The 121,896-nt window shown below is 41.9% G+C and overlaps 2 protein-coding genes across 6 annotated transcripts; both read right to left on the minus strand.

The window, feature by feature from the left end:
* Positions 1–5,625: 5,625 nt before the first annotated feature.
* On the minus strand, positions 5,626–9,937 carry tppp3 (tubulin polymerization-promoting protein family member 3). The gene is made up of 3 exons (XM_078544161.1): positions 9,591–9,937; positions 7,941–8,094; positions 5,626–6,054 (listed from the first exon to the last, which is right to left on the minus strand). The coding sequence occupies exons 1-3, from the start codon at positions 9,782–9,784 to the stop codon at positions 5,863–5,865; spliced, it is 540 nt and encodes a 179-aa protein (XP_078400287.1). The 5' UTR covers positions 9,785–9,937; the 3' UTR covers positions 5,626–5,862.
* A 34,794-nt stretch (positions 9,938–44,731) lies between these two features.
* Positions 44,732–120,954, minus strand: zdhhc1 (zDHHC palmitoyltransferase 1). Of its 5 annotated transcripts, none has more exons than XM_078544170.1 (12): positions 120,837–120,944; positions 113,067–113,311; positions 108,044–108,262; positions 98,869–99,044; positions 96,033–96,134; positions 92,716–92,840; positions 84,978–85,133; positions 82,867–82,979; positions 79,176–79,261; positions 57,771–57,888; positions 55,602–55,701; positions 44,732–46,079 (listed from the first exon to the last, which is right to left on the minus strand). In XM_078544170.1, exons 3-12 carry the CDS (start codon positions 108,260–108,262, stop codon positions 45,505–45,507), a joined length of 1,770 nt encoding a protein of 589 aa, XP_078400296.1. In that variant the 5' UTR covers positions 113,067–113,311; positions 120,837–120,944; the 3' UTR covers positions 44,732–45,504. The 5 variants fall into 5 exon arrangements, with proteins under 5 accessions (XP_078400296.1, XP_078400298.1, XP_078400300.1 ...); XM_078544172.1 differs by lacking the exon at positions 120,837–120,944 and adding an exon at positions 120,480–120,605; XM_078544174.1 differs by lacking the exon at positions 113,067–113,311 and having other exon boundaries at positions 57,789–57,888; positions 120,837–120,954.
* Between the last annotated feature and the right edge of the window lie 942 nt (positions 120,955–121,896).

The raw sequence follows: 121,896 nt of genomic DNA on the forward strand, positions 1-121,896 counted from the left end.
TTCCAGCCAGTAGGCGTCATAACGAGGTGCAAATATATGCTAATGATGTTCACGACATTCAACGGTGCCAACGCACCCACCATTGACGGGAGGAAGTGTACAATCACTTCCTGCTTTTACGTCGTCAGAAATTGCTCCTCAGGCCTTCTCGCAAGATTTTGCAATCACGCCCGCCATAACGCTCCCGATCAGGAGCGCAAAATCCCGGCCAATGCGTTTATTTAGGAGGGTGTTTTCTGCCCAAGCTTTTCTCCAGGTTTCATTAGTGTTATGGAGCTGGAAATGTTCGATTTGTGTCTGGGGGGGGTTTCGTTGAGCCATGTGGTGAGCTTGAAGGTCACTGCGGATGGGGAGGTCCAGGTTGCAGTTATTTCCCTGTTTGTTGCTGCATCCTGTCAAATGGAGGGAGGGGCAATATTCAAGGGGACTGATAAGCACTGAACCGGAGTTAATCTCAGAGTTCCAAAAATTATCCTCATTACTAGGTGAAGTTTTATGTCAATATGTTTGGTGTGACAAAAGTCCTAATTAAGACTTGTGGGTGATGGGAGAGGTAATAGGTGAAGAATGGTAGGTCAGGGGTCTGCTCATCTTGGAAGGAAGCGGTGGGGGTAGGGGTGGGAGTGTCCAATCGTGGTGGGTAAAGGCTAACATTAGCATTAGCGGAGCTCTAAGTCACCCTAAGTCACAGAAGTTGCGTTCCCAGTTGCAGCCAAGACCAAGCTTGAAATTCTTCAAGTATTTTAATTTGGAGGTAGCTAAGTACATACCATTGAATGTGGTGGGATTATGAATCTGAAAGATGTTATAGACAGAGAAATATCACCTATGGGGCAGTCAAGCAGAACAAATATAAATATGGTGTACCAGCTCATCAATCAACACAAATCCTGGCCCAACAACTCTATGATATGGACAGGAGCCCAGCAGATTTTCTCTGGGAAAGTGAAGAACTGAAAATACAGTTAGGATGCCTACAATCAAGAAGGACTTGGCATTCCGAAACCTGTGCTATTACTAGGCAACCCATCTCAGGGATATTAAAGATTATCAACCAGAACCATTAGTTTTGTTTGCTCTGTTCACAGATGCTGCCTGACCTGCTGAGTGCTTCCGGCACTGTTTCTTATTTCAGGGATATTATGACTTGAAATACAGCCACATTGCAGAACCTATGATGGGGTACAGAGGCTGCAACCTTCCACCTTATCCATTCTAATCTGTTTTTTGACCATCGCGGGAGGAGGCTGAATGGGATAAACAAGCAGCTATAGTTATTACAAAATTATCGATCTAGCAGGTAGCAGGTATGTCCTGTGGCGCAGTAGGAGACAGAAGCTCTGGGTTTGAATCCCACCCCAGGGATTGAAGGCCAAGGAAGTTGTGTGCGTAATGCAGCCAAACAGGTTGAGTATCAACCTGCAAACCCTTCCAATGGCAGTCAGTAAGAGCGGGAGAAATTCCTGATAAGAAAGTTGGAGCTTCTACCATCACTATCCATAGCTGTAGACTGTAACATCACAGCAACTGGTCTCACTGAGTGGATGGTAACACACCACCATGTGCACACCTGAATGAACTGCTGGGTCTGTCAACCTGCCTCCTAGCCTGGTGCAAGAAAAAAACTCAAGACGTTAACCACAAATTGTCAAAGCCCTGGCAAGAAAATGGCCACCATCAGGCTCGGCCAGCTCCTTTGTTTGGTCAAACATCACTGAACAAGCTTGAAGGCAACAAACTCTCTGTCCTAAAATCAAAACTAACTGTGTAAATAGAGAATATAATGTTGAGCAGTGTCTGAAGTGAATACACTCATGTATCGATCATAGTTACCTCATGAATTTTGCACCTTTCACTTAGCTATTTAGATGAAATATTGTGCAATCCACAGCTAAGTTAACAAACTTAATGACTTACAGATCAGTCAAGCAGCTTATCAGATGTTTGAAAACTGTTATAAGTTGCATAATAGCTGGTTGTGTTTTCATGTTCCCAACAAAATTGCTTGTTGAAAAATAGTACATTTTTGTGGTTTCATTAGCCATTGCAAATTTTGAATGAAAATAGGCATTGCTCCACATATTTTTTGAAAAATTGCATCCTTAAATCAGATAGCAAGTAAAAACATTCAGTTGTCAAACTTGATTGTATAGTCGTGAACTCTAAGTCAATTAAGTGAATTCTGACCTTTACTATTGTCTATGAAGGCACAGCAACATTCTGTCTACAAACAACCATTACCTTGAAGCCATGGATGTAGGCTAGGTTTTAATTATATGCAGCTGTTTGATTGTTTGTACGGGTCTGTGGTTCCCATAGAGACACACACACACACACACACACACACAGACTGCCTTGCCAGAGTCATGACCTGGTTGTAGCTAAACTTCCATTTCATTTGAGTTCTTTTGGGTGAAGCTCCCAATGAATGCTATTCAGTTGAAGCCAGAAAACTTTATGAAGCCAGAAAACATAATACTTTGTCATTGATCAGTAATATTTTAAGATTATTTAAGGTTATTTTAACTTTGAAGAACACCCCAAGGCTGAAAGTTAGTACTGAGACTAAAAGCAGTTAGGTTCACTCTTTCCAGACTAAGGGCTGTGGTTACTGCCTTTTATCAGAATTCAGATGCGTTGCCAGGATCTCCCATAAAGTGCCTGCTCTGGGTAAAGTGCTGGCAGTGATGTTTGTGGTGGAAATTTTCACCATCGTGCAAATGCACCCGAATAGCAAACCTGCGTTAGTCACTTTTCTCTAATTGGAAAATAAAGGAGGGCAAATGTCACAAATCATTTAGTACAAAATAATTTATTGATGGCAACAGTTATTAATGGAAAGTTAAAAACATAATATATAGATACAAACTTGAATCATTGTAAATAGCACTGTGGTACTTTTGCACCATATTAATATTTGGTTACATTAATATCTTTACTTTTATCCAAAACATTATGGTTGAAGATTATGTTCAATAAACTGCCTGCCATTTTAGCCCATTTCTGTTCATGTTGGATGATGGATTTAGTGATTTAATTTGTAGTGTACACAGAGTTTTGGGAAGTCAAACAAAGTTGTATACTTCCTTAGCCAAATGATTTCCTTAAGGTGGGAAGAGTTTGTACAATCTATTAATTGAAAGAGTTTGGTCTTATTGTACTCTCACATCATAAGCTGGAAAAATTTTAATTGCTATGATAATTTTCAAAATAGCTACAATCAGCATATCTCCTTAATCTAAAAGTCACATTACGAGATGGGCGATGTGACGTTATGGTGGGCTCATGGATTCTATATATTAAGGCACATTTGTGAAGTTCCACTCTTGGTATTTTATTGTCATTCTTGGTGTTTATGCACCACACTAGGGTTGGAGCCTGAAAAGACAGTCACCGACATACGACCCGGGGGCCACAATCCAGCCTGCCATGCCTCTCTATCCAGCCCGGGGAACCAGTATTCAAAGTACAGGTAAGTGCAAGTTAAAGATTCAGTGAGGAGCTCCAGTGAGCCTCTCAGCAACAAATGCGGGAGAGAGACAATCTGTGATTGGAGGAGCGGCAAACAGTATAATTCATTCAGCTTGAGGCCTGGACACCAGCGGCTGTGAGTCTGCTGGGGAGGAAGAGAGGCTTTCAGGGAGTGGGGAGGAGGGGTGGGGAAGAGAGACACTGCTGCTGGGGTTGGGAGAGAGAGAGACAAGGCCCCCTACACGAGTCAAGATTGCGGAGATGACGGTTGCAGCAACAGTGGACCTGGTTGGGGAGAAAGAGACTTGGTATTTCAGCCATCCTCAACCACTCCTCAGCGTTTTAATCCCCAAATCATCTGGGCCCAGCACGTGTAAGTGAGTGAGAGGGGGAGAGTGAGCGTGAGTGAGAGGGAGAGAGAGTGGTGTGTGCACATGTGTGAGAGTGTGAATGAGTATGTGAGTATGAATGAGTGTGAGAGAGAGACTGAGTGAGTGTGTGCAAGAGAGAGTGTGTGTATGTGAGAGGGAGTGAGTGTGTGTGATAGAGTGCACGTGTGAATGTGAGCAAGAGTGTGTGTGTTTGTGAGAGAGAGGGCATGTGTGTGTGAGAGAGAGAGGGCGTGTGTGTGTATGTTTGTGTGTGTCTGTGAGTGAGTGTGTGTATGTGTACGAGTGAGAGCGAACGAGCGTGTGTGTATGTGAGTGTGAGAAAGTGTGTGTCTGTGTGAGGGTGAGTGAGTGAAGAGTGTGTATGTGTGTGAGAGAGTGTATGTATGAGAGAGAGAGTGTGAGAGAGAGTGAATGTGTGTGTGAGAGAGAAAGTGCGAGAGAATGTGAGAGACAGAGAGTGTGTGTGAGAGGGAGTGCGTGTGTGTGTGAGAGCGCACATGTGTGTGCATGCACGCTTGTGTGTATTTGTGTGGCTTATTCCCAGTCTCAGGATTCTCACTCACCCTCACATCCCCACAAACCAACACACACTCACACCCACTCAAGCAGTCAGTGAGTGAACTAGCCACATACACCTTCTCACAGTATAATGGTCATCTTTATTAGTGACTCATTAAAAAAAAAATAATCAATTTATTGCTTTGACTTTTTTTTCTCAGCAAGTTGTTTACTTTCTTCATACCTCAACATAAAAAAAAAATCAGGTTTATTGTTGATCCAAACCTTATCTTTCCGAAATTTGCTCATTTGCCCCTTGAGTGTGAAAAAAATTGAAATGTGGCCCTTCCCCCCAAGCGAAAAGATTGGACAAGCCCAATAAACATTATTTTGTCTGTTTTGGCACCCAATGATGTCTCATTATTTGTTTTTAACCTGAAGGAAAAGGATTGGAGGTATATAGGCATAAGGTGAGTGAATGGCACTATTTGTTCCTGTGGAGGGTAAACACCAACATGTACGGAATTAGCCGAATGTTGTGTTTCGATGTTTTTCCATGGGACTTTTGTATTGAGGAATTTTTTAAAGTACAGAGAAGAATCATTTCCTGGAACAACCTGCGCCAAAACTGACCTCAACATTGTTGTACTGGAGGGAAAGATTGAAATGCAATACACAACAGCTGCTTCAGCATGAACTCTGCAAATTGATCTTCAAACGTTAAAACTACTTTTTGTTCATAAACAATAAAAATTAATTACAGCAAAAAATAGCTAAGATTCTGATTACATCATTACTAAATTTTGCAACGTACCAAAAGCTCTAGTAATAATTATCTTTAACAAATGCCTCCGATGTGCACAGGGAATACACACAATGCAAAACTGCTCATTAAAGCTAACGCTTGCAATGTCACAGGCCGTGAATGAAGTTTTATGTGATAATGAGTTCCTGCCATATCAAGAGACTGCATCAGAAATTTTATCCTGTGATCTTATTCTTCTCATTCTATTCTTCTGGGCTAATTAAGACCTGTGTCATCTGAGGATGATGTTAAGGCAGCTGTTTTGTAAGGATTATGTTTAAAATTAGAAATATTATGTTCATACAATGTAAATAGTATGGAATGCTGCTTCCAATATCATAAGGTGCTTTGTTACTGACTTATATACAGTGTAATGAATGCTTTTATGGCTTATTTACTTCAGTGCTATACTTCTGCTTGTATTAAACCCATCTGTGTGTCTATTTTAAAACAAAGGTGTTAACCTATTTATTTTAAATTTAATAGCATCTACAGAAAAAATATGGTGATAGCATCTACACAAATATTTAGCATGATATGGTAGGAAAATATGTAATTTTATGTTAAAGTAATTATTCTGAAATTAAAATTTTAGGTTGTTAAGATGGATGACTTAATTCATATTTATATGCCTTCAGTAGAATAGCCAAAAAGTTATCCTTTGCTTACAACCAACCAAAGAAGCACTTTTTGACATTATTTCTCTTTTGCTTTCTCACTATAACGCCCAGCACCTTTGTAAGCTCCCACATAGCCTGTATTTTCTGTTGTATCTTCTCGACCAACCTTCCCTTTGCCTTTGCCACCTCGATCAAAGCGTTCTTTATGGGATCCTGTATATTTAGATGTGTCCGTTAGTCTGTCAACAGCACCAGCCTTTGTTACTTTCTAGGAAGGAAATATTATTTCATTATAAGACAGAAAGGTGCAGTTGATCCATGTGGCTATTTCTGACTGCAAGTCAGGCTCCAGACATGCACTCTTGCCACTGAGTTAAGTGATACATACAGACAACCCATTCACCTGCCAAATACAATATATATTTATATTGTTGGAGAAAAGTTAAAGAATAAGATGTGCAACCCTGCAGAAACTGCTATGAAAAGATGTAATAAACCTGTTTCATCGAATCAGATGATTCATGTGGACAAAAGAGATAAGCAATGATTGCCATGGCTTCAATGCTTTCATTTATTCATTCGTGGGATCTGGACATAGCAGAGGTGGTCAGTATTTCTTGCCTGTCCTGATCACCCTTGAGAAGGTGGCAGTGAGCAGCCTTCTTAAAATTGCTGCAGTCACACAGTGCTAATGATTTGTTGGGGAGGGAGTTCCAGCATTTTGACCAGGCAGCATTGAAGAAACAGCATTGTATTTCCAAGTCAGGGTATTGAGAAACTTGGAGGGGAACTTGGAGATGAGATGTTCCCATGCACCTATTACCCTTGTGCTTCTAGCTGGTAGAGGTTGCAGGTTTGGGAGGTACTGTTGAAGAAGCTTTGGTGAGTTGCTGCAGTGCATCTTGTCAATGTAACACGCCGCATTGTGCCTGTGGTGGAGTGAGTGAAGATTTAAGGTGGTGGGGTGCCACTTAAGCATGCTGCTTTGTTCTAGATTAGTGCTGAGCTTATTGAGTGATGTGGGTGCAATATAATAGGAGTTCCTAAGCACCATCTGGAAAGTATGTCAATTTTACTAAAGGTTGATGTCCTCTGCTGTGTAGCAATCATTGTTCTTTGTGAATAGGTGATACCTCATTAGTACAGAAATCAGTACCCTGTAAGGTTTAATCTTTCCATTCATTTCAGCATCAAAATTATTTATAATCGAGTGTCTCTCATTCTGAGTTATGTATTTAATATGAGGAACACTAACTAAAAAAAAACACAAAAGAACACCACAGATAACTTTCTAAAAATGAACCTGGGCTTTGTATTAAATCATATTGAAGTGAGTAATTATCTTGAAAAGGGAAGCTTTTTCCTGCACCTTTCAGTTTAAAACATTTTTGTCCTAAGTCGCTGGGAGTGTGAACTGATAACAGAGTGGCAAGGACAGTGGGATACCTGAGACCTTTGTGAATGATGAGACAAGCAGTGTATCTCCTATCAATGAGACTTAGAGATTGAGAAAGAAACAAGGGAACACTGGAGGAGGTGAATTAGAATGGGTGAATTCAATGTCAACCATTGTTACTTCAGTTATACTCGAGCAAAAATTACCTCCAGATATGGCAAAACAAAATATAACTCTCCTTTAGAGATATACTAACAACAAAAGGGTGAAGGGATTTGTGATTTTCTGTGGCATGCTCTACCCAGCGCAGTGCCGCTAACGGTGATTTTGATGGGTATTAACATCTGTGGTTGTTTTATTTAATAGTCTGTATATGATGTAGCAAATGCAAGCCTTCCAGTTATTTAATGAGTGACAGGGCAGTGTACTCTAGAGAAATGCAGACTCTAGTGAGATTTGATTGAGGTGTTTAAGATAATGAAGGGATCAAGACTATGTTTGTATAGATAAATTATTTCAAGCAGCTAGATTGTAAACATCAAGGATCATGCCTATAAATTACTCAAGGATAGAACAAGGTTGTATACTGGTAGAGTCTTTTCCAGTGGACCTTTTCCTGTCCTATCATTTTTGCATGTTGGTACACTCCCAACCCTCACCAACAATGCCCTGTGCCTGATAACCATGTGGTGTATGAAAACTGTCCAAGTATGTCCAAGCTCTTATCCTTGCCAGTGAATCTATGCTGATTCACTCACCGTTACGCCAACATTTGCCGGATCTTTTCCTGCAATCAGCTTGTAGGCTGCCTCAATCGCTTCCTCCTTACTTCTGCCTTTGAATCTTTTCGGAGCAAGCTCTGCCAAAGCATTCTTAAACTCTTCAAATGTGATTGCTCGAGCTGTCTTGGCTCTGTGCACAAATGTAATTAGAATGCTTCGTTTCTGATGAAACAATAGTTACAGTGAATTCTAAAGCTATCCAACATTTACAAAGTTGAATTACAAGCAGAAGAATTTCATGTTTAAATGCTGAATTACACCAGGAATAAAACGTTATGGAATGTGGCTGTGTTTAGCTTTCTGATCTATAATTTCCTATATTTGCAAGAAACTTCACTAATAAAGAAATTATTAACATTTTTACACATAATGTTCTTCACTTAAGACACTTATGGTATGCCATCGTAGAACTAATTATTACTGAAAATCATATCCATAAAGTCTAAAGGATTTTAATTTAATTTTTACATGAACAAATTTCTGAATTTGGTTGGGAAAAGACCAATGTCTTTGAACTGTGTTGTCTCTCTAGATCCATTTATTTGGCTTGTGTGTTCAGCCATTGTTACTTCAGTAATACTCGAGCAAAGTGAGATGACAGTGATAATTGCTGCTTTCTAATCGCCTAAGGGCCCATTTCCATGTGGCATTCTTCCTGCCTGGCAGGAAGTTCACCTGATTTGAACGCATGATGCGTTTAAGATAGAGGCTGTTTCAAAATTACAGCAATGTCCTTAATGAACCACTATACGAATGGGTTATTGTAGCACTCTGTAAAAGAAAATTGGATTTACTTATATATTAACCTGAGACTACAGATTAAATAAGGATAATGCATTGCAGCCATAGTGCACCGTGGGGTGGGGAACTGTGTGGAACCCCTCGGGCTGTGTACTTGATATTTACAATATGCATTCCGTGACGAGTATTGCAATTATATTGAGGCACCTCAGATTGGAACACACTGCATGGAGAAAAGTTGAATGTTATTGCATTATAATGTTCAATTTGAAATGTTTTGGAATGTACTTTGGTTTTTAAAACTTGCACATTCAAAGAATCTGAACAAAAAATAGAAAGTGCTGAAATGCATAGATCAGTCATTGCCTCAAAGAGGAAGACAGATTAATAGTCAGATTGTTCATCAGATAGCGATCTGGGAAGCTATATTTCACCTGAATGTATTAACTAATAGCATTTAGTGCCCAATCTGCATTTAGCCAAAAGGCAAAGATGCCATTTAAATTTGTTACTAAGTCTGCATAGCATTCATGATGTGACAAAGAAAGAAAAGTAGTTGTTGAACAGTGGGCAGTTCTTTGGGGCTGAGCTCACTGAATGTTGGATTGAAATAACTCACAGCATTTACTTAGACTCTTATAAGCTGAAAAGAGATGTGACAGAGTGCCCAATGGACCTTTTGTCCATCTCTTTGAACTAAATAGAAGTAGAGGTTTCAAAATTGAAAGGAAAGTGTTTTGTCCCATTCATACTCCACCACAATTTTAGCTATATCAACCATGAAGTTTACTTATATTTTCTGGACCTTGAATAATGACTTGGTGCCAAATTATTCAATACAAGATGCGCAATGTTTTTATGTTAAAATAAGTATCTTGTACCTACTTCACTTTTGAAAAGACAATGTCCACATCAGTTGAGGTGACTGCTTTGCCATCAATGATTTTACAGTCTTTGCATAGCTTGGCCCAGTTTTTCCCCGTCATTTCATTACCAGTCGCTTTGGTGTCTCCATAGGCTGCAAACTTTTTAAATGACTCCTGTAGAGTTTCCATGTTAACTGAGCCTCCTTCTGCCATCTTCCAGATTATAGCTGAATAATTGAAACGTAAACAAAAAGGGTAACCTACTGGCAAGTAGGTTTTGGGGTCAGTACCCACTAAGATTTAAAAACATGAATTGCCCGCTTTTCAACTACAAATCTAGGCCGGGTTTTTCCGACCCAGCTGTGGCGGGACCCGCTGCAGGGGTCGTGGCGGGACAACCAAAAGTCCACGGACTCTCGGTGGGACAGGACGATCCCGGCAAAATCCCGCCGCAGTCTGAATTTTAATTAAGTTCCTGCCAGAATGTCAAAAACTTATAAGTTTGCTCTGCTGTTCAATTAGTTGCATAATCAGCCCTGAGCTGCCCGTAGTAGGGAAATGAAGATGAACATTTTTAACCATCAAAGTGATATGGAAGGGATCCCGGTTAAAGGTGTGGGAGAAGATTTCCTCCATGCACTGTATCAGTGAATTGCTGATTTTATTCAACGTAAAATGCAAAGGAAATCTCCCTCCAATAGAGTTATATTTGTTTCATTTCTTTTTATGAACAAATACAAACAAAATACTTGCTTTTCATGACCACCGGACATCTCGCAGTGCTTTACAGCCAATGGAGTGCTTCATGAAGTGTAGTTACTGTTCTAACGTAGGAAGCGTAGCTGCCAATATGTGCACAACAAACTCCACTATAATAGCAATGTGAAAATGACCTGTTAATCTATTTTTGTGATGTTGATCAAAAGATAACTATTGGCCAGGATTATAGGGATAACTCCCCTACTCTTCTTTGGAAATAGTGCCATAGATCCACACAAGCAGGCATATAGGACCTTAGATTCACGCTTATTGAAAGACAGCACCTACGACTTTGCAGCACTCCCTCACTGTCTTTGTTTTTTTTGTACTAAAGCCCTGAAGTTGGACTTGAACCTGAACCTTGTGACTCAGAGGGCAAGAGTGCTACCAACTGAGCCATAGTGAACAGAATAAGCGATTGTCACTCCTAATGAACAATACTCAATGGGTCTAATGGTGCCACTAAACTGGAAATTTCCAACTGTATCAGTTCAATTAATTCTGTCATTCCAATGAGCTTAGATAGTACAACAGTGTTCAAGACAGCCATTTACAAAATTAAGTGGTCTATAAAGTAACTGCTACTTTAACTACAGTCCTTTAAGATCTTGGCTAGAGGAAATGTTATAAGAACAGACCTCTCCCTTTTAAAAACTAAAACAGCAGCAAACAGTTTGTGCTCTCTGCCAGTTGATTTGCTGAGTAAACACTGTGTCACTTTTCAAAGCGTTAACGGAAATTAAACAAGTAAAAACCAACTAGAATGGTTTTGCATATCTGTCCAGCCATTAAGACCCACTGGTGGGAGAATTTATAAAATGGTATGCACCCATATTAGGTTCAAAGTTGGACATGCCAAAATTATTGCAAAATCTCAACAACATGAGATTATATGACGTTTTAACATAGAATTCATCCTAAAGCACTGGTGTGGGCTGGGGTTACATTACGCATTTAAATAAGTGAAACAGATGAAACAAATAAAGGAGTGGGTAAAAGCAAAAAACTGCGGATGCTGGAAATTCAAAACAAAAACAAAAATACCAGGAAAAACTCAGCAGGTCTGGCAGAACATGCGGAGAGGAGCACAGTTAACGTTTCGAGTTCGAATGACCCTTCAACAGAACTAAGTAAAAATAGAAGAGAGGTGAAATATATCCTGCTTTAAGGGGGGGGGTGGGACAAGTAGAGCTGGATAGAGGGCCAGTGATAGGTAGAGATAACCAAAAGATGTCACAGACAAAAGGACAAAGAGGTGTTGAAGGTGGTGATATTATCTAAGGAATGTGCTAATTAAAAGTAGAAAACAGGACAAGCAAGGTACAGATAGCCCTAGTGGGGGTGGGTTGGGGTGAAGGAATCGAAAAAGGCTAAAAGGTAGAGATAAAACAATGGATGAAAATACATTTAAAAATAATGGAAATAGGTGGGAAAAGAAAAATCTATATAAATTATTGGGAAAAGAGGGGGGTGGGGTCGGAAAGGGGGTGGGGATGGAGGAGAGAGTTCATGATTTAAAATTGTTGAACTCAATATTCAGTCCGGAAGGCTGTAAAGTGCCTAGTCGGAAGATGAGGTGCTGTTCCTCCAGTTTGCGTTGAGCTTCACTGGAACAATGCAGCAGGCCAAGGATGGACTTGTGGGCATGAGAGCAGGGTGGAGTGTTGAAATGGCAAGCGACAGGGAGGTCTGGGTAATGCTTGCGGACAGACCGAAGGTGTTCTGCAAAGCGGTCACCCAGTCTGCGTTTGGTCTCTCCAATGTAGAGGAAACCGCATTGGGAGCAACGAATGCAATAGACTAAATTGAGGGAAGTGCAAGTGAAATGCTGCTTCTCATGAAAGGAGTGTTTGGGCCCTTGGACGGTGAGGAGAGGGGAAGTAAAGGGGCAGGTATTGCACCTTCTGCGGTTGTATGGGAAGGTGCCAAGGGAGGGGGTTGAGATGTAGGGGGTGATGGAGGAGTGGACTAGGGTGTCCCAGAGGGAACGATCCCTGCGGAATGCCACCAGGGGGGGTGAAGGGAAGATGTGTTTGGTGGCATCATGCTGGAGTTGGTGGAAATGGCATAGGATGATGCTTTGAATGCGGAGGCTGGTGGGGTGATAAGTCAAGACAAGGGGGACCTATCATGTTTCTGGGAGGGAGAGGAAGGTGCAAGGTCGGATGCAGGGGAGATGGGCTGGACATGGTTGAGGGCCCTGTCAACCACTGTGGGTGGAAAACCTCGGTTAAGGAAGAAGGAAGACATGTCAGAGGAGCTGTTTTTGAAAGTGGCATCATCAGAACAGATGCGATGGAGGTGAAGGAACTGAGAGAATGGGATGGAGTCCTTACAGGAAGTGGGGTTTGAGGAGCTGTAGTTGAGGTAGCTGTGGGAGTCGGTAGGCATGTAATGGATATTGGTGGACAGTCTATCACCAGAAATTGAGACAGAAAGGTCAAGGAAGGGAAGGGAAGTGTCAGAGATGGACCATGTGAAAATGATGGAGGGGTGGAAATTGGAAGCAAAATTAATAAATTTTTCCAGGTCCAGATGAGAGCATGAAGCAGCACCGAAGTAATTATCGATGTACCGGAGAAAGAGTTGTGGGAGGGGATGTTTTGTCATAGTGAAGAACACCCAGGGGCAATGACTCATTCTAGAGGAACTTAAACTTTTGAAAAGAATAGGAAACAAGGTAGGTTGAGGGGGGATGTGGAGCGTGGGTACGGTACCAGAGTTGGGGAAAGGTGAAAGGGAGCATGGCTAGAGGAGATGAAGATGAAAAGAAAGTGAAACAGAGCTTAGAAATGGCCAAAAGTGGGATTAGGAACTATCTGGCAGAGAGCTAGGGTTGAGCTAAAGAAATCAAATTTCCATCCAACCCTTGCCCACATATGGTCTATTTCTGACTCTTTCCTTCCCTCCCTTGACTTTTTCATCTCCATTTCTAGCAGTAGCTGTCAACCAATGTCTACTATAAATCCAATGACTCCCACACCAGTTCCTGTAAGGATCTGAACTGCATTCTCCTTGTTTCTCAATCCTCGTCACATCTGTTCCAATGATGCATTCTTCTAAACCACTCCTTCTGACATATCTTCCTTTTTCCTAAACCGAGGATTCTCCTCCACCGTGGTTGACAAGGTCTTCCATTGTATTCATTCTATTTACTGCACTTCCACTCTCACCCTGTTCCCTTCCTCCTAGAACCACAATAGGGTCACTTTGTGCTCATCTTCCACCCCACCAGTCTCCACATTCATTAGATCATCCTCGGATTTCTGCTACCTCCAGCACAATGCCACCACTGAACACATTTTTCATTCCCATCCTCCTTCTGTATTCCGAAGGGACCCTTCCCTTCCTGATACCATGGTCCATTCTTCCATCAACCCCGACATATGCTTCCCTTCCCATGCAAGCGCAGGAGATACAACACCTGTCCTCCTCACCACCCAAGTCCCCAAACACTCCATCCAGATAAAACAGTGACTTATTTGTACTTTTTCAATTTAGTACACTGCATTCATTGCTTACAATGCAGTCTCTACACTGGGAAGCCCTAACATGGAATAGGTGATTGCTTTGCTAACCACTTCCATTCAGTCCCCAAGCATAACCCTGAGCTCTGGTCCTTGTAATTATCCCTCCATGTGCCACTCTGACCTCTGCCCCCTAAACTGGTCCAACGAAGTTCAAGAGAAGCTCGAGGAACAGCATCTGATTAGGCATCTTACAACCTTTTGGACTCAACATCAAATGCAGCAATTTCAGGTCATAACACTACTTTCATTTTTTGGGACAGCAGGTTCTGATAATGTTTTATTAAAGTTAGAGCTCCTCTAGATGCATCTTTTGTTTCTTTACTTGTCCCATTACCCCTTTTGCCTCATACTGTAATCCCTTTCCTCATGTAATCTCTCCTACATTCCATCCAACCTTCTCTTTTGTTCTTTCCTCCACTCCCCCTTTCCCTGTCCCGGCAATTGCTTAAAACCAGTTACATCTATAACCTTTTCCAGTGCTGATGAGAGGACATCAATCTGAAAATCCGCTCTCTTCTTTTGACAGATGTTGCCTGAACTGTGAGCCTTTCCAGCAATTTCTGTTTTTTCTATTCTTTCATGGGATGTGGGCATCGCTGGTAAGGCCAGCATTTGTTGCTCATCCCTAATTGCCCTTGAGAAGCTGGTGGTGAGCTGCTGCAGTCCATGTGGTATAGATACACCCACAGTGCTGTTAGGGAGGGAATTCCAGGATTTTGACCCAGTGACATTGAAGGAACGGCAATATATTTCCAAGTCAGGACTGTGTGTGTGTGTGTGGGGGGCTTGGAGGGAAACTTGCAGGTGGTGGCGTTCCTAAGCATCTGCTGTCCTTGTCTTTCCAGGTGGTAGAGGCTGTGGGTTTGGAAGGTGCTGTCGAAGGAGGCTTGGCGAATTGCTGCAGCGCATCTTGTATATGGTGCACACTGCTGCCACAGTGCACCAGTGGTGGAGAGTGTGAATGCTTAAGGTGGTGGATGGGGTGCCTATCAACTGAGCTGCTTTATCTTGGATGGTGTCAAGTTTGAGTGTCGATGAACCACACTGATCCAGGCAAGTGGGGAGTATTTCATCACACTCCTGATTTGTGCCTTGTAGATGGTGGACAGGTTTTGGGAGTCAGGAGGTGAGTTATTCACCACAGAATTCCCAACCTCTGACCTGCTCTTGTAGCCACAGTATTTATATGACTGAGATAAAAGCAAAAAACTGCGGATGCTGGAAATCCAAAGCAAAAATAAAAATACCTGGAAAAACTCAGCAGGTCTGGCAGCATCTAAGTTTTTTCCTTAGTTCTGTTGAAGAGTCATACAGACTCGAAACGTTAACTGTGTTCCTCTCCGCAGATGCTGCCAGACCTGCTGAGTTTTTCCAGGTATTTTTATTTTTGTTTTGTATTTATATGACTGGTCCAGTTCAGTTTCTAGTCAATGATAACCCCCAGGGTGTTGATTGTGGGGAATTCAGTGATGGTAATGCCATTGAATGTCAAGGGGCGATGGTTGGATTCTCCCTTGTTGGGGATGGTCATTGCCTGTGACTTGTGTGGCATGAATGTTACTTGTCACTTGTCAGCCGAAGCCTGGATACTGTTCAGGTCTTGCTGCATTTGGACATGGACTGCTTCAGTATCTGAGGAGTTGGGAATATTGCTGAACATTGTGCAATCATCAACGAACATCCCCACTTCTGACCTGATGATGGAGGGAAGGTCATTGACGATACAGCTGAAAATGGTTGGGCCAAGGACATTGCATGAATTCCTCATGTAGCTCTGCCCTGGGACTGAGGTGTTTGACCTCCAACAACCACAACCATCTTCCTTTGTGCTCGGTGTGACTCCAACCAGTGGAGAGTTTCCCCCCCTGATCCCTATCGACTCCAGTTTTGCTAGGGCTCCTTGATGCCACACTCGGTCAAATGCTACCTTGATGTCAAGGGCAGTCACTCTCACCTCACCCCGGGAGTTTGGCTCTTCTGTTCATATTTGGACGGAGGCTATAATGAAGTTAGGAGCAGAGTGGCCATGGCTAAACCCAAGTTGAGCATCAGTGAACAGGTTATTGCTGTGTAAGTACCACTGTTGACGACACCTTCCATCACTTTGTTGGCTGTTAATATTAGACTGATGGGGCGGTAATTGGCCGGATTGGATTTTTCCTGCTTTTTGTGGACAGGACATACCTGGACAATTTTCCACATTGTCAGGTAGATGCCAATATTATGTAGCTGTAGTGAAACAGCTTGGCTAGGGGCATGCCTAGTTCTGGAGCACAAATCTTCAGTACTACTGCCGGAGATTGTCAGGGCCCATAGTCTTTGCAGTGTCCAGTGCCATCAGCCATTTCTTGATATCACATGGAGTGAATTAAATTGGCTGAAAATTGGCATTTGTGATGCTGGGAGCCTCAGGACGAAGCCAGGATGGATCATCCACTCAGCACTTCTGGCTGAAGTTGGTTGCAAATGCTTCACACTTGTCTTTTGCACTGATGTGCTGGGCTATCCCATCATTGAGGATGGGGGTATTTGTTGAGACTCCTCCTCATGTTAGTTGTTTAATTGTCCAACGCCATTCACAACAGGATGTGGCAGAACTGATCCGGTGTTTGTTGGATCGCTTAGTTCTGTCTATAACTTGCTGCTTATGTTGTTTAGCATGCAAGTAGTCCTGTGTTGCAGCTTCACCAGGTTGAATCTCATTTTTTGGTGTTCCTGGTGCTATTCCTGACAGGTCCTCCTTCACTCTTCATTGAACCAGGCTTAATCCCTTTGCTTGATTGTCATAGTGATTGGGGGATGTGCCAAGCCACGAGGTTTCTGATTGTGTTTGTATACAATTCTGCTGCTGCTGTTGGTCCACATCACCTCATAGATGCCCAGTCTTGAGTTCTAGATCTTTTCTCAATCGCTCCCATTTAGCTCGGTGGTGGTGCCACAAAACATGATGGAGGGTATCCTCAGTGTGAAATGGAACTTCACCTTCACAAGGACTGTGCAGTGTTCACTCCCACCAATACTCTCATTGACAGATGCATCTGCAACTGGTAGATTGGTGAGGACAAAGTCTAGTAGATTTTTCCCTCTTGTTAGTTCCCTCAGCACCTGTGGCAGACCCAGTCTAGCAGCTGTGTCATTCAGGACTCAGCCAGCTTGATCAGTAGTGGTACTACTGAATCACTTCAGTGGACATTGAAGTCCCCCACTTAGAGTACATTCTGTGCCCTTGCCACCCTCAGTGCTTCCTCCAAGTGGTGTTCAACATGGAGGATCACTGATTCATCAGCTGAGGGAGGGCGGTACATGATAATCAGCAGGAGGATTCCTTGCCCATGTTTGACTTGATGCCATGAGACTTCATGGGGTCCAGAGGCAATGTTGAGGACTCCCAGGGCAACTCCCTCCCGACTGTATATCACTGTACCACCACTTCTGCTGGGTCTGTCCTGCCAGTGGGACAGGACATACCCAGGGATGGTAATGATGGTGTCTGGGACATTATCTGTAAGGTATGATTCTGTGAGGATGGCTGTCAGGCTGTTGCTTAACTAGTCTGTGAGACAGCTCTCCCAATTTGGACACAAGCCCCTAGATGTTAGTAAGGAGGACTTTTCAGGGTCGACAGGGCTGGTGTTCTGTTCTCATTTGCTGTGCCTAGGTCTAGGCCGGCTGGTCTGTCCGGTTTTATTCCTATAGGCCAGACCAGGTAAGGATGGATTTTTTTCCCCAAAGGACATTAGTGAAGGACAATCAATGATAGTTTCATGGTTACCATTACTGAGAGTAGCTTTCAATTCTGGACTTCTGAATTGAAGCAAGTAACATTTGCGCCACACAAGTGCCAGGCAGTGACCATCTCCAATAAGAGAGAATCAAACCATTGCCCTTTGACATTCAGTGGCATTACCATTGTTGAATCCCCCACTATCAACATCCTGGGGGTTACCATTGACCAGAAACTGAACTGGACCAGCTATATAAATACTGTGGCTACAAGAACAGGCCAGAGGCTAGGAATCCTGTGGCGAGTAACTCACCTCCTGACTCCCCAAAGCCTGTCCACCATCTACAAGGCACAAGCCAGGAGTGTGATGGAATACTTTCCACTTGCCTGGATGAGTGCAGCTCCAACAACCCTCAAGAAGCTTGACACCATCCAAGAAAAAGCAGCCTGCTTGATTGGCACCATATCCACTAACATTCACTCCACCACTGACAAATATTGGCAGCAGCATGTACCATCTACGAGACGCACTGCAGAAACTCACCAAGGCTCCTTAGACAGCACCTTCCAAACCCACGATCCCTACCATCTAGAAGGACAAGGGCAGCAGATACATGGGAACACCACCACCTGCAAGTTCCCCTCCAAGCCACATACCATCCTGGCTTTGAAATATATCGCCGTACCTTCACTGTTGCTGGGTCAAAATCCTGGAACTCCCTTCCTAGCAGCACTGTGGGTGTACCTACACCACATGGACTGCAGCGGTTCAAGGAGGCAGCTCATCACCACCTTCTCAAGGGCAACTAGGGATGGGCATTGAATGCTGGCCTAGCCAACAATGTCCACATCCCATAAATACATTTTTAAAAATTAATTTATTAAATTTAAATTCCATCAGCTACTGTGGTGGGATTTGAAGCATTGACCTCCGCTCCTGGATTGCTAGTTCAGTGACATTACCACTATGGCATCTCCCCGTATAAGGACTTGTACTGAGGCAGATGTCTGCAGGCATGAGGCCACTTTGGACCTGTTTGGTTCAGAATAATTAAAGACTGGATTATGTGTCGGCAGAGGTAAGTTCAGGAGACAGAAAAGGAGCCAGAGAAATTGTTTAAGGAGCAAGGAAATTGATGTCAGGAACCAATGAAGGGGCTAAGATTGGTCCAGAGAAAATGAAGCGGAGTCTGATATAGAGATCAACAAAGTAACCAAGAAACCAGAAGCAGAGTTCAACCTAGGTCCTCATGGAAGAGTGAAGCTCAGCCTAGGAGATCAGCAGGGCAGAGATCACCGGCAATGAAGTTCAACTGTATTTTGATCAGTTTTAACATTCTTTCCTCTACTTCCCTGGTGAAAAATATTTGGAATAATCTGTTAAACAGGATGGTAGAAGCAGAACACTGTGGCTGTTCAAGATATAATCGGATTCCATAATGAGAGAAGTTAATGGAGTGGAGGGAGAAGCTTTGATGGACTGAATAACTTTTTCCTATTCCTCATTTTTCTGCTGTTTTTAAAATATTTTTAGTACCCCTCTGCACATTATGCATTCTACAACCTTGAAGCGCTCTCTCAACCCCAGTCAATTTTCTGAGCTTTGTCAATTTTTTTCAGAATCCCCTGATCTCTTTAAACCTGCAACTTCAATTACCCTCACTAGAGGGAGCTCATTCTTGTCTGTATCTACATTCAACAGAACAGTAACTGGTGCACATTTAGCATTAGTAACTGCTTAAAAAACATATACCTGTAGTTAAAGGACAGTGTTGTCAGTAACATGATGAGATGCTAAAGCATCAACGGTTTTTTCTGTATTCATGCTCCAAGCTATTTGGTCCCTCTACACACCATTTGTTTACTGGTGTTCGAGCTCACCATGTATAAACAAGTGTGTTCCTTTTGTGTCCGCTTCCTGAAGTATCAACCACACTCAGACAGTTACCAACAGTTGTCCATGTAAAGGGTAAGTTTGTTTCAGTTCCACACCCTTCCCCCCTTTTTAAACCTGAAACATTTCCGGGAGGGAATCTGTGCCACAACTGGAGTTGACAGTGTTAGGAAAAAATATTGCAACACCAGATTAATCTATTTTATAATAAAAGTGTTAACAATTAAACTTGTTTCAACATTGATTTACCGCAGAATAAAATATTCAACATTTGTTTAGCAGTACAGAACTGGAGTATTGCTGATAAAATAAAGAGACATGCTGTTGAAACTTTTCATCCTGCACTCATCAGGACAGCTCGAAAGAAATTACCAAACCGTAACAGGGGAGCAACAATTTATACTGCATGAGAAGAGAGTGCTGATTAGTTGGCAAGTGACGTTGACCTGCCCGGTTTCAGTTTGAACAAAGTGAACTTCTCCATGCTGCATTCTCCATGGCAATGATCCGCCAGTCAGAGTCTGCTTGCCAACCAATTTGGGCAACTGCTAAAATATGTCTGCATTGGTGCTCTGTAAGGACTGTAGCATGAACACATTTAAGGGGAAACTGGATAAATATGCGATGGAGAGAGAAATAAAATATGCTGTTACATCAAGTAGGGTGGGAGGAAGCTAATGACGAGTATAAATACAGGCATAGAACAGTTTAGCTGAATGGCCTGTTTCTGTTTTGGAATTTCTAGCTAATTCTATATGGAATGCTCTGGTCTAACCACTTGCCTCTGAAACTCCAGTAGATCAAACTTTTTTTGTTTTGCTGCTAGTGACATCGTTCAAAAGTAAGTAAAATGGAAAATAGTATAAAAGCCTGTCTTCACAGATACTAGATTCCACTGCCCCACGCCCAACCCACCCCTCATTTTCTATATTCATTTACTGAGCAATGCCAGGATCACCTTCCAAAACTGGGTTGCTCCAAAACTTCTCAAAGCCAGAGGAGGAGGAAGGTAGCAGCAGCTATGCTAATTTGCAGCTACAACCACACATAAAAGCTGCAAGTTTCTATATTGCTGGAAATTATGCATTTTCAAAATTGACAAAACAACAGACCTTTATCCTGAATTCTCTAAACTGGGCATGTTTACAGTGGCATGAGGGATGTGAATGATCCTTTTCAGCTTCCATTTCATGCTATAACCAAATATTTTACTGGACTGGTGAATTGAAGACCAACCTTAAACTGGCCCCTTATCAGCAGCATTATTTATATTGAACAAAAATCCTGATGGGCAGTTTCCCTGCTAGTCCACGAAACCACCCACCCCCAGCCCCATGTTGCCGGCCCTCCCTTGAATTTATGGCACCAAATGATTCTGGTGATATGCATCACAAATGAGGATAATGTGAAATTCACCAATGCAAAATAGGTCCTTTTCTCTTGCTATTACACACGCCTAAATGCTAATGTGAATATCTTGAATTCATTGAGAAAGAAATCATAAAAAAGGTACTTCAGCATTGGTTGAAAAATGGAATAAACACCGATCTTCTGAGATTTCTTCTCTGCTCATTTCCATCCCATAGGGATTTGTAAATTCTGCTCTTCTCTTGTAGTTAACCAATCAAGCTCCTCTGACTGTGAAAGTTATGGGTGGGGACTCAAGTGGCTGCATAGATTAAATGTGGAATTGTCTAACCTGGGCCAGGTTGGCTGAGGCATGTCTGTGAGCAGCTAATGCTAATTGTTCCCAAGATCAGGTTCCTGCCGATCATTGCTGTGATATAGTTTTAAGAGAGAATATGCCAATGAGTAAGTAGCCAGGATGTAAACCATGTGAGCAGCAGGCATTGTTCAGAGTAGCTTTCAGTTTAGCCAGCAGCATAGTGTGAAGGAGTTGCAGCTGTACTTTCCTGTTAACTTTAGCTGTTGAATCTTTATAGTAAATCTGTCTGCTGAGCAATCCTGTACGACATCTTCAAACAAACCAAACAAATGTTTAGTTTACCAGTTGTGTGTGAGATCAGTAAGGTTGTATTAAACAAGTATAGAAATACAACATGGAGAGCAGCAGTGATTCCTCTTAAACAAAATGATGAAGAGTTGATGATCACAGGAAAAGCTATAGACAAGATTTTGTGCTGTAAAAAGGCTGTATATGCATTAAAGATCCCAGGAAGCACAGTCCTGTTACAGAGTGTTTCACAGAGCAGTGAGCACCTGATTTGAGAGGTAGCCACATCGGTGATGGATTGGGCAGTCCATTTTTGGTCAGATAGTACAAGCTGCTGGACCATCACAATGTCCTCAGGTGCCAAAAGATAGAATGTGCACAAAACAGAAGAAGAAAACCTCAGCTCCAGCCAAAAAAGAGGGAGAAGGAAAAAGAAAAACACAGCTGCTGCATTGCTGAATCTCCCCACAGAGTAGAGAAACTACAAATCCCCTACACATCCACAGCATTTGTAAAAGACAGGAAACATCAGGAAGATGACCACCAAATTCCCCAGTATGAATTGGAAGAGACAGGTGTCCTATCCGAACTTAGCTTTTTAAGCAAATGATGGAGCTGTGCTTTTCAGATTTATCTGTCACAGAACTGGATAAACAAACGGTGAAAATAAAGATAGCCGTTGGAAATGAGGGGCTGCCAGAGTTGACACTTAGGGCCTGTCTGAGGAGGATCAGAAGGATCCTGCCAAGCTGTGGAACATGCTGGAGGAGCAACTTTGTGTAAAGGTGAACTTTAGAATACATCATTTAGAGCTGATGGTTTACATACAACAGCCACAAGCATCAATCGATCAGATCATCAGCGGGTGCAAGGACTGTGATTTCTCGGAACCTAACTGTCCGAATGAATAATGGAGCTGGTCATAGCTTCAACACCAATTGAAGCTTTCCAAAAAGATCTGTTGGAGAAAAAGAAAGGTCACGATATTGACCCACTGCTAAAAGATGGCAGAAAACATGAAGCCATTGCAGCTGGACAACAACGCCCGCAAGCATTAGGTGCAATTACCAGCATTGGCACAATAGCCAGGACTCAGTAAGGAAGTGCGATCAGCTACACCCACTGCAAAGCTGTCCTACGTCCCAAGATCTTTGTAAGTTATGCGGTGTAAAAGGACACTGGGCTCTCTTATGCAGGAAATCTGGTTCTGGAGGTACTACCGGAGGTAAGATGCAACCAAACAAAAAGTACATGCAGCATTCTGGCAACAACAGGGAGTACGCCAGAGACACACAAGCGCAAGCACGTACACGAGATTAGAGGCAGAACAGACCAGGGTGAAGATACAGAGCGGAAAGATTTTCAACTGGAAAACAAACAGGCTTTCCACATTGTGAACGTGACACAATGGGTGGGATTTTCCACCCCCGCCTGCCGCCAGGATCATCCGGCCCCACCGTAAGCCAGTGGACTTTTGGCTGGGCCACCGAATCTCCCGCAGTGGGTCCGGAAAACCTGGCCAATGTGTGGATGAAGTCAAACAGTTTATGGACATGTGCCACTATCAACATCATACGCCCAAAGAAAAGTGGCAAACACATGCTCAGCCGAATTCGACACAGGGGCGAGTGTGAATATCTTAGCAGTCAGAACCCTGAAGGATATGTATCTGGATTGGTTGAAGTCAATGATACAAACTACGACAGAGAAACTAACTGCGTACAATGGCTCACCCATTCATTCATGGAAATGCAGTGATGACAAGTCTGCATGGAAACCACAAGTATTCAACCTGGTAGACACGAGCGGACCAGCAGTAGGAGGGTTATCAGTGTATATGGAACTCAACATTGTGACTATACATGAGATCACCAAGATACCAATTGCAGAAGAGGCCAAGAATAATTGCGTTGAGCCAGTCCAGGACCTACAATAGATGCCAAGACAGATTCAACACCAGAGAAGATGCAATTCAACCAGTCGACCCTCCTAGAAAGTGCAGTGTGCACATTCAGGAAAAGCTAAAAAGTGAGTTGGATGATACGGAGCATAACGCTCCACATGTACGGCAGGAGGACCATCGACACGTGTTCGAGTCACTTAAACAGGCATTGTTAGCAGAGAAACAAAAACAGAAAATGCTGGATAAGCTCAGCAGGTCTAACAGCATCTGTGCAGAGACAAAAAAAAAATCCAGAGTTAACGTTTTGAGTCCGTATGGCTCTTCTTCAGAGCTAAAGAGAAGTAAAGATGTGATGAAATTTATACTGTTTAAGCGGGGGGAGGGGGTGGGGGTGGTGGAGCAGGTGAAGCTGGATAGAAGGCCAGAGATAGGTGGGGGCAAAAGAGAGATTGCCAGAGATGTCATGGACAAAAGGACAAAGGGGTGTTAATGGTAGTGGTACAGGCTAAAGGAGGTGCTGATGGTGGCATTAAGGTCAGAAAGCAGAATGTGATAATAGCAGGACAAGGGTAAGCACTCTGGAAGAACAAGATGAGCCCTTGTGGATGGTGGTGGGAAAAAATATTGAAAATAGGATAAAAGGTGGGGATAAAATAATGAATAAAAAAGAAAATAAATAAAAATAAAAATAAGTGGATAAAAAATAAAAATGAAAATGAATATTGAAAAGGGGGAGTAAAAAGGTGAGGATGGAGAAGAGAGTTCATGGTCTGAAGTTGTTGAACTCAATGTTAAGTCCGGAAGACTGTAAAGTACCTAATCGGAAGATGAGGTGCTGTTCCTCCAGTTTGCTTTGGGCTTCACTGGAACATTGCAGCAGGACAACAAGGACGGACACGTGGACATGAGAGCAGGGTGGTGTTTTTCTTTCAGGGAGACCGTGACCTCCATTTGCCAGATGATCGGGCCTGAGATCAGCTCCGACTGTGTGGGTGGACACTCCATGCCAATGGCTCTGAAGGTCACAGTGGCTCTCAACTCTATGCCTCCAGCTCTTTCCAGGGCTCAGTGGGGATCTGTGTGGAGTCTTCCAATCAGCTGTCCACAGTTGCGTCAAACAGACCGATGCTCTGTTCAGGCGGGTATTGACTTTCCTTCATTTCCGTATGGACGAGGCCAGCCAGGCAAAGTGAGCCAGAGGCTTCGCAGCGATTGCTGGGTTCCCCCGTGTCCAGGGTGCAATAGACTGCACACATGTGACCATCAGCAGGTGAGCCCAGTGCCTTCGTCAACAGGAAAGGCTTCCACTCCATGAAGGTGCAGATAGTGTGTGATCACAGGATGCAGATTCTGCAAATCTGTTCAAGGTACCCAGGCAGCTCCCATGACGCGTACATCCTGAGACACTCCCAGGTGCCGAGACTTTTCAGTGCTCCAGCCCGAGTGGATGGATGACTTCTGGGTGACAAGGGCTATCCCTTGAAATGGTGGCTCATGACGCCTCTCCAGCAGTACAACAGGAGCCATGCCTCTACAAGGGTGGTGGTAGAGAGAACTATAGGTCTTCTGATGCGTTTCCGGTGCCTGGACTGTTTGGGGTGAGCACTACAATACCCCCCAGAGCGGGTGTCACTGATAGTGGTCGCATGTTGAGCTCTCCACAATCTGGCACTGGCAAGGGGGGACCCACTGGAGGAAGAGGATCTTGAAGCAGCTGCACAGGCCACAGAGGATGAATCCAGTAGTGAGTCAGAAGAGTAGCCCAGTGAGGAGAACGCTGAGGGCCTGGAGGCAGACCTCAGACCAGAGGAAGCAGGGACACCAGGGATGCCTTGATCCAACGCTCCTCCAGCGAGGCTGCCAAATAAGAACTATCACCTCATAACAGGACTGCCGCCTCCATCCTGGATCACAGAAATGTCCCTTTCCTTGGCCCCCAAGATACACTCAGTGCCTGTGCAATAAAGTTTCGAGTCACCCATGTCCAGCATTTCATACTGGCCTACCCTGCACCTACAAAATAAATGAAGCGTACTCAGGCCAATAACACAAAAGCAAATTTAATTTTATGCTGGAACTCACAGTCTAGAACAGAAAAAAAAAACCGGTGTTGGTAGTCACACCATTAAAAAAAACAAAATGGGGAACAAAAGATCACCTGTGACCAGTCCCTCTTGTGCTTAAGGTGTTTTAAACTTATGTTTGCAGGTGCTATGTCTAGGTGCTCTCCCCTCGCTGAACCAGCATTGGAGACAGCTTGCTCACTCTGCTGTCCTGTTGGCCTTGATGATCTTAGTGGTCCTCCTCTGGCCAATGGAGCCTGTCCTGGGCCCACCTGGGAGGGAGCAGCCAGTGCCGTGGCTGGCATCTCTCCACCCGCTGCAGCCTCATCAGATGCCACTGTCACTGGCAAAGGGGCGGAGGAGCTGCTGCCATCATCCGGAGCACCCTGAGAGGAGCATGTAGAGGTGACAGGCAGCTCGTGCACCAACGTGAGGTCGCTCTGGACCTCCCTATTCACCATTGATGGACGGGCACCTAGCTGGGAGACTGGGTGCCCCATCCATCTTACACATGGATGCTGACCAGCTGAGGTCAGTCCTGTGTGAGGGCTTGCAGTCCGAATGCAACCCCAGGAACCACTGATTCTGTTCTTGGAGCAGCCTCCCCATTAGAGTCGCCAGTCTCTCAATGGAGAAGGCATTGTGCTTAGCTATGAGGGTCAACGCAGTGCTCATGCTCCACGGGGACTCCTCCACAACGGAGAACATGGCACTCTTGGATCTCTGCCAGGTCCTTCCACACACTCCGCTGGATATCCAGCATCTGCTGCCTAATGGACGGTTCCAGAGGCCCATCATCAGCCTTCGACTGAGCCCTGGTCCCTGGCAGCTCTCCGAATGCCAGCGCCCTCTGCACTCTCTGCCTCCACCTGCGCCTCAAGCGAGCGTGAAGTGCCCTCACCAATGTGCACCGAGATACTATCCGCCGAACTAATGCCCACCGAGGTGCTGGTATCTGTGCTGGTGCCTGCTTCAGAGAGCGGGTGTGATGCAGGTGCTTGGGGAGTATGGTGGTCCTCCGGGGTCAGGGGTGGCCCTTCAGGGTCCTGAGAGTGAACGCCTGCTGGCGAACCTAAAAGGGAGAAGAAGGACATGTCATTAGTTAAAGCCATCACACTGTCACTGTGCCAGGCACCCTGGTGAGACAACGGAGATCTACATCATGGTGCCATCATCTTTCAATGACCAATGGGGACAACAGGTTTGAGGCTCACATCAACGCAGAGACTGCACTAGAAGGTTACACAAGCCGAAATTCTCACCTCAGTGCACTGCACTAACCTTCGTCTGACACCCCAGACTCACCACAGTCACTTGATCGAGGTGCATGGCGACTCTCAAGCTCCAAGGCCTCCTGCTTGTACTGGGAGAGGATGAGGTGGCGTGGGGGTCCATCGCCAGTCTGCAACCTCTCAGCATTGTTATGGGATGTCTTCTCCTGAAAGAGCAGAGGAGCATTGATTAGTCCACTCTCTACCTGCAGCGCCATTGCAGCCTGGCCAACCCCAGCTGAGGAGCACCTGGCAGGGCAGATCTGAGCCGTGGCCCTCGAGGCGCAAGGCACTCAGTCAAAGCAGCCAGGGCTCACCCCCTTGGCCAGCTCTGGCATGATTGACAGTTGGCACTCAGACTCTAGCACCCCTGAGAGCTACCGGGGGACAGCCAGCCCAAAACAATTGAACAGTGACCCATGCCAACATGGTACTCACCCGTCCTGAGCGCAGGTCATTAAAGCACTTCCGGCACTGCACCCAGGTGTGCCACACCACGTCATGGCTGCTCACCAGGGTTGCCACTTCCTCCCATGCCCTGTTGGTGAGGTCTGGTGGCCTCCTCCTCCCATCTCTGGGAACAAGGCGGTCCTTCCTGGCAGCCACCTCCTCCAGGAGAGCAGCAACGCACTTGTCGGAAAAACGGGGGGCCGGGTGGCCCCACCCGAGCTGCCCTCCCGCCTGGCATTTGCTGACACTCTGGTCTCCATCCTTACAGCGGCAGACAGACGTCCTTCCCTGGCAGCCTTTCAGGGGCTGCCTGGGCCATTTTTAAACAGGCCGCCGAGCCACCATTGGACCCAGCGGCTGACAGGCCCCCGCCCCCACTCGGCCCTTCCTGGCCAGTGACGAGCCATGTTTCATGCTGGGCTTCCTTAATTGGCCCACCAGTGTGAAATCGTGGTCAGGCCCCCAATTGCAGGCTGCGGTCAGATTTCCGAGCGCCCCCACCGAGCCTGCCTGGTGAGGGCAAAATTCTGCTCTAGGAATTGAGCACAAAAATCAAGGCTGACACTCCAGTGCAGTATTGATGGAATGCTGCAGCTTTGGAGCTGCTGCCTTTTGGGTGAGGCAATAAATTAATGCCTTGTTTGCCCTCTCAGGTGGACATAAAACATCCCATGGCACTATTCTGAAGAAAACCAAGGGAGTCATCCCAGTGTGCTGGCCAATATTTATCCCTCAATCAACAATACAAAAATAGATTATCTGGTTGTTATCAAATTATTGTTTGTGGGAGTTTGCTGTGCACAAATTGGCTGCACGATTTCCTATATTACAGTAGTGACTACACTTCAAAATACTTCATTTGTAAAGTGCTCCTATGGTCACGAAGGCACTATATATATATGCAAATATTTATTTTTAAGTGAATGCTTTACATTCAATCTGTATCGCCACTGTGTTTCTTTACTTGAAGACGTGGAAACTTTTCTCAAAAAATTCCTACCAGTTATGATTAAATTCAGGCCCATGTAATATTTCAATTTGTGTCAACTTGGCAACACTTCCATTTCTAAGTCAATAAGGCTGTGGGTTCAAGACCCATTACAACAATAACTTGCATTTATATAGCATCCTTAATGTAGTAAAATAGACATGAGCACACCAGCTAGGCTGCTATTTCAGCTCAGTACTCAGGCAGTGCTGCAATACCAGAGGTACTGTCTTTTGGAAGACTTCTTGAACTGGTTGATGTTATAGATCCTTTGGGACAATTTTAAGAGCAGGGTGTCTTGTCTCTGATGCTCAATGTGATCAACATTCCTCCATCAACCAACTGCACCAAAAGCAAATTATCTGATCATTCATTTGCTGTTTGTGGTTCCTTACTATGTTCAATTGGCTGTACAGTCGATGGACTTCAGAAATAATCCATTAATTTTGAAACATTTTTAAAGTTCTGAGTACATGGTAGGATACTATATAATGCAAGTTCTTTCTTCTAATTGAGTTAAAAGCTCTAATATAAACCTTCACTGAAATAACTAAGAAGAGCCCCTAGAAACAAATGACTGCAACTCCCGGAACATTTTAGTTTCAGCAAGCTATTGATGAAAGTAGGACAAGTGGGTTCTTTTGCTGGCTGGAAGATGCACATTACGAAGGTAACAACACAGTTCTTACAAAGAAGAGGTGAAAAATAATGCAAGTAGATCATAATCTGCATTAAACAACTTGAACTATTTTAGCATATTTAACAGTTCAGGATAATACACTCTAAATCTGGAAACAAGTGAATGCTGCTTATTTGTTCAATCTGTACAGATACTCCTCACCTATTACAGACAGATATTCAAACTTATCATGTTAAACCGGGAGGAATTAGTATTCTTACCTCTCTGAGCTCCCTCAGCTTCGTTCTAAAAGCCTCGTCACTAAGTCCTTCAATTCCTTTCCTGTAACAAAATGTTCCTTTAAAGAGCTGAAGAGATGTTATTTTCTGTTTTTCCTGTAGCCATAGTAACAAACTGTGTAACATCAGAAGGGCGTGATAAAATAGCACAATACAATAACGGGTCATTAATTATAGCTGTAGTTGCAACAAGTTTTGTTTCAATAATAGTTCATGTTGGTTTATAGAAGCTTGTTCAATAATTGTTAAATTCACTACATGAAGAATAGGTGCAACAATTGTTATAAATAGCACTGTGAAGGCACTTAACCTTTTTTTGAAAATATAAATTTAATGCACACTTTTATATTCAAGTTATCAGGGAATCTATCCTCCAATTCTGCTTATCCAGGGTTTATCCACCCTCTCTCACGATAGCTGGATTAACAAGTTTTTTTTTAAATATAGGTTTAATTGAGAAATCTATGCAGTGGACCAAGGGCCTAACTGCAGGAAACTACCAAAGTTGAAAAAGTACTGGAAATTGAAGCAAAACAGGAGTGGTGATTAAGTGATGCTAAACTTGGATTTTATAAGCCTTAAGGTTACAAGAGGGAGTAAAGAGTGAGGAAGGTGAGGAGCTGCATCGTTCTGAGATTCTGGGAGAGAATGAATAACAGAAGGAAACTATAAGATCAGTTTTCTTTTTACAGCATTATTACAAGTTGGACTTCTCCTGTTATTTTTTCCTCATGTATCAATAAAGAAACTCTCTCTCACAGGAAAGCCGGTGCTTCCTATAATCTAAAGCAAGGCCAATTTTTCATCCATCTCCAGCTCCTGCGCCAACCCCTACCCCGTGTTTCAGTGAAAGTACGGCAGTGACTTTTTTGTAAGCACCCATTGTGCCTTCCACTGAACCCTACTGCTCATTAAAGTTCAGCTATTTTAAATACTTACTGAGAGAGCACTGCCTCAGATTGGTGTGTTCTCCATTCAGATAGAAGGCTCTTTCATTTAAGTTGAATGTTGCTTGTTACAGTTTCAAATGACTGTATCAATCTTTCATTCGCAGGAAGGATACTAATTTCAAAATTGGTTCCTTAAGGGTCAGATGGAGAACAGATGTAAGCTGGCCCTCTGGATAGCATGTCCCACTCCGACTGCTATTCATTCATTCTCTGCTGCATCACTCAGGGTGCTGTCCTGTACCTCAATATCAAAAGCCCAGGACAGATTTACCTGAGCTGCTGCTTTGGATGTGGTATGCTGTGATTAATACTGGGCCCTAACTCTCCTTCCTCTAGAAAGAAAAGTTGAAGATATGCCATAATATAGTCTTCATTGAAACTGCTTTAGATGTAACTTTCAGCAGAATGAATAGTTTAGTATTACCTTCAGTGTACGCATTGGTGCCAGAGGTAGGTGATAAAGTAGGATAAGAAGGATCAGGGGTATAGTGTCAAATTTTGAAGTGCACGAGCTTTAAGAAAATGTGTTGGCCATTTCAGTTCTAAATCTACGATTACATTGTTTTCCTATGTATTAATCATCTGAGCTCCCAAAAGTCAGTAAAACAAAGCATTTTAAGTCAAAAATATGAATGCTGGTAGGCATTTTATTTTGAACCATGTGGTATTTTGCATAGCTAGAATTCCATTGTGCAACAGTTTAATTATTTAATTCAAGCTTACTAAAAACATGAATTACAGAAAAATTTACTTACTTCTGACTGGGGAATGGTATGAGTATTGTGTGCAGTTCTGGTCGCCTAACTACAGGAAGGATATCAGTAAGATTGAGAGAGTGCAGAGAAGATTTACTAGGTTGTTGCCGGGTCTTAAGGAGTTGAGTTACACGGAAAGATTAAACAGGTTAGGACTTTATTCCTTGGAGCGTAGAAGAATGAGGGATAGAAGTTTACAAAATTATGAGGGGTATATACAGAATAAATGCGAGTAGGTTCTTTCCACTTAGATTAGGAGAAATAAACACAAGAGGACATGGCTTTAGGGTGAAGGGGGAAAGGTTTAGGGGGAACATTAGGGGGAATTTCTTCACTCAGAGAGTGGTGAGAGTGTGGAACGAGCTACCATCTGACGTGGTAAATGCAGGCTCACTCTTAAGTTTTAAGAATAAATTAGATAGATGCATGGATGGGAGAGGTCTGGAGGGTTATGGACTAGGTGCAGGTCAATGGGACTAGCGGAATAATATTTTGGCACAGACTAGAAGGGCCGAATGGCCTGTTTTCTGTGCTGTAGTGTTCTATGGTTCTATGGTTCTAAGAGGAGAAACTGCTTTCCTTAATTTATATTAATAACCTAGACCTGGGTGCACAAAATTTGAAGATGATGCAAGACTTAGAAGTATTGTGAACTGTGAGGAGGATAGTGATAGACTTCAAGAGGATATAGACAAGCTGGTGGGATGGGCAGACACATGGCAGATGAAATTTAGTATAGAGAAGTGTGAAGTGATACATTTTGGTCAGAAGAATGAGGAGAGTTTATAAAATAAAGGGTGCAATTCTAAAGGAAATGTGGGAGCAAAGGGGCTTGGGTGTATATGTGCATGAATCATTGAAGGTGGCAGGGCAGGCTGAGAAAGCAGTTAATAAATTATACTAAATCCTGGGTTTTATAAATAGTACAAAAAACAGCGTACAAAGGATGCAAGTAAGTTATGAACCTTCATAAAACACTGATTCAGCCTCAATGGGAAAGATGTGAATGTTTTAGAAAAGGTGCAGGGAAGATTTACGAGAATAGTCCTGAGGATGAGAGACTTCAGTTATGTGGATACATTTACGAAGCTGGGGCCATTCTCCTTGGAGAAGAGAAGGTTTAGATTCGTTAGACGTGCTCAAAATCACGAGGGATTTCAATAGAGTAAATGTTCCCATCAGCAGAAAGTCGCAATCCCCAAGCTGATTAACTAAAGAACCAGAGATTACATAAGAGAAAACTTCTTTATGCAACGAGTGGTTTGGATCTGGAGTGCACTGCCTTAGTGTGTGGTGGAGACAGATTCAAATCCAGTTTTCAAATGGGAACTGGATAACTATCTGAAGAAAAAAGATTTTACTGGGCTACAGGGAAAAGGCAGAGGAGTGGGACTAGCTGAGTTGTTGTTGCGGAGAACTGACTCAGAGACAAGGTGCTGAATGGCCTCCTTCTGTGCTGTAACCATTCTATGATTCTAGTATAGAGACATTAAATAGCTTGATAAACACAGGAGGAAGAAAGAAGCTGAAGGTTACCCTGATAGTGTGATCAAGAAGAGTGGGTGGAGTCTTGTGTGGAATATAAACACCAACATAGATGAGGTGGGCCAAATGAACTGTTTCTGTGCTGTAAATTCCATGTAAAGCTGCCAGCAGGGTTTTTCTTAAAATCTTTGATGGGATATGGGCATCACAGGCAAGGCCAGAATTTGTTGCCCATCCCTAATTGACCTTTAACTGAGTGCCTTTCTAGGCCATTTCAGAGGGTAGTTAAGAGCCAACAACATTGCTGTGGGTCTGGAGTCACGTGTAGGCTAGACCAGATAAGGATGGCAGATTTCCTTCCTTAAAGGACATTTGTAAACCAGATGGGTTTTTACAACAATCAATGATAGTTTTATGGTCATCATTACTGAGACCAGTGTCTAATTCCAGATTCTATTAATTGAATTTAAATTCCACCAGCTGCTGTGGTGGGATTTGAACCCATATCCCCACGGCATTAGTCTGGGCCACTGGATTACTAGTCCAGTGATGTCACCGCTATCTCCCTCATCTTCCCAAGGACAAACACTGTACTGCGTCTCACATCCTCAGGCCATCACAGCCAAGGGATTAATACTCAGTGGGAAAACACAGCAGGGTGTTTGGGGATATTGATGCTGCTTTTGATCCTCAGGAACCTTGAGCTTCAAAGACTCTGAATTGCCTGTTTATGAGAAAGCCGTGTGCAGGGGGCTGTAAGATCTGTATTTTTTTTTACAGTCAGGGAGCTGTACAGGAGGGTTACTGCTGTTGCTGCTGCTGCACATTGACTTACAGACATTCAGCAACAGATGCGAGTCCAGGGACTCTGGGCCTGGCCTTCCCTCTGCCACCTCTTAACCTCCCCAGGCTCTGGACTCACAGCCACATTGAGAGCTCCGGGCATTCCAGACAACACTTACCATCCGGCCCGAACACAAACTCCAGGAACTTGTAGCCAAACTTGCCCTCTTGCTGCACTTAATAACCCAGGTAGAATTGACTTGGCATGGTCCCCGTGCTGGCTACCTCTATGTCACAGGTCACGCAGCCCCATGTGGTTGCGAGAGGATTTCCCTCCAATTCTGACTGTTGCCATCAATAAGCCAAATCCCCCTGCACGTGTCACTCCTGGAGACAAGTAGCTTCAATATTGGAGGCAGTGAGGATTAAAATCAACACCAATCTTACAGATTGAAAATACAGTCAGAAAATTAATGGAGTGGATTCCACTGAGAATCTCCCCCAAGCTCCCCCTCCACCTCAACTGCCTCTAGCCTCCTCCCACCCCTCTGCCCAACCTTCCCAACACATCACTCCCAAGCCCCCCACCCCCACCCACCCATATTCTCCCAATCTTCAGTCTAAAATTTGTCAATGTGAAATTTCCAATCTATTTCCTACATTTACAACAAGTGACCATACTCTTTAAGAACTTAATTGGCTGTTGATACTTTGGGACATCCTGAGATAGTGAACAGTGCTAATAGAAATGCATTGTTTTATATAGAGGCAACCTCTGGTATGCCCATAAAACCGAGAGAGGGCGAGGCTTGCTGTAATTCAGCCCCAGTCGAACTCAGTCACAGTGCTCTCACTCGTGAAATGTTGAAAACACGGAAATCAGTTCAATCCAACAAAACAGGCAGGTTTTAACATTTCTTACCATGATTCTGCTGAGAGCGACGGAGAAGAAACGCTGAAAGGAGAAAGGGCGAGTTTACAAATTGGCGATAGCAGGAGTCAGTGAGGAAGAGCCTGCCTCAGAAAAGCAGCAAAAGCTGGACTAACAGGTTTCCCAGTGAATGATCTGGATAAACCAGAGCTCAGTCTGTACCCTCCTCTCCCGGGCCCTGGGTGGAGGTGCCAGAGTGGCGCTCCAACAGCACTAACCCCTGAGAGGGATAGTATGAACCCTGATGAGACCTCCAAATTCCTCAGCCCATTTCTCTTTTAATATTAACCCTTTTGCTCCATCGATCTGAGACACAATTAGATTGCCCTGATTATAGATGTTTGAGTGGGCCTAATTGTAAATGCAGTGACTGGGAATTGGGGATGGATTGCACATGAATGGGAAAACAAAGTAGGAGCAATTTTTACATGGAGGTAGCTTTAATGAATGGAAAATGTAAAATCATTGAATTGCAAAGTCATTGAGTTTAGCCCCAGCAAGACTTCAAGCAGTTGAGGCAAATTGCATAGATGCATTTAAGGGAAAGTTGGATAACACACGAGGAAGGAAGAAATACAGACAGAAAAGTTGATGAGATGAGGTAAAGGGGGAGTGGAAGAAGGGTCTGTGTGGAGCATAAACACCGGCATGGACCAATTGAGCTGTTTCTGTGCTATAAAATACTATGTCACTACTATTAAGATCAAGTTAAAAGAGAGACCTCCTTTACATATAGTGTCAATATAGCTTAAATCAATTAAGTATAAATAACTGTTTCCATTGATTGCCTCCATGGCCAATAGCATAGGCCAATGGCCACGACCTGCTTCCAGCCCTCAAGTATGTTTTTCTGTAATAATTCATCAGTAGTTAGGCTTGGTAGTTTGCTTACTAACTTCCCCTTTCTTACTCACAGAGGAGAATATCGGTCCCAATTCAGAAAATCACTACATGAGCGATTATGACAGCTGTTCCAGTACTTACTGCTCTAAGCTGCGATGTGAATATTGTAATATGGTGCAGTGCTCCATCACCAGTAAACAGGCTTTTTAATAAATCAGTCTGTTCCTCAAACTTCATCTAACCTTTAAAAGAACCCTTATTTAATGAAATTGCTTAATTTGAATCAAGCAGTTTCTTTTCCAGTAAGAGACATGGATGTAACTCAGTATATACTTCAATATAAATCATAATCCTGGTACACCTGACTAGTTTGGCGCTTTCACTATTTTTGAAGTAAATTGAATTTTAAGAAGCTCAGTGAATGTTTATTTTCACATCAGGGACAGATGATGTTTAGAAATCACATTACAACAGTATACAGACTTTTTGATCGACCAGATAGTCTTTTTCCTGCTCTTAGTTTTTGTATTTGTGCTGTAAAATAGATGCATCAATATGGGCTATATTCAAGAGAATGTAATTTGTGGAACACAAAACTGCCATTTTATTTAAGATATCATTTACACTGATTGAATAAAAGCCTCCTTCAAGTGTTGACTGTAAAGGTCCTACAGAGGAATGAGATTAGGATCTCAATTCAGGCACTACAGTGGGCATAAGCCCACAGCACAAAATTGCCCATAATTCAGCATCAGTTAGCTGAAAATGGCAATCTCATTGAGAGAAATCATTTTATGGCTGAAGTAGGAAATAGAATTGGCAAATTGCATAGATGCATTTAAAGGGAAGTTGGATAAACATGGGAGGAAGAAATAGAAGAATATTTTGATGGGGTGAGATGAAAATTGGTGGGAGGGTCATGTGGAGTATTGACAACAGCATTTGAGCTGAATGATCTATTTCTGTGCTGTAAAATACTTCATCATGAAACTATTAAGACCAAATTAAGAGAGTTGGAAATGGGAAAAAAAGAAATGGATCACAATTGCAGTAAGGGCTACTCTTATCAGGCCGAAGCCAAGTCATGTTGTAGGCTAGAGAGAACTTCATTTTGCAAACCAATCCACGGTAGATGACCCAGAAGTGTTTATACTGGCAATTTTAAAAAGATATACTCTTTCATGGGATGTGGGGGTTACTGGCAAGGCCAGCATTTGTTGCCATGCTTAATTGCCCTTTTCTTTTCAGGGAGCAGTTAAGAGTCAACCACATTGCTATGGGTCTGGAGTCACATGCAGGCCAGACTTGGAAATCTTGGAATTCCAGATTTCCTTCTCTAAAGAACATTAGTGAACCAGATGAGTCTTTACAACAATCAATGATAGTTTCATGATTAGCTTCAATTGAATTTAAATTCCACCAGCTGCTGTGGTGGGATTTGAACTCGTGCCCCCAGAGCATTAGCCTCTGGATTACTAGTCCAGTGACACTACTGCTTGTCCACCGTCAACTCCATATAGATGCTTGAAATGAAAAGTGTGCCACACCAATATTCCTTACTGATGAATTCAAAGTTCGCAAATGAATAGGCTGCAGTGCTATTATTTCTCCTTATCTACGTGAATTCGGTAAATAGTGAACTCAGTAAATTTGCAGTCAAATGCACATGTCCAGGCAACATTAACTTCAAACTTAGCAATAAGTATCTATTTTATTCCTCAAACTGTTACTGGCAATCATTTGTTAACTGAAACATTTTCATACCTCTGTCCTACATATATAACGCAATAAAAGTCATGTTTGTTGGTACAATTAATCAAGTGCATCATTATATGCAATAAAACAGGATATATAAAAGTGTGTAGAAGACACACCAGCATATGGAAGAATGGTTAATATTTCAGGGGTGACCCACTGATGAAGTATGACACACAAAATGCCAGACCTCTCTTGACCTTTCAGATGCCGAACAGCCCACTTTGCATTTGTAGCAATTTCCTTTTCTTATATTTCAAGCTTCCACCATATGTAATTACTCTTTTTACTTAATTATACACAGCACCATCCATGCTAACAGGGTAACTTTGTATACCAGAACAACCAGTAGAGACACTATGTTTCAATTAATCAGTTAGTACTTTTAACTCCACAAAACAAACGTCAAAAAGTGCCCTTAAAGAAATGTGAAGGGTGCATTAATTTCTGAATTTATGCTAGTTTCAAACGTGATCTGCAATTAATTTTTTTAAAAATTCATTCGCGGGATGGGGGCTTCACTGGTGGGACCAGCATACATTGCCCATCCCTAATTGCCCTTAAGGTGGTGGTGGCCTTCTTGAACTGCTACAGTCCATGTGGTGGAGGTACACCCACAGTGCTGTTAGGAAGGGAGCTCCAGGATTTTGACCCAGCGACAGTGAAGGAACGGCGATATATTTCCAAGTCAGGATGGTGAGTGACTTGGAGGGGAACTTGGTGGTGGTGTTCCCATCTATCTGTTGTCCTTGTCCTTCTAGATGGTAGAGGTCGTGGGTTTGGTAGGTGCTGTCAAAGGAGCCTTGGTGAATTCCTGCAATGCATCTTGCAGATGGTACACACTGCTGCTACCGTGCGTCAGTGGTGGAGGGAATGAATATTTGTGGAAGGGGTGCCAATCAAGCGGGCTGCTTTGTCCTGTGAGGTGGCAAGCTTCTTGAGTGTTGTGGGGGCTGCACTCATTCAGGCAAGCGGGGGGTATTCCATCACACTCCTGATTGGTGCCTTGTAGATGGTGGATAGGCTTTGGAGAGTCAGGAGATGGGTTACTCATCACATGATTCCTAGTCTCTGACCTGCTCTTGTAGCCACAGTATTTATATGGCTAGTTCAGTTCAGTTTCTGGTCAATGGTAACCCCCCAGGATTTTAATAGTGGGGGATTCAGTGATGGTAATGCCATTGAACATCAAGGAGCGATGGTTGGATTCTCTCTTGTTGGAGATGGTCATTACTTAACACTTGTGTGGCACGAATGTTACTTGTCACTTGTCAGCCCAAGCCTGGATATTGTCCAGGTCTTGCTGCATTTGGATATGGACTGCTTCAGTATCTGAGGAGTCGTGAATGTGCTGAACATTGTGCAATCACCAGCGAACATCCCCCCTTCAGACCTGGTACAGTTTAAGATCCAAATGATGAATTAGTTGAATTTAGCTGTGGTGCTGCTTCCATGTATATAGTGCCAGAACTGGGTGGATGATCAAATAGATGCAGCAAAGAGTTCCCTCATGATCATAAGTATGGAATTGCTGCCAACAGCTCATGCATGAATCATGCAAGATTTAGAGCTTACATAATGTCTGTACTAAAAATGATACAGCCTTCTCCACTAGCAATTCAGACATATCATGAGATTGCTGACAGCTTTTGTTACCAAGGTAGCAGCAAGATGACTGCAGAAATAATGAGGACTTTATGACCTGATTACTCAACTTTATAACGATTACTAGAGACAGATCCATCAACTTAAAATGCAACATATAGATTTGTGTGTATTGTGGAGCTTTGTGGTGTTAGGTAGGAGGTGGTCAAAAGTATTGTGCTCTTCAAATGGAAATAATTTTTAACACTCGAGTTAGTAAATTATGTTTTTAAAAGCAAACGCAGATTATCTAGTGCTAAGAAATCAGTATCATTGAATTCCCACATTTCGCAACTGATTTTTAAAAGTAATCACAATAAAATATAGATACAGAAGTGTTCTTTCATGAATCAGAAAGTCTCAGGAATTAACAAGCATTGTTCTAGTGAGTCAGTGTGAAGAACCATCTTCCATGTGTTTGGTACCTATAGATTTGACTGCTGCAATGCATTCCTGGTAAGTATCTTATTTTTAACCCCCTGTACACTTGACATCAGCCAAAACTCTGCTACCCATTCACCCATCACCCTGCCGTCACTGAGCTACAATGGTGCCCAGTTGAGCAACGCCTTGACATTAAAATTATGTTTTCAAATCTCTCTTTAGCCTTGCCCCTTCCCCATCTCTAATCTCATGTCCCGCAACCCTCTGAGATACCTGCACCTCTCCAATTTTGGCCTCTTAAGCATCCTCAATTTTAATCGATGCACCATTGATTGCCTTCAGCTGTACAAATGTCTTGTTTTTACATGCGAAGGAATTTCTTCTCTCAGAGTGTAGTGAATGTCTGGAATTCTCTACCCGAGAGTTGTGGAGACTAGATCACTGAAAGTATTTAAAGGAGTAGATAGATTTTTGAAATATCAGGGAGTTGAGGGCTATGAGGAGCTGGCATGAAAGAGGAGTTGAGACCTGGGGCAGATCAGCCTCGATCTTATTGAATGGTGGGGCAGGCTTAAGGGCCGAATGGTCTATTCCTGCTTCTATTTCTTACGTTCTTATGAGAAACACCATGGCCAGAATATAAAGCTCATTGGGCATACGCACACCCGAGTGTAAAACGACGCACGATGACGTCGGGCGAGCGTTCCGACGTCATCGCGCACAATTTCAGTCGGGGGGCATGCACGGAAGTCGGCAGCACACCAGCCAACAATTAAAAGGCCTATTAAGGCCATTAAATTTATAATTGAAAGAAATTTTTCGCTATTTATCCAACCTTACAGTCGGCAGGCAGGCGAAAAGGCCAAGTGGCCTTTGCATTTTTTAGGAAACCTCATCCATGGGCCGGATGAAGTTTCCAACAGTAAATAAAAATAGAATATAAATTTTAACATTTAATTAATAACATGTCCCTGCTCATGTGAAGGGACATGTTTTATAACATTTTAAAAATCTTTATTTTTAATGTTCCAAACTCTTCATTTCGCTGAGGCAGCTCTGCCTCAGAAAGCTTTTCCAGCACGCACCCGTGAACTTGCGCTCTCGCTCTCCCCCCCCACCTCAACACATTCATTGGTCCGCCAGTGTGAAATCGCGGTGCAGTCCCGATTGCGGGCGGCTTCCCGACCGCTCCCGCCCACGCCAAGCCCACCCGATAAAGGAAAATTCCTCCCCCCATGAGATTTACTAGTAAAAGGGCTTGCATTTATATTACACCTTTCAGAGCATGTTAATGCACTTAACAGCCAATGAAGTTCTTTTGAGGGGTAGCCACTGTTGTCATGTAAGAAAATGTAGCAGTTACTTTGTGCACAGCAAGCTACCATGAACACCAATGAGATTATGATTAAATATACTTTTTGGTGGTTTTGGTTGAGGGATAGATATTGTGGTCCTTTGCTTTTCTTTGAATGGATCAAAAAGGGAGAGGAACATATAAGGGAGAAAAGTTTCATGCTTTTTCAGGGTTTCTGAAGAATAATCTGATCAACGCACTGAAGTTCTCCCCCCCCAAACAAAAATATCCAAATGGCCAGACATCAATGTGCTTTCTTCAGCAGGTTCAGGGTATCACTTTGCTGGCCAAATACAGATCTTGGGGCATCAACTGAATTTCCAGCCACACACAAAACCACATAGGTGCTCTCAGGCTTTAAACACTTAGCTCCAGCATAAAGATTCCAGGGTATCAAGATAACAAGGTCTAAACATAGGGCAGAATACTGGACTAATCGTTCTTTAATAGGCTCCAGAATAGCCCTAATTACAAAACCCCTGAATTTGCATCTATGCACCAGGTAAAATATTATCTAAATATTGACTAACCCTGAAAAAAGCTTAACTATGATATTAAAAAGGGCTGCAAAACAATAGTGGAGCAGGTACTTGCTTGGAAAATGTGTCACAAAAGAGGAGGGTGAAAGAGTAAAAGAATCTATTGAGGACGGGAGACTTTTTTTTGAGGGGAATGGTTGCAACGCCTCATCATTTCTTCCTATATCTGGCAGTTCTTGTGTTTATGTTCTGCCTTGAAGCAATAGCTGCAAGAGAAAACTTTGAACCTGAATTTTCAAATAATTCAATTGAGCAAAAGGAGTTGGTTGTCAGGTATGGCTCAGTGGGTAGCAGTCTCATCAGAGCCACAAGGTTCAATTCCTACTCCAGAGATATAAGCACAAAATCTAGTGCTGAGGGAGTGCTGCACTGTCGCAGATGCCATCAGTTGATCGAGACATCAAAGGAAAGCTGTTTGGCCTCAAAGATGTGGTGAAAAACATCCCATGGCACTATTCAGAGGCACAGGGGACACAAATTAACTGCCATGTTTCCTGCAAAAACTTCAGAAGTACTTCATTGGTTGTAAAGTATTTTGGGATGTCCTCAGGACATGAAAGGCACTAACATAAATGCAAGTCTTTCTAAATTTTGTTGACAGCTACAAATGAAACAAAATAAATCACCGTTCTTGCTGATTACAGGTCTTATTTAGCTGAGTATTTTATGGTAATTTTTTGCATTTCAAGTGAAATTTGCCTGAATTATTTGAAGAATGAACATCCAGTTCAGCTAAAAGTCTTTTAGAAAAAGCGAAAACCCTCATATCCTGACAGGATGAGGTGACACACCTTGCTACTTCAAATCAGAACTGACTTAACACATGCTGGGATATTCTACAAACTGCACATGCTCAGAATATACAGGTGCAGATCTAAGGTCTGCACACATTTTTTTCATGATTTTGAGACAGACTACAAAGACTACAAAGTATCCATGACAGATTAATTAATCAAATATTATTCCCACAAACCAACCACAGAGCTCAAAAAAATCTATTCTTCAAAAGTGCCACACACAGACCAGTCATGCACTATCAATTGGCCAATGAAACTGGTAAAAATGATACAAATCTTTTACAAGGTTAAAATGATTATTGGTAGTGAAATAAATTACTGGAAAGTGACTTAACAATGATAATGATCTGATTATCATTATCACTATCAGTCAATGTGATTACTTGAAAAGGGATACAATATATTTTTTTTAAATAAGCAATCTAGGGAAGTTTTATATTTGTTACCTCTGCTTCCCTTGCCAAACAATCATTTCCATTAGGTACCAATGACAGTCTAGGATTTTTAAATAAGCTGGCGCAAGCACCTGCTTAGAGTTCTTGCCTTTAAGCATAATCCAGTCCAGACAATTTCCACAAATAATATTATTTATAACTGAAAACTAATCGGTAAGCACTCAGTGCAATATCTTGAGCAATTATAATGAATTTTGCAAGTTGAATACTCAAACTGTCAGAATTGTAAATGGCTACTACAGAAGAATACAGCTTTCAGGCTAAGCTAATGATTGCACTTGAACAAACATTTAGTTAAAGTAAACAGGTTCTCAACAGTCAGTGTCTTTCAGGTGCAAGTTACAAAGTCAGCAGTGCAGGAACTCAAACGTTACAACCATGGAAACTAAAGGCATACAAATTTAGTGTTTGCAAAGCAAGTATCTGCTAAACTTCAAAACTGTATAATCTGATCATTAAAGCTGTAATTGCCCACGTCACATTCCACTGAACAAGAACAATCGTGTGGCTTTCAAAGCATCTTATTTTTAGTTGCAATCTCTTTTACCAAACTGCTGCTATGTTTCCACACAGCACCACCCCCCTCACCATACAAGTGTGAAACACTTTGAGATGTTTTAATATGATTAGATACTATATATATATTTGTATATATGTATACACATTTTTTTTCTCCCACAACGTAAGGCCATTTCCTTTTGAAAGAATTGGTGTACATAAAAAAAAGACTTGCATTTATATAGCACCTTTCATGGCATCAGGGCATCCCAAAGCTCTTTAAAGCCAGTAGTACTTTTTAAGCGTAGTAATTTAGGAAACTGGACAGCCAATTTTCACGCAGGAAAGTCCCAAAAACAGCAATGTGATGAGCAAACCAGTGATCTGTTTTCATGATGTTGGTTGGGGGATAACTAGTGTCCAGGACACTGGGATAACTCCCTATCTTAGAAAGCAAACAGGCCCTCAACTTAGCACCTCATCCTAAAGAAGGCACCTCACACAGTGCAGTATTCCACTGGATTGTCAGTCCAGATCTGAGTCCTAAAGTCTCAAGGGTGGGACTTAAACTCACAACATTGTAACTCAGAGGCAAGAGTGCTGCCAACTGAGCCACAGCTGACCAGAAGTACATATACCCTGGAAAAACACAACTTGAGTTCAGCATATCGATTCTGTAGCATGATAAAATGTAATTTTACAAACACTGAACCAGACAGTAAGTCAGTGAATAAAATAAAAACAAAGCTCAGGTCTTCAAACATTTGCTTCAAGCACTGTAATTTTTGAAGAATGCGCTTATCACGTTGCGTCAAGCTGAAAGCATTTCAACTCATGTTATCTTACTAGTGTTTTAGGGGTAGGGAAAGTCAACTTTCTCTATTGGAATGGAGATTGGCTACCACCAGATTAGATGGAGGACGGGACAGGAGGTTGTCAGAACCAAATCAAGTCAGTCAGATATTTTAAATGCTCATTGCCTCTATTAAAATAATTGACTCTGGAATGCCATACCAAGATGCTGTGTTCACCATCATTAACAACCTCAAATATTAAGGTTTTAAAAACGAAAGATGTTTGAACTGCGTAGCAGGTTGACCCACAATTAAAAGAGACAGATTTAAAGTTTGGGAATAAGCTTTCATCAGACTTCAGTTCCGAGTTTGAGTTTTTATGGTTGATAGTATTCCAGATACAGTATGATCATTGTCCAAACTGAACAATTTAGGATTAAACAAGATCTTGGTCTGTTTGTAATCAGCATTAAAAACTCAGTTTACGCTGTGCCATTTTGGCTATATTATTTAGCAAATATTTTCATAAATTACATTGCCCAAAGAACATTTATTCTCCAAGTATATTGTCAGTATAAAGTACATGGTCCATTCCCTCTCTCTAATTTTTTCCTGAAGTTCGACTTCTTGACCACTAAGAAGCAGCTCATGTTTTGTTACAATGAAGTGGCCCATTCCTCATGTGTGACCCTTGATGGTGAGCGTCAGCAAACTATTCAATCACGTGGGGAGGTGAATCATAGCTGGTCCACTTGCTGTGACAGCTCAGTGATGAATTTGGAAACTCAAAATAATAGATATTCCTGTAGCTGAGAAAATGAAATTAAAACAGATGCTAGAATGTCAGAATTCTGAAAAATAGCTTACTTTTAAATTGACTGAACAAGGAATTTTTAAATCCTGCTGTCTGTTATTTTCATTATTACTACAATTAAAAAGTACTCATTTATAAAATTTTCTATAGTAGGCTATTCAAATTATCCATGCAACAAGATATCTCTTTGTAATTGTAACTTACTTGCAATTGAGTTGAGCAGTGATGAAAATCAGGGATGTGAAAAAGGCCGGAATTGGAGGATCACAGAAATCACGAACGTTGTCAGGTTGGAGGAAGTTGCAGGGATAGAGGGGAACAAAGCCATGGGGGGATTTGAAGTTAAGGCTAAGAATTTTAAGATCAAGGTGTTGCCAGGCAGGCAGCCAATGTAGGTCCGCTAGCACAGGGGTGATAGGTAAGTGGGATGTTGCACATATTAGGATACAGGCAGCAGAGATTTGGATAAGCTTAAATTTATGGCAGGTGCAAAGAGGGAGGCTGTCAGGAGAGCAGTGGAATGTTCAAAGCTGGTGGCAATAAGGTTTTCAGGGTTTCAGCAGTAGATGAACTGAGACAGCAGTGAAGACAGGTGTTCTTAAGGAGAAGAAAGGAAGCAGTCTTGTTGATGGAGAGGATATGGGTCAGAAGCTCAGTTCAGAGTCAAATAGCACATCAAGGTTGTTAACAGTCTGGCTCAGTCTCAGGCAGATGCCAGGGAGAGGAAGAGACTTGTGGCTAGGGAATGGAGTTTGTGGCAGGGATTGAAGACAATTGCTTTAGTCTTCTCAATAATTAATTTCACACACCATGGACAGCACAGAGGAAGACAGTGGGTGCAATCCATATTGTAAAAATCTGCGATACAGCATTTTAGTGATGCAGATATCCCATTGTAATATCTGAATAAACTCTTAAAAAACTGTAACTTAAAATGTTTTATTTCAGTACAGGAATAGTACTGTAGTCTTGAAAAGGTTAAACAGAAATTACATCTATGGGGTAATTAGCACTTAAGAAGATAAACCATTGAGCAATGTTTTAACAAACTAGACACAATAAAAGGTTAATGTCAGACTACCTGTAAAAGAATTTTAAGGCCACACAAAGCAAATGCTATGTTTCCAGGAAATCTATTTAAAGGATCTCCATTAAATGACAAGTCTATAAAGTTTTCCAGATTGTTACAGCCTCCCATCACACAAAGTTACATAAATTGGATGGTAACCAGAGCTTTTAAAAAGTTGATGTTATATGTCCAAAACATAGCATTGAAACTGTCCCTGAGAAACGTAGTTTCATTTCTGGATTGGCCTAATGATTTACATTGATTTATATTTAGTGCCAAAAAGAATTAATATAAAAATAACAAAACAAAAATATACTAAAACCTCTGTAAGAGGGATATTTTCACAGATATCAACCCTCATTTATATATATATATATATATATATATATATAAAATAAAAAGGAAAAAATACTGATTAAAATGTTCTAATCCCAATGATGTGCCAAAGGTTAGGCCACAATGGATGATCTCTAGATAGAGACAGGTAGCATCACATGCCACTTCTCGTGGCTGCCAGCCGGCTCACTTTCTTCGTACCCCAAAACTGGATGATGGCTAGGAGTCCAGTTCTAATACTTGTGGGTTGAAAGCAATTGAGCATTTCAGTTATTAAAATTAGGTCCTAAAAGTCATGCCGATGTTGTGTTTGTTCTTGTGTCTAAGTTATCTCTCGTATGGAGGAAGAACACAGGCAAATCTGGGTACTTTTTACTGGACAGCTTCCGTTTTCCAGACTCAGAATGGTCCATTTTAGCTCTAGGACTTTGCAATAGTTCTGGTAGTGGAAATTCACCACTGCTGTGACTAACATACACAGGTGGAACCTTCTGAACCAATTCAATTTTTGGATCCAAGCTTGCAAACTTTTTAGAGTTCTTCTTAATATTTGGGTGCACTGGAGAAAATGGCTTTGGTCCTTCACCATGTTGCTGTGGTTTGGGAATCAGACTCTGAAGGGAATTTCCAAAGTTGCCCATTGTGCTGTGAAGGATTGTGTTGGTGTAGTCAACCATTGCTGCACTGCCAAGTCTTGTCTGGATCACTGGGATTTCATCCATGGACTCTGCAGAATCAGAGTGATACTCAGCTGGAGGGCCTGCGGCCTGCACGTGGTTAATGCCATTTAGCATTAAGGGAGGTAGAGTAGCCCTTGGTGGGAAAGCTGTGGTAGGGATCATTGAACTCTGGAAAGCAGCAGCAAGATCTGTGGAATGGAGCAAGGAAGTGGAGTTATATAATTAGAGTTATCCTGGTCATTACAGGAATTCTTTAGTGAAACTATACATATTACACTAGTTCTTAAAATACTACACAACTGCCTAACTAAAGGATATGAAAATTTGAATATTTAGAAAAAAATAATATTCAGGATTGGGCACGGTATGGTCATTTAGAAACCGTGAGGTCACATGCTCATGTTCTAGCTCAGCCTCAAATCTGATTTTTTTTTCATTTCCTAGCCAGGCTCATGAGATGTCTTTTATATAGCTGGCCTCACAGTAAGTACCACTAAGGTCGACTGAACTTTTACAGACACTGGAGCTAAACTGTGGAAAAGTCTTTCAACATTACTACCCTCTCAGCTCAAAAAAGGCTCCAGAGGTGTAGATGGAAAACAGGTGGTGAGATAACAGGTAACTATTAAGGGAATAATAAGAAAACAAAACTGAAACACCAGAGAGTTAGTAAAAACTTATACCTTGCATAAAATAGAAAATGTCCAATTTCATAATGGTCTATTATTTCTTTGCGAATTTATGCAATCAAACTTGCATTCTGCAGTAAGTAACCATCATCCAGCCTACCCTTCAAAGCTATTTTACCTTTTAATAATTTTGGCAATGAAACCTTGTTTATCTGCCATAATAGAGAGGGAACACTCCCCTTTGCAGATAATGTAAAACAAAGGGGTGAAACTGTTTTTGGTGATAGTGGCTCAGCCTGATTTATCCCAACCTTGTTTTCTTTTTCTACTGGTTTGGTTAACAAGAGCTGCTAAAATTCACCATCACTCACTCTGCACTACCACTCCAGACCAAGCTAACCTCCAGATATTTATCAGTCTCCAGATTACACTGTTGATTGCTCATTATGTTGAATGTATTGTTGCTCCCTGCCTGTGTCAAGATGATACAATAATTTTCATAATATTATTGGAATTTATTGTTAAATAGAGTAATAGTGGGATGTGTCTATAGGTGTCTGTGTGCGTGTAAGACTTAATTGAATTAGAAGCAGTTAGTCTGGGTGCTTTGATGTAAGAAGAAAAGTTAGGTTTGAAATGTTAATTAGGTAAACATGGGGAAGTTTAGAAACATAGATGTTAAGGGAACATTTTCATTTTTAAATAAACCACACTAGATTGTTTTCAAAGGAGGGGTGAAATGTGTAACCTAGCCAGGTGAAGTTTAGAAAGTGTGTTTATTTTTCCCAAAGATTACTGGTAAAATTTAGTGCTATGAGAGGTTTTTATCAACAGGGAGATAAAGTCCAAAGACATAGTGAAACAATGGGTATTTGCATTCAAAGAGGAAAATATGTATACAAGGAGCAAAGGCTGGTGTGTAAGGGTAGGCATTTTTAGATCTTACAAGTGTGGGAAAAAGCCTTCAGAATCTATGCCTCAAGCTGCTGTCTTCAAAGGACTGAAGTTAAGAAAACTCACTTGGAATTTGACTTGTTCAGGGTATCATGTTTCTTTGCCTGGATCTTTTAAAATCTGTGTCTTACTGTTGCCTTAACAAAATTGTAACTGGGAGTTAGATTGATTGGGGATTTAGAAGTTATCATAGTAGTAATTTATAGATCTATGTACGTATTAAAAGCATTTCTCTTATTAATACATGTTTAATCCAGTTTTGTAAAAACCTATAAGACTTGGTGGTCTTATTACTACTGAATTCAAGACATGCATCTTGAAATTTATACAAATTGAAAATTAAGTTGTGACAGTTGTTTCAAGTTTTCCTCTGGGATTTGAACAGCTCAGCATTTACCATCTGCTGCATCATAGCAGCCTGCCTCAGCCCTCCCAGTTGTTCTGGTCCTACGATTAAGGTCATATCACACTGGACCAACTGAGTTATCTGTTCAGCGCTGCACCTTTCTTCCCTCTCCATCCCCCATATACTGTTATGAATGTGAGACTTTATAAGATGGTTATGTTTTAAACTCTTTTATTTCACGGTAAAACGGAGTAGTCTGGGGAGGGGAATGTGACCTACGAAATCTGCTTGGAGACAAATCCATGTGACCTAGTTGTCATGGGGACAGGGGGCCAGGTCAAAACTTAATGAAAGGAAGTTGCAAGCTTTAACATCAGGATACTAAGGCGGCGGCAGCTGGTTTGCTGTGCACAGACTCAGATTCTCAGAGTCCGTTAGACAGAGATTTGGTAAACAAAAACAGGTGCTGCTATGCCAAACAGGAGAAAAAGGCTGTTTCTGGGTTCATCAAGCAGAGTGCTGGCAAGGAAGGGTTTCCTGTTGAAGAGACGAGGCTTGTAGAGAGTTAAAGACCAAGGAGTCGCCAGAGGGTGCCTTGCTACTGGAAGTCCAATATTTGATTATGCTAAAAAGATTGTGTCAAGGGACTTTATTTAAAATGACACTGGAAAGTTCACCCTGGTGGAGCAGGGAGAAGAGCTGCTGTTAAATCCAGGAGCAGTTTGGGACATTGTATACAAGATTACATCTCTGCTGAGAGTGCAGTATAATGTATAAATGTGGTGTTATGTAGTTCATGGGGAGCACCTTTTCTATGGTTTAGTATATTGGTTACCGACCAAGTAAAGTTTAGCCGAAGTTGATTTTAGTTTGTTTGTTATAGTAAAAGTCTTAAAACCTGAAATCTTGTCATGCAATTCTTTATGTTGGTCACTGGGAAATTCATGTCTCTTTTAAAAAGTAATAGATCTCTATGGGGATCGTAACAATACCCATTCCCGAAGACACTAGGGAACCTACCACAGACCCAAGAAAGCTGGCCAAAATATCTCCTTGATGTCAACCATACTAGAAGTGAACACAAAAGGCAAGCACTTCTAGTAATCTTCTTGGCAGTCTGTGTTTACATCAGCATTATAAAAGCAGCTGATAAGGGTCACTAAGCAATAACAGAATGGAAGCAACTGAGAATGAGGATTTCCCCTCGTCGAAATCCTTCCATCTACAAATGATGATAGACATAGAAACTAGGAGCAGTAGGCCATTCGGCCCTTCGAGCCTGCTCCGCCATTCATTATGATCATGGCTGATCATTCAACTCAATAGCCTGCTCCCGCTTTCTCCCCATACCCATTGATCCCTTTTGCCCCAAGAGCTATATCTAACTCCTTCTTGAAAGCATACAATGTTTTGGTCTCAGCTACTTTCTGTGGTAACGAATTCCACAGGCTCACCACTCTCTGGGTGAAGAAATTTCTCCTCGTCTCAGTCCTAAATGGTCTACCCCATATCCTCAGACTGTGACCACTGGTTCTGGACTCCCCCACCATCGCGAACATCCTTCCTGCATCGACCCTGTCTAGTTCTGTTGGAATTTTATAGGTTTCTATGAGATCCCCCCTCATTCTTCTGAACTCAGCAAATATAATCCTAATCGACTCAATCTCTCCTCACATGTCAGTCCCGCCATCCCAGGTATCAGTCGGGTAAATCTTCGCTGCACTCCCTCTATAGCAAGTGCATCCTTCCTCAGATAAGGAGACTAAAACTGCACACAATATTCCAGGTGTGGTCTCACCAAGGCGCTGTACAATTGCAGCAAGACATCCCTGTTCCTGTACTCGAATCCTCCGGCCATGAAGGCCAACATATCATTGCCTTCCTTACCGCCTGCTGCACCTGCATGCTTACCTTCAGCGACTGGTGTACAAGGACACCCAGGTCTTGTTACACATTCCCCTCTCTCAATTTATAGCCATTCAGATAATAATCTGCTTTCCTGTTTTTGCTACCAAAATGGATAACCTCACATTTTTCCACATTATACTGCATCATCCATGCATTTTGCCCACTCACTCAGCTTGTCCAAATTATACTGAAGCATCTCTGCATCCTCCTCACAGCTCACCCTCCCACCCAGCTTTGTGTCATCTGCAAATTTGGAGATATTACATTTAATTCCCTCATCTAAATCATTAATATATATTGTGAAACACTGGGGTCCCAGCACCGATCCCTGCGGTACTCTACTAGTCACTGCCTGCCATTCGGAAAAAGACCTGTTTATTCCTACTCTTTGTTTCCTGTCTGCCAACCAGTTTTCTATCCATCTCAATACACTACCCCCAATCCCATGCGCTTTAGTTTTACACGCCAATCTCTTATGTGGGATTTTGTCGAAAGCCTTCTGAAAGTCTAAATAAACCACATCCACTCTACTCGTTACATCCTCGAAAAATTCCAGTAGATTTGTCAAGCATGATTTCCCTTTCATAAATCCATGCTGACTTTGTCTGATTCTGCCACTGTTTTCCACGTGCTCAGCTATTAAATCTTTTATAATGGATTCTAGAATTTTCCCCACTACTGACATCAGGCCGATTGGTCTATAATTCCCTGTTTTCTCTCTGCCTCCCTTTTTTAAATAGTGGGGTTACATTAGCTACCCTCCAATCTGTAGGAACTGTTCCAGAGTCTCTAGAATCTCGGAAGATGACCGCCATTGCATCCACTATTTTGAGGGCCACTACCTTAAGTACTCTGGGATGTAGATTATCAAGCCCCAGGGATTTATCGGCCTTCAATCCCATCAATTTCCCCAACACCATTTCCCTACTAATACTGATTTCTTTCAGTTCCTCCCTCTCACTAAACCCTGTGTTCCTCAACATTTCTAGTATGTTGTTATTAGTGTCCTCCTTTGTGAAGGCAGAACCAAAGTATGTATTTAGTTGGTCAGCCATTTCTTTGTTCCCCATTATAAATTCCCCTGTTTCTGACTGTAAGGGACCTACATTTGTCTTCACCAATCTTTTTGTCTTCACATACCTATAGAAACTTTTACCGTCAGTTTTTATCTTCCCTGCAAGCATACTCTCGTACTCTATTTTCCCCTTCTTAATCAATCCCTTGGTCCTCCTTTGCTGAATTCTAAAGTGCTCCCAATCCTCAGGTCTCTTGTATTTTCTGGCCAATTTGTATGCCTCTTCCTTGGATCTAATACTATCTCTAATTTCCCTTGTAATCCATGGTTTGGCCACCTTTCCTATTTTACTTTTGCGCCAGACAGGAACAAACAATTGTTGCAGTTCACCGATGCGCTCTTTGAATGTTTGCCATTGCCTATCCACCGTCATCTCTTTAAGTAACATTTCCCAATCCTTCATAGCCAACTCGTGCCTCATACCATTGTAGTTTCCTTTATTAATATTCAGGACCCAAGTCTCAGAATCAACTACGTCAATCTCTACCTTGATGAAGAATTCTATCATATTATGGTCGCTCATCCCCAAGGGGCCTCGGACAACTAGATTGCCAATTATTCCTTTCCCATTACACAATATCCAGGCTAGAATGACCTGTTCTATTGTTGGTTCCTCAATGTATTGGTCCAGAAAAACATCCCGCATACACTCCAGGAATTCCTCCGGTATTTTTACTAATTTGATTTGCCCAATCTATATGCATATTAAAGTCACCCATAATTACAGACGTTCCTTTATTACATGTGTCTGTAATTTCTGTTTAATGCCATTCTCAACATCACCACTACAATTTGGGGGTTTATATACAACCCCTACTAACGTTTTTTGCCCCTTAGTGTTTCTCAGCTCTACCTATACAGATTCCACATTGTCGGAGTTAATATCTTTCCTCACTATTGCGTTAATTTCCTCTTCAACCAGCAAGGCAACTCCTCCGCCTTTTCCTTTTTGTCTGTCCTTCCTAAATACTGAATACCCCTGGATGTTCAGTTCCCACCCTGGTCACCATGCAGCCATGTCTCCGTAATCCCGACTATACATACCTGTTTACATCTATTTGCGCGGTTAATTCATCCACTTTACTGCGAATGCTCCTCGCGTTAAAGCACAAAGCCTTAAGGCTTGTCCCGTTCCCACTATTTATCACTGAGGCCCTGTTTGATTCTTGCCCTTGATTTCTCTGCCTATCACTTTTCTTATTCCCCTTTCTGTCTTTTGTTCTCGTCCTTGATTCCCCCTCCTCTGACTCCTTGCATAGGTTCCCATCCCCCTGCCATTTTAGTTTAAACCCTCCCCAACCACTCTAGCAAATGTTCCCCCTAGGACAGCAGTCCAGGTCCTGCCCAGGTGTAACCCATCCAGTTTGTACTGGTCCCACCTCCCCAGAACCGGTCCCAATGCCCCAGGAATCTGAAACCCTCCCCCTTCACACCATCTCTTCAGCCACGTATTCATCCGATATATCCTGCTATTTCTACTCTGACTGGCACGACATGCAGCAAACAATCCATTTCAAACGTGGTGCCTTCAGATGGTGCACCTTTGCTGATGGCTGAAGGGGCCAATCCTTTAGATGCAGGTTCTGCCACAAGCACATGAAGCTTCCAAGTATCATTGTGGGTTGTTGTTTTTAGCGTTGACCCCGTTGCCCAGCCATTGTAACCAACAATCATTGTGGTAGTGCATGCTATTTCCCTCTTTCATCAGCTAGTGACTCCTAGGTGATAAATCAATATTTAGAGTTTTTCATGTTGCACTTGCAAGCACCCTTGAAGCGGACCATTGGGTGTCCCACTGGTGATATGGCTCCGGCAACCTCAACATAGAGAAAGTTCTTGGGTATGAAATCAAAGAATCGTTACAGTACAGAAGGCAGCCATTTGGCCCATCGTTTCTATGCTGACCCTCCTAAGGAGCAATTCACGTGCTGCCACCCCCTGCCCTCTCCCCACATCCCCTGCACATACCTCCTTTTCAGATATTTAGAAAATGTAGGAAACATTTGTGGCACAGAAGGAGACAGCTCTGCCCATTGTGTCTGCACCAGCTAAAAAACAAGCCCCCCCAGACTAATCCCATTTTCCAGCACTTGGTCCATAGCCCTGGAGATTACAGGATTTCAGGTGCATATCCAGATACTTTTTAAATGGGTTGAGGGTTTCTGCCTCTACTACCCTTTTAGGCAGCAAGTTCCAGACCCCTACCATTGTCTAGGTGAAAAAAGTCTTTCATCTCCCCTCTAATCCTTCCACCAATGACTTTAAATCTATGTCGCCTAGTCACTGATCTCTCTAAGGGAAATAAGTCCTTCCCATCCACTCTATCCAGGACCCTTACAACCTTATACACCTCCCCTCAACATCCTCTGTTCCTAGTCTATCTAATCTTTCCTCATAGCTGCAATTTTCCAGTCCTGGCAACAACCTCGTAAATCTCTTCTGCACCCTCTCTAGTGCAAATACATCGTCTTCTATCCTGCGGATGTGCCTGAGCCAATGAAGCCATCTCTGTTGATGGGTGCTAACAAACTTTGCAGCTCTGCCTTTGAGGACTGCTGCATTCGTGATTTTCTCCTGCCAGGATACCCCATAATGCACCACAGGCAGTGAATAATGAGGATAATAAAGGGAATAATGGGAGTTTGGGAAATTGAGGATCTACCTTGGCACAGTTTCCCCAAAACTTTAGTTTATCCTCAACAGCAATGGGAGTGTATATACTGAAGACAAAGTTTGGCAGTTTTGATTATGGCATTTATTAAAATACACATTATGCTGCCATCTAGTCTTATGTAGCCATTTGAGTGATCTTAATTATAGTTATCTTTTCTTCAATTTATGTAAATTGCAGCATTCATAAAGGTAAAATATATTCTACAGGACAAAGGTTTTAATTTGAACATGAATTCTTGGATAAAAGCAAAAATCTGCGGATGCTGGAAATCCAAAACAAAAATAAAAATACCTGGAAAAACTCCGCAAGCATTACCCAGACTTCCCTGTTGCTTGCCATTTCAACACTCCACCTTGCTCTCATGCCCACATGTCCGTCCTTGGCCTACTGCATTGTTCCAGTGAAGCTCAACGCAAACTGGAGGAACAGCACCTCATCTTCCGACTAGGCACTTTACAGCCTTCCGGACTGAATATTGAGTTCAACAATTTTAGATCATGAACTCTCTCCTCCATCCCCACCCCCTTTCCGATCCCCCCCTTTTTTCCCAATAATTTATATAGATTTTTCTTTTCCCACCTATTTCTATTATTTTTAAATGTATTTCCATCCATTGTTTTATCTCTACCTTTTAGCCTTTTTCGATTCCTTCACCCCACCCCCACTAGGGCTCTCTGTACCTTGCTTGTCCTGCTTTCTACCCTTAATTAGCACATTCCTTAGATAATATCACCACCTTCAACGCCTCTTTGTCCTTTTGTCTATGACATCTTTTGGCTATCTCCGCCTATCACTGGCCCTCTATCCAGCTCTACTTGTCCCACCCCCCCTTAAACCAGCTTATATTTCACCTCTCTTCTATTTTTACTTAGTTCTGTTGAAGAGTCATACGGACTCGAAACGTTAACTGTGTTCCCTCCGCAGATGCTGCCAGACCTGCTGAGTTTTTCCTGGTATTTTTATTTTTGTTATGAATTCTTGGATTGGTTGTGGTTGACTGCTTTAAGGCTAGCTTGACTAGATGGTTAAGATGAAATGGGTAGTGCAACCAAAAAGTGAACATGGAACAAGGTGAGTTTAAAAAGTGTCACAAACTCAACTTAGCTTGATATTTCCATGTTTATCACAATTTGGACGCTAAGTTTTCTTGTATATGCAAGGGTTCTTACATTTGAAATACAATGCTTTTAATTGTTATGTTTTCCCCCATCTCTTCTGCAAAATATTGATTTTTACTAAGGCACAATGCCATAGGTGCTGGTAATCCTCCAGTAATTTGTCCAAATGGTCATTCCTCATCCAGTGAGCTCACAAAATATCAACAGACTGTTTGATCATACAGGATATCATAATTAACCAGAATTCTCTTCTCACCCGACATCCATGCACATCATTTTCCAGCAGAGATCACTAGATAGGAATCATGGTCGAAATTTCCCCCTCTCTTACCCAAGTGGGTAAAAACCAATTACAGTATAACAAATGGTGACTCAGCTGACATCTAGCTACTTATCACAAGGAGGAAACAAATATAGGACCTTTTGGCTCATATGGATGGATATTATAAATACTTATAATGCCTTTACACACCAGGCAAAATACGTTGATACACAGTATAACTGGTATGAAATATGATGGAACAAAAACAAAAATTGCTGGAAAAACTCAACAGGTCTGAGTTAACGTTTCGAGGCTGTGAGACTCTTCTTCAGAACTCTTCTGAAGAAGAGTCATACGGACTCGAAACGTTAACTCTGTCTTTCTCTCCACAGATGCTGTCAGACCTACTGAGTTTTTCCAACAATGTTTGTTTCAAATTTCCAGTATCCGCAGTATTTTGCTTCCATGAAATATGATGGGCTGGTACCTGTATTAATTAAAACAAATCACAAAATTTACACTAATTTCATTGTGGCAGATTGACACCAATGGCAGAGGTTTTCCCTACTGATGTCATTAACTCACTTCAAATTATAATAAGTATGAAAGTGTAGAAAATTGGGCTGTCGGGGTTGTCCAATAGTTCACAAATCTTTAAGTTTTACATATGTATCCCCCAAATAAAGCACAATGTTGCTGTAAAAGTTTTCATGTTACTCTTGTCATTTACAAATTAATCCTTACCTGATTCTGATAGAGGAGGAACAGATGGTAGTTTAATGGCGCTGGTTGATGACTTGTCATTAATTACGTCTGCAGGTACTTTGTGTACTCTCTTCTTTTTCTTTAATTACAGAAAGATTAGCAACAGTTACCCATGTTTTTAAACCAGTTTAAAAACTGCCCAAGGGATATAGACACTGCTGTTCGAAATGGGACAGAGCTGCTCACATGTAAAATAATTATTATTTCATAACTAATTATTGTATAGTCTTTAAATACCATTTCAGGCCTACTTTAAAAAAAAACATTGTTTTTTGAACCACCTAGCCATTCTGAACTCATTTCAGTAATTTCAGTGATGTTGCCTAAGGAACAGATTCATTTATTGGCCATGAACCTTACAGCATTGGGCATATCACCCTACAGTTACAATGGTGCAGCAAAGCAGCTGTTTCATGGATGCCGACTGAACAAGTATTTTGTTGCTTTCCGTTAAAACTAATAACTTCCACGTAGTCACCCAAAGTCTAATTCCAATCAGCCACCTCCCTCCATCTCCCCACCCCATTGAAATAAATATGTTTGCAATAAGCAAGATAATAAAACAGTGGGCGATTGATAAAACAAGTCATAATTACGGTCACCACAGCATCTGTTACATTGTTGCTGTGCAGGCTACCAAATCAAGCATTATCATCAAGCTAGAACAAATATATTCCAAGCTATAATCTTATTCAATTCCCAGTTATATTACTGGATGCAAGAAAGAACGTGCCACAGGCCTCTTCCAGAAAACTTAGGACAAGTCAGTAAGACACACATGGGATCGTCGCTTGGATGCAGAACAGGTCATATATTGTGTGCATAGTTTCAGTTTTTACACCACTGATGTGTAATTGAGTTATCATTGGTATAGACTATATATAGAATATAGACTATATCTTGAATTGCATTCGACCACAATCTGCAAACCTCATGGCTCGGCATATAACCTACTCTACCATTACCATCAAACCGGGGGATCAGCCCTGGTTCAATGAAGAGTGCAGGAGGGCACGCCAGAGCAAAACCAGGCACACCTAAAAATGAGGTATCAACCTGGTGAAGCTACAACACAGAACTGGCCACTGGGACACGATTTCCTGGGCATCCATATCACCACTACAAGGGTACCTACAAGCGAGATATGAAGATGGTGGACATGGACACTGACAATTGGGAGACAGTTGCTGACGGCTGCAACCTCTGGAGGCTGATTTCTTCGAAGAGCATTGGGAGAGGTGAGCAAAAATGAAAAACTAAGCTGACTGAGAAGAGGGACCAGAGAAAACAGATGCCTGCGAATCCTGCACTTTCTCAGCCCAATGTCTTCCTCTGCAGCAAATGTGGCAGAGACGGCCATGCCAGAGTGGGGCTCCTGAACCACACAGATGATGCTTAACGTAGAGGTGAGCACCACAATGCAAACCATAGAATTATGAGATGGAAGGCTGCCATTTTGATTGTGATTACAACACTCAAGTCAGTTAAGTTCTACTTTTGAGATATAGGAAAATCATCAATGCTTAGCTTAGAGCCCAACAAAACAATTCTCAGGCATCTTGTGCCCAGAAACTTCACAGACTCCCTAATGCTAGCTAAACTTTCAAATCTTCTCCATCTACCACCTAGAAAAGCAAGCGCAGCTGATGCACGGGAACAGTGCCAACTGCAAGTTCCCCTCCAAGGCACACACCATCCTGACTTGGAACTATATCACTGTTCCTAGGACAAAATCCTGGAACTCCCTCCCTAACTGCTCTGTGAGTATACCTTGACCTCAGATTGCAGCAGTTCAAGGAGGCAGCTCACCACCACCTTCTCAAGGGCAATTAGGGAGAGGTCTTACCAATGACAATCACATCCCATGAATGAATAAGAAAAGGTTTCATATTTATGACTTGACTAGTCAAATTGTGTAGAGTTGGTTTTCCCTACTCCAAATTGAATGCTTCACTTTTGCTTAGCACCCTGCAGCTGAGATAATTAACTGATTAAATATCGCTTATTGAAGGGAGTGAGTTTGGATAACATCCTATCAGTTTATCAGTTTAAATGTAGTGCCTTTGGTTTAGAAATCAAGTGCTTCAGTTGCACCTGAATTCTTAAATACATGTTTTTTTAAATTTTCTGTACAACAAGCTCCTTTACCTGCAAAGTCTTCTTTACTTTGGCTCGCTGAAGATGAGAAGAAATTGTAGGCAAAGAATCATCCTGCAGCTTACTACTGGACAATTTCACGTCACCATTCTGATAATGCTCCGATACTCTAAAATGAAACAGAAAACGATTAAGCAATGACAGTAGAATGGAAATATTTGTTGATGGTATTACCTAGAAAGGCTATAAACGTCAGGCATAAAAGTGCTATCTTTTACACGAGTAAGGGGAATTATGATGGTAAAATCCACCATGTACTGTTGTAATGATTTATACAAACCAGGAAGCTGTCACATTCAATCCTGAGACTGTGCTTGTCTGAGTGGCATTCTGGCAATACACTTGGTTACAATGTACCTCGGTGTCTCTGGCTAAGAAGGAAGAAACGATGGCCAGCATCCTTTCTCCAATTGGTATGTATTAGCTCTAAAGGAATTGCATTGCTTGTAGTTGTTGGTAAGGATGAGATCAGCCAGCAAATGATGCCCTGCCCATGGTTAATTAATCCATTCACCCTGTCCAGGCTCATATCGCAGTTCACAAAAGGAATGACAATAGTTCAACAATACCACTATGGCTGTGGTAACGGTTAAAAATACATTAAAATGTTTATATGAATCACAGTAGTCCACATCATAATGTAGCAAAGTCTAGTCAAATTACAGCATGAAAAAGGAACTTGCATCACATCAGTCTGGACTGGTTTCAGACCTGGGTCCTAAAGCTGAAAGGGCATGATTCAATTCTCTGCACTAAAAAGCCCTCAAAATTTTCTGAATTTTAGGAGAGCCATTGAAAATTGCTTTCTATAATGGTTATTAAAAAATTCATAATCAATTAAAATATAAGCATTATTGCATTTGACATTAATAACCAACAGAGACTACAATATTTAAAATAATTCATTTGTTAGGTTTGCATCTTGTGATATCATTGAGTGTGGATATCATGCTGGCTATTTGTAGGCATTTTTATCCCATTGTTTTCAGATCTGAAACTGTTCAGTTGGAATCAAAGTCACATGTGCTACAGTCTAACCTATAGCTCATTTCCTATTTTATTGAACTTCAACTGATTCAGATATACGCTCAGATTATTGAGCTGAGAATTTAGATTATTACTGTCATAGACCTTATCAACGTATTTGGAGATAATGCTTCTTTCACAACATTGTTATACCAGTGGCCTTATTGTGAATACAAAAGTCAAGGTTCAGGTTCAGTTAAAAGGTAATATTGGGCAGAAGTACTAAGTCACTTTCAAAACTCAGAGAGTCAGGCTTCCTCCATGGAGAGATTGGCAACTCTCCTGGAGAGGGGCTTCCAGCAGAACAACCAGCTTCTCCTGGGGATAAGTTTGGGCCTGCAAGCCCTCACAGTGCCAGTGGCCACAGCTGGTCATTGCCTGTGTGGGAGATGGTTTGGGCACCAAGTGTCCCAGCTCAGTGCCCATCCATCTACGATGAGCAGGGAGGCCCGAAGCAACCTCACGTCGGCGCAGCAGCTGCCTGTCGTCTCTGCGGGCTCCTCTTAGGGCGCTCTGGATGAGGGCAGCAGCTCCTCCGCCCCTCTGCCAGTGACCATCGCATCCGTTGAGGCTGCGATGACTGGGGAGATGCCAGCTGTGGAAATGGCCACTCCCTCCCTGGCGGGGCCAGCACAGGCTCCACGGGCCAGAAGGCGTCCGCCAAGGTCATCGAGGCCAACAGGACAGCAGACTGACTCAGAAGCCACTCCGAGCAATGGGGCGGCACCCAGACGTAACACCCGTAAACATAAGCATAAGGCACCTTAGGCACACCACGGGTTTCTCACTGGTGCTTTTGTGTTGGCCCTAGATTAGGGAATTTTTATTTTTTGATGTTGGAACAACATTTGGAATTAATTTTGTTGCACCATATGATAGATCAAAATAAAATCCACATGTGTTACCATGGCTGAGTGTGGCTCCTTTGTGCTGCATTTGTATGTTTCACATACAATATCATGAGTGTTTGAGTGGACATTGAGGTTTATGTACAAAGCCCTTAGTTGCAGCTGATGAAGTGGCAGATGTAGCACTTAAGTGCCACGTATGGATGCACCAGGCAATGCTGGTCCTCCAGATCCATTTGAGTGGAGCTAGCTGAAGGTTCATTGGATTAAAGCCTCCCGGGTGTCCCTGCCTCCTTGGTGTAGTTCCGGGTCAGCGTTCAGCCCCACAACATTGATTCCTCATCCAGCGAAACACTGCTGGAATCATCATGTGCAGCTGCATCCACTGCGTCAAGGTCTTCATTGTCCACTGCATCCCCCCTTTCCAGCGCAAGATTGTGCAGAGCACAGCATGCTACCACTATCACAGAGACACAATCTGGGGGGTACTGTAGTGCACCCGCTGCGCGGTCCAGGATTCGGAAACGCATCTTAAGACTGATGGTTCTCTCCACCGCAGCTCTTGTGGAGCTGTGGCTCCAATTGTAGCGCTGCTCAGCTTCTGTTCTTGGATGGTGCAGAGGCGTCATGAGCCACCTTCTGAGGTGATAGCCCTGTTCACACAGCAGCCATCCATCAAGCCGAGCCAGAGCACTGAAGAGCCCCGGCACCTGGGAGTGTCTGGGATGTAGGCGTCGTGGGAGCTGCCTGGATACCTTGCACAGACTTGTAGAATCTGCATCCTGTGATTACACAATATCTGCACGTTCATGGAGTGGAAGCCCTTCCTGTTGATGAAGGCACTGGGCTCACCTGCTGGCCACATATGTACAGTCTATAGCACCCTGGATTCGGGGGAAGCCAGCAATGGCCGCGAAGCCTCTGGCTCACTGTGCCTGACTTGCCTAGTCGCAGCGGAAGTGGATGAAGGTCAATGCACACCTGAAAAGAACGTCTGTGCCCCGCTTGACACAAGTGTGGACAGCTGATTGGGAGACACTGCAAAGAACACCCACTCAGCCCTGGAAGGAGCCAGAGGCATAGAAGTTGAGGGCAGCTGTGAGCTTCAGAGCCACTGGCATGGGGTGTCCACCCACACAGTTAGGAGAGATCTCAGGGCCAATCATATGACAGATATAGTTGACTGTCTCCCTCGACAGTCGGAGCCTCCTTCGGCACTGCACCTCAGTCATATTGAGGTAGCTGCTTCTCCGCCTGTATACCCTGGCAGCAGGACAGTGGCGTCTTCTGCAGCCCCTTCCACCTTGAACTACCTCTTGGCCCAGCGCCCCTTGGGCCTGCGCCTGTGCTCCCAAAGGTGGTTCCCCTGGAGGCTGATTATCCACTCCTGGCCTCCTCCTTATTCAAGCCCTCCCTTCCTCCTCAGAGGAGCTGCCTCTAGTGGAGATATCAGAACCCATATCCATGCTAAAGGGAGGCCTCCGGAAAGCTACAGGCCTGATAAAGATTACTGACTGCAGAGTGCTGAGCTGAAGGTTCAAAATACACTGAAAGCTGCTGGAATTCGTTCTGAACTGCTACAGATCGCACAGGCAAGTTTAAAACACTTTCTGCAATAAATACTTCACAGAACAGATTGACGACCCCACTGAGCCCTCATATCCCGCCCGTGGATGAGTTTTGTTAAAAAGTCGCTTACCTGCCTGCCCGTTGCGCCCGTGCGCCGAGCCGAAGATCGCCACGGACGCCTGAGAATCGGCATCGATTGTCGAGTTAAGGGCCTTAACTAGCCCCTTAATTAATGGCAGGCATGCGTCGTACTTCATGGCACGCCTGCCTAATGAAATATTGCGATGGCGTGCGGTGACGTCGCGATGCTTGCCCGACGTCACCACGCGTCATTTTAGGTGCCCCGCACGTCACCCTGAAAATTCTGCCCCAGGTGTCTGTACAAAGACCACTGTTTTTCATGATATATATTAATGATTTGGACTTGGGTATATGGGACACAATTCCAAGGTTTGAAGATGAAACAAAGCTTGGAAGTGCAATAAACAGTGAGAAGGATGGTGACAGATTTCAGGAGGACACAGAAAAGCTAGTAGTATTGATGGGCACATAGCAGATGAAATTTAACATAAAGAAGTGCAAAGTGATTCATTTTGATAGAAAGAAAGAGGAGAGGCAATGTAAGATAAAGGATACAATTCTAAAGGGGTACAGAACAGAGGGACCTGTGGGTATATGTGGTAGGACAGGTTGAAGTAGCAGTTAAAAACACATGCTGGATTTTGAGCTTTATAAATAGAGACATAAAGTATAAAACCAAGGAAGTTACGAAGAACCTTTATAAAGCACTGTTTCAGCCACAACTAGAATACTGTGTCCAATTCTGGGCATCACACTTTAGAAAGGATATGAAGTCATAACAGAAGGTGCTGAAAAGATGAGGGACTTCAGTTATGTGGATAGATTGGAGAAGCTGGGATTTGTTCTTCTTAGAGCAGAGAAGGTTGAGAGAAGATATAATAGAGGTGTCCAAAATCATGAGAGGTCTGGCCAGAGTAGATTGGAGGAAACTGTTCCCATTGGCAGAAAGATCAACAGCCAGATGATGAAAGATGGGCATATTCTAAAACATCTCTATGCAGAACTTGCAGATGCTTTAATGCTGCTAGATAACAGGCCACAGTGGAGGGCTGTGCTGCATTAAGGAGCCAGTAAAGGCAAAGAGGTGGCTGAAGGAGAGGAAAGAGCAAAGTTTACAAATTTCAAGTGTCAGTACCAAATGCATTTCATCATCTGACCTCATGATTTATACATGTGGCAAGGAATGTTGTTGAGAATGTGATTTTTCAGCTGTACACGATGTCGCAGCATGGCAAAGTGCCTAAAAAAATTTGGTACATGCACCATGACTTTCAAGACAGATAGCTGTGACTTATATTATTAAACTCTTTTCAGGAATGGGAGGGTCATCTAATCTACTGAAACTAAGCACATAATCAATGTCTTCAGAATGATACTTGACAGTGTTAGCATGCACTAATTGTACTCTTAACATCCTCAAACTGTAATAAAACTACAGTTTAGGGCTTAATGCTGGCTTAATTCACTAACACCTTACTGACAACAGTCATATCAAAAAGTGCTGTAACTACTGTTGTACTTTTGGGACTCTGGAGGTTGTAAATAAACTGCACAACAGTCACTTTCCAAGTTGCGAGCCAAAGTCTGGAAGCAGAGCAGAATTAATATCCTGCAATTGCTTCCTGAACTATTTGTTCATTGCTTCCTCTGAAAGTTATTAAATATTTTCTCGGAAATTAACCATTGTTTTTAATCTTTGGGCTTCTTTGCCTGCCTGTTAGTTGGCTGACAGCTCAGATACCAATGGAGTAAAATTCATCAGGTCAAAAATGTTAACAAAATCTGGCCCCTGCAATCCCCCACCACAACACTCCTCTTCAGGATCCACGGCCAGGGTTTTACATTTGGCATGCGGGCATGCACCTGACACGCCCAAGCATAATATGATGCGCGATGACGTTGGGCGTGTGTCCCAACATCGCACACTCGCGCGATATTTCGTTTCGGCGGGTGCACGCTGGAGTTGGCTGCGTACCCGCCGATAATTGAAAGGCCTATTAAGGCCATTAACAATTAAGTAATTAATTTGAAATTTAACGGTTGGCGGGCAGGCGAAAAGGCCAAGCGGCCTTTACATTGTTTAGGAAACCTCATCCACAAGCGGGATGAGGTTTCCTAAAGATAATACACATTACATAAAAGCTTTATTTTGAAATTAAAAACATCTCCCATCTCATGTGACACTGTCATGTTTTATTTAATTTTATTGTGTTTATTAACTTTTTTAAAAAGCGCTTCAGTGCCTCAGGGAGGTTGAAGTGCTCTTTCGTGAAATCACGTAGCAGAGACAATCGTGGGCTCTGGTCAGCTTCCCGACCCCCCCACCGCCAGCTCCCGCTGAGCCCGCTCGACGAGGGAAAAATTCTGGCCCATATTTTGTACTCAAGCTGACTTGTTATCTAAAATTACTGATGGGTAGAATTTCAGCCCTCAATCTTACTTTGCGATTCATAAACAAGAAATTATAAGATTTTTACAAGTCTGATAATGTTAATACCAAACTGAACTTATAATATACTAATTTAGTTTTCATTTGTGGAAACAGAATTTATATTTAGGAGCTGTCTCAAATGCTACAGGACTAATATAACTTGTTAAACAGCAAAATGTGAATTTTGGAGCTGTTATGACACAGCAGTTGGTAAAGGCTGAGTTGTTTAAATCCTAGAGGGAAACTTGAACAACTGTCATAACCTATATTTTCAATTGGTATGTTTGAGATGCAGTTCTGAATTCGGGAATAAAACCATCAAGCCTGAAGAGGTTTTTTTTAAACATAAAACTAAATTAAACATTTATTCATTTAACAAGAAATTAAACACATACACATGCCTACAAATTACTACCATAATAACTTTTAAACAAATCCACAAATTAATCACTCCCAGGTAAATCTTCACCAAGGCAACAATAACCCATAGAATTTAAACAGATACCAGGCAAAGCACATTTGACCTTACAAATTCAAATTGAGGTTCCTTGTAATTTGGTTCCTTTGCAGACAATTGTAGCCTTACAGGGTGGTTAGATCTTAAATGCCTCAAACTCATACACACAAACTCCTTTCTATTTACACTTAGCTTACCCTTTGAATGTAAATTTTCCATTGTATTACTAGGTTTTTAAAATTTTACCTCTCCTAACAATAATTCTTTCATTCCACCAATTTTATTAGTAATATAAACACACATTGCTTGGCATTTCCCAGCTGGGTGCAAGATTTTACCCATTCTTTTGAATGGTTTATTCAACAAATGCAAATTGCACTTTACCTTTTAACTTACGTTTATCTAATTAACGTCTTAAACTACTATACATCAAAGCACCCAGACTAGCTGGCATTAATCCAATTAAGCCACACACAGACACACATGCACAGACACACACCCTACCACAAGTCAAATTTAAAAATAATTTCTAATAACATTAAAGACATTAATATCTCTTCATGACAGGAGCTCTTGTATAATATAAAATAATGGATGCTGATAGATGATACTGCTTTGGAATGAATCATTTTCATTTTGGCTACCCTATATCACAATCAAATAATGCTAGGTGAGTTATAACATGGTTAGCTGCAAAATAAAACTCCCAAAACACTAGCCCAACAATGTCCCTAAGTACCGAACTCAGACAACCACAACCATCATGTGTTAAAGAGCCTCTTTCATCTGTTCTTGTGTCCTCTCATGTTAAATGTACAAAGCCAATCACAAATGACTATTGGTGAAATCAGCTTTGCGTACTTACTACAAAGGTGGAGCTGGATAAATGGCTCCATTGCAGCTGTTTAAGCTTCGTGGACCTGGAGAACTGGAAAAGTTTGCTTCTTGTTTGGTGAATTTAACAAATTTAGTGGATTGCTTTTTTGCACCAATCACACCTCCAACTCAATGTTTAAGAGAGTTTAGGCTAAATCTTAAATAAAACCAGAAAATGCTGGAAATAGCAGGCCAGGCAGCATCTGTTCAGAGAGAAAAACAAAGTTAACATTCCGCTTTTCAAATAGGCCAAATTTTCCAGTTTTCAAGCTTCATGGGAAAAGAAGATAAGGGGATTATAGAGGGGAGACAAAACTAGAGAGGAGTGGAAACTTGATTTTGTTTTCATGTTTTAATGGCTTAGATTTTTTCTGCAAGAAAATCTGACTGTGCCAGAAATCTGCTTTTTGTGCATAACTGGTGTCTCCTTTTGTGCACTGCAATCTAATTTATTTTGTTTATGGAACCTCACAATCTTTGTGCATGGGGGTGCTTGAATTCTCAGTGCATTAGGCAACCCATTAGTTTGTTTCAATAGTATCCAGTCTCCTGCTCCAAATAACTGGATGTTCCTTCCATAAAACTTCTCAGTGAGATTGCCAATTTTGTGCCAAGACAGTTATGTGCTTTGGGTACCAAATCCACTAGGCATTGTTTTGTACTCATAGCCAGAGATTGTGCTGCACTCGAGTCCCAGAGGTGAAACATATGGCAATAGTTAGATTGCCTTGTAATATTTTTCTTTCACGTGAAATAGCAATTACCATTTGTACTGGAAAACTCAAATTATGAATGTTACTACAGAACTCAGTCAAAGGAAACAAAAATACTTGCTGAAATCATTCTATTAATTGGAATGCAAACAATTCCCATTAGTGGTAGTTTAGGATTGGCTTCAAACATTTCCAATTACATCAATGGAACTCTATTCCTTACAATATGATACTTAGTCATAAAGGTTCAGCTGTTTATTACTGTGCATCAAAGGGCAAACCTTGTCAGATGATACAATTTCAAGGAATACTGGAGGACTGTGAGAGGAGGAAAGAGCAATTTTTACACTATTTGGACAGGGTGTGTTCGGAGCACATTATTTGCCATATCTAATCTTTCTAGTTTATGATAGTAAAAGGGGAGATCCATATAGAATTGAAATGTGCTAGTACAGCCAATCAAGTTCCCTGGCATCATAACTTTCACCTGAATGTTTTCCACGTTTCCGAATTAGACTTACTCAAATAATATAAGATAAAAACAAGAATAAAAACAGAAAATACTGGAAATACTCAGCAGGTCTAACAGCGTCTATGTAGAGAGAAACAGACTTAATGTTCAGGTCTAGGACCTATCATCAGGAAGTTCTGTAGAAAGATGATTGACCTGAAATATTAACTCCATTTCTCACTCCGCAGATATTGCCAGACCTGCTGAGTATTTCCAGCATTTTCTATTTTTAATTTTAGATTTCAGCATCTGCAGTATTTTGCTGTTGTATTAAGATAAAAAGTTATTTGAAATTTGTAGTATATACTGTAATTAACTTTTTAACCCATTTCAAGTTCTTATAGCAGTAATCCAATGACTTCCATTTAGCAATGAGACCCTTCAAAAACAACAGAAGGCTTTTCTTATATAAAAGCAAAAAACTGTGGATGCTGGAAATCCAAAACAAAAATACCTGGAAAAACTCAGCAGGTCTGGCAGCATCTGCGGATAGGAGCACAGTTAATGTTTCGAGTCTGAATGACCCTTCAACAGAACTAAGTAAAAATAGAAGAGAGGTGAAATATAAGCTGGTTTAAGGGGTGGGGGGGTGGGACAAGAAGAGCTGGATACAGGACCAGTGATAGGTGGAGATAACCAAAAGATGTCACAGATAAAAGGAGAAAGAGGTGTTGAAGGTGGTGATATTATCTAAAGGAATGTGCTAATTAAGGGTAGAAAGCAGGACGAGCAAGGTACAGATAGCCCTAGTGGGGGTGGGGTGGGGGGAAGGGATCGAAATAGGCTAAAAGGTAGAGATAAACCAATGGATGGAAATACACTTCAAAATAATGGAAATAGGTGGGAAAAGAAAAATCTATATAAATCATTGGAAAAAGCAAAAAGGAGGGGGAAAATCGGAAAGGGGTGGGGATGGAGCAGAGAGTTCATGATCTAAAATTGTTGAACTCAATATTCAGTCCGGAAGGCTGTAAAGTGCCTAGTCGGAAGATGAGGTGCTGTTCCTTCAGTTTGCGTTGAAATTCACTGGAACAATGCAGCAAGTCAAGGACAGACATGAGGGCATGAGAGCAGGCTGGAGTGTTGAAATGACAAGTGACAGGGAGGTCTGGGTAATACTTGCGGACAGACCGAAGGTGTTCTGCAAAGCGGTCACCCAGTCTGCGTTTGGTCTCTCCAATGTAGAGGAAACCACATTGGGAGCAACGAATGCAGTAGACTAAGTTAAGGGAAGTGCAAGTGAAATACTGCTTCACTTGAAAGGAGCGTTTGGGCCCTTGGACGGTGAGGAGAGGGGAAATAAAGGGGCAGGTGTTGCATCTTCTGCGGTTGTATGGGAAGGTGCTGTGGGAGGGGGTTGAGGTGTAGGGAGTGATGGAGGAGTGGACCAGGGTGTCCCGGAGGGAACGATCCCTGCGGAATGCCGCCAGGTGGGGTGAAGGGAAGATGTGTTTGGTGGTGGCATCATGCTGGAGTTGGCGGAAATGGCGGAGGATGATCCTTTGAATGCGGAGGCTGGTGGGGTGATAAGTGAGGACAAGGGGGACCCTATCATGTTTCTGGGAAGGAGAAGAAGGTGTGAGGGCGGATGCGTGGGAGATGGGCCGGACACGGTTGAGGGCCCTGTCAACCACCATGGGTGGAAAACCTCGGTTAAGGAAGAACGAGGACATGTCAGAGGAACGGTTTTTGAAAGTGGCAGCATCAGAACAGATGCGACGGAGGCAAAGGAATTGAGAGAACGGGATGGAGTCCTTACAGGAAGCGGGGTGTGAGGAGCTGTAGTCGAGGTAGCTGTGGAATTCGGTAGGCTTGTAATGGATATTGATGGACAGACTATCACCAGAAATTGAGACAGAGAGGTCAAGGAAGGGAAAGGAAGTGTCAGAGATGGACCATGTGAAAATGATGGAGGGGTGGAGATTGGAAGCAAAATTAATACATTTTTCCAGGTCCCGACGAGAGCATGAAGCAGCACCGAAGTAATCATTGATGTACCGGAGAAAGAGTTGTGGGAGGGGGCCGGAGTAGGACTGGAACAAGGAGTGTTCCACATACCCCATAAAGAGACAGGCATAGCTGGGGCCCATGCGGGTACCCATAGCCACACCTTTTATTTGGAGGAAGTGAGAGGAGTTTAAGGAGAAATTGTTCAGTGTGAGAACAAGTTCAGCCAGACGGAGGAGAGTAGTGGTGGATGGGGATTGTTCGGACCTCTGTTCGAGGAAGAAGCGGACAGCCATCAGACCATCCCGGTGGGGGATGGAGGTGTAGAGGGATTGAGCGTCCATGGTGAAGAGGAGGCGGTTGGGGCCAGGGAATTGGAAATTGTTGATATGGTGTAGGGTGTCAGAAGAATCACGGATGTAGGTGGGAAGGGACTGGACAAGGGGAGAGAGAATGGAGTCAAGATAGCAAGAAATGAGTTCCGTGGGGCAGGAACAGGCTGAACATTGAACGTTCAGTGCTCAGCAAAGGCCCTAGTTTCATACCCTTACGCCCTCATCTCAATGAATTTTGGGCTCAGCACGATGCTGAACTCTTCTTCCGCCGCCTTCGTCTCCGTGCACACTTCTTTGGGCAGGAGTCCTCTCGCCGTTCAACGGATCCTTTTACCCACCTCCAATATTCTCCCTCCACCTGGACCCCTCTCTCTGGATTCTTACCTTCTTTTGATCTTTTCATTGAGAACTGTCGGCGTGACATTAATCGTCTCAATTTCTCTGCTCCTCTCACCCACTCTAACCTGTCTCTCTCTGAACTTACTGTACTCCGTTCTCTCAGGTCCAGCCCTGACATTGTCATCAAACCCGCTGACAAGGGTGGTGCTGTTGTTGTCTGGCGCACTGATCTCCACCTCACAGAGGCTGAGCGTCAACTCGTAGACACTTCCTCCTATCTCTCCCTGGACCATGACCCCACCACTGAACGTCAAGCCATTGTTTCCAGGACTGTTACTGACCTCATCTCCTCTGGAGATCTTCCTTCCACAGCTTCCAACCTGATAGTCTCCCAACCTCGGACGGCCCGCTTCTACCTCCTACCCAAAATCCACAAACAGGACTGTCCCGGCAGACCGATTGTGTCAGCCTGTTCCTGCCCCGCGGAACTCATTTCTTGCTATCTTGACTCCATTCTCTCTCCCCTTGTCCAGTCCCTTCCCACCTACATCCGTGATTCCTCTGACACCCTACATCATATCAACAATTTACAGTTCCCTGGCCCCAACCGCCTCCTCTTCACCATGGACGTCCAATCCCTCTACGCCTCCATCCCCCACCGGGATGGTCTGATGGTTCTCCGCTTCTTCCTCGAACAGAGGCCCGAACAATCCCCATCCACCGCTACTCTCCTCCGTCTGGCTGAACTTGTTCTCACACTGAACAATTTCTCCTTAAACTCCTCTCACTTCCTCCAAGTAAAAGGTGTGGCTATGGGTACCCGCATGGGCCCCAGCTATGCCTGTCTCTTTATGGGGTATGTGGAACACTCCTTGTTCCAGTCCTACTCCGGCCCCCTCCCACAACTCTTTCTCCGGTACATCGATGATTACTTCGGTGCTGCTTCATGCTCTTGTCTGGACCTGGAAAAATGTATTAATTTTGCTTCCAATTTCCACCCCTCCATCATTTTCACATGGTCCATCTCTGACACTTCCCTTCCCTTCCTTGACCTCTCTGTCTCAATTTCTGGTGATAGACTGTCCATCAATATCCATTACAAGCCTACCGAATCCCACAGCTACCTCGACTACAGCTCCTCACACCCCGCTTCCTGTAAGGACTCCATCCCAGTCTCTCAATTCCTTCGCCTCCGTCGCATCTGTTCTGATGCTGCCACTTTCAAAAACAGCTCCTCTGACATGTCCTCGTTCTTCCTTAATCGAGGTTTTCCACCCATGGTGGTTGACAGGGCCCTCAACCGTGTCCAGCCCATCTCCCGCGCATCCGCCCTCACACCTTCTTCTCCTTCCCAGAAACATGATAGGGTCCCCCTTGACCTCACTTATCATCCCACCAGCCTCCGCATTCAAAGGATCATCCTTCGCCATTTCCGCCAACTCCAGCATGATGCCACCACCAAACACATCTTCCCTTCACCCCACCTGGCGGCATTCCGCAGGGATCGTTCCCTCCGGGACACCCTGGTCCACTCCTCCATCACTCCCTACACCTCAACCCCCTCCCACGGCACCTTCCCATGCAACCGCAAAAGGTGCAACACCTGCCCCTTTACTTCGCCTCTCCTCACCGTCCAAGAGCCCAAACGCTCCTTTCAAGTGAAGCAGCATTTCACTTGCACTTCCCTTAACTTAGTCTACTGCATTCGTTGCTCCCAATGTGGTTTCCTCTACATTGGAGAGACCAAACGCAGACTGGGTGACCGCTTTTCAGAACACCTTCGGTCTGTCCGCAAGTATTACCCAGACCTCCCTGTCACTTGCCATTTCAACACTCCAGCCTGCTCTCATGCCCACATGTCTGTCCTTGAGCTTCACTGGAACAATGCAGCAAGCCAACGCAAACTGGAGGAACAGCTCATCTTCCGACTAGGCACTTTACAGCCTTCTGGACTGAATATTGAGTTCAACAATTTTAGATCATGAACTCTCTCCTCCATCCACACCCCCTTTCCAATTTTCCCCCTCCTTTTTGCTTTTTCCAATAATTTATATAGATTTTTCTTTTCCCACCTACTTCCATTATTTTGAAGTATATTTCCATCCATTGTTTTACCTCTACCTTTTAGCCTATTTTGATCCCTTCCCCCCACCCCACCCCAATTAGGGCTATCTGTACCTTGCTCGTCCTGCTTTCTACCTTAATTAGCACATTCCTTTAGATAATATCACCACCTTCAACACCTCTTTCTCCTTTTGTCTGTGACATCTTTTGGTTATCTCCACCTATCACTGGCCCTCTATCCAGCTCTTCTTGTCCCACTCCCCCCTTAAACCAGCTTATATTTCACCTCTCTTCTATTTTTACTTAGTTCTGTTGAAGGGTCATTCGGACTCGAAACGTTAACTGTGCTCCTATCCGCAGATGCTGCCAGACCTGCTGAGTTTTTCCAGGTATTCTTATTTTTGAGAAGGCTTTTCTTTCCTTTTGGCAGAATTTGAAACTGCAACGAACCCGCTGTAAAGAAATTGCTTCAACTTTGCTATTTAACTTCCTTTCATCTTAAATTCAATTTAGGAATTATTCATTAATTTTAAAGGTGCATAAAGCACTCAGAATAATTATTTTGGGATTTTTACACTAATTCTGCTGTTCTAATCCATTACCGAACCTTGCCATTTTTATTCTCTTTCACCATTTAGGTGTCTCTATTCTACTTACATTAGCTTCTGATCTATGCAATGATCCCAGTTTTGGAGTGAGCAGAGAATTACAGTTGTAGACTCCCATGGTCATATGAATAAGGTATAGAAAACACTGGTGTTAACAGTTCAACTTCAAATACATCACTGCAAATCTGCCTCCTGCCCCACCTCTAACCAGCAGATAGTTAAGAATGTTCAAAACTCATCACATAAACATCGAACAAGTTAGCAAGCTCTATGTTACAGAATTTACCCCAGCCATTGACGTAACAAATAAGCACCATTAACTTTTCCATTTTTTTCTGAGTAGTGAATGTTTGCAAAAGAAGTGAACCACAGTATTAAGAATGAAACACTTTTACTTAATAGCAGCATCAAGCACTGGGTCAAAGCTCCCTCCCTGTTACCTTCCCAATTAGCCTAATTTCCAAACCTCAGAAGCAATCTCCTTAGTGTAAGTGCTTCCATTCCCCAAAATGTTATCCTTATAGTCTTGCTCATACCACTCACGTCCCTAAGATTGCATACCTAAGATTAGTGAGAGTGGGATGCCCTTAATGCAAATCATCTTCTCCCCTTCCTTTTGGTTAGTTTGCCATGCTATACACTATCTGCAGTTGAGGCGGCAGGAATGCAACTTGCTCCCAGCTGTCCACCAATGCTGATCTGACAATGATTGCTAAGAGGTGAGCAAGAGCAGCTCTGTGTGATTTTCCCTACTTGTAGGAAAAAATCTTGCCTCCATTCAGCGCCTTCCCACAAAAGGAACAGGACAGAATGGGAAGACAACAGATGAGGAATCAGGGGAACAAACCCACATCCGAATACTATAGTGCAATGCATCGAGATTTGAAGGAGCCATGCAACATCTCCCCCTGAAAGACGATTCATAATTTATACCTCAAGTTTGAGGAATCGAGCTTTGCTTGCTTTTAAACAAAGGCAATGGCTTATCAAAGCAATAAAAGTAATTATTTATCAGTTAGCAAGTCTATTTAAACAAATGTCTGGTTATATACAAAGAGACATATGATTTCAATAAACAGCCTAGCCTAAGTTTATTTATAAGTATAGGTCAGATAGTGTTTCTAGGTGATACAGAAACACAGTAGCTGGGCAAATGAACAGCACTAGAGAGTTTGAATTTGAGCATAGGAAGATATTGCATATTGGTGCAAAGAAAAACCTTACACTATGATCTAAAATGGCACTATTGTACTTGTCTGCATTCTTCATTATCAACAGAAATCAATTTATTGTGGCATTTAAAATAGGCAGTCAAGATCAAGTGTAGTCTTTAGACCAAGTGGGGTTAAAGGATGGGAAACATTTTAATCAGGGTACGTAATGCAGCTCCCATCTTAAAATCATAAATTCTGTTTTCATTTTAATGCAATTTGGAAGTAGAGTTGCAGCATTGGAGTTTTTCTGCAGCACAGAATGAAGAGCTGAGAGGGGTGAAATTGAGGTGCTACAATGCCATAGGAAATGCAATTAAAGCGTGACAAGTTTACATAGGCATTTCCAATATAAATTTCAAGAATGGAAGAGGCTGACCCAGGAAATGTAAAAAGAGAATTTTTTTATATATTGGAGATTTTTCTAATAAAGTAATTTATACGCTGAAGTTCTATATAGCAGTATCCTGTTTCTAAATTCAGGAATGGCATATATTTGCTGCGGAGCAACATTAAATACAAAGATATTTACTGAAAATTGGAAAAAGCATTTTCTGCATTCATATGGCTAATACCACACGGATAGCATCTGCCATCAGAATGGACTTTTTGGACTAAGATTGAAAAGTGAACACCAACTGTCCTCTAATTTGGAGATTTATTTTGAGACTACCCAAATTTTTCCACCTAGATAATCTAAAGAGACTTGCTCCCTGTCAGATGAGCCTGTTGGTCTCCAACTTACTGGACTAAATATTACAAAGAACTGATGCTCAGTTTGGGTTCCGCCAGGGTCACTCTGCTCCTGATCTCCTTACAGCCTCAGTCCAAACATAGACAAAAGAGCTGAATTCAAGAAATGAGGTAAGAGTGACTGCCCTTGACATCAAGGCAGCATTTGACTGAATGTGGCCTCAAGGAGCCCTGACAAAATTGAAGTCAATTGGAATCGGGAGAAAACGTTCCGTTGGTTGGAGTCATACCTAGCACAAAGTAAACTGATTGTGGTTGCTGGAGGTCAATCACCTCAGTCCCAGGACATCATTACATGAGTTCCACAGGGTAGTGTCCTAGGCCCAATCATCTTTAGCTGCTTCCTCCATGACTGTCCCTCCATATTGTCAGAAGTGGGGATGTTCACTGATGATTGCACAATGTTCAGTGCCATTTGCAACACCTCATATGAAAACAGTCAGTATTCATATGCAGCAAGACCTGGGCAACATTCAGGCTTGAGCTGAAAGGTGGCAAGTGACATTCACACCACTCAAGTGGCAAGAAATAACCATCGCCAATAACAGAGAGTCCAACCTCTCACCATCATATTCATTGGCATTACCATCGCTGAATCTCCCACTATCAACATCCTGGGGGCTACCACTGGCCTAAAATTGAACTGGACCAGCTATATAAATACTGTGGCTACAACAGCAGGTCAGAGGCTGGGAATTCTGGGGTGAGTGGCTCATTTCCTGGCTCCCGAAAACCTGTCCACCATCTACAAGGCACAAGTCAGGAGTGTGATGGAATACTCACCACTTGCCTGGATGAGTGCAGCTCCAACAACACTCAAGAAGCTCGACACCATCCAGGACAAAGCAGCCCGCTTGATTGGCACCCCACCCACAAACCTAAACATTCACTCCTCCACCAGTGCACAGTGGCAGCAGTGTATACTATGTACTAGATGCACTGCAGCAACTCACCCAGCCTCCTTCGACAGCAAATCCCAAACCAGCAACTTCTACCAATTAGAAGGACAAGGGCAGCAGACACATGGGAACACCACCATCTGCAAGTTCCCTCCAAGACACACACCATCCTGACTTGGAACTATATCGCCATTCCTTCACTGCCACTGGATCAAAATCCTGGAACTCCCTACCCAGCTTCAGAATTCCTAGCCTCTGACCTGCTCTTGTAGCCACAGTATTTATATAGTTGTGTACACCGTGGGTGTACCTACATCACATGGGCTGCAGCGGTTCAAGAAGGCAGCTCACCACCGCCACCTTCACAAGGGCAATTAGGGGTGGACAATAAATGCTGGCCTAGCCAGCGACACCCACATCCCATGACAGAAAAAAATAATTTTCATTAGCTAGTATCCAGTTATTTTCTAGTCATAGCATTCTGATTGGTACCACAGAGCTCCTGAGCAGCCAATTCATTTGAAGAATGATCCAAATAGAGACAGGGAGATGGTGGCAGTGGTAATGTCGTTGGACTAGGAATTCAGAGACCCAGGCTAATGCTCTGGTACATGGGTTCAAATCCCACCTTGGCAGCAGGGTGAATTTAAATTCAATTAATAAATCTGAGATATAAAGTTAGTGTCAGTGGTGGTGACCATGGCAACTATCACAGATTGTTGTAAAAACCCATCTTATTCACTAATGCCCTTTAGAGAAGGAAATTGCCATCCTTAACTGATTTGGCCTTTATGTGACTCCAGACCCACAGCAACGTAGTTGACTCTTAACTACCCTCTAAAATAGCTAGCAATTAGGGATGAGCAACAAATGCTGGCCTTGCCAATGATGCTCACATCCCATGAAAGAATAAAGACAGTTTGTGAACTCCAAATGAAGAGCAATTACAGCTGAAAATATATATATTTCCAAGTAAAAAATACCTCTTACATATGGATCATCTTGTTTTCTAAGTTACATGGAACAAAGTTAATCATTACATTACCTGCTACAATTAAACTAGAATAGTGATGCCTATCAAAGACATGTCTGAACCTGCCAATAGCACACAGAGAATTGACCTAGAGGTAATTGTTTGCAATAAGAAGTTCTTTCTCTCAATTTATCATGGCCATAACACCTTGCAAACAAACAAGAGCTTCTTAAAGAAAAAGGAATGAGCTCCTTACAAATCTTTAAATAAATCTTTCAATCAAACTTGCAAATATTAGTAAAAATATTCCAAGGATAAGAGAAAGTGGCTTATTTCCTGTTGAGCGATCCTGCAAATTATCAAGTTTCCCTGGTGGCTTTTAAAAGCTGGAAAAGTACATGCTTTGGTAGTCCTCACTGTAACCTATATTTTTGCCATAAATCTGCTTATACTTGTCTAAAGGTAGCTTGGCATTTTCTGGGCTAGGCCAAATTAGGTCCAGTGTACACGGACCCAAAAAGCCTCATGAATGGTTGAATTTCTTTGCAAGTGTTTCCTACACCTGTTTAGCCTTCTGGAAAGGGCTGTTAGATGGCTAATCCATCAGTTTTTTGCATGACCAAGTACCTGATGCACATGGTAAGGGTATAAAGTCATCCTGGAATTTCACATGATCCTAGGATTGTAGCTCAACCAAGTTATTTTTACTGGTAAGTGAATCCTGTTATAATTTATCTTTCTAAAACAATGAGATAATGCTCAGATCTGTGAATTCCCATGCTGGGTACTATAAATAAAAAGCCACTACTGAACAAAAGGGAATTGCTGAAATGTAACAACTGTGAGATGTGAAAAATAATTTCAATGCCTGTCTGGTATATTTAAAATTTCAAATTTCATTCAGTATCCTATTTGATAAAGGTACCCATCCAGACCTTTATTTTCATGGGTTGCATAAGGGTGGATAAGCCTCTGAGATAATTTATAAAGATTAGAGCTAAACTCTGATTGACATGCAAATATCTAAAGCTATCGATAAAATTGATTTTGTATGTTCTGATTGAGGATTTATCCACCAATAAAGCAATGGAGTTTTAAAAACAACCCTTTTCTAACCTCCAAGCCCACAAAATGCAAACAGGACAAACCAGTACATAAGAAATAAAAGTATAAATAGGACTGAGTCACCTGGTTCAGGGGCCACACATGCCCCTATGCTGGGCAACCCAGCTCTATAGAAATACCTCCTATAATAAAGAGGGAGCACCATTCTCAATGTGTTTGATGTCTATGTGCAAAATATCTGGCAAATTGTTATTGTTGCCTGGAATTATCCTCCAAAGTGCAAATGCAGAACCTAGAATCAAACTTGACATTTGCTATGATAGCCGAGTAAAGAGTGATTGTGACCACTGTTATGTCAAGTCATCTCACGTCTAAAACCATTATTTTGGCCCATTGCATGCTCCAACAAATTGTGCTATTATCCTGTCTTCTCAAATCATTTGCAAGCATTCTACTACACTTGCAAATTCCAGGTTTCCTCTTAAGTGTTTCAGCTCAGAATTGAACCGTTCATATCAATTAGTGTTTGCAATTACCATCAATCTATTATCTAACATCGGGGCAATCATTAATACTCTGAAGAGGAGTCATATGGACTTGAAAAGTTAACTCTGTTTCTCTCTCCACAGATGCTGCCAGACCTGCTGAGTTTTTCCAGCATTTTCTGTTTTTATTTTAGATTTCCAGCATCCGCAATATTTTGCTTTTATATTATTAATATCGGGGTGATCATTGTTTGGCAGGCACTCATACAATCCTGCTCAGACAAGATAAATATAGATGAGGAAGGCCAATTTGGTCCATTTAAGCTCTTCCATCCAGGAGAAACCTTATTGCCCCATCACAATAGATGTTTTAAATAATTCCAAGGCACTTGCTTCCATTACTTTACTGACAGTCCATTGATCATTCTTTGTATAATGTATTTTCTGACATTAGCCCTAAATATTGCCTTGCCCTAAATTGAACCTCTGTCCATTGCGCTACTGATACATTTCCACATGATATAATGTTCCACGTTTACCTTTTCTAAAACTAGATACTGCTTCATGACTCTTCTCTGAACTCGCGCTCAAATTTGAACGTTTCCCATGTAGGATTTCCAACAGTTCATTTTGTGTCACAAAATCTGTATTTCTTTTAAATGGGTTGCCCAATTATTTTCAAATTAAAACTAGGTAAGAAAAGTCTATTTTTCATGCCCAGTATAGTGGCTGCCAATTTTCATTTACTACGAAGAGTGTTGCGTCTTTTTCAAGTCTTCCACGCCTTCGTACCTGATTCTCAATCATGTTCTGAGATCCTAAGATAAGCTGCAAAAGGTGAAGTGGGATGTGGAAACTCTGGTGATGGGAACGTTAAGGATAAGCCCTGGTGGATTTCAGAAGCATGGAAGATCCAGAGGCTCAGCCTCATGCTATTCCAATGCAAGGTGGAAGGAGTTGGGAGGAAAGCAATGTCAACCACATTTGGGGAAGAGAGAAGGAAGCAGTTGGATACATTTGGGAAAGGAGGGTTCAGCACAATCATTTAGGGATGATAGTGTGTATCACTTAACAGAAGGGAAACCAGAGGGAAGCATTAAGCCAGTTTTGGGGAAAGAAAAGGTTAACTGTGCCATGTTGTTAAAAATGAGTTTTATTGGAAGGGGTTAGAAGGTTCACCATCAAGTAAATCATTACTTATTATACTGACCCTTGGCCAAATATTACTTCACACACTTTCCTATGTGATAAATTCACAATGCTATTGTAGGTATTTTGTTAGAGAAATATTCTACAATAAGCAATTTTGTGACAAAATGGCGTTAAAAATTTGTATTATCTTTAACGTAAGACAATGTCACTTTAAAAAAATTATTCAATGATTAGCTCCTTCATACTACAGCAGAAAATTTGCACCTCTGACTCGAGGCTAATTTGGTTGCAAATAATGCAATATTTACTCTAAATACAGCTTGTACAGAAACCTATGGCTATTGACCTAATACAGGCCTGACAGGAGAAAATAAATTACATATAAAACATTTGTACTTTTAACTTAAAGCCAGCACTCAGTATCAGAGGTTGATGCCGTCTTCATGAAATATTCCATTCATGATTTGGACCAAAATTAACTCATCCCAATCCACTTGAAAAATATGAATCATATCTGAAAGTCCTCATCATGAATCATTTACATCTCAAGTATGCGATTTTGGATCATATACACATTTTATACAGTAAGTTAAGAGTCTATTACCTCATATACCAACCAACAATCTCTAAAAAAGAAACCAACCAACATACAAGATGTGGGTCAACATCTGTCCCAATCATCACAGCACCTCATAGCACGGACAATTTGAGTTTAAATCAAGCATTGATCAAGCAACATGTTGCACAAATACAATCCAGGAGTGAGAGGCATCATTCCTCCACAATGACTCACTTGTAAAGCAGTCTCACTATTTATAACCTCCTAGTCAGGTCGATTTCTTCTCATTCAATATATATATTAAAATAAAACTAGCCTTTTATCTAATTTCTTCTTTTAATTTGCAACAAAATTACAATTCAAAGTACAAGGATTTTAGTTGATCTGCTTATACAAGTGGCAAATTTGCATACTGCAATATGTAGTATTAATATACTGCTCCCATTAATTATTCTTAATTTTATTTGGAAAATAAATTTGTAATGAACACTTACTCCTTTGTCAATGACACTGTTAATGAGGTGCCTTCGAACTGAATTCCATTATTTGTGTATCCAAGAGATCCTGCACTTCCAAAATTCTGGAAAACATACAAGTATCCATTTCATAAGAGCTTCTGCAGCTGTAGTAAAAACTTTATTAAAGGTTTGCTTCTTTCAAACGTAGACTGGGTAGCATCACCAGCATCATATTTTATTTTGCCAAATACGAGTATCTTTTTATTAATCTCTTCCAGAGTTACAGCACTGCCTAACTACGGCAATGGAGTGTCAGCCTTAATTTTCGTGCTCAAGTCCTGAATTGTAACTTGAACCCACAACTTACTGACACAATGGCGAGAGTGCTACCAACTGAGCCATGACTTCAATATAAACCAACTCCTTACTGTTACCGCCTCCGGCACCACCTGTTGTACTGAAAAGATGAAAGTTAGCGTCTGATCCCAGCTGCGGGGGAGGTCATTACTGAGATGAAGATGGTGGGGAGCCAAAAACGAAAAGGTGACCATGTGAGTCGGGATAACATTGGCTATTAGTGGTGGTTTATTTGCATTCTTAGAAAAAAATACTTTATTGCTTCAATTTCTCAGATGGGCTGGTGGGTAAACATACCAGCAGGGCTGGTAAAGAGCAGAAAGATCCCAGGTTGAGTTAGCTGATCTTATTACAGTTTCCACCTACAATAACCTCCGCTGCAATATCCATGTATGTGGGTGGCAGGTAAAGGCAGAGCTAGGTTTGGCTATAATTCCTTGGTATAATTTCCAGGTTCATGCCTTAAGAATACTATTTACCCATAAAACTATACTCCTACACAAGTCACTATTTCCCTTTCTCTTCTGGAGTCAACGTTGGAATCAAAAGTACCCGATCCCAAAGTTGTGCTGCAACAGTCTCATTAGGGAAAGTTTTTTTTCAAATTTCTATTCCCTTTTCTGTGAAAGGGTGTTTCCCAATTTTGCTCCTGAATGGTTTAGCTCTAATTGTAAGATCACGTGCATTAGTTCTTGATTCCATCACCCAAGGAAATAGTTTCTCTGTAGTTACCTTATCGAATCCTGATAGCATTTTAAACACCTTGAGAAGATCACCCCTCAAACTCCTAAAATCAAGAAAATGTAAGCTAAGCACAAAAACTAAATACTGCAAATGATGGAAATGAGAAATAAAAACAGAAAACTCTGGAAATGCTCATCAGGTTTGGCAGCATCTGTAAAGGGAGAAAGAGTTAATGGACAGGGCTTTCAGTTTAAGGTTGGGACCTCGATGTCAGGATCAAATGTGACTCCTAAACATGCACCCTGTCGAGAACCAGGCAATGGAAGTGCCCTCTGAAGACCAAGTAATAAAATTTAAATTAAAAGAGGACATAACTACCTGGCCAGGATAGTGGAGGGGCAACTCTTCCACTGGACGGCCAGGTGCTGCAGCTGTGGCTCAATGGCCATGATGAGTGTGGATGGGAGGAGGGGAGCCTAGCGGGATGAAGTGCGGTACCCTCCTCCTCCCATCAAGAGGCGGTTTTGTTTAACTGGCCATGTTTCAGCCAGAAGATTCCAGTTGGTGCGGAAAGGTCCATTAATTACCTCACAAGTAGCAGGTAGCCGCTCTGCCCCCAGGAAACTCCTCTGTTGATGGCTCGAGGGCTGATGGTGCCAGGAAACCAGTTGGTTTTTACAGCCTGCCCACCTCCTGTCCTGCCCCATCTGGCCTCAAAAATCCTGCCCAATGTTTCAGGTCGATGATCCATCATGTTCTTATATTAATCTGGAGTCGAATTAGGCTTTTTCTATCTCCATTTACATATTTAAATATTTTTAGATGTCCTCCCTTCTCTTAAGAGTCTTATCATTTAGGACATATTCTCTTTCATAGTTTTACTGAAAATGCACTTCCTATTTCTGGCATTGTATTGCAGCTTCCACCTACCTGTTAACTTGTCTATAACCTCCTGCAGTCTTCCTTAGTTTGCAAAGCCCCTCAAGTGTTACTTCATGTGCCCCTGCCCAAATCATTAATGGAAACATGAGAGAAGTTGCTGTGTAGATGCCCATAAGATACAACAACTCACATCATGCTAAACCAAAAAACATTCAGACTCAGGGAATTAGCTCAGATTTCATTTGAAACTTGGGACACTTATTGAAACTATGGTGCGTTTGAGTTGGGAGGTGTTGTGTTTGTAATGTTTCACTCCATAAATAAACGTAAAATTGTGTAAAAAAAGGCTCTAGTATCATCCTTAACCAAATGGCTTTCTGGAATATAAAAGTTCTCCCTGGTGTTCTGACCAATATTTAGCCCTCAAATCAGCATCACTAAAACAGATTATCTGGTCAATACTTCATTGGTATTTGTGGATCCTTTCTGTGGGAAAATTGGTTGCCACATTTCCTACACTACACCAGTGACTAAATTTCAAAATACTTGTTGGCTTTTTGCACTTTGGGATGTCCTATGATCGTGAAAGGTGCTGTATAATGCAAGTCCTTCCTTCAGTATTCTAGGAGTCATGTGATTTGGTAGGACTAACGAGGAAAGGGAATATAAAATAAAGGATATAATTTTAAAGGGGGTGGATTCAGGAGCAGAAGGACCTGGGGGTATATTGCACAAACTGTTGAAGGTGGCAGGGCAGGTTTAAAAAGCGGTCAAGACATATGGGAACCTTTGCTTTATAAGTAGAGGCACTGAGTACAAAAGAAAGGAAATTAGGGTGAATCTTTACAAAACTTTAGTTTGGCATCAACTGGAGTTGTGTATCCAATTTTGGGCACCACACTTTAGGAAGGATGTGATGACATTGGAGAGTGTGCAGAAAAGATTTACAAGAATAGTTCCAAGAGGAGAGATTTCAGTTATGTGGATGGATTGGTGAAACTGGGACTATTCTCCTTAAAGAAGAGAAAGTTGAAAGGACTTTTGATTTGTGTTCAAAATCTTGAGGGGTCTGGACAGCATAGATAGGGAGAAACTGCTCCCATTGGCAAAAGGGTCAAGAACTAGAGGGGACAGTTTAAAGTGGTTAGCAAAAAGAAACCAAAGGCAACATGAGGAAAGGTTTTTTTTTTAAAACACAGTGAGGGGTTAGGATCTGGAATGCACTGCCTGAGAGTGTGGTGGCGGCTTTTGAAAGGACATGGATAACTACCTGAAGTAAAAAGATTTTCAGGACTATGGGGAAAAGACTGGGAAGTGGGACTAGCTAATTTGCTCTTGCAGAAGTCGACATGGACATGATGAACTGAATGGCCTCCTTCTGTGCTGTTATGGTTCTATGGTGACATTTGTACTTTTAGTTAGGACATTAGCTTTGTTTTATATATGCAACAACTGTTTCATTTTAAAGTTATCTCCAAGATTGGCTCTTCCACAGCCTCCTCAGATACACATACTTACAGCCCATTACAGTGGTAAATTACATGAAGTAACAGTGCTATTTGAAAAGGTGTAAGAATTATTTTATTCAGCTGTCATCATCACCCCCACTATGTTGTAGCAAGAGCTGCAACAATTCATCTCCTCCTACCCCAAAGAAGCTTAAAAAATAGCACCATTCGTCCACCATGAGTATTTCAATCAGTTTGGCCCTGGGAAGTTAACACTTATGCAAAGTGTAAGTAGCACTAAACAGTGTCTTGAATTATAATTTGCACAAATCACATTAAAACTTAAACCTTTCTACCTGATTGGATTTCGATGGAGATTCCTGTGCCTTTGGGTTCTTGGGCGAGACCTTGGATCCTCGCCGGTAACGCTGCCGCACAATGTATTCATAAGTGCTAAGCCGGTTCCACACTGTCAAAAGAAAAGGTACTGACATATGCACAATCTGTAACTTCTACATTACAAACACAGCAAGATGAACAACGCTTCCAAAATTCACTTGTGATATTACTGATAGCTTTGGAAATTATTGAAAAGCCTAATTCAAATGTAAATGAGAGACACATGACAGTCAATTGAAAAATATTTCCATGTAAAATGTGCTGAAAACCCTTAATATCTTTCCAAAAGAAAAAAGTTAAAATGTCCCCTTTGTAAAACCCGCTGCTAGACACTACAAGAGTTTTTTGAAGTTTGTCTTGGTAAATACTCAAGTTAATTTTGCTCCTGGGTGATATGTCAGAGGTTTTGGATGTCTGCACTATTTTTAGAATATCCGTTTTTAAAGCTTAATCTTTCAATCAACAAGCAAACTGTTCTTCTATCCTCCAAAGGTTCAAATGATTTTATCTGTGGCAATATTACGTGAACGTTCTGGTTACAATTTTCCAAATATGTGCTAGTGAGGAAGTCTGGCTTGCTTGCCCACAATTTTAGACCCATTAATGAACTGAAAATAATGGGCAGCTTGTCTGTGACCATGAGAGGCTTCAGTTCAACTCAGTGGTAGCATTATCACTTCTAATTCAGAAAGGTCGAGACTTCAAACCTCACTCCAAGGCTTGAATGCATAATCTACGTCAGCTCCTCAGTGCAGTGGTGAGGGTGACTTTTGCATGGTATGTCAAATTGAGGTCATATCTGCTCACTGTAGGAGACACAATAGACTCCATGGCATTAATCAGAGATCTCCAGTGGTTTCCAGCAGCAAGTACTGCAAATGTTGCGTGTTTGGGGATGAGAGAGAATTTAGCTGAGCTGGGGTGCTTTCCATGGTCAAACTGCCTGCTAACATTCGCCACAGGTTTACATATGAAGAGGGCAACTGGCATCATTGAATTATTCTTTAGAATGAGATCTTCAGAAGAAAAGAGAAGTTAAAGAAGAAAACTATTTGTTTTCTAAAAGATTTCCCACCAATTCCCACCCGATTTGATGAGTTCTATAATGCTTCTATTCAGAAATTTTGTATTTCAATTTATATAGTTATAGTGCCTGGTGGTTATCTTTATATTCAGTTATTAAATGCTCTTTCATTTTAAAATAAATCAATCTCAGAATGAGTTCATGGCTGATAAGGTTGGCATTTTATTGGCCATCCTTTGTTGCTCTGAGAAACGTTTGATAAACTGAGGGCAGCAAAGAGTCAACTAACTGCAGTGGTGTGGGACTGGAGTCACAAAGCAAAAACCACATAAGCACAGTAGATTTCCTTTCCTAAAAATCATTTGCGAACCAGTTTTACACTTCCACAGATTTAAAATCCCCTTTTAAAATCTCAACCTGCCATGCATGGATTTGAATTCACGTTAACTAGATTATTAGTTCAGGCTTCAGAGTTACTAGCCCAGTAACATAACTGCTACAATACCATACCCAAATAGCAAATATGCCAAAATGACAATTTCCTCCTCCTTCCCCATCAACATATAGAGACAATATGAGGAAATCTCATTCAAAAACACCATGCAAGCTTTGAAGTTTGCAATGCCCAAGTTCCCTTGAAACAGCATAGAAATGGTAGGAATTAAATTACTGTTTGCTAACACAATACAGTTCATACGTTAACCTTAGCTTTTGTGATGGTGTAGGACAAATTCCTGCTTTAAATGGATTACTAACACTCTTCTGGTAAATTAGGATTATCTTTCCCCCCCTGTGGCAAATGGTTTAGTTTCAAGGTACTAAACCTCCACTTATTTTCAAATTAGATAGCTACTTAACTGATTAATGTAACTGTATGGCACTGAAATTTTATCAAGCCTAATATTCAAAGATAAACATTTAGAAACCGCACAAAAATCTTTAACATCCAATGTAAAGCTTAAAAGTAAAGCTTAATTTCTTTAGCAATACAGTGAGTATCCTATTGATAAAATAAGTGCACTGAACATCTTGTATGTTACTTACAGAGGTAGATGTGGAAGCATAGAAGTTGACCCAAAAGTGACACTGAAATCAGACCTAGTAGAACAGTCATCGCAGACACAATAAGAATGACAGTAGCAGTTGTACGAACAGGGGCATGGGGCAGAAATGCAAACCAGGTATCCGTATCGTTTATAGCTGTTAAAATTTTAAAAAAGGTATAAAACACTTCATTAATTGAATTTAAACACCACTGCAGTTCTCTCCCAATGTGTTTGCTGCTTCATGGTTCAGGGTCCATTTATTAAAAATCAGGGCAGTAAAACTTCCATTTACTGCACTCCAATGGTCAGTATTTCTGATTATCTATCACTATTTTTGCAGGACAAAGCCTTATAGCAGATGCTGCCTCTGTGTTTCTTTTTTATTATATTAGTGTTTCTTTTGTAATTTTTGGTCCAAATCCTCGCCTTGGTGGATAAAACAATGCATGGTTTACCTGTATGACGCTCGTTCAATTCTGATACTTACTGTTGCTGTACATTTCTATTAGACCAAGTTTTGAAGAGTCCATTATCTTTCAATTTCTATTATGCACCTAATGGGATAATGAGTACCCTCTCCATCAAAGGGTTTTTGATAATCAAAATCAATGGGCTTATTTAGAAATGTGCAACAATAATGAATGCGTTAAATTGATTTGAGCCTTTCACTTGGGCAACTAGAAGGTTGCATACACAGAATGCAAAAATGTTTCTTGAAGTTTACCCTAAGACAAAAGTCTATTCTCAAGGTTTATAACTATATGAATAAAATGCATCAAATCTGTTTAACAACTAAAGATTTGGTAATGTGGTATTTTCACATCTGAGCACATGAGGTTCATATAAACAAAGACAAAGAACACACAAAAACAGAGGGGCAAGGTATACACAGTCTGTTGCTGTTAATTCAAAACCATTTTTTGTTAAAAAAAATTCAGAACATCTAGGAATTCAAATTCAGTGCAGGAAATATTTCTTCAAAACTTCAATGCAAATTAATAGATCATTTGAACCAAGTAATTTGAAATTAAGAGTGCATGGTATATTCAATTTAGAATGCCTAATCCTAATGAAAAATACAATACATGTAATCATTTTCTTCCTAAACAGAAGAGTTTTCCAACATGAGAGCATATTTAAAGCCTGACTGACATTGGATTTGTAAAGAAATTCAAATACAAGTGTTAATGGAGCTGCTCAGCAATACAATTAGGGTTGGGTGGTCCAAGTTTTTAAAATTAGTTCAACATATTTGAATACTGTTGTAAGATTTTGATAATACTACTGGCTTTTAGGGTTTGTTGTTGGTCTGAAGTAATATCTATGGATTTTACTTTTAACTGCTTTTCAAATAGTTCAGTTTGAATTTCTCCTAGTTGGGACACTTCACAGAATGGCAGCTGTGAGAAACTACACTTAAATGGATTTATGACTTTAGATTGCCTGAGGGTCTGGGTTCAAACAGTCGTATGTTGTCTTAATTGTATTGTCTTGCCATTGTATTGTGAGTCTTTTCATCAGCTTTAAAGAAAAGGCTGAAAGGTAGCTTACTTAGGATGGCACTAGCTTTAAACAAAACCCATGCATTGTTTAATTGATTAACCATGTTTGTAGGGCAGAACATCTGCATTAGAGGGAAACTTTTCTTTCTGTTTTGACATTATGGTAGGAAGTGTTATTAACATTTGTTCTTAATGGTTTTAATATCTTTGGGATTTGGGCTAAAATATGTTGAAGAGGATGTGACATCGTTTGTCTGTATCTGCTCTATATTTAAAGAAAATGTGTCATTTGTTCACAATGGAATATAAACCCTGGGAGCTAGGGAAGAAGGGATGGAAATTTTTCTTCAGTCTACATGACTTTAGTCACAGAGCTGGGATGACACCAGATAACCCACACCCTAAGCCAATGGAAGAGGTGAATTTGGGCTATTTCCAAATTCTGGAATAATGAGAAGTGGGGATAGAAGTTGAAAAATTGGAGTCTTTGTTGACGCAGTTTTATCACGGCTTCAGTGATATGATTCTTCCGAGACACAGTTCAACTTCAGAGACAGAAGAGAATGACATCGACTCAACTGGCAACGCTCAAGTAATCCTTGGAACTTAAGGGATGAGACACTTTCATGTTGTCTTCGCTGTTTTTTGTTAACTATATGTAAAATCTTGATTAATAGATTCTACTTGATTCATAAATACTAGTTATTCCTACCTTGTTAAGACTGGCACAAATGAGGACTCTAGTGTTAGAAATTAAGGACAAAATCATCTGGTCCTGTTGGTGTTGGGCGTCATGGCAGGCAGAGGGGGTGTGGTGGCAATATGGTGAGAAGGCCAAAAATCGGTTTCACGCCATCATGACATCAGTTTGCAATTGTCTGCTCCACTCATCAATGTCGGAGCGCATTTGTCACTGCCACACATCAGGAACTTAATTTCAATATTTTAGCATCTCATTATAAGCCCTACGCGCTGGAATCATCCCCCCCCCCCATCAAATTCACTGCCCACATCAGTATGACTTCAGAACGGCATGCTTCACAACTGCCTTTAAAAGGGTGCACCTGGTGATCTGAACTTCAAGGGGAACTCTGAGGTGAGTGGACGCAATTTTTGTGTGAATGCGGCTTGCAAGTATTGCCCATAGAACACTAAGGAAGAGGCGTTGCGCATTTGCGGGGGCACAGGCAAGTCATTTTTTCCCAGTTGGGAAAAGGGCTCCAATGTGGGTTATGCTGGGGGTGGGGACTGCAAGGCTGCACAGACTGAAGGAAGTACAAAGGCACATGCTGGGTGGGGGGTGGTATATAGGAGGGGTGAGAGAAGCAGCCATGCACTTGGAGAAGCTTGACAAAAGTGAGCATTCTTCCGCAGCTGAGACTGTTGATCTGCAGCTCCATTGATATGCTTGGAGTCGGGCTTCTGAGCTTTTCTACCCATTCAAGCAATGCAAAAGCATGCGCTCTTCCTTGATGCCCTATGGGCGATTGCTTGCGAGCGCTGCGCAAGGCTGCGTGCACTCTCCTCGAAGTTCAGGTTGTCAGGTACATGACTTTTACAGGCAGTTGTGAAGCATGCCGTTCTGATTTCACACTGACGTAGGCGGTAAATGCTCCAGAAATTTTCACCCCTTGGGTGCAGACTGCAAATTAATGTGCATTTTGGGGGGCAGCAAAGCAACTGGCCGACTGGGTAACTTGTAGAACCCCTTTCGAAAGTCGGCTATGACATGGTTAATGGTGGAGGCACTCACAGCCCCTTGCAATGTCTTTATTAAGGTTTGGACCAGTATCCTTCATGGTTCAAGCTAACAGTGCAGCCTTGCAGTGCAGGTTAAGAGAAGCCTGTGCTTCAGCTGAGAGCACAACATGCAGTCCAGTGACCGAAGCTGCCGCTGGTCAAGTGGAGTGGGGCAGACTTGGGTGGGGTTTGGGAGAACCAATGAATGCATGACACACTGGCCATCCAAATGTGGCCAGGACTCTCCTGCATACGTGAAGGGGCCTTCACACGTAACTAAGAGAGGTTCTTAGGACACATATGCTAATCCACACATCTCTCTCTTTGATCCTGCAGGAGGAGAACATCAGGATCATGGAGCCTGGTGATTTAGCAGTATGTCTCATTGCTTACAGAAGAAGAGTGCGACAGAGATTCCTGGCTGGGCAAAGGGAGGAGCATCTCCCTCAAGATGAAGATGCAGCAGGGTCGGCTGCTCATACAGCTGAAGATCCACAGCACCTACGAATAACGGCTCACTTCACTAGACCCAGGGTCTATGGATGGTGCCTGTTATTCCTGAGGACGGCCGAGAACCAGTGTAGCCGAAGACTGTGCATGTCTAGGGAACTGGTTGGTTACATATGCCACCTACTGCAAGATTTGGCACCACAGGGTATGGAGGCCGTCCACTCCTAGTGGCAGTAAGTGACTGCGGCACTCAGTTTTTATGCCAGTGGCTCCTTTCAGTGCTCCACAGGTGACCTGTGTGAGATCTCGCAAGCCTCCACCCACAAGTATATCCAGATGGTCAGAGACACCATCTTCGCAAAGGCACAGAACTTTGTGCATTTTGCCCGGGTTCAGGAGAACTCAAGAGCTCTGGGATTTGCGCAGTTCCACAGGTGCAGGATGGCAATCAGCAGTCAACTATGTTATCCACAAGGGCTTCCACTCGCTGAATGTTCAGCTGGTGTGCGACCGCCACAAATGCATTCTACAGGTCTGCGCATGATTTCCAGGAAACGTCCACAACTCCTGCACCCTTAGCAGGTCTTAGGTTTCTGACATCTTCTAGGGTCCAGAGAGGCTGCTGGGTTGGCTCCTCGGCAGCAAACAGAGGACATGGCTGATGACGCCCGTGCTGCGGCCTCAGGCTGCAGTAGAGCGATGGTACAATGAAGCTCATGCCACGATCTGGACTTGTGTAGCACACAGGGAGAATGACAGAACTCTGTGGCGCTGCCCATGACATTCTGGCAGCAATGACAAGCACCATCAAGGTGCAGGCATCACTGATATGTCCAGCGAGTGTGAATCTGGACCATCGCTTTGGTCTGCAGGTTACATACTGCACAGGGAAGAGGCCCTGGAGTGAGACACTTGCCTTTATCTTGTGCAGGAACCAAGGTTTCACATCTGAGTGACACGAACACTGCTCATTATAACAAGGAGCCATCAGCAAGGAGACATTCTTGGGAGTTTATTTACAATAGTGAACATTATGCACACTGATTTAACATCCGTGCCCAGGCTGTGCAACATTTTCTTAACCTTCATAACCCTGCCACTAGGTCTTGGTGCTCCCCCGAAATCCACAGTGGAGGTGAAGGCAGTCTGCCGACTGCTATGCCCTGTCTGTGATGACCTTGGTAGACATGCTCTCAAGGGTTGAGACCTGAAGGGCCCAGGCATGCTTTCGGAGTCCTGTTGTATGGCAGTGGCACCCCCCTCAGCCTGTAGAGCTGCAGCTGCTGAGGCTACAGGAAGAGGGGATTTGGATGGGCCAGACACTCCTGCAGTCACTTGGGTGGATGGCCCCAGGGTGTGCACCTGTTGATCCTCTTCCCTATGAGTGCTGAGGACCCCTGGCTGACTCCTTCAGGAGAAGGGGAAGCTGGATTGAGATCGAGCTGTCCCGCACCTGTCTCACGTTGACATTGTTGGAGGACAACTATGGCATCAGCGATGGAGTTCAGCCCTTGCAACAGTGCAGGACTGATGTCCTGAACCAAGGACTCCATGGCAGCTGCCATCCTACCAGTGTTGACCTTGGTGGGTTGGCACGCCAGCACTATCAGCTCAAGCTGAAGGCTGACTGACTCCTCCATTGTGCCTTGCAATCTGAGGAGTGCAGCGGACATCCCTTCCTGATGTTCCCTTGTCTTTGCAGCTCCAGCAAATGAGGTATGACCGAGTCCAGAGGTCCCTCATCTGATTTGGACTCAGCAGGTTTCTGGACTCCAGTTGTCCTTGGAGAGCCGGAAATCTGGGAAGTCCCTGCCGCCGCCTGCTGTGGATCAGACAGTGCAATGTGCACATCAGACTGTGACCCCCAAGGCTACTCTAGAACTAGGTCCCACTGAGGTGCGTCTCTCTGCGCTAGTGGGGGGTGTGGACGAGCTCTGTGACAGGTCTTCACTGAGGGTGTATTCAGATTCCTCTTCCGAGGAGTCTTTGTGCCTTGAGTCGAGGACCCCCTCGGTTTCTTCCCAGGTGTGCCTGCGAAAGCAAGGAGAGATAATTATTAATTGTGCATGGCAGGGGACTGTGGGAACAGTGGAACTCACTCACAGCATGATTGTCTGCTGGATGTTGCACTGCTGGATAATAACTTGGTTAAACACCGCCAGCCTCACCATCAGCAGAGGAACGGTCCAGATCTTCTCGGCCAGCTGGATGGTCCTATTTTCAAAGTCTGTGAGGAGCCTGATGTCGGGCATTCCCCCACGAGTCTGCGAACTCTCCCTTTTGATGTGTCCCAGCTCGTCTTGCATGATAACAGGTGGACAGAGTGTAAGCAGGATGCCTGCCACGCCAGAGGAGGAGGATGCCTGGCATCTGCAGGTGGTGAGTGGTGCCTTGGATGCGATGAGGACACAATCCGCAGGGCAGGTGAAGGTGTGTGTGAGAGAGTGAATGGTAATGCCCCCTTGAGCTGATGGTCATTGAGATCCCTGTGGGTTTGTGAGTGTGCGAGTTGACAGTGATGAGAATAGTGACTTACCCTGGTGGGACAAAGGGCGTCATTCCTCTTTCAGCACTGGGTGGCTGCCCCTCTTTTGCAGGGCGTTGGTGCTGACCACTGCTGCCACCGTCTCCCATGCTGCATTTGTGGCCTTGCTTGCTGGTCTTCGCCCAGAGCGGGGATAGAGGACTTCACGGCGGGCCTCCACTGCGTCCAGTAGGTGCCCGAGGGCGGTGTTGCTAAATTTGGGGGCAACACGTTTCCTCCCTTTGGCAACCACGGCTTTCCAGCAGCTTTCGATCCCTTAGAGAGTGCTAGCTCTGTGCAGGGGCACCTTTTAATATAGCACCTGGATTACTGAAGGCCTGGAGGGGTAGGCAAATCAGAGACTGCCCCATCAGTCATCTGGCATGTTTCCCATGAATACATTATTAATGAGGCAGGACGCACCAGGAATGGGACGATATGGCATGAAAACCTACCATTGCAGCCAGCGGGTAAGATGACTTTTTTTCATGCCCGCTACCACATTTGGGGCAGAATCGTCCCAGATTTGCACTAAGAACTTGGAACTTAAGAGATTTTAATTAGAAGGGTTTTATACCTTGAAACCCTAAAATCTTACACTGTGTTCCAATCAATGTTCTCTGTGTAAACATTCAAAAAGATGTGAGAATTCAAAACAAAAACTGGTGAGCTCTTATTAACACACTCAATCGAAAAGAAATAATCTCTGACTGATGAACAAAAAGTGATATTCACAGCAAAAGCAGATATAAATGTCCTCAGAATATTTTTCATGAAACCTTAAGTGAATAAAAATCTACTTTTGCTCAGATAAATGAATATTGACAACAGCAATTTTAAAATGCAATCCCATAAGACTACTTTTCCTGTTTGAGCGACTTTTCTAAAATAAGTATATAATGTGCTCAGAAGATCCAGACATATCTTGCTTTATGACAGCCCGTAGTATCAGTAAAAATTAAAATTAAATCCCTGATGGTTCTACAAAAAGTGGTGTAGCACAGAACAATTTAGCTAATATCAGTCAGTGGAGCTACAGTGTGTTTATAATTGGTGTTAATTGCATAAATTAAGGTTAAGTGTATAAGGTGGAGGACCCTCATTGGAGAGTTACTTCTGCACATAAAGAGACACACTGACACGAATAGTGGGTTGTAGAGTTAGGATGTATACATTTTTAATATCCCGCTTGTGAGTAAATCTAAAACAGTAGCTGGTCTCTTCCTTCGCCAACTGGCTGTCAGAAGTTTAACACAAGGTTCAAGGGCTAGGGGAAAAAAATAAATTAGCCAGTGTTCCTACTCAATTATTATTTAGTAACCTGAGTAAGGAAGTGAGAAAAGGGCAGAAAAAAAAGGAGAAAATCTTTTAACATAGAACCAAATCTTTAAACAATTCTCATGTCATTCAGACTCAGTTTATATGCAATTAAAATAGGCATCAAAATAACGTACTTGGACAGAAAGCAGTCACACATCACATGGATATGCTGAAACCAAAATTCCGCATGGGAAACTTACTTTCAAATTTCTGGTTGGTGCGAAGCATATCTGCATCAACAAAGTACCCAATAAACACAAAGGATGCAATGCAGACAATCACCAGGATGCCAAGGACAGCAGAGATAACACAATTCAGGAAATGCCTAGATGAGAAAGCAGCAAATTAAACATAATGCTGTACAATATGAAATACATGGAACAGTACGATGCTAATTAATTTACAATACGAATGCAGTGATCCACAAATTTAAAATTCCTTTAACTCCCCTACTCACCAAAACAAGTTGATAATAGTGTTCTGATGTCAAAGACTATAGAATTAACTAAAGGGGCAAACATACTATATAAAGGATGATTGTGCATTTTTAGCAAAGACTGAGAACAATTAAATTTTATTTCAATATATTTCAGAATAAAAGAAATGTAACAAAATAATATTCATAGCACATTATTAAAAAATTGTCCTGGTTTAAAAATTGAATTATTGAATGTCCTTAGTAGCTTTCAAGATAGAAACCAGGTGTCTTCAAAAATGAAAATGAAATTATTATCTGCAAACAGATTATTGTAAGGATAAGTCTTTAACTAGCTATTAAGGGCAAAACTTTTTACAGCCACAGTCCCAGTATGAAATTTCAGTCAGCAGACCTCCTTGGTGAGCTGTATACATTCAGCATTCCATAAAATGAAATAGCATCTAGCAGTGGAAATGGTAATGCATAGAGAATTCTCTCATTTTTTTCATAGAAAGCCATATGCCTATAACAGTGATTTTAGAAAAGATAAATCATTTGCAGCATGTTTTGAATTAAAAACTTGTTTTCCACCAATATCCTCAAGTTATCGAGGAGTATGATATGCTGCAAAGCCTGTGGTTCTATAAAGCTCCACATTTATGGCCTTAATGGCAAAGATGCTGCACAAATCAACTGAACCATACTATAGTTTCAGAGCAGATTTCTGATCTAATTCAATAGCATTCAGAGCAGGAAATGGTAATTAAGGTACTGGGCTAAACTGGAAAATTGGCAGGCTACAAATCAGTCACATTGACCTTGATGTCTGAAAGCTCTCACATTATGCAAAGCTCTGCTACAAAAGCATTAAATTAGATATGATACTCCAATATTTCTTTTGATAGATGACTAGGTTTCATTGTTCTAAAAGCAAAATACTGTGGATGCTGGAAATCTGAAATAAAAACAGAAAATGCTGGACTCAGCAGTCAGGCAACATCTGTGAAGAGAGAAACAGTTAACGTTTCAGATTATGACCATTCATCAGAACTTTGTTAATAATATGATGCACAATTTTTCATTTTGTGCTATCCAGTACTATTCCTTGATGAAGTGGGCATTTTTATAGAGCTTCCCCCATCCCACACCCAGTAAAACCGTATACAGTAAAGTCTCAAAGTAAATTCCAAGTCGACTGGCAAAACAAGACTTCGATAAATGTAAATTTCTACTCCTGGCCCAGCATTTCTCTTCTAAAAACTGTCTGAGGAAATAGGAGACCAGTCTGTTTTCACTATAATTCTGATGAAAAGTCATCACAAACATCAACTTTGTTTTTCTCGGCACAGATGCTGTGTTTCCAGAATTTTCCGTTTTTATTATACAGTATAGTATCTTTGGTCCACACGTTAATGCTATAGGAAACTCTGAATTACAAGCAGTCTAAAGTTCATAGAGAAATGTAGCGAGATAGGATTTTAGCCACCAGTCTGCCCAGGCACTGAATACATGCATGAAATGGGAGATAGATACCTGCACCATTTACACTGCTTTGTGAGTGTCCACCCCACTGAGGTTCAAGAATTTCAAACTGGTAACATACCACATTCCTTCAGGGTGAAGATCAGGATATTTTAAGATAATTTATTCATCTTGCTGCAACCAGTTTCCAAATTGTGTAGCCATGGGGCAAGACAAGGGGGAGCTCAGTGAATTGGAAAATATTCAAAGAAGCAACATACAAATAGGGTAACAGCTTGATACAAGTGAGAATGAATTAATTTACAACATGCAAGCCAGGTTTCAATCAGGCCTCAGTATCTGGGCAACTGCAGATGTGCTAAATCTTTATTTTCAGATTATACAAATTGTTCAATCCAATTTTAAAATGGAGGTTGTCTCCCAAATTACATGTGCAGCTAGCTTGGTGAGGTTAAACTATGCATTATGAGCTTCATCAACTGACAGGGAAGTCCTACATGCTGACACTGCATGCCAAAAGCAGAAAAATCTTCCATTCTCCAGTGCAAATAGGTGAATCCAAAAAAATATTTCTTTTAAATATGTAGACCCATAATATATGTTCTTGCACTCTAATTTTCAAGAGAGATCATGGAACCATACATTCCTAACAATGAGGGAAACTGATGCTGTAAATCACAGAGCTGCAGGCCAAGCCAAAATTCCACTCAAGGATTTGAGCACAAAAATCAAGGCTGGCACTCCAATGCAGTACTGAGGGAGTTACTGCACTCATGGACGTCTTTTTGATGAGACCTTAAACTGAGGCCCCCTCTGCCCTTTCAGGTGGAAGTGAAAGAACCCATGGCAGTATCATGAAGAGCAGGGGAGTTACCCCAGTGCCCTGGCCAATACTTATCCCTCAATTAAAATCACAAAAACAGATGATGTGGCCATTACACATTGTCCTCCGTGGGAGTTTGCTTTGTGCAAATTGGCTACTGCATTTCCTACATGGCGACAGTGCCAACAATTCAATAAAAGTGCTTTATTAGCTGTAATGTGCTTTGGGAAGTCTTGTGATTGTAAACTAGTTTATTTAATGTAAGTTTTTTTTAAATAAAGAGACCCATCATATACTGAAGTAAAATTCAAATGCAGTTTAATGTTAGGAACAAGGTTATAACTTCTATATTTATGTGTCAGGAATGGTAGCATAGTGGTTTTTGTTACTGTAGTAATCCAGAGGCCCTGACTAATGATATGGTGACAAGTTCAAACCCCACCACAGCAGCTGGGGAATTTAAATTCAGTTGATTAATAAAATCTGGTGATCAGACTTGTTGTAAAAACCCATCTGGTTCAACAATGTCCTTCAAGGAAGGAAATCTGCCATCCTCATGCAGTCTAGTCGATATGTAGCAATTAAGGATGGACAATAAATGCTGGCTATGCCAGCAAGGCCCACATCTCATGATGAAAACAAAAATTCACATTATTCAATGAAATACTTATATTGCTGTAACACGGTTCAACTCATTTATTGTTCCAGATGAACTTTAAGTGCATTAAAACATTACAGTCATTGTACTATTCTATCATCCTGCACAACAAAACTAAAAAAAAAATCAGACTCACCAGTAATTCCTGCCCCCTACACAATTGTTGAGCCATTTACAATGGTGATCAAATGCAGCTACACACTTGTTACACTGACTGCAGTGCTTGGACTTCAAACCTCTGTGAACCAAATATAATACAAATCTGTAATTTCTGGAATTTGTTCATAAAAGGCCCTAGTGTACTATCAAAGTGCTGAAATACAAGCAAAAACAACAACTTGCACTTAAATAGTGACTTCAATGTAATAAAATGTCTGCAGGCACTTCACAAGAGCAATATGAAAGAATATTTGACACCCAGCCACTATTAGCGCCAGAGAATCAATAACTTAGTAGAGGAGGTAGATTTTAGGGAGCATTTTTAAGGAGCTCTGATGAATTACCGATCTGACATATTAATGATTACAAACAGATGAATGGGCAATGGAGTAACATATTTCACCTCCCTTTTCCTCCCTCCTCCTCTCCCTATGCACATACATTTCCATTTACATGGGACCTGAAGCCTGCAAAATTAATTATATCGTGAATTATAATGTCGTTGAGCCATTAGAGAAGTAATCAGACTGAAGAATTCAAATTAAGTTGAAGAACAGTGCAGCTACAGCTGAATACTGGTATCTCTTCAATGTTTTCTCCACACTTCACTTGAATAATCCTTTCTAGACATTTTGTGAAGTCACAATATTTCACATGTTCTCCAACTTTACACTATAAATGGACAGATCCCAGAACCCTGTTTCACTTTGTTTTCCTAGCATGTGGTTCATGAAACATTCCACTCCCTTCACACTTGTTAACTGCTTTATTTATGTGCTTTTATTCTGTTAGGTAATTTATTCTATCCTTAAATGTTTCAAACTTCTTGCCTTTAGTCTGGTACCCACCACCTTCAGAACCCAAACCCCTTTCTCAACTGTCAAAATTAGCACATATCAGTATGCTCATCAGCAATGATCAATATTAGTGTGAATTAAAAGGACAACGAGCAAAATTCATCTTGACAAATACCAACTAGTACCCTAGTTTCAGATGGCATAGGAGAAAGAAACAGAACTGGCAATATAAAGCAGACAAACTGATTGGAATTATAATGGCAGTGAATGGCAAAACCAATGGAATTATGACTTGGGGAACTTGTCAACCATTGGGATGTCAATGGAGCTTTCGGGACTCGATCATACTGTTTACATTTAATCAGAATAAATATGCAATTTCTGCACTAATCTACTGCGGCACTCATACTTTGCCAATTTAGTAATAGTTACAAAACCAGAGTCACAGGGAGGCAATTCGATTTGTTCAACTTACAATAAATAATACGTGATTTCTGAAGCAATATTAATGCACCTTGGGAGGATGGCAATTGTGGGGGTGGAGGTGGGGCATAGTTTGTGGAAATAATAAAACAACAAAAATGCATTCATTCATTTATACATCGAAATGACGTGTGTAATTATACTTAAATTTTACAAATAGGTTTTACACTATTTGCATGGTGGCAAGGACCATCGAGGATCCAACCTGATGGTTCCATTCCCTTGCAAGAAAACATATATTACACAAGTATCGCCTGTGATATGATCTTCACCAATGGATAATTTGCAGTCAATTACAGGGAAATTCTATGCCAGTATATAATTATGTAGAAAGATAAAATAGTGACATGAGGTGTACTTTTGAAATCCCAAACTTTTCCCGTTGTGACCCCATTTTAATGCCTCAGACTTTGTGTGACCACAGGGTGAATATTTGGAGGGGAGAGTTGTTGAAGAGTTGGGGGTGGAAGGGGGAAAAAGGTGGGGAGGGCTGCAGTTGTTTACAGAGGGGAGAGATGCTGGTGGGCAGAAGGAGTTCAGCGTGCCACATCTTCCCCTCCTTTACGCCTCTTCATCTGAGTATACAATACTGCACTCCCTTTATTTGTATATTTTACTCACATTGCAATGAGCTATCAATTTCATAAGCTTAAATTATGGTCTGCATATTTTTCTTTAATGCTAAAATTAGCTCTGAGGTAAATGTTATCTGCTGCATTGGGGTAGTTTAGGAGAGGTTGTAATAAGGGCGATAGCTTCATTACAAACCTCCTCAGCCACACACTGTCATTTTGACATTTCTACTGCAATGGTACCTAACAACCATAAAGAAAAATAATTTCACTTGGCGGATGCCAATACTGGCGGGAAAAAATCTAACTCTACTTTATCCTCTTTACAATACTCATGATGTAGTATGGCTCAATGTGCATCAGCTGTCCTCTAGCAACTCATCCAAATGATCATTATTTATGGGAAAGCAATGCCAATGAGTTCCAGGCTATTTCATCATCATTAGACCTGAACTCCTTGCTAGATGGTCATCCATGGACACTTTCTAGCAAGAGTTACTGGACAGCAATCAGGAGTAGGACATAGTTGCCTTTCACTCTTCCAAGCCAATGTTTGCTGAGGCCATCTGTAGTACATGCCAGCTGATGTCATACCTCAGGCAAAAAAAATCTTCAAAGTCTGTATGGCTCAATGTCACAATGGTTAGGAAAATTAAAATTTCACTAGTGGGTCTGGAACTTGCATTATTCTCCTTTCGAAAGAGAATTGGATTCAAATGAGTTGGACACACTGGCTTTTTGCTTGGTCCCATATTCAAATTGAGCTCAGACTGATGAGATGAAGATTTACCCTCTGCTGGCTGTAAGGGCCTACATGAAATCAGTTTGGCTAGCCTCAATTAGGTTTGCAGTGCATAGTATAGGACATCACTTCATATCATTCTAATGGCTCATATATTCCTACCACATTCAATAAAAGAAGCAATATTCTGTCTGACAGGAAAACATTTTAGACACTTACACATCAACTTCACAAAGGTAGCAGTGATGATTTTCAATAACGTGTTTATGTTTGCTGCGGTCAAACACTGGAATTGGCCTATTATAGTGCTTGGCTCGAACGTTCTTATCAGCTGGGTCGATGCTGGCTGAAGTCAAATGAACAAACAGGTGGCAAGTAAACATAACACCAAGCCACTGAAGAGCGTTAAGGTTAAAAATTTCTGAATATGATGGATGGCGACACTATAGATTTAGTGTAAAACTTCACATATCAATTTTGAAACAAGTAAGCTAAATTAAGCTTGTAAAAGGTTACTATGAAGTGACTATTGTTAATTTTAAAACTGATCATGTAAAGTACAGTACTGGATAACACATAGCCGCAAATTAAGACACATTACATAAGCAAGTCACACCAACTGCCATTTTCACCAAATATATGGGCAGAATTGCAGGTGTTGGACAACTTAATGTATATAATTACCAAAGGACACAATAGATTTGATTCACACTGCACTAAAACCTCTGTGGATTAAAATAATGAATAATTCTGACATGCAAGAATGAATTCTGACAGAGACTGATCCAAGTTGATTTCAATGTGCTTAGGCCATATTCCAATAATTTACTTTGGCTGTTCATATTATTGGCTTTACTGAGAGATTTCACACATCATATAAACATTTAATCTCTAGAAAATAGTAACCTGGGGGTGTAAAGTAATAATTCTTAGGAAATTTGGATAGCTTATTATTCAAATGATTAAACTTTTAACTGTACCTGCTTTTGCTGCATTAAGTACAAAATAAAGGACTAGCTGAGTAACGAACAGGCGAATGCCCGTTTTTCTCAGTAATTAACAATGAGCTGACAGATTCATATTCTCAAATCTCACACATCTCAAACTCTTTCGAGTTATCAACAGTCACAGATTGCAACTCTTTCGAGTACAATCACAGTTCTTGGTTTTCCGGGAGTGGGACATGAACCCACAACCCTCTGATTCAAAGGCGAGGGTGCTATGAACTGAGCCACAGCTGACACCTCAAAGTTGTACGTTCCCACAAGTTAGTTAGGTCATTAATTAAAGGAAAGCAATCCGTAGCCTCTTGCCCATCAACAGAAATCACAGGACAGCTAAGTATTTAAATATGCATGTTTGGAGAATACAATTCTCTACTTAGATCAGTAACTATGCAGAAAATCAAGCAGTTTTAATTGGTAGGAATTTCACACTCAAATAACCTTCAATTATCTCATCAGATCAAACATGACCTTTCTAAACGACGAAACAGCTCAAGCAGCTAAATGGTCTACTCCTGTTCCTATGGTCCTATCATTTTTTTTGTTCTTAGTTGATTTTCTTTTCCCATTTAACGACAAATTAATTGCATTCCTATAGTTTAAGTATATATAATGTACACCTATTCTTTATGACTGACCAGTAAAAATGCTAATCAATTTATCCAGAATTTAATACAAAAGCGATTCATGTCCTGATTCAACTAATAGAAATTAACCATATTTTCAATGAACTTTGTAAGACAGCTTTCCAGTAAATAGACAGAGTTTAGTGCAGCGAACATTGGTCTTTTATGCCAAGAGACTATTCTAAAATTTAAAATCTATCACTGCTAATTCTCAACATGATTACGGCTATATTTCTCACGTTTTTGCTTCACTAAGATCTGACAGGTAATTCTGTGACTCATATTACACTGAACTTAGGTGCCAGACTTGGCCCAGCGGTAGCACTCTCGCCTCGGATTCAGAAAGTTGTATTTTCATGCCTCACACTATAGCAGGCAGGGGTTCTTAATCATTTTGTTTCCAAGGGACCCCCCATACCGTCCACATTTCAAAAGTTCCACAGACCCTGTAACACAAGAACTTTAAATGCATAAAAACTAATTATATAATTAAACAAGGAGTCGGCAAAGCCACAATGGGCTGATTAGCTTCCTTCTGGCTCTATGATTCTATGAAAGATGATCAATCACTTTGGTATACTCGAGTTCAAATGCTATCATCCGTCAAACAGTTCACCAAGAAAGGCTCCCTCAGTACTTCATATAACTGTATCATTAATCTAATTGGAAAGAGCGGGTACAAATGCACAGAAACTCCAACCCAGCTCAACTGAAATCAGTTCCGCAGGGGACAGTGTTGGGACCACAACTTTTCACTTTATACATTAATGATCTAGATGAAGGAACTGAGGGCATTCTGGCTAAGTTTGCAGATGATACAAAGATAGGTGGAGGGACAGGTGGTATTGAGGAGGCGGGGAGGCTGCAGAAGGATTTGGACAGGTTAGGAGAATGGGCAAAGAAGTGGCAGATGGCATACAACGTGGGGAAGTGTGAGGTCATGCACTTTGGTAGGAAGAATAGAGGCATAGACTATTTTCTAAATGGGGAGAGAATTCAGAAATCTGGAGTGCAAAGGGACTTGGGAGTCCTAGTCCAGGATTCTCTTAAGGTTAACTTGCAGGTTGAGTCGGTAGTTAGGAAGGCAAATGCAATGTTGGCATTTATTTCGAGAGGACTAGAATATAAAAGCAGGGATGTGCTGCTGAGGCTTTATAAGGCTCTGGTCAGACCACATTTAGAATATTGTGAGCAATTTTGTGCCCCATATCTCAGGTTCTGGCCCTGGAGAGGGTCCAGAGGAGGTTCACGAGAACGATCCCAGGAATGAAAGGCTTAACATATGAGGAAAGTTTGAGGATTCTGGGTCTATACTTGATGGAGTTTAGAAGGATGAGGGGGGATCTGATTGAAACTTACAGAATACTGAAAGGCCTGGACAGAGTGGACGTGGGGAAGATGTTTCCATTAGTAGCAGAGACTAGGACCAGAGGGCACAGCCTCAGAGTAAAGGGAAGACCTTTTAGAACAGAGATGAGGAGAAAGTTCTTTAGCCAGAGAGTGGTGAATCTATGGAATTCATTGCCACAGAAAGCTGTGGAGGCCAGGTCATTGAGTGTATTTAAGACCGAGATAGATAGGTCCTTGATTGGTAAGGGGATCAAAGGTTACGGGGCGAAGGCGGGAGAATGGGGTTGAGAAACTTATCAGCCATGATTGAATGGCGGAGCAGACTCGATGGGCCGAATGGCCTAATTTCTGCTCCTATGTCTTATGGTCTTAGTTCTGCGATTCAGAAATACCATCAGAACATTGGTGTTGTGATAGTTCTGGAGCATACCCCACACCAGGCTCCAAAACCTACAGCAGCATTAGATTGAAATAACTGATTCTTTTTAAATAGCATTTATTTCCAAATAATATATAATGTGTGCAAAGATTTGATGAACTCTGGCACATTAAGATCAGGATATGAACATTGGAGAGGATTAATTGTCCTGCAGCAGAGTCAGTTTTTTTATTTATTTATTCATTCAAGGGGTGTGGGCTTCGCTGGCTAGGTCAGCATTTATTGCTCATCCCTAGTTGCCCTCAAGGTGGTGGTAAGCTGCATTCATAAACCGCTGCAGTCCATTTGGTGTAGGTACACTCAGTGTTGTTAGGGAAGGAGTTCCAGGATTTTGACCCAGCCACAGTGAAGGAACAGCAATATATTTCCAAGTTAAGATGGTGAGTGGCTTGGAGGAGAGCTTCCAGGTGGTAGTGTTCCCATGTATCTGTTGCCCTTGTCCTCCTAGATGGTAGTGGTTGTGGGTTTGGAAGGTGCTGTCTAGGAGTCTCGGTGTGTTTCCTCAGTGCATCTTGTAGATGGTACACACTGCTGCCACTGTGCGTCGGTGGTGGAGGGAGTAAATGTTTGTGGATGTGGTGCCAATTAAGTGGGCTGCTTTGTCCTGGATAGCATCAAGCTTCTTGAGTGTTCTTGGAGCTTCACTCATCCAGGCAAGGGGAGAGTATTCCATCGCACTCCAGACTTGTGCCTTGTAGATTGTGGACAGGCTTTGGGGAGTCAGGAGGTGAGTTACACGCCCCAGGATTCCTAACCTCTGACAAGCTCTTGCAGCCGCAGTATTTATATGGTTAGTCTAGTTCAGTTTCTGGTCAATGGTAACCCCTGGATGTTGATAGTGGGGGATTCAGCGATGGTAATGCCATTTAATGTCAAGGGGCGATGGTTAGATTTTCTCTTCTTGGAGATGCCTGCCTGGTCATTGCCTGGAACTTGTGTGGGGCGAATGCTACTTGCCACTTGTCAGTCCAAGCCTGGATGTTGTCCAGGTCTTGCTACATTTTGAAAAGGACAGCTTCAGTATCTGAGGAGTTGCGAATGAACATCAGTGAACATCCCCACTTCTGACCTTATGATGGAAGGTCATTGATGAAGCAGCTGAAGATGGTTGGGCCTAGGACACTACCCTGAGGAACTCTTGCAATAATGTCCTGGAGCTGAAATGACTGACCTCCAACAGCTACAACCATCTTTCTTTCTGCTAGGTATGACTCCAACCAGTGGAGAGTTTTCCCCCAGATTCCCATTGACTCCAGTTTTGCTAGGCCTCCATGATACCACACTCGGTCAAATGCAGCCTTGGTGTCAAGGGCAGTCACTCTCACCACACCTCTGGAGTTCAGCTCTTTTGTTCATGTTTGAACCAAGGCTGTAATGAGGTCAGGAGCTGAGTGGCCCTGGCAGAACGCAAACTGTGCATCAGTGAGCAGGTTATTGCTAAGCAAGTGCCGCTTGATAGCACTGTTAATGACCCCTTCCATTAATTTACTCATGATAGAGAGTAGCCTGATGGGGTGGTAATTGGCCAAGTTGGATTTGTCCTGCTTCTTGTGTACAGGGCATGCCTGGGCAATTTTCCACATTGCTAGATAGATGCCAGTTTTGTAACTGTACTGGAACAGCTTGGCTAGGGGCACAGCAAATTCTGGAGCACAAGTCTTCAGTACTATTGCCGGAATATTGTCAGGGCCCATAGCCTTTGCATTAACCAGTGCCTTCAGCCGTTTCTTGATATCACGGGGAGTGAATCGAATTGGCTGAAGATTGCCATGTGTGAAGCTGGGGGCTTCTGGAGAAGACTGAAATGGATCATCTGCTTGGCATTTCTGGCTGAAGATCATAGCAAATGCTTCAGCCTTATCTTTTGCACTGATGTGCTGGGCTTCCCCCATCATTGAGGATGGGGATATTTGTGGAGCCTCCCCCTCCAGTGAGTTGTTTAATTGTCCTCCACCATTCACGACTGGATTTGGCAGGACTGCAGAGTTTAAATCTAATCCGTTGGTTGTGGAATTGCTTAGCTCTGTCTATCACTTGCTGCTTATGCAAGTTGTCCTGTGTTCTAGCTTCACCAGGTGGACGCCTCATTTTTTTTTTTAAAGGTATGCCTGGTGCTGCTCCTGGCATGCCCCCCTGAACCAGGGTTGATCCCCTGCCTTGGTGGTAATGGTAGAGTGGGGGATATGCCGGGCCATGCGGTTACAGCTTGTGGTTGAGTACAATTCCGCTGCTGCTGCTGATGGGCCACAGTGCCTCATAGATGCCAGTCTTGAGTTTCCTAGATCTGTTTGAAATCTAACCCATTTAGCACGGTGGTAGTGCCACAGAGCACGATGGAGGGTATTATCAATGTGAAGACAGGACCTTGTCTCCACAAGGACTGTGCAGTGGTCACTCATATCGATACTGCCATGGACAGATGCATTTGCGGCAGGCAGGTTGGTGAGGATGAGGTCAAGTGTATTTTTCCCTCTTGTTGGTCATTGTATGGTTTCAAATTCCTAAAATTAACAAGTTTTACTTACAATTTTGTGTTAGAAGCAAAAAGCTGTGTTAGCATGTTAGGCAGGATTCTTATTGGAAGGATTTATTTACTGAAAATATAGCAAGCAAACAATTAATGTATTTGATAAGTTCAACTGTTTTTATAAACTTTACTGCACCAGTGTTATTAAGATAAATAGGACACAGTATCTGTATTGGAATCTGCATCTTTAAAATGGTTAATAACTAGCTTCCAACTATCAAAATAAAAGCAAAATACTGCAGATGCTGGAAATTTGAAACAAACATAGAAAATGCTGGAAAAACTCAGCAGGTCTGACAGCATCTGTGGAGAGAGAAACAGAACTGATGTTTTGAGTCTGCATGACCTTTCTTCAGAGAAGAAGAAGGGTCTGAAGAAGGGTCATATGGACTTTAAACATCAACTCTGTTTCTATCTCCACAGATGCTGTTAGACCTGCTGAGATTTTCCAGCATTTTCTGTGTTTGTTCAAACTATCAAATCTTCTTTCCCCAATTAGATAAATATTTAAATGTTCAGATTTTGCAGGGTCTTACAATGATAAACTGGGATTCCACTTCTTGTGCCTGAAAATGTGCTAAAAACACCAAACCAGTCTCAAGGGCAATTAGGGATAAACAAGAAAAGCTGGACTTGCCAGCAGCACTCACAACCAGTGAAAGAATTTTTAAAAAAAAATCACATATCAAAGTTCATTTTAATAGATGGCTGATATAATGCAGAAGTAGGATTGACCATTCAAGGAGGTGAATTTGTGGCTTTAAAGCAGAAAATTGAAGTATACTGTTTTCAGCCTGTTGCTTACTTAAGCAGGAATCGATGTTCATAATATCAAGAAAGGTGCAACCATTGTTTCACGTAAACATATTTTTATATCAGTTGCAATTCCAAACAGAACATACTAAAACATCTGCCAGAATGTCCTCAGAAAATCAGTATCAGTATTGCAATCTTAAGCCATGCAGCTCACCACTGCATTACATGGGCTGTTTGGAAAATAATTTCATGGGCTTTAGACCAGTGTGTAGAACTCGTATGAAGAATGCTGCAAAAACAATTGTGGCATATCCCCGGGTAAGATGTTCGGTGATTCTCTTTGACTCATTCTGACTAATCATTTTATTTAATAAGCTAGCTACAAGAGTGGCAGCCACTGTCACTCAAAGTCTATCACAGCATTATGGGATCCTAAAAGGCGAAGGCAAGGCTGGGCCAATAACATCACATCTTTCACCCAACAGGGCAGCAGGCTGCCTCTACACAAACAGATTCCTCATCTCTTCTATATATACACGCACTAAAATCTGTGAGAGATCTTCATCAATCCTTGAAACCTGCCTGCAGAAAGATAATTGTTCTAGGATCCAGGTCACTGACAGTAATGCTTGCAGTGATCGCTGGAAACAAAACAATAGCCAGTCAACATGAAATCATTCAGAAGCAATCTGAAAATTTGCTGGAGACGGAGAAATCTTCTTCGAGACCCAGCTGAGAACTTTACTGTAGAAACGTGGGCACATAAACTATGCTGACAATTCAGCACAGTACAGAGGGAGCGATGCATTACCAGAGGTGTCAGTTTTCAGATGGAACCTTAAAGCAAGGCCCCATCTACCCGCAGCACCAGAGAACAGCAAGGAACTTCTTCCAGTACCCTGGCTAACAACTACAACTTGCATTTATATAGCACCTTTAACATTCAAAAACATCCCAAGGTGCTTGACAGAATCATTATTAAACAAAATTTGACACTTTGCCACATAAGGAGATATTAGAACAGGTAATTAAAAGCTCGGGTTTTAAGGATCATCTTAGAGGGGAGAGATAGAGGAGTTAGGGAGGAAATTTTGGAGCTTATGGTCTATGCAGCTGAAGGCATGGTCTCCAATGGTGAAGTAATGAAAGTTGGGGATGTTCAAGAGGCCAGAGTTGGAGGAAGCACATAAGTTTCGGAGGGTTGTAGGGCTGGCGTAGGTTACAAAGCTAGGAGGAGGCGAGGCCACAGAGGGGTTTGAAAGTGTGGGCAAGAATTTTAAAATTGAGATTTTGCTGGACTGGGAGCCAATGTAGGACAGCAAACATAGGGGTAACGGATTAATGAGTTAGAATTTTGGATGAGCCCATGTTTATGAAGGGTGCAAGGTGAGAATTCCAGCTAGGAAAGCGCTGGAATACAATCTCCACCTATCACTGGCCCTCTATTCAGCTCTACCTGTCCCGTTCCCGCCCCCCCCCACCCCCAAAACCAGCTTATATTTCACCTTTCTTCTATTTTTCCTTTGTTCTGATGAAGAGTCATACGGACTTGAAACGTTAACTGTATTCCTCTCCGCAGATGCTGTCAGACCTGCTGAGTTTTTCCAGGTATTTTTGTTTTTGTTTTAGATTTCCAGCATCTGCAGTATTTTGCTTTTAGCTAGAATAAAATGATTATCTCATGGATTAGGGTTTCAGCAGATGAGTTAAGGCAGGGAGCAGAGATGGGCAATGTCCCAGAACTAGAAATAGGCAGACTTCATGATAGAAAGAATATGAGACCAGCAGCTCACTTCAGGGCAGCTAGGATACCAAGACTGCAAACTGTCTGGTTCGGTGTCAGGCAATGATCAGGGAGCAGGAAGGAATTAGTGACTAGGAGATGAAGCTTGTGTGATTCTGGTATTATTTTTGAATAGTACTTAATTGACTGTAAAGTACTTTGGGGCATCCTGAAGTCATAAAAAGCTCTATATAAATTCAAATTCTTTCTTTATAATCTATTAAAGTCAAGCATTTTGTACAGTTTTCTTTTGGGATAAATGGGACATAAATGTATCTAAACTTTGTGAGGATGGGTTCCATTTTGCCTTTACATTTAAACCCAAAGTCAATCCTTGCTTCTCATCACAAATCTTTTAATATATTTTAAGCATCCATCTACCTCGTACAAATAGACTTTTGGGGAAAACAAACACACTTCAAGACTCCAAGTTGGATCAGAGCCCAAGATTATTTGTTTGCATTCAATGACAGATGGAAACCTTCAGCCACTTGCACCATGCAGTGAGGATGCCCTTGCATTCTCTTCAATACTTTATGCTGTGCATCACTACATCTAAGTCTGCTAAATCTGCACAATTTAACAAAGAAATGCATTCTATATATTGTAGACATAAAGATTATAGCACACTTATACTGGTATTCTTTCTCATTTTAAATTTATACAAATTTGGTGATCATTAACATTACACAAACTGTGCAATCTTCTGTCCCATTCCTGAACTTGCTTTGGTACAAGAGGCAAATTGTCAAAGGTGCAACAAAGAATTGAAACAGACAAGACTGCACAATAATGGAGAATGTACCACCACTTCCTTAAGTATGTAGAGTATAGACAGCAATGACAATCTCTGGAATAAGCTGTCCTTAATAGGATGATAGAGCTTTATATCTCCATATAAAAAGATACAATGTAGCCAGCAGGTACCCAGTGAGATGGAAGAAGAGGAATAAACATGCCAAAAACAACAATGACAAAGTAGAGGTAGACTATCCAACACATTATCTGATACGGATGCAGGGGCCAACTCCAGCCATTGGTCCTTGAGCGATGATGGGAGTCCACTGCTGAAGTACGTATATTCCTCTCTGGTGCAGTTTTATTGCTGCTCTTATTGATGAAATTCATCTGCAAGAAAATATTAAAAAGTCACTTGTGTAAGCAATTTTTTCCATCTCAAAACAGGTACCATAGCAGTACAGCTTATCATTTTGAGCTGCTTCAGCGCAGTGTTTTGATGCAAATGAGTGGTTATGAGGCCACTTCAGAAGGCAATTAAGAGCTACATATAGGCCACCAGGCAACAAGACCTAGTCAACATTTAGGCTTGGGCTGATAAATGATCAGCAACATTCGTGCCACACAAGTGCGAGGCAATGACCATCTCCAACAAGAGAGAATCCAACCATCTGCCCATGACATTCAATAACATTACCATCGCTGAATCCACCACCATCAACATCCTGGAGCTTACCATTGACCAGAAAATGAAATGGACCAGCCATATAAATACTGCAGCTTAAGAGCAGGTCAGAGGCAGGGAATTCTGCAGCAAGTAACTCACCTCCTGACAATAGCCCACTATTGATGTGGGATTACTAGATGAGAAACAGTGGAATCTCAACAGAAAGTAGAAGCAGAAGAGGGTATGAGAACTCATTTTGAATACAGAACTAGGGGAAAGGTATACACAACACTGTACACACTGATGGCGACAAACCCAAGGGAAAGGTTTGGAAATAAACACAGGATGACGGTCAAAGGGAACAACCTCAATAACATAGGGCACCATCAATGTACCCTCTAATATTGTTTTTGAAGTGCATGGGTGATTCATTTAAGTGTCAGTCCCTATAAAGCTTTTTGCACACTAACCTAAAGGGGCCAACTGTTCGCAGTGAATTTCAGGTTGCTGCACAGCTTACAAGGAGCATTAGGCACCACTATGGGAGGGTATATCCACAATTGCTAGGGAACCCCCTTTATCTATTGACAGCATGCAAACAATGCCAGGTATATCTAGGCCCCTGCATACACAGCACTAAGGTGACTGAAATTTAAATCATGTCCCCAAATATCTACAGTCTTAATCAACCAGATGGAAGAAAATCTGTGGTATTTCTGTGAGGGATAATTGTGACCCCTTCAAAGTATATCAAACTCACAAAGGGCTTGGTAAACCAAAGAAAGGTAGTCATTTATTTATCCAAGAGCACAGGAATGTCCATGTTGATTAACAAGCATTTCCTCCACATTATAAGGACCATCCCCAGAGAGAATGGCATTGTATCTTAATAAGGAGGCCAGTTGAGCTTATCACAGTACTCAACAGCTACGTCCCATGTAAGAATGTTTTCACAGTCCTCACTTCTGCGTTCCTTTCACTTTCCTCACACTGGAAAGCATAGCACTAATGGGAGGAGATTCTACCTTCTGTTAAACAAGGTCCTAGCAATTATTGGGCACACCAGGGAAAGTTACCACCAATACAGTTGCAATTTATTGACCTAGGCCGTGTAAATGAACAGCAAGTCAAGCAAGCCCACAGAGAAAAGATTTTACTCAAACCCAAATAAAATCAACTCCAGAATCAACTACACATTCTAGGCTTGGGGGACATGATCACAGGCAGACATTTCAGTGCAGTTCAGACATTGAGAGGAGTGCAGCATTGTCAGATGTGCCATCTTTCAGCTGGAATATTATACTGAGACTTTGTCTGCCTACAGCAGTAGAGATGATAGATTGCACTGCACTATTTGAAGAGCAGCAAATGAGCTTTCTAGGTCAGGGCTTCCCAAGCTGGGGGTCGCGAAACGAGATTCTGGGGTTGCAGGCTCTGCAGCAGTAATGGCTGCCGTGGAGCTCCAACTGAATGTTAACAGCTGGGAGGCCCCTTTAAATCCTCACTTTTTTTGATGGTGGGCGTGGCCTAAACGGCCAATACTTGAGGCCTGATTCCTGCTGCAAGAACATAGGAAATAGGAGGAGTAGGCCATTCGGCCTGTTAAGCCTGCTCCACCATTCAATTAGATCACGGCTGATCTTCTACCTCAACAGCATTTTCCCACCCTATCTGCATATCACTTGATGTCTTTGCTATCTAGAAATCTATCGATCTCTGTCTTGAACACATTCAATGACTGAGCCTGCACAGCCCTCTGAGGTTGAGAATTCCAAAGACTTACCACCCTCTGACTGAAGAAATTCCTCCTCATCTCAGTCCTAACTGACTCATATACTGAGATGGTGTCCCCTGGTTCTAGACCCCCCGCGCCCCCAGCCAGGATAAACATCCAACCCGATGAGCCCTGTAAGAACTTTGTCTGTTTCAATGAGATTGCCTCTCATTCTTCTAAACTCTAGAGAATACACTCCTAAATCTCTCCTCATAGACAATCCCACCATCCCAGGAATCAGTCTGGTAAACCTTCATTGCACTCCCTCCTGCAAGTATACCCTTCCTTAGATAAGGAGACCAAAACTGTACCCAATACTCCAAGTGCAGTTTCATCAAGGACCTATACAATTGCAGCAAGACATCTTTACTCCTGTACTCAAATCCTTTCACAATGAAGGCCAACATACCATTTGCCTTCCTAATTACTTGTTCCACCTGCATGCTAGCCTTTAGTGACTCATGAACAAGGAACATACAGATCTCTCTGGACATCAACACTTCCTAATCTCTCATCATTTAAGAAATACTCTACATTTCTGTTTTTCCTACCGAAGTGGATAACTTCACATTTTTTCACATTATATTTCATCTGCCATGTTCTTGCCCAGTCACTTAGCCTGTCAAAGCTCCCTTGAAGCCTCATGGCAGTCTCCTCACACTTCACATTCCTACCTAGTTTTCTGTTAACTGCAAACTTGGAAATATTACATTTGGTCCCCACATCCAAATCATTGATATAGATTGTGAATAGCTGAGGCCCAAGCTCTAATCTTTGCGGTACCCCACTAGTCACAACCAAGAAATCCACTGAAAAAGTAAGTTTTTAAAAAGTATGTGAAAAAATCTTTGGAAATTCTGCACCCAACACCACCCCCCACTACAACACAGGTGCCTCCACCCCATCCCACCGTTCTCACAGATCTCTGAGTGGTCATGGCAATTTTGAAGCCTCGAAATGGGGTTGCAGTGGGAAAAAGTTGAGAAGCACATGTTCCTATACATGAGACAAAGGATAGTGTGACAATAGTTAAAAAAAGGGTCAGATAGAAAAGGAAGCATGGAAAACCGGCAAGGCACAGCAAGTTCCAAATGCCTAGGAATCTGGTGGGAGAAAAAAGCAGACCATCACTGAAAATGCACAGGTCACCCAACTGTACTACAAACTCCTTTCTACTAATCCCTCGTTAGCAATCTGCACCCTGTGCCTTGTAAGTTTCTTAGAATTGCCTCATTATATTTTCTTTTGTTTTCGTTACTTTGTTCTTTTAAGTTTCCTGTTTTCCATCCAAACCCTTAATTTTTTTTTTTGTTTTTCTCCCCTTCCCCTTGTTCTGTTCCTTTTTAAATGCTGTTTATCTTTAATATTGTATAGTCCCGAGGAAAGCACTTTTAGACCTAAAACACTGAGTGGCTTACACTTCTCTCCAAATGCTGCCTTACCTGCTGAGCATTCTCAACATGTCTGTTCTGTTTTCTGATTTCAAGTATTTGCAATATTTTGTTAAAGGAATTTGCAGACTTCTATGCCACAGTGTTCCAGAACATCTCACAGTAAACATCTTGCCATCTTACCAATGTTCTCCTGTCCCAAGCTACCCGGGGAGTGATACAGGCACTGGACTCCTAATTTCAGCCAAAGATATCTACATGAGAATGCAGTGGTCAAGATTTAGCTGTGAAAATAAAGGTGAGGCTAATGGTGCTCATCCTTATTTATGTGTAAATGGTACTGCAACTTCAATCAAGGAGATGCATGGTTAAAATGTCAAGATCCAAAATTTGCTGATTGAGTTGTGCTGCACCACTGTTAGCTCTGTGAGATCAGCATTTTGCTGTCATTAATGAGCATCGAATGTTGTAAGGTTGCTATACTTGAGAGGTAGATATGAACTAAACTCTCCACAGAGAGTTAGGTCTTGGCAATTTAAGCACAAGTAACCTTTTAATAGCATGATAATTACTGCCAAGAAGTCGCTCTGGCATTGAAAATTACCTATTACAAATGTGGAATCTCATTCCTTCAGGTATTAATTGTTGTTGGAGAATTTAAAAAATGTAAAATGGAATATTAACTTTAAAAAAACTTTTTCTTTGTTTCTTTTCTCTCTCTCAATCCAATCTTTCTTGGTTCTAAAGCTCGTCAGTGAGAAAAATCTCAAAAAAAAGTGATGAGAAAGCACCTTGCGACTTGAGCAGCAACGTTTATTTCTCCTCCCTAATTGTTTGCACCAAGAGACAGTAGTCCCTATAGGTATGTGGACCACTCCATTCAGGCTGCTCTCAGAACAGGTTTGAATACATCAAATTATTGTCCTACTAAATACACAATTCTACCCTGGGGACGGATTCAAAGACTGTTGTCTAAAAGAACTTCCACTAAACACACAGCCAGCGCTCTTTAATGTCCAATTTTTTAAAACAAAATAAATCTATTATACAGTAAAATAAATAACTTAGTGGTATGATGGCCTCATAGGTTCAACATAAATATTAAAGATGTAAAATGTTAGATGAATATGAATGGAAAACAATAAATGCAATGTCACTACCATTAGTGATACTGAACGCACACATTGCAGCATTGCACTAACAATTATAAATATGGGGCTTCTCAATGAGCTTTCTCAGTGTGAATTCTTAAAAATCAAGTATGTCGTTTAAATAAATGTTAACTTTATAACTTATAAATACATAATCTTCAATAGTAGTTATGCCTATAAATGTTATAGCTCTATCAAAAATGACACTTACCTAAATATTTCTGATTTATATCTTTCAACATTCTTGGGTTTATTTCAGTCCGTTGATAATTTCCCTGAATGGAGTTGAGCACTATTAACATTGTCAGGGCAATTGCCAATGAGGAGTTGTGGATCTCTAGACAGTTAAATCAGCAAAACTGCTGTCCATCCATCTCTACAGGTATAAATTCAGGATCCTCATTGTCATTCAACAACTTCTTCAAACTATTTAGTCTAGCATGGTTTGGCTGTACACTGAAGTTGGTAAACAGATGGAAGAAAAATGTTACTCAATTGTTTTGTTGCAAGAGTTTAGTTTTTGATTTTTAATTTTAAATCAACTATCTTTTTAAAAAAAAATTCTCGAGATGTAGGCAATGCACACAAGACCAAATTTATAATGCAGCACTAGTTGTCTCGAGGTGATGGCTGGCCTTCTCCTTGAACTGCTGCTGACAGTGCTCCCAAAATGGTATTAATAAGAAATTTCAGGATATTGACCCTGTGGTGAAGGTATAGTATTTGACTTGGAGGTGATGGAGACCTGAAGCTATTGCTTTACTTTCTTGGTGGTCGCAGAGCATAAAGATGTTGTCAAAGTAATATTTAGTGACTTTCTGCAGTACACCTGTAGGACATGCATACTGCAGTTAGTGTGCTGCTAACGGAAGGGCTGGATAGGATTTAGGGGCAGGTGTACCCATCAAACAAACTGGCTCATCTTGGTAGTGTCAAGCTTTTTGAATGTTGCCACATCACTGAAATGAAAGATCCAAGTCATCGCCTATAGCTCATACCACAAACTCCTTTCCCTCACCAACAATTCCACCTTCCTTCCTGGCCACTGCCTCAGGTTAACCCAGATTTGTACAACCTGGGTGTTCTATTTGACTTGATGTCAACTCTATGGCAAAAACCTCCTTTGTCCACTTATGTAACATGGCCCCCTCTGACCTTGCCTAAGTCATATCATCATCACCCGACTCATACATTCCAGTGCTCTCTGGGCTGGGCTCCAAACCTTTACCATGGGTCCATTTTTGCTTGCTAACACCTCTGTGAAGTGCTTCAGGATGCTGTGCTACAATAAAGGTGCTATAGAAATGCAAGCTGATATTGCTGTTCTGTAGATGGATAGCTGCAGCTGCAGATTGTGAGTACTCCTTTGCACTTTTGACTTAAGCATCGTAAATAATGCAGAGGACTTGAGGTCTCAGTATCAATGTCCCTGCTAAGCTGTGCAAAGTGCATCAGCCTGGAAGGTACCACACAGGCATTGTCCTGTGTTAAATACCACGTATACACAGCCACACACATCGAAAAAAACTGGCTACGCACACATGAAAATTTAAAAGGAACACTGCTCAGTTGGTGAGTGACTTGTCGCTGATTGGCCTTCTCTGGTATCTGTCTATGTTTCTGTGCTAGTATACCATGACATGTTGTAATAATTCAGTAATAAATCTGTGAACATGTAGGCTAACAACAGAAAAACAAATGACCTTGTGATATCCTTCAAGGAAGGTAAACTGCCACCTGTAGGGTGTGACCTACATGTGGCACAAGTCCCACTCATTCCTGAATGACTGTAAGTAATAACAAAAAACTTGCATTTATATGGTCCCTTTAATGATAACATGATGTCCCAAAATAATGAAGCACTTGAAAGTGCAGTTACTATTGAAATGTAGAAAACACAGCAGCCAATTTGCACACAAACAGCAATGTGATATTTACCAAATAATCTGTTTTTGAGATGTCAACTGAGGGATAAATATTGGTCAGGACACCAATTGTAATTCTTTTGAAGAAGAACATAGAAGCGCCTTGGGAGCTTTTACATCCACAGAGAGCAGATGGAGTCTTGGTTTAAGGTCTCAACCAAAGGATGGCACCACCGACAAAGCAGCACTCCCTGAGTACAGCAGTGTCAACCTAGATTTTTGTGCTCTAGGATGGGATTTGAACTCTCAGCCTCCTGACTCAAAGGCAAGGCTGTTCGCTACTCACTGAGCCTTGGCTGAAATGGCCAAATATGCCCTCTGAAATTGCCTTAATGCCAGCCAATAAGTCAGTTTGTAACATAATTGCTTCAAGACCCTTTAAGATACCATCTCCAATACAAATCAGTTTATATGCAGCTCAGCAAGCAACCCAGAAGATATGAAAGACAGGACAAACATTTGATTCTAAACAACATTTGAGCACAATTTTAAAATCTGTGCTAGTGGGTGGACTTTGAATGGGATAAATCAAGCCTTAACTTTCAAACAAAATGGGAAAAAGACTCAAAACCTCACATTAGAATGAGATTTCAACCACTACTCATGATCATAGTGAAGAAAAAGTGAAAAGAGAATGATAATAAAGAAGGGATCAGCAGACTCTCAAAGATGGATCTTTTGCACTGGTCTTTAAGGACAACAATAGCAAAGGTATTAAAAAGTTGGAAAAACACTTGGAGAAAGCTAAACCTGCTGGTTTTATTTTGCTACTTCTGTATTAAGGTGTTCCACCCAAATAAAAAAGTGAAATTGGAAGTGAAATTTTGAATAATCTGCTGCTGTTTGTTGAGGCTTCATAAATGAGCTAACAGAAGAAGATGCAAGAGATTTTTTGGTGGAGCGTAAGTAAAAACCAACATGGTAAACACACATTGTTGAATTAACTCCAATTAAACTCCAATGGAGCAGCTTAAGTCTTTGGCAGAAGTTGATGTTATTACAATCGTTATATTATGTTTTCTCATTGCTGTTATTGTTAAAAGATGATTGCCGGGTTGGATGGGGGGGGGGGAGGGGTGGTACACAGTCTCCACTGAAAATTAGACGTCCATCCCACCAATTAGCACTGGATTTTGCAAGTCTATTCTACAAAATTAATTGGCACTTCAAATGGCTGCCACTTGGGCTTTTAGATTATTTTAAATATTGAATTGCTCTCAGCCTCAGGACACCCAAAGCCCCTTTCAGCCAATGAAATACTTTTGAAGTGTAGTTAATGCTGTAATGTAGGAAATACGGCAGCCAATTTGCACACAGCAAGTTCCTACAATCAGCAATATGATAATGAGCAGATGATCTGTTTTTGATGTGACGGATAAATATTAGCCATGAAATAATGTTGCAGGACCATTTACGTCCACCTGAGGGCAGATGAGCCTCGGTTTAACATGTCACTTCAAACAATTCAGCACTCCCTCGGTACTGCACTGCAGTCCAGATTTTTGTGCTCATGTCTCTGGAGTGGGACTTGAACTCATAACCTCCTGATTCAGGGGGTGAAAGTCTACCAATTGAGTCACGACTGAGACAAAACACCTAGCTCTGCATTTTATCCTTGGGGCAAATCAAAATCTCAGACTTTGTATGTTAACATGATTCATTACAAATGCAAAGCACCTCAAAACGACTCAGACATACATATAAATGTTGAACTCTGAAATACAACTTTTGTTTCGTCATTGTTTTCAAAGATTTGGTCCAAAGATTCAGAACATTTGGTTTAATATTCTGACGAAAGCTCATCTCAATCTGAAACAATAATTCAGCTTCTCTCCACAGATGCTGCCTGACTTACTGAGTCAGCATCTTTTGTTATTATTTCAGATATTCAGCATCCACAGTATTTTGCTTTTTTGTTGCTGTTGTAGCCATTATAGCTTGATTTGTGTCTTACTGGAGTTCATAACAATCATTACTACTGGATATAGAAAATCATATGATCAGATTCAACATGGTTTTACAAAAGTGAAATCATGTTTGACGAATTTATTATTGCTGAAAAAAGGCATGCTGTCAAAGCTTTTCTTCTTGCACTCATCAGGACAAGTGCAAGAATGCCAAATTTCAAAGGGAACAGCAATTTATACTGCATTAGAAAAGGGGTGCTGATTGATTGCCAAGTTGGTGCTGACCAGGGATCTATCATTCTCCACGATTTTGTTTATTCTAAAAGGTGCAATGTCTGGACTTATTCCTTTTGCCCGCAGAGGACAAGTCCCTGCGTGTGAATATATGTAGCTTCCAGCAAGCGCAAGTGAACTACATTGCGAGCCCGATTGATGATCTTAAATTGGTCATTATTGCAAGTCTAAGCACACTTGGGATTGATCAGCCATTGCTGCCTAAAGACACAATTACATCTAATGTTAGACATTATGTTCTGAGTTTTGCAAACACGGTTTTGGTTAAGTACAGTCAGTACTCTGCCTACTGCAAATAGCTGAAGGGATGTGATTTTTGATATGATCTGCCAGTCATCATGGAGCACAAAGTCTAGACTGACACCTCACTGCAGTACTGAGCAAGTGTTAAATTGTTGGACGTGTCCTTATTCAGGTGTGACATTAAACCTAGGCTCTGTCTGTCCTCTCAGGTGGATTTAAAAGACGACATGGCTATTTGAAGAAGAGCACAGGAGTGTTTCTCAGTGGCCAATATTTATCACTGAAATAGATCATTTTATCATTATCTCAACTACTGTCTGCTGTATTACCTACATTACAACAGTGACTAAACTTTAAAAGTACTTCATTGGCTGTAAAGCATTTTGGGCCATCCTGAGGTAGCAAAAGGTGCTTTATAAATCTAAGTTCTTACTTTTAATGACCTGATTATCAAGTAAATATTTCAAGCATTTGTTACTATCACGCATTTAGGTTTTTTCAAAGCATTTTATCAGATTACACAAGGGCAAAGTACTGTGGATGTTGGAAATTCAAAATATAAATGGAAAATACTGGAAGTACTCAGCAGATCAAGCAGCAACATATCATCAATATCAGTTTTTTGTCTCAGACCTCTCTTGGAACTTTAGCTAAGGCTTTTGTCAACATGCCTGGATTCATCAACAGCATCAAATCCTGTTTGGTAATGGTGATTAGGTGCTGGATGGTCTTTAAAAGTGAATATAAAGAATCGTTATTTAATAAGTTGGTTCACATTGTTAGATAAACATTGAACAGACAAACTACAGTGATATTATACTGATCCAACAATGATCTAAATGACTTGGTGGGGTAAATAGATAGCAATTCTAAGATATCATCTAATCTCTTTTATTTAAGAACTATACAGTATTCATCAAGTCTACAGTAATTCTAAACAATCAAATTCCTTTCTCAAGGACTCTTAAAAGTCCAATTTTCAAACCAAAAAGGAATCTTCAGCTTGTGATCTATAATCTAAGTGACAGTATGCATAAAACAGTATCACTCCTAAAACCTGATGTATTTCTGCATTGATGTCTTCTTTCAAACCAAAGCAAAACTTGAATCTATTTCATGCTCAATGTAGCTCCTGCTAGTGATCATTTTCTATTAGCATAATTTATAAGTGCAGAATTTCATTATAGATCACTAATTGACAAGGGTATATTTTTATTCTGAGCTAAAGAAGAAGAAATGCGATGGATTTTGTACTGTTTGGGAGGGGGTGCAATGAGATAGAAGGTCAGGGATAGGTGACAATTAAGGAGAGATTGACAAAGATGTCATGGACACAAGACAAAGGGAGTGTTAATGATAGTGGTAAAGAGTAAAGGTGCTGATAGTGGCATAAAGCTAATATAGCAGAAGGTGTTAATAGCAGAACAAGGGCCAGCACTCTGTGAAAGCAAAACATAAAAACACGTGACAGATGGCACTGTGGGGGGAGGGGGCGTTTAGGGAAAAGTAAACAAAGTGAAATGTTCTGGATTTTAAAAAAATCATTCACAGAATATGGGTGTCACAGGAAAAGCCACATTTTTTGTCCATCCCTAATTGCCCGCGAGGAGGTGCTGATGAGTTGCCTTCTTGAATACAGCTGAGTGATTTGTTTGGCCATCTTAGAGGGTGCGTATGAGTTAACCACATTGGAACGGATCTGGAATTAAATATAAGCAAGGATGGAGGATTCCCTTCCCTAATTCCCAAATGATGTTCACTGATGTTAAAGGCTTTTACATATATGTTGTCATGGTAGCTCTTCCACGAAGTTTTCATTGATAAAATCATGGCATAAAACTCACAATAAGTATGTTTATCATACAGTTGTAATGTAAATGTATTAGTATAGGTGTTAAAATGTTTAAGCCCAAATATGTATGGGCAAGTTGCTCAGAAAATTTAACCCATTGTGTAAACCCAATCTACAATCCAACCCAACTCCAGGGCAAACAGGAGGAAAGTATTGCACTCTGGATGCCTCCAGAATCAAGTCAAGCCCTGACTCCATATTTACACTATAAATTTAGTCTTAATATAAAATCGAAGCATACTCCAATTGTAATATAAATACAGACTTCCGAGATTTCAGCTAACATTAGTAAATTACTAGTGCACTTCATACAAATCTTTGGCATCCATGCCATCAGCCACCAAGGCATCACACTTAAAATCCCTCCCTGAGCCCCGCATTCTCTCTCTAGCTCTCTCTTCTTTGGCAAGCTTTTGGTCACCCGTCCCAATAATATCTTTCACTGGGTCAGCATCCATTTCTTGTGATAACACCTCTGTGAAGTACCTGGAATGTTCCTATTACTCTACATTCAAGGCAGTGCATAAACGCAAAACAAAAACAAAAATACCGGGAAAAACTCAGCAGGTCTGGCAGCATCTGCGGAGAGGCACACAGTTAATGTTTCGAGTCCGTATGACTCTTCAACAGAACTAAGTAAAAATAGAAGAGAGGTGAAATATAAACTGGTTTGGGCAGGGTGGGACAAGTAGAGCTGGATAGAGGGCCAGTGATAGGTGGTGATAACCAAAAGATGTCATAGACAAAAGAACAAAGAGGTGTTGAAGTTGGTGATATTATCTAAGGAATGTGCTAATTAAGGATAGAAAGCAGGACAAGCAAGGTACAGATAGCCCTAGTGGGGGTGGGGTGAAGGAATCAAAATAGGCTAAAAGGTAGAGATAAAACAATGGATGGAAATACATTTAAAAATAATGGAAATAGGTGGGAAAAGAAAAATCTATATAAATTATTGGGGGAAAAAGGGGGGGATCGGAAAGGGGGTGGGGATGGAGGAGAGAGTTCATGATCTAAAATTGTTGAACTCGATATTCAGTCCAGAAGGCTGTAAAGTGCCTAGTTGGAAGATGAGGTGCTGTTCCTCCAGTTTGGTTGAGCTTCACTGGAACAATGCAGCAAGCCAAGGACGTTAACTCGAAACGTTAACTGTGCTCCTCTCCGCAGATGCTGCCAGACCTGCTGAGGTATTTTTGTTTTTGTTTTGGATTTCCAGCATCCGCAGTTTTTTATTTTTACCTTAGTGCATAAACGCAAGTTGTTTAACACCCAATAGCAGTATGTCGTAGCACACACTTCATTGTTCTTAACACAAACGGCACTATACCAAACTACACTACACCGATAATTACACACAAACAGTACATGGCACGCGAGATATTTAAATTCACATTGGCTATTGACACCTTAGTTGACGGTGCGGCACTGGTGCCTTCGCCTTTTGCTGTGGCTCCGGCCTAGCTCTGGCTCGGAGGTCCTTCAGGCAGAAGCCGGTCCATCTGAATGCCATAAGAACCGCGGGGCGAGCACCGTGAAACCTCGTAGCCGCCAACAAGTCACCGGTCCGGCCGGGAGCAGGGGGCGGGGGGGGGGGAAGGGGCGCTTTCCTTTCAGCAGCTTTGAAAAGCTAGGAATCCCTTCATAATGCCGCACCGTCACCCACTGACACAGGTTAAGGGTCGGGTTACGGGCGCTTTAAGCTCCACTGCTCTGCCGCCGGCTCTACAACACGGTTATCAGAAAAGCGTCTATTAGTCGACTACCTTTCAGCTGGGTTGAGGGCCGCTCCGCACGCTGTCACCCATGGTTACCGCCGCATTCTCCTCTCCGGGTCACAATGCTCCCTCTGTGACCTGATAATGGATTGCGCCGCGCCTGCGCGTCATCACGCTCGCCGGCAGTGGGAAAGGTTATGGAAGGAAGAGAGAAGCGAGGGTGGTGAAAAATTATGGGAAAAAGAGGAAACGAGAAGGGGGCGGAAGTGGAGCAGTTTGTCCACCTATTCATTCCTATCCCCACTTATTTGGTTTTGACAAATTTTAATTTAATAAGTGTCATTTAAAGTTTGTGTAATTTAGAGCTCTGGGAAGTTTTAAAGCATCATTTTAAAGCAAATAAATTAATGTGCACAGTTAATATGCAGAAGGTCATTAGCCATTGTAAAACAGTGATCTGATAGCTTGGCAGTGTGATGGCATTAAACGGAGACTGAGACGGGTCACGCGTGCGTACTGCACTCATGAATGGGTTCTGCCTATCACACAAATGAATAATGTGGTATATGAATTTCAGTGCCAGTGTGATGTTAGGTATGTCGGCCGTACATCCCAAAGACTGGCGGATCATATAAAACAGCATTTCTCAGCCACTGTTCACAATGGGCAAGGTACAGACCGTACCCAACCAGCCCGTGCTTGCAAAACTCAAAACACAGTGTCCAACATTAGATGTGATTCCACGACTGGACACCATTTGCTAAATAATCCTCAGTGTGCTAGGAATTACGCTGACAACCAATTTAAGATCGCCAGTCGGGCTCAAATTGTGGTGCATTTGTGTGCAATGGAAGCTAGATATATTAATACACAGAGCCCTGTTCTTTGCAGACAGAAAGAAATGTATACAGGTTGCACCTGTTTCAGCTAAACCAAATAAGTGACAGCCATTCACTGACTCATTCCTCAGGGCAATGCCTTGACCAATCAAGGTCAAGCTGCCTGGTTTAAAATTCAAACAATGCTGGCAGTTAACTGTCAGTCACCATCAATCAGTGCATCCCCCCTGGCAATACTTATACCAATCAGAGTCCACTTGCTAACCAAA

The sequence above is a fragment of the Cetorhinus maximus genome, chromosome 6, assembly GCF_964194155.1.
Source record: "Cetorhinus maximus chromosome 6, sCetMax3.hap1.1, whole genome shotgun sequence".
Taxonomy (NCBI): domain Eukaryota; kingdom Metazoa; phylum Chordata; class Chondrichthyes; order Lamniformes; family Cetorhinidae; genus Cetorhinus; species Cetorhinus maximus.

Bases quoted from the DNA above. Each gene is read 5' to 3' on its own strand.
- tppp3 (XM_078544161.1), bottom strand. From the start codon at position 9,784: ATGGCAGAAGGAGGCTCAGTTAACATGGAAACTCTACAGGAGTCATTT. The intron at 8,095-9,590 runs GTAGGTACAAGA...ATTTGTGCACAG, and splicing joins ATTGTCTTTTCAAAAGTGAA to AGCCAAGACAGCTCGAGCAA. The intron at 6,055-7,940 runs GTGAGTGAATCA...TTTCCTTCCTAG, and splicing joins CGGCAAATGTTGGCGTAACG to AAAGTAACAAAGGCTGGTGC.
- zdhhc1 (XM_078544169.1), bottom strand. From the start codon at position 108,262: ATGAATTTCATCAATAAGAGCAGCAATAAAACTGCACCAGAGAGGAAT. The intron at 85,134-92,715 runs GTAAGTTTCCCA...AAATTTTAACAG, and splicing joins CACCAACCAGAAATTTGAAA to CTATAAACGATACGGATACC. The intron at 82,980-84,977 runs GTAAGTAACATA...TTCTTTTGACAG, and splicing joins ATGCTTCCACATCTACCTCT to TGTGGAACCGGCTTAGCACT.